Source organism: Callospermophilus lateralis, unplaced genomic scaffold, assembly GCF_048772815.1.
Source record: "Callospermophilus lateralis isolate mCalLat2 unplaced genomic scaffold, mCalLat2.hap1 Scaffold_123, whole genome shotgun sequence".
In the NCBI taxonomy this organism is placed as follows: Eukaryota; Metazoa; Chordata; class Mammalia; order Rodentia; family Sciuridae; genus Callospermophilus; species Callospermophilus lateralis.
The window spans coordinates 2,789,767-2,933,945 of NW_027512416.1; the positions used below are offsets into that span (position 1 = coordinate 2,789,767).

Below are 144,179 nucleotides of genomic sequence, written 5' to 3' on the forward strand. Positions count from 1 at the left end.
ATCACTATACTATGCTGATTTTAAATCCTTTGGATATTTACTGGGACAGGGGGTTATATGGTGGTTCCATTCCTAGTTTTTTTTTTTATAATTTTTTTAGTTGTAGATGGACACAATACCTTTTTAAAATTTTTTATGTGGTGCTGGGGATTGAACCAGGTACCTTCCACATGTAAGTCGAGCACTGTACCACTGAGCTACAACCTCAGCCTCCCCTAGTTTTTTGAGGAATCTCCATACTGCTTTTCAGAGTGGTTGTCATAATTTGCAGTCTCACCAACAATGTATGAGTGTACCTTTTCCCCCATGTCCTCATGAATGCTTATCATTATTTATACTCTTGATAATTACCATTCTGACTGGAGTGAAATGAAATATCAATGTTGTTTTGATTTGCATTTCTCTAATTGCTAGAGATGTTGAACATTTTTTTAAATATTTAACCATTTATATTTTCTTTTTTTTTTTTTTTTTGGTACGGAGGGTTGATCTCGGGGGCACTTGACCACTGAGTCACATCCCTACTCCTATTTATGTAGAGCTAGGGTCTCACTGAGTTGCTTAGCGCCTCGCTTTTGCTGAGGCTGGCCTTGAACTCATGATCCTCCTGCCTCAGCCTCAGGAGACACTGGGATTACAGGCATGCATCACTATGCCTGGCTGTATTGAGGAGGGTCTGTTAAGTTCTTTTTCCCGTTTATTGATTAGGTTTTTTTGGTGTTGAGTTTTTTGAGTTCTTTGTATATCTGAATATTAATGCCCTAACTGAGGAGCAGGTGAGAAAGGTCTTTTGCCCTTCTATAGTCTCTCTTCATGCCTTTGTTTCCTTTGCTGTAAATTAGCTTTTTGATGCCATCCCATTTATTTATTTTTAATTTTATTTCTTGTGCTTTAGACGTCATTTTAAGGAAGTTGGTTCCTGTGTTGATATGCTGGAGTGTTGGCTCTGCATTTTCTTCTAGCACTTGGAGAGTTTCTGGTCTTATTCTCAGGTCTTTGATCCACTTGGAATTGACTTTTGTGCAGATAGGGATCTTATTTCATTCCTCTGTTATGGATTACCAGTTTTCTCAGCATCATTTGTTCAAAAGTCTATCTTATTCCAATGTATTTTTTGTCACCTTTGTCTAGTATAAGATAAGTGTATCTATGTGGCTTGTCTCTGTGACTTCTATTATATTCCATTGGTCTTCATATCTAGGACCAACAGGATGCGCTTTGTTATTCTGGTTCTGTAGTACACTTTGAGGCACAGCATTGTGAAGCCTCCAGCTTCATTCTTCTTGCTAAGAATTGCTTAGGCCATTCTGGATCTCTTATTTTCCCACATGAATGTAGCGTTATTTTTTCTAGTTCTGTAAAGAATATCATTAGTGTTTTGATGGGGATTGTGTTGAATCTATATACCACTTTTGGTGGTATGGCCATCTTGACAATATTAATTGTGCCTCTCCAGCAATATGGGAGGTCTTTCTATCTTCCAAGGTCATCTTCAATTTTTCTTTAGTGTTCTATAGTTTTTATTGTTGAGATCCTTCAATTCCATTTTTAGATTGATTTCCATGTATTTTACTTTCTTTTTTGAGATTGTTATGAATGGGATAGTGTTCTAATTCTTTTTTCAGCAGATTCATTATTGGAGTATAGGAATACAATTGATTTATGAGTGTTGATCTTGTATCCTGCCACTTTGCTGAATTCATTTATCAGCTCTAGAAGTATTCTATTGGAGTTTTTAGGGTCTTCTAAATATAGGATCAGGTGTGTCAGCAGAGAGCTCATTTGAGTTCTTCCTTTCCTATTTGGAACCCTTTAATTTCCTTCTCCTGCACGATTGTTCTGGCTAGAGTTTCTGGACTACTGAATAGGAGTGGTGAAAGTGAAGACCTTTTCTTATTCATGTTTTTTAGAGGAAATGCTTTCAGTTTTTCTCCATTCAGTATAATGCTAGCCTTGGGTTTGTCATATAAAGCCTTTACAATGTTGAGGTAAGTTTCTTCTATCCCTATTTTTTCTAGCATTTTAAACATGAATAGGTGCTACACTTTATACACAAAAATATAGGTGTATATTTTTCATCATAATAGTTTTCGAGTATATCAGGATGAATTTCTAGAAATGAAATGGCTATGTGAAATGGTATGTTGCATTATCAAGAGCAACTGTCAACAGAGAGTGCTATGCACTAGTCAGTTTGGAGACCCGGGAGCAAACCAAGATGAATCTAGTTGGATATTGAATTTTGTGTTGCGTAGCCCACGTAAAAATTGCAGGGTCTCAAGAGATGGACATGAGGACAGGCTGCAGGAGGCAAAAAATGGTGGATTGAAGACAACTTAGTTTTCAAAAGAGACATGGGGAAATTGGAAGAGCCTTGCAGGTGATGGGCTGTCCTTGAGGGACAGCTTGGTGCTCCATCTCAGCACGGAGGCCTTCGCCCAGCACACACATGGCCGCTGTGAGGGAAGAGAGGACCTGATCAGGCTGGAGAGTGCAGTTGGAGATTTGGGGATAATATGGTCGAGCAGGAGGGTAATATCCGAACATGGAGGATGGAGAGGAAGAGAGGGAAGGAGACAGGTTTTAAAAGTCCCTGAGTCTTCCTCCTTTGGAACAACATTCTATAAAAACCAGACTTTTATATACACTAAATCTCAAACTGTATCATTAATTTCATGGTTCTGCTTTGCTAACCAAGTAGTCATGTGCTGCCTAACAGCAGAGCTCACATATGAGGGTAGTTCCCTATATCTACAAAAGAGCTGAAACTGGCCATTGCCTAGTCCTTTTACCCTTTTATGTTTGAATCAGCACAGTAACATCACTGTACAGGCATGCAGCCTAGGAGCAACAGGCTATGTAGACTAGTTTGCATAACTGTGCTGTATGTACCTTATAGTTGGAGGTAGTCACATCTTCCTTGGGATCCTTACTTTCAGATGTGCTTATTGACACAAACTCTTTTTTTAAGACACACAGTAGATAGAGGTTTTAATTTCTAGTTTAACCAGCTACTTAAAAAAATCAGCTTTGTTGAGGAATAATATACAAAATCAATATATTTAATTTTTAAATTTATTTTTACAAGGTAAAATCTGCTGTATTAGTCAGCTTTTGTGACTATATTAACATAAGCCACCTTTTCTTTATGGTGACCTATTTAGCATACAGGTTTGGAAGTTCAAAATCCAAGAGTAATGACAGCCCTGGTTTAGATTTTGCTGAGGGTGGCTGATGGTGGTACTTTATGTTAGGAGTGCATATAGGAGCAAACAATCAAGTCTTGATCAAGGAGCACAGAGAGACTGGGGTTCTCAGTCTCTTCCCAGGGCATACCCCACTGACCTGAGTGCCTTCCTATGCTACTTCTTAAAGGTGGCTAACACTTCCCAATAGTGCCACCTGTGGACCTATCCTTAAACTCCAGTGGACCTTTGTGGAACCACACCCTGCTATCATATAGCAAATGCATTCTGGGAAGTTAGCACACATAAATTAAAATGAAATAAAAATACCCTATTCTAGTCCCTCAAAGATCACCATGTATGTGGAAATTAGTTTGTATATATTTATATTTATACCCTTTCAGACATTTGCCATTTATAAATATACACTTAGTGTTTTTAATCTAAATGGGACATTGTAAGTTGTAAGTTGCTTTATTCCACTTATCAAGTGTCATCTTATATAATACTCCATATTTAAATTTCTTCATTCCAAAAGTAATTTTGCCCATTGCTTATTTCCATCAAGGACTACCTGTGCATTTGATTCAGTTTTTTAATCTAGCATAGTTGCTCCTCATATTTTTTAATCCCCCTTGACATTTTTGAGATTTTGAATAAAGCTTTTGCATCACTCTTAAATTGATCTGATAGTACATAGATAATTGGTATATTTTTTATTATATCACACTTAAAACAATTTTTTTTTACTCAGAAATTTCTTAGTTTCTCCACATAATTTGATCTTCATAAATAAATTTTATGCAAGTATGCTTTTTATTGATCACTCTGCATTTCTTTGCAAAAAGTATATATTTAAATTTTAAAAAGATTCCTGTGACCATGATGCTCTTGGGAGTTGTTTCTTCTGAATTGAATTGCCATTATAGAGGTTTATTCTGAATTTAGTTACCATTTTAAGTGTTATTACTGTGCACTTGATCAAGTCAACATAATTATATTACAGATTTTTGTAATGACTAACATTTACATGGTATTGTGTGCTGGGCATAGTTCTAATGTTTCAACAGCTAACTTCTGAAGGAAAGTTTGGAACTAGGAAACTGATCAGGTTTAAGTTTTATCCATTCTGTTCACAAGTTTTGTGTCCTTGGCATGCTTAATTGGTTTGAGCCTTAAAATATTCCTATTTTATATAGATAAATTATCTATGTAAAATTGGAATATTTTCATTAAGCCCTAACATTAAACATTAAGCTCTTGGGAAAATTAAGATATTATAAAGTATAAAAAGCAAGTTGAAGAAATAGAGGCCTATTCAAATGTAAAGAACTCTTATTAGAACTCTGTACTAGATTAATTTTAATATACTGATTATTGAATTCTGAAATCCCTAATTTCTATGCTAAATTCTCAAAAGAGATAGCTACTTATTTAAGTAAATGTGTTCAGTTTAATTAGGTAAAAGAATATTTAGGTAAGTCTAACAGAATGACTCTTCCTATTACCTGAATTCAACAATTTTCTTCCATGCAGATGGAACTTTATAGAGTCACAGAATTCTTAGTTGTGGACACAGTACTCTTCTTTGCTGCCTTATCGCTAAGTAGAATGAATATGGGAATATTTTATCCAATATAGTATTTATGCTGACACTTAGGTTCTATTAAATGTGTCTGATTAAATCCATAAAAGGCATAGTGAAGTCTCAGGATGGGTATTGACAGTGGCTGACTTGGGAATCCTCAGGTCATCTGTACCTGGAGATTTGATAGTTGGTCAACCTGTGCTGGTCATCTCCATCAGTTCTCTGTATTGTGCCACAACAGACCAACCTTTCAGGAACTCTTGGTGATAATGACATTCATATGCACAGCAGGTTGTCTGGAACTGTTAACTTCTTTCTTCAATCTCTGCTCACCAAATCATACTAAAATGGAATAAGGGTAGATTTGAGTCCAATGCTTTCGTATTTAGTTTTTTAAACTAATGACTCAAAATGCTTCAATAGTAGAAACATATAGTTTTTTGGTCACACTTCCTAACCAATTGAGCACATTTGTTAGAAATTTCAGGTTTTGTCTCTTCTCTAGATCTATGCTATACAACATGGCAGCCACTTGGTACATGTCACTATTGAACATCTGAAAAAGGGTAGTGTGACTAAGAAACTGAATTTTCAGTTTAATGTAGCCTATGTGTAAAAACAAAATCTGCATTCTGTTATTGGAAAGTTTTCAAGTGTTTGGAACAATGTATCGGGTGCTGGGGCAGAGGTAGCACAGTACTACAGACTGGGGACTGGCCCCTGTGGGCCTCTCTCCTTGTCTGGTAATGATGACTCTTTCCCTGTATCCTCACATCTTGGGTATCTTGTTGGTCTGTGTATCTGTTTCCTAATCTCCTGTTCTTTGAAAAATATCAGTAATACTGTATTAGGACCCACTTGAGTGACCCTATTTTACTTCATCTCTTTAAAGGCCGTATTTTTTCATTCTAGAGTATTGGGACCTAAGACTTCAACATACGTTCACTTGTGGGGGGGACACAATTCAGCTGTACTTGGCTTTTTTTTTTTCTTCTGATAGTGCTGGGGATTGCATGTGCTTGGAAGTACTCTGCCCCTGCACTTGGTTACACTTTGAATGTCAATCTTCCAAGGGCCACTGTTCTGTCTAATACTCTCTCATAATGCTCCTCAGCAGCAGCCAGCACCAGCTCCCAGTCAACTGCTTGATCATGAAGTTTAACCACTCATCCTCCAGGGTGATTCTGTTGCTGAGTAGTGATGGTCACTAGGTTGGGTGTGGGTGGCACAGTGCATGGTGAATGCTCACCTTATGGCAAGAAGCCAAGAGACAGCAGAAAGGACTGGGTTCCAGAATAGCCTGACTTCCTTCTGCTGGGCCTCACTTCATAAAAGTCCCTCTGCCTCCGAGTAGTGCCACAGGCTGGTGACCAATCTTGGCATGTGGGTCTTCAGGGAACATTTAAGATATGAACATTAGTTCGGTGAAAGAATTTAGTATATAGCAGGTTGTCCAATATAAGAGAAATATAATTTCATATGCAAGACAGTTTCCCAGTAGGCTCACTAAAAGGGTTAAAAATAATTTTATATTTCTTTTAACCTAATATAGTGAAAGTGTTATTTTGATTTATAAATTAACATACACAGCCACTAATGTTAAGGTTTGCATTGTTTTGGTACTAAACCTCAAACTTCAGCGTGTTGTTTACATATCTAGCATATCACAATTTAGATGGTAGATTTTTATTGGACATATTTGATTTATATTTTGTTTCATGATATAATTGGTCAAAATTTTTTAAAATTTATATTAGCAAGGAGGAACTGATTGCCTCATAACTTTGGAAGGAAGTTTGCAGACAAGGAAAAGAATATTCCTTGTTCAAGGACAGCTCTGTAAGAAGGTATTAAAGGTAGAACTAAAACGGGGTTTTCTGATGATATGTTTCCTCTAGTATCAACAGGGCTTTTTTGTTGTTTAAATTGAAGTCTCATATGCCTGCTGTGAAATATTGAAAACTTGCAGGTTTTGTTGTTGTTGACTTTTAAAGACACTTTCATCTCTTTGTGGCATGGTAAAGAAACCTCTAGCTAATACTGTGTAAGGACTGTGGTGTTCTTGTTGTCGAAGGATCTCTAAGATCTCTAAGATCATCTAGAAGTGGATTTTAAAGTTTCCGAGGTTAATCCTGTTTACTCTCCTTCCCAGTGGGAGATCCCTCCTAGTTGGTCTTCCTGTCTCTTGACTGTTCCTGGGAAACCTGATGTTTGGTGATGTTTTCCTAGGTGCATAACTCATCACTGTTGATATCCTTCCTTTTTATTCCTGAAATTTATTTATAATTTATGGAGACTTTTTGCATGCCTTAACTACCCTTCAGTTTGTCTGTGGTATAGTTCTAACTTTTGCCTGAGTTTTATTTTTGTATCTGCTCTAGTGTTCTTCATACTTTTTAATTAGTTTCATTATATCTGATGACAAAAGTTTTGGTTCATTCTCATGGTTAATGGCCAAATTGTTTCTCTTGCCTTAAGTAATATCTCATTAACTTTATAAGTCATCTTTTTCACATTCTCTGGAGAATCAATTTTCTGTGCTTCAGTGGTATTTGGTGTCTCTGGCACCCCTCCCGAATCTTTCCATATTAGCCTTTTGATATGCATGTTTTCAGAAATTAAAGCTTCTAAAGCTAGCCTAAAACCTTTCAATATACAGATATAAGAGAAACAAATGGCTGACTTTATTACAAACATTATACCCTCTTGTGTCAACAATTTCATGTCTCCTTGCTCTCTAAGTATCTCAGAGTGTGGGATAAAACTTGAAAGTCAATCTACTTAGAGGGCCAACTGGTCCAGAAAACAATCACTGGGCATATTTTGTAGGATCACCTGAGAGTTTTAATGTCCAAATGTTGAGACAAGCTCTGAATCTGGTTCAAATTCAACTTAAACTTTACCTCTGGCCAAAACAGTTCCATCCATAGTCCTCATTGATCACATCCCAGCAAGGAGGAGTTTGCAGATGCAGTGGTATATAAACTGAGATTTTGTTTGATTCTGCAGAGTGCAAACAGGGAAGGAATTCAATTTGAATGCTGACATTTGTAAGAGAAAGGCCTGTTACCAGGTGACCACCTTGAGGATAACTTTCTGCCAGAGAAGTGAGGCAATCTCATGTTATGTTCTAGTACTGAAGGCATCATTTCCTTTAAGGTACAAAGCTACTTGCAAATAGGGAGTTGTGCATTCCTAAATAATCTGGATGGCTCTGTGTGTCTTACTCCCAGGTGACTTATTTGGGATAAATGAAGAGGAGAATGGTTATCTTGGCAGTAAAAAGCATCAAAATAGTCTACTCTCTGCTTTAAACAATTTAGGTATCCACTCTTGGCAGAAAACATCTCTTTGTGATTGCAGTGCGGTTTGCTCAAGTCAGAGAGGAAGGAACCCAGCTAAAAGAATTCTGAGTGAAGAGGAGGTTAATTTTAAGGGGGAAAAATTATGAAAAAGAAAAGGAAAAAAAATAAGTGGGGAAAGCATTTCTCAATGCCAATAATGTCTTTCTTTCCATCTTTGGACTTCTCCTACTCTGAGAAATTTCTTGAAAATATGTGTTGGAAAGTTCCTCTTCATACAATGGGCCACCAACAATTCAAGAAAGCCAAGTTTAAAATACATTTTTTTTCAAATTCTAATTTTAATTGAATCTTGGTTTTAAACTTAGAATAGATGATATTTCTCCAAGGGGTAAAATGAGTAGAAGTTACGAAAAAGCTTCTTTGGATTAAACCTAAGGAAGATGTTTTGACCTGGCATTCTCCAATAGCAAAGTTTTAGCTCCTGTAATTCAGTGTCTTTCAGGAAAAATTGGGCAACTACTTATTAGAGTCTGGGTTGAAGGGGTGCCTTTGTGGAATTAGATATTTAAATAGTTTAACCTCAAGAGTTCTCATACCTACCCATTATTTTATAAAACAACAGTGAAAAAATGGTGACTCTTTATTCAGTAATAAAATGCATTTAGAACATTATTGTTCCATCCATATAAAAAAGCCAGTCTTTGAATGGTCTGGTTAGATAAGATTTCACTTGTCTACTATTGTCTTTGCTTAGTTTAAGCTTTGCAGATTTTAAAATCATTCCATTTCTGGACTGAGGATTAGAGGTTAGCCTCAGAGAGAGAATATATATTTCAGCAACCTAAGGAAATACAGGAGCATCAGTGCTCAGAGAATTAAGAAACGCATTCCTTGCTTCAGTTGTCATTCTGCAGTGGGCTGTGAGTGGCTTCACCTAAGTGAAAGGGCATGGCCTAACTCCTTTGCAGCAGCCTGGTGTTGATCACATTGCATCTGCTTTGTTAAGGTTACTTAAGTTCAGTTTGGGGCTGACATATGGCAGAGCTCCCATTTAAACTTCAAAATGAAGAGCTTCAAAAGCAAGCTTATCATGGCTAATAGAATGAACTACAGTGTCGTTGGTTGGGAAAAAGGTAACTCAGTATGTGGCTCACTAACAGCTTGTCACCTCTAGGTCTGGAGTTGAAACTCTTACCAATGGGTCATTCCATTGACTGTAATGAATATGATTTAAAACTATCGAGGAACTCAAATACATTGACTGGCATTCCAACTTAATGTCTTAAGTATGTTTTATTAAGCATATTACTTATGTAGATTAAAATATGGGAGTTGAGTTTAAACTTAGATATAAACCACCTAGCTTATCTAAAGACTGTGTGAAAATTTCATACCAATTTAATGAGGTCATTAAATTGAAATGCAAATTTATCTATAAGTTTTAATTTGGTATATTCTATCAGTTTGCGTCAGGTCAAGGCATACTACTAAAAAGACATCTTGAAAAATAGAATCAATCACTGCCTCTAGATGAAAGAAATGGATTATTTAATCAGATCATTATTTTAACAACAGTCCACAACATTTCAATATTTAAACATTAACAAAAGGCCACTTTACGTTATTATACATATAGGAGTTGAAATGCTGGGTCACATGGTAACTCTACATTTAATTGTCTGAGAACTCTCAAATCGTTATCCAAAGCAGCTACAGTATTTTCCATTGTGCCAACATTTTGTGAGAGCTCTGATTTCTTCATATCTCCAGCAACACTCTTATTGTCTGCTCTTTTTGATTCTAGCCATTCTTGAGAGTTTGAAGTGGTACCTCAGTGCAGCTTTGATTTGCAGTTCCCTGATGGCTAAGAGCATTGAACATCTTTTCATAGCATGTGCTTCTTGGCCATTTTTATATCTTCTTTGGAGAAATGTCTAGACTCCTTTGCCAATTTTAAATTGGTTTGTTTGGAGTTTGGTTGTTGTTACAAGTTGTAAGTACGATTAAATGAATGAGTAACTTGTCAAATACATGATTAGCAAATATTTTCTCCCACCCTATTGGAAGTCACTTTCCAAGTTTTAATTTTTTTTTTAATTTTAAGAAATATGTCTTTTTCTGTCTTCTGATATGAATGAAGAAAATTCAGAACTACAATTTCTGGATAAGTAATTAGCTTACTACTTATTATGACTTTAAAAAATATAATGACCAGTCCAATATTGTAGTCAAAAATTTGGGAATGAAAAATTCAGGGCTGGGGATGTGGCTCAAATGGTAGTGTGCTCACCTGGCACGTATGCGACCCGGGTTCGATCCTTAGCACCACATACAAACAAAAATGTTGTTTCCACCGAAAACTAAAAAAATAAATAAATATTTAAAAATTCTCTCTTAAAAAATATATATAATATATATTTATATAAAAAATATTTTATATATATATATATATATATATATATATATATATATATATATATATCTTTAAATAAGAAAAGAAAAATTCAAACATTTCTAAAGTGCTTTGTGCATTATCTACCCAGCATAGTTTCTGTTCTATTACCCTTCTTTATGGTGCAAATATCTGCACTAGGATGTATAAATTACATGATTATTTCCAGGTATTTACTTATCTATATTTGGTACTGGGGATTGAACTCAGGGGCACTCAAACACTGAGCCACATGCTCAGTCATATATTGTATTTTATTTAGAGACAGGGTTTCACTGAGTTGCTTAGGACCTTGATAAGTGGCTGAGGCTGCCTTTGAATTCATGATCCTCCTTCTCATCCCCCAGAGTCACTGGGATTATAGGCATATGCCACTGCGCCCAGCTTCTAGATATTCATTTTGGTTTCAAATTCTGTCTTTTCTGTTTGATATTATTTTTCTTTAATTATTTTTTAAATAAATGACAGCAGAATACATTACAATTCTTATACATATAGAACACAATTTTTCATATCTCTGGTTGTATATAAAGTATGTTCACACCAATTCATGTCCATCACATTCCACCATCATTGCTAACCCCCTGTCCCCTCTCTTCCCTTCCCACTCCTCTGCCCTATCTAGAGTTTGTCTATTCCTCCCATGCTCCCCCTCCCCACCCCATTATGAGTCAGTCACCTTATATTAGACAAAACATTCAGCATTTGGATTTTTGAGATTGGCTAACTTCACTTAACATTATCTTCTCCAACTCCATTCATTTACCTGCAAATGCCATGATTTTATTCTCTTTTATTTCTAAGTAATATTCCATTGTGTAATGAACAAATATATGAAAAAATGTTCAACATCTCTAGCAATTAGAGAAATGCAAATAAAAAGTACTCTAAGATATCATCTTACTCCAGTCAAAATGGCAGCTATTATGCATACAAACAACAATAAGTTTTGGCAAGGATGTTGGGGAAAAGGTACACTCATAAATTGCTTGTGGACTGCAAATTGGTGCAGCCAATATGGAAAGCAGTATGGAGATTCCTTGGAAAACAGGGAATGGAACCACCATTTTACCCAGCTATCCCACTCCTCAGTCTATTTCCAAAGCACTTAAAAACAGTATACTACAGGAACACAGCCACATCAATGTTTATAGTAGCACAATTTACAATAGCTAAACTGTCGAACCAACCTAGATGCCCCTCAGCAGATGAATAGATAAAAATAATGTGGCATATATAGACAATGATATTCTCTTTTTATTCTAATTTGTTATATATGTGAGCAGAATACATTGTGATTCATGTTACACATGTAGAGCACAATTTTTCATATCTCTGGTTGTACACAAAGTATATTCACACTATTTATTTATTTATTTAGATTCTGTTGTAAATGGGGTAGTTTTTCTCATTTCCCTTTCAGAGGATATACAAAAATGCCTTTGATTGATGGCTATTGATTTTGTATTGTACTTTACTGAATTTGTTTACTAGTTCAAGAAGTTTTCTGGTGGAACTTTTTGGATCTTCTAGGTAGAATCATAATTGGCAGATAGGAAAAGAAGAACTCAAATTAGACAAAATAAATTAAAGAGATAACAGATAGTGCTTTCTAATTGCTCTGGCCAGTGTTTCAAGAACTATGTTAAATAGAAGTGGTGAAAGAGGGCATCCCTGTCTTGTTCCAGTTTTTAGAGGAAATGCTTTCAATTTTTATCCATTTAGAATGATGTTGGCCTGGGGCTTAACATAGATAGCTTTTATAATGTTGAGATATGTTCCTGTTATCCCTAGTTTTTATAATGTTTTGAACAGGAAGGGGTGCTGTATTTTATCAAATGCTTTTTATGAGTCTATTGAAATGATAATATGGTTATTATCTTTAAGTCTATTGATGTGATGAATTACATTTATTGATTTCCATATGTTGAACCAACCTTGCATCCTGGGATGAACCCACTTGATTGTGGTGCACTATCTTTTAGATATGTTTTTGTATTTAATTTGCCAGAATTTTACTGAGAATTTTTACATCTATGTTCATTAGAGATATTGGTCTGAAATTTTCTTTCTTTGATATGTCTTTTCTTTCTTTGATTGGAAATAGGGCGATATTGGTCTCATAGAATGGGTTTGGAAATGCTCCCTCTTTTTCTATTTCTGGAAATAAATTGAAGAGTGTTGGTATTAGTTATTTCTTAAAGGTTTTGTAGAACTCGGTTGTGTATCCATCCAGTCCGGGGCTTTTCTAGGTTGGTAGACTTTTGATGGTGTCTTCTATTTCATTGTTCAAAATTTATCTGTTTAAACTGTGTTTATTATCCTGATTCAGTTAGGCAAATCATATGACAAATCAGAAATTTGTCAATGCCTTTGATATTTTCTATTTTATTGAAGTACAAGTTTTCAAAATAATTTCTAATTATCTTCTATATTTCTGTAGTATCTGTTGTGATATTTCCTTTTTTCATCACTTATGCTAGTAATTTGAGTTCTCTCTCTCCTCTTTCCTAACATGGCTAACATTTTGTCAATTTTATTTATTTTTTCAAAGACTAACTTTTTGTTTTGTCATTTTTTTTCAATTGTTTCTTGTGCTTAAATTTCATTGATTTCAACTCCAATTTTAATTATTTTCTGTCTGCTGCTTTTGGTGTTGACTTGTTCTTATTTTTCTAGGGCTTTTAGATATAATGTTAAGTCATTTATTTGTTGACTTTTTCTTCTATTAAGGAATGAATTCCATGCAATGAACTTTCCTCTTAGTACTGCCTTCTTGGTGTCCCAGAGATTTATATACATTGTATCTGTGTTTTCATTCACCTCTAAAAATGTTTTAATCTCCTCCTTGATGTCTTTTGTAACCCATTGTTCATTCACTAGCATATTATTTAGTAACCAGGTATTGGAGTGGATTTTTTATTTTATCATTGATTTCTAATTTCATTTCATTTTCAAGTGATATAAAATTGTAGGGATACTACCATGCATTCTACTTACTAAGGGTTGCTTTGTGGCATAATATATGGTCTATTTTGAGAGAAGGATCCATGTGCTGCTGAGAAGTATATTCATTCATTGAAGGATGAAATATTCTACATATGTCAGTTAAGTTATTGACTATACTGAGTTCTATAGTTTCTTCTTCAGCTTTTGTTTGGATAATCTTTGCAGTGGTGAAAGAGGACTTAACCAGTATACTACAGTGATGCAGCCACATCAATGTTCATAGCAGCTCAAACCACAATAGCCAGACTATGGAACCAACTAAGATGCCCTCCAACAGATGAAGAGATAAAGACAATGTTGTACATATACACAATGGAATATTACTCAGCCTAAAAGAATGAAATTATGGTATTTGCAAGTAAGTGGATGGAGCTGAAGAATATCATGCTAAGTGAAATAAGCCAATCCCCCAAAACAAAACCCTGAATGTTTTCTGATATGCAGATGCTAATTTACAACAAGGAGGCAGTGCTAGGGAAATAGAGGTACTTTGGATTAGGCAGAAGGGAGTGAAGGGAGGGTAGGGGGTATGGAGGTAGGAAGAAAAGTAGAATGAATCAGACATTACCCCCCTATGTACATATATGACTACACGACCAGTGTGATTCTACAACATGTACAACCAGAAAAATGAGAATCATACTCCATTTATGTATTATGTGTCAAAAATGCATTCTATTGTTCATGTATAACTAATTAGAATAAAAAACAAGAATTATTTGAAAGATGTTTATCCCTTTACTTTTACTTAAAAAAGTTTTGAGAACTATATATTCTAATAAAAATTGGACTAATTTTTGGCATTTTCTCAGATTCCTCATCTATGTAGAATAAGAGTGATGACTAATTATTTTCTACTTTAGAAAGTTGTGATCATTGTTTATAGGAGTGCTTTGGAAGTATATTATCCATAATTAGCATGTATTTTTAAGATGAGGCAGATTCTATCAGTATTTCCTGACTCAAAACTGTAGCAAATAAAATAAGATATGCAAATGTGGTTAGGAAAGCATGTATGCGGTTTGGAAAGCTGGTCATTTATGAGATGTTCTATGAATTTTCCTGTAAATTCATTGAGGTCTGGTTTCTGGTATTCTTGGTGTGGGGAGCACCCCAGTTCTATTGGACTCTTTAAAGTTTAAGATACACCTGGATATTCAGCAGTAGCTTGTCAATAGCAAGAACAGCTCAGCTTTCTAGGATAGCTTCTCATCTAGGTGAGCTAGATTTTTACTACATTTGGTGGGGCCTGGATATTGGTAGTTTTTTTTAAAAAAAAAAATCTAATAAGTCTATGGTGTAGTCAATATTGAGAACCACTTATTGAGGGGAGGGTGAATCTCAGCAGGTCAGTTTTCCAGGTCAGCCATTTTCTTCAGGGAAGTTTCCACATTAAAAGGCAACATGTGGTCAACATTTTCTGTATATTAAGCATTTCCGTTTTATCTATCATGTGCTGAGCTTTTAGTATGTGGATTTAATCCTCACTTATAAACTGGGATTTGTATTCAATAACTTGAACAAGGTAATTTAATAAATGATAGTGATGAGAATCAAAGAGTTCTATGTGAATTTGATTTCTGTATTATTGATCACTGTTTTATTCCTGCCATGTTTAATTTTAAAAGAAGAAAAAGAGAATTAGGTATTTTTTTCCCTGCTACTCTGTGCAGCAGAATGATGTTGGGTCCCAAACCAACTATTCTTTACCTGTAAATGCCTAATAGCCTATGGGAAATCAGGCAAGTTATTAAAGTCTATTTGTTAAGTTGAATATGCAAAGAGCTGGTTCTGCTTTATGGACTTATTTTTCTCACCTGCATATTGATCTCTCATCACCTGTTGTCAAGGGCTTTCTGTGTTACACTGGAGAAAGCAGCTCTGAAAGTGTTGGAGTGGCTCGTTAAAGCCATGTCTTAGAGATGTACCATTTCAAAGCTTGATGGAAACCGGGAAGTCCTCTCAGGTCAAGTTGCTTGCATTGCAGGGAAGGATAATGAAGCCCACAGAGGTTGAGGGTGTTGCCCAGGTTACAAAGCTCTGGAGTGCCGAGCTGTCCTGAACCTGTCCTCACCCAGGCCTCGGAACACTACGGCCACAGTTATCCTGGCTCAGCAGAAGATAGGTAGAGCCCTGAACCCAACAGTAAAGCCCAGGTCCTCCAACGTTGGTCCTGAAGGCTGAGGATCTGCTGTGTGGGATCAATTTGAAAAGTCCGTAGGGATTCCAAGCAGTAAATTTATTCTACTTGTTGGGAGAGGGGAGAAATTTTCTGAACAAGTGCCTTACAAGGACTTTTTTATTTCCTAGTGTGATATTTTATAAGGACTTGAAGTACAAAGTAACATCACTGAATTCTATCTTTTAGTGTAGAATATTGATACTTTCCCCTAGAGGATCCCCAATTTTGAAGGCCTTTTCCCCTTATTTTGGTAACTTAAAAATAACTTAATAAGAGTAGAGACATTTTACATTTATAGGGGACCAAGTGATGCTTTGCTATGTGGGTACCTTGTATAATGTCAAAGTCAGGGTGAGCACATTGTCTATCTTCTCAGTTATCATTTCTTCTGGTGAAAATATGCAGAATCCTCTCTGCCAGGTTTTCTGAAATAAGCAGCACATTATCATTATTTATGCTCAAAACACTGCAGTATAACACCAGAACAGGTTCTCATGAATCAGCTTTTCCCTGTCGCTGTGCCTCCTGCCCACTTTCCCAAGCCTGTGGTGACCATGATTCTACTCTCACCTTCTAGAAGATCGACTTAGATTCTGAACATGAGTGAGACCAATCAGTATGTCTATTTCTGTGCCTGGCCCGATTTACTTAACCACGACTTCCAGTTTCATTCAGGTTGTTGCAAATTACAGCGTTTTACCCTTTTCATGGCTGGGGAGTATTCCATTGTGAGTATGTACCGCAGTTTCTTTATCCATTCATGTTGATGAACAATTAAACTATTTCTTTTTTTAGGGGGTGGGGGAGCTGTTGTGTGTGAACAGTTCTTCAGTGAACATGGAGTGGCGATGTCTGTTCAAAAAATATTTTATTTCCTATTTTTCGAGGAACTGTTTTCCACAATGGCTGTACCCATTTACATGCCCACTAACAGCATGCGGGGGTTCCCTCCCCCAGCTCTTGTTATTTATTCTTTTTCTGATAATAGTCATTCTCACTGAAGTGAGGAGATCCATTTCCTTATGCTTTTGATTTGCATTTCCCTGATGATTAGTGATGCTGAGCGTGTTCATATACCTGACAGTCACTTGTGTGGCTTCTCTGGAGAAATGCCCATTTTGAATTTGGATTCTTGTGTTGCTATGGAGTTTCTTGAATTCCTTATACACTCTGGATGTCAATGCCTTGTCCAATGTCTAGTCGGCAAATATTTTCCCCCACTCTGTAAGCCGTCTCTCCACTCTGCTTTTCCCTTTGCTCTATAAAAGCTTTTTGATTTTAGGTAGTCCCATCTGTCAGGTCTTGCTTTTGTTTACTATGCTTTGTTGGGGAGGTGTCTTGTAAAAAAAAAAAAAATCCTTTCCCCTTCCAGTGTCCTAAACCATTTCCTCTATGTTTTCTTTTGTATTTTCACAGTATTAGGTTTTATACTTGAGTCTTTAATACATTTTGATTTGATTTTAGGAACTCGTGAGAGATAGAGATCTAGTTTCATTCTTGTGCTTGTGAATATTCCACTTTATCTACACCATTAAAGAGACTACACTTTTCCCAGCGTGAATTATTATTATTACTCCCCCCGCCCCACCCAACATTAGTTGGTTGTAGGTGTTTGGGTTCACTGTTAGGCTCTTCATGTTTCTCTTCAGGCCAATACCACACTGTTTTGATTACACAGCTTTGTAGTATGTTTTGAAGTCAGGTTTATAATGACTCTTGCTTCGTTCTTTTCCATCACAATTTGCTTTGGATGGGAGTTTAGTGGCTTCATGTGGATTTTTTTTAGAACTATTTTCCAGTCTGTCAAGAATGTCATCGGTGGGCCAGGGAGTGGCTCAGTGGTAGATGCTTGCCTCGCATGTGTGAGGCACTGTTTCCATATGGAAACAAATAAGGGCCCATCAATAATAAAAATTTAAAAGAATTGGTTCTTTGGTAGGGATTGCTATGAACCTGTAGATTAGGGATAAAATGGACAGCAACAATATTTCTTTTACTAATCCATGGACACAGATACCTTTCTATTTTTGTATACCCTTAACTTTTCCCATAAATGTTTTATAGCTTTTATTAGAGAGATTATTCACCTCTTTGGTCAAATTTATTCTTGCACATTTTATTTTATTTTATTTTTGTAGCTACTACAAATGGTATTGCTTTCCTGATTTTTTTCCAGATAATTCACTGTTGGCATATAAGTAAGGCTAATGGTTTATATGTTTAGTTTGTATTCTGCTACATTACTTAATTGGTTTATTAGATCTAATGGATTTTGAGGGAGTCCTTGAGATTTCCCTGTGTACAAGATCATGTTATCTACAGAGGTAGACAATTAGACTACCTCTTTTCCTGTTTGGATTTACTTCCTTTCTTTCTCCTGATGACTCTAATTAGCCTTTCCAGTACTAGGATGAATAAAACTGGAGAGAGTGGGCATTCTTGTCATATTCTAGATCTTGGAAAGTTCTCAGCTGTTTCCTGTTCAGTGTAATGTTGGCTTTTTTTATTTGGCCTTTGCTATGTTAATGTATGTTCCTCCCATGCCTAACCAGTTTTTATTATGAAGGTTGAATTTTATCAAATACCTTTTAATTAATAATTAGTTTTTGTGTTTTCATTCTTTTGATTTGGTGTGTCACATTCACCGGTTTGCTTAGTATATTCAACCATCCTTGTAACTTTGGGATAGAATCCTCTATTATGGTAAGTGGTCTTTTTAATGTGATGTTGGATTTAGTTTGTTAGTATTTTACTGTGGATTTTTGTGTCTAAATTCATCAAGGATATTGGACAGTAGTTTGTGTGTTTGTCTGTGTCTTTGGTTTAAATGTCAGGGTAATGCTGGTCTCAGACTAAGTTTGGAAGAATTTTCTCCCTTTCAATTTCTTGAAATAATTTGGAATTGGTACTAATTCTTTCTATGGTTTGGAGAGTTCAGCAGTAAAGCCTTCTGATCGGTATCTACTTCCTTCTCAGCACTACTTTCATTATGTTCCATAGATTTTGGTATGTTGACTCTCCATTTTTATTTTTTCCAAGTAATGTTTTAATTTCCTTAACTTCTTGCTTGATCCATTTGTTGTTGAAGTATATGTTGTTTGATTTCCATGTATTTGTGGTGTTTCCAATTTTTTTTTTATTAATTTCTAGTTAGTTGCATTGTGGTTGCAGTGATTTCAGTTTTTAAAATATTTTTTGCTTTCCATCATATGATCTATCCTGGAGACACTGCAGTTGAATGTGGAAAGGGTTGAAGAGTCCCATGGCCACTGAATGCTGGATCACACCTGAAGTCCACAGAACATTGAGATGGACCTGGTGTAAGCATAGAACCAAAGCCCACATTGCAATGGGCTGCAGTACTGCATGAGTAGCGTGGAGTACCCATGGCCCAAGTCCACTACAACAAATTGCAGGTGATGCTGACCAGAACAGAAGCCCAATCAATTGGGGACTCATGTTACTGGGTCTTGGCCTGGTATTGAGGCGAGTCTCCAGAAGCTGTTGAAATATGACCGGAGTTAGGTTTCACCAGCATGAGTTCTAAGGTAAAATCTTGTTCCTACTTTTCTCTCCCACACCCACTTGGTGGAGTCCTGTACCACACTGTACTGCAAGGGGCAGTGGAGCTAGCCCCTTGGCCACCTGGTCAACACAAGACTAGAGGCTCAGCTCGAGGGCCCTGACGTGAAGGTAAGGGATGCAGGCTCTGCCTGGTACCGAGTTTCACTGCAGCAGGACTGATTCTGGTTTCAGGTCTAAGGTTTGAGCTTAACCCATTCTTGCTTCCCAAGCACAGGGAATCTTTCCCCATGCTGCATTGCTTGGAGATGGTGCAGGGGTGATGTGGGAAGCACTTTCCTTTCCACCTTCTTCAATGCATCTTATTATGCCAAAACCTGATACCATAGTCTTTTACCCGTTTTCTTAGGCAAAGGAAATTGGGAACATGATCACCTGTTCAAATTGATGTTTTTGTGAAAAGAATCACTGGACGGTCTTACTTTCGGTTTCCCACTTACCTTATCCATTAATTTTTTGATTGCAAATTTGGGTTAGTTTCATTATTCCATGTGGTTATAACTATGCTGCCTACTTTTTAAGATTCATTACAATCTGGTTTAAACTACCTTTTTGGCTGTATCTCCTCTTCTTTCCCTATATAAAACATAGTCAAGACAAAAGGTTGTTTTATTTGGGGAGGGGTAATCAGGGATTGAACTCAGGGGCAATTAACCACTGAGCCACATCCCCAGCCCTGCTTTGTATTTTAGAGACAGGGTCTCACTGAGTTGCTAAGCATCCTGCAATTGCTGAGGCTGGCTTTGAACTTGAAATCCTCCTGTCTCAGCCTCCTGAGCTACTGCTATTGGGAGGTGGCAGAGCCTTTGGCAGGTGGTGACTGGTAGAAGAAACTGAGGTCACTGCAGATGGGCCCTTGAAGGGATATTAAGACTCTGTCTATCTTTCTCTCTTTGCTTCCTGGCCACCAGGAAGTGAGAAACTTTGTTTTGCCACACCTTCCTTGCTGTGATATTTACCTCACCAGTGGCCCAGACGACACAGGGCTGAATGACCATGAACTGATATCCCTGAAATCATGAACCAATAAACCTTTCCTCTTTATACATTGGTTTCCTCAGGTGTTTTGTGATAGCAATGAAAACTGACTAACACATTCGCTAACCCACAGTCCCTATTCATCAATATCTTTTTCATCTTTGAATGTCTATTATCAGAAGCTTATTCCTGTACAAAATTCTTGCTTTCTCTCTCTAGGCAGTAGTAATCACTGTAAAATCTAAATTTGTAGTAGATCTCCAGGAGCTTCACCTAGTAGACTAGTAGATTTGTCTGCTGTACCCCACATCCAGATGACTAGGGTATTTGGTGCCAAGGGAGATAACTGTGAAGAGGTCCTGAAAATCTGATGCTCTGATTTTTACCCTAAGAAAGGGTGATTTCCTATTATTACAGATGTGTCAAATCAGTATTTTACTCTTATGGATGAGGTTTTCATTGAGAAAAAATTTCCCAGAGCCAATTATGATTAAATTAATCACTTTTTTCCCTATAGCAGGGTTAAGCCATTTCAAATAATTTACAGTCTATTTTTATTTTAATGAAACAAATTGAAAACAACTTTCACCATAAATTTTACAACAAAGATTAAATGCATCCATTAGTCCAATAATAGACTCAATAGGAAAGCGAACATATTGGAAATGTTTGTCTATTTCCCGTTTTTAAAGTTTTCTGACTGATCATTTTGAGGAAATGTTTGGTATTTCCAACAATTTTTGGTCATTAGTAAATATTAAATGCATAAATTTAGTCAATTTTATTTTGTAGTTTTTTTTTTTTTTACTTCCTAGTGGCTTAATTATGAATTGCATGTAAGATTAATGACTATTCATTTTTGACACAAAAATAATCAGTAATTCAAGGTACAATTATGGGGTACTAGGAGGAGTAAACTTAAGGATTAAAGCATTCTACCTTGGAAAATAGGTAAGTAATTTAATGAAAATTATACAGTAATTTCCAACCAGGGGAAAAATTTCTCTTGAAGTAATGCTCCTTCCATTTCTGAGTGTCTTGACTTATATGGCGGACCAGTCAAACCAGCCTTGGGCTTCACCCATTTCCCTTTCTGTCTGCAGCCTGCTGGGTCACACTCCCTGTGTTGACTCCTTCTCTCTTAAAGCTCTCCCGCCTGTTTTATAAGATGTCTCTCAATTTGCAGCTCTCTGATGTTGTTTCATTAATTATGCATTTGGGGCAGGAAGGTCACAGCCGTGATTGTCCTTCTCAGCACGCCTTGTCAGGCATGCACGATGGCTACTACTTTACCACAGACAAAGTCAACTTTGATCACTGGCTAACTTGGTGTCTGCTGGGCTTGTCCATGGGGAAGTTACTCTCAGTCTCCTGCAGTACATATCTTGGAGGTGATAGTAAGTAAAAGCTTGAGAAATGGAAGTTTTTCAAACTAATTATAATATCCACTAGTGATCTTCCATGCAATTATTATTGCAGTATTGAATGGTAACTTCTATTTCCTTTATTTCTTCTACCTTTGGCAGTTAAAATTTTGCTGTGAAGAACAGCTATAGAATTCTTTCTTATATTACATATTGGTATCTATTTCAATTTGCTCAAACTTTTCCTGTCTTGGCCTTTGGGAGCTGTTTAGGTAGATCCTGTGCCGTTTAAACATGTCTCTTCATTTTGGGAGCAATTGCTTACTTTCTCGACCCTTAGGATGCTCCAGGCTCATCTTGTTTTCCCCCCTTCTTCATTTAGAGAAGATATTTTGAAACCAAAATGCAGGATCTAAGATGTGTTCATTCCTACTGGAGTTCATTGCTTCAAGGCCCTCTCAGCAGACAGAAGTAGGAAGTTTATGTATGTGTATATGCTATGGTTGGGTCTGGAGTATCCCAGAAGCTTGTGTGTTGAAAGCAGGATCCCCAAGCAGCAAGTCTCAGAGGTGAGACTTTTAGATTATGGAAGGGTCATGAGAGCTCCATCTTCCTCAGTGGATTAATCTACCCAATACCTGAATGGACCTCTCAGAGGTAGGACCTGGATGGAGGAAGTTGGTCATTGTGGTGTCCCCTAAGGGTTTCTCTTCTATACAGCCCCTTCCTCTTTGTCTCTCCACTTCCTGGCTGCTATGAGCTGAGAAACCTTCTCCTGCTATATCCTTCTCCCCTAATATTTCTATCATGGATCCAGCTGACCATGGACTGAACCCTCTGAAACCATGGGCCGAACTAAATCTTTCCTCCTTTAAATTGTTCTTCATAGGCATTTTGGTCACAGTGATGAAAATCTAACACAGACATACTAGGTCAGTACACAGAAAGAGAAGGGATGGATAGACGATAAAAATCTATCAAAGGACCTCTAATTCCAATCTAGTACCCCAGGACTCCTGCTAATCCTTTCCTCTATTTGGAACTTCTTTCTTCAACAGTGAAAAAAGCTAGCTTTCATTATATACAAACTATTTGTTCAAATAAAAAGTACACTTACAATAGGTAAGAAATCTTGCATGTATTTTCTCTATAAGAAATGTGTTTACTGATTTGAATACAGTATTCAGGTACAGTTGGATATTTTAAAGCTAAAGACAAAACAGTTAAAATACTCTTTAGAAATTCACTTGTTTCTTACCCAATCCCTTCACTGAGGTAAAGGAAAGATGAAAAGTGCTTCTAGGTGTGCAAATCTGATTTACAAATCTTGTTTGTGTCCTGTATCTGGATTGTACGGGGCCTTTCCTTTCCTTTCTGTACCTTTCAGGAATTCCTTCTAATCTCAATATTCAGAGAATATTCTTTGTCCAGTTTTAGAGGCTGGATAGTCAAGAAAATGGTAGCCAACCGGTTTCTTTGTTTTGCCTGGAGACGCATATTTTTCCTTGTTAAGCTTCCATGGCTCTGAATGCTCTTCTGGCTTATTGCAGAACTTCTGGTAAAAGCTCACCTACTGGGACCTGTATTTTGGAGAAGTGAACAATGACAGTCAGGAGGGTCAGAGTGTCCTTCCTTCTGCAGCTTCTTGGGTCTGGCTCTGGAATGCTGGAGATGCCAAGGGTTCTGCCTGCGCTGATGGCAGTTTGGGTAAGAGTATAACTGCCTCTCCAGGCCTAGCATTCTTCCAGTAAGAAGGTGGATCTGGGAGAATTAAAAGGATATTTGTCTTTTCCTTAGTAAAGTGTCAGATTAAGTTGTGAGAACAGTAAGAATCCTTGGAAAAGATAGTTCCAATGTCACCTCTAGTTTTCCTTAGATTTTTCCCGCTAGATTTTGCTGTTCATATGTTTGGACTGTCCTTAAGTACTCACATCTCAGCTATGCATCTTGACCCTCTCACCCACCTGACACCATTGTGACAACACTCCCGCCCATTTGTCTCTTCTCACTGCTTTGCCATTTAGTCATGACCCCACCTCTGCCCATCTGTTCTTCTCTTCAGTGTTTACTCAGGAAGTGCCTGACCCAAGCCCTGGTGTTCTCCCTGGTGCCGAGAGTGCCCCTCACTTGACTCCTGCAAAACCCTCAGAAGCCCATTTCTCTGTTCCTTGTTTGTGCTTTAATTGTCCTCTGTCTCCTTCACTCCTAGCTGAGTTTCCTTCCATATGATTTGTTTATCTAAAGAACTGGGAGAGAGCCAAGAACTGTAGTTCATCTAGTTCCATCTACACCTATGTTATATACCTATACCTTAGATGTAAAGTCACAATCAAAATCCAGATACATACACAATACACCCAACACCTGACCATGAGGAGGAAGGGACACAGTGCACCCACTTGCTATATCACTTCTAGCTGTTCAACTGTGAACACTCCACACCCTTTCCCCACCTATCGATCTTACTGTGAATCAACTCACTCCCTACCCTTTGGCCCATGAAAAGCGTCTTGGTTCCCAAGAGGAAGGCTGAGCATTCTGGTCTGAGTGAATCACTAACCACGGGCCTGTTAGCATAAACAGTAGTATTTCTCTGCTAAGCCTCGGTTTCCCTGCCTTGACAAATCCCTAGAAACTCCCTTGGGTGTACCTTTAAATTGATCCATTCTACTCTGTACAAAAGCAATTATTTACACTTCTTCAGTTACTCTGACCTAATCATCAGAGCTGCTTCCAGCAATTAAAAATGTGGTGAGAAACCATAGAGACAAAATTAATTTCAGTTTCCCTCTATCCTCTGTTCAGACCTGGGTCGCGGGCACAGAGTCCAACAGGAGAAAATTCACGAGGAGATCGAATTCAGCATTTGGGAAGGGATTTTTAGTGCTATCACTCTTCAAGCTTTATTAGGCATCTGATCAATTTCTAATTAAAGAAAACATGAATCCTTATATGACAAGGGGAGAAGGTGATTCCCAAGTAAGGTGGCAAATGTCTTACCTCTAATCCCGTCTCTGCCAAAACAGATCATAATACTCACTGGCAATTTTAATCTAGTCTTTTTAAAGAAATAGGACTTGTTCTCTCTAGGTATGAGAAATCCCTCAAGTCTCGAGTTTTTAATTCCATTGCTTGAGATCATTTTGGGAAAAGAAATATGCTTCAGATCATTTGATGACTAATGTTAATTTCATTTCAGACTCTAAACAATTTTATATTATTCATTGGAGATGAATTTATTACATTCAGATTTTTGTTCTTGTATAGCAAAGTAATTGATCTCATATTTCTCAGATACAACAGTAAGGAATACATCATTTTGATATGGTCTAATTCTATAGAAAAACTGATTTCTTTGTGAAATACTAATCATAAATTTGTTTAATCAAATAATTTTGGAGACAGGAAGAAAGGAATGGGGACAAATGATTATGACAAATAATATCTAAGTTTATGTCAATGACAAATTAAGAGAAACGCCAGTTTTGATCAGATGACACGTGTGTCTATTTTACATAATTAAGTCAGTTTTCCAGAGCAGCTATTATTACATAGAGAAAAATAACATAAAATGAACCCAGAGTCTATCATATAAGTTACATTTAATCCATTCACAGAACTACCAAGCTGGAGGGGATGTTAAAAAATAATTTACCCAGCTCCTCGTTTTATATAAGGGGAAACTGAGGGAAAGCCCAGGAACATCATAGTGTCCTACCACTTTTCTACTGTTCTAATTAGAATTTGCCTGATGCAAATGATATCATATGTGCTGACAAAACTTTCTTTATGCTCCTTCCTGATTTTAAGAGATATGTATCTCACATGAAGAAAGTGGATGCTGGGAGAGAAGTATCTGCTAGCTAAGCAATACCAGATTCACAAAATCTTTGGAAAAGTGACAGTAAGAGGATCACCTAGTGCCACTGTTCATAGGCTCCTCCCTCCTAGAAGAGGGTGTGAGAACTACAACATGGCCAGCTGATTTCCACTCCAGTGAGGCATCTCACTGTGGGCTGCAATTTCTTTCATAAAATTATGAATGGGGTTTAACAAATAAAGGGGAGACTGGAATGGGGACTGTCAGTGGGTGGCAGTTTTATGCAGAAGAAGCCTGGTCTCCAAGTTCTGCCCAAGCTCGAGTTCCAAGATTGTCACCTTTTAGGAGACACTGGACTAGCCAGTGGAGCTTCCTGGGGCCAGTTTTCTGGATCTGATAAATGGGAACTTGGATTAAGTTAGTAGTGGGCAAGCTTAAAAGCCTTCAAGGACCATGGTGTTAAAACAAGGATATGAAATGTCAAGGTACAAATTATGAAGAGTTCTATGGACTGTGGAAGGTGCTCCCACACCCAAGCACATGAAAATAAAAGTGTACTGAAAACACTTTGCTAAGTATTGGCAAGTATGAGGAGTGGCCTAAAACTTACGTATTGCTGGTGAGTCTTTAGTCATTTTTGGAAAACTGGCATTAATAAGCATGTTTATAAGTGATTTTAAATGATGGCTTATGACCTAGTAATTTAACTTCTGCATGAACATGCATGGAAATGAGTGCTCATGATCCATAAGACATGTAAAAAGTTATTCAGAACTTGATTCATAGACAAGGAATTTTATATACCATATGATTCTACCTACACGAAATTTCAAAACAATCAAAATTAATCTAGTTTCAGAATTAAGGCTATTCTGGGTTATTTTCTTTAAGAGAGATAAAGGAGAAATCTGTATATTGACTGGGATATGTTTATATTGATATATAAACATCTAGATAGTCACTATGTGGGCACTTTGCTGTATATAAGTCAAATGATTTTTAAAAAATGAACAACAGCAAAAAAGAAAACATTTTTGCTGGGCAAAATAAAACCATCTCTGACAAAAAATATTCCCCCTGGATACTGTCACTTTGCTCTTTCTGAATTCAGTCTCTAAATTCTTCAGCTATAACATTCCATTATTGTTTGAATAAGAAAAAAATTCTAAGGTGAAAATTTGGGCATGGAAAATTAAAGTTAATACCAACTTTTATGGCCCAATATTATGATTGTCAATGGGCCCATTAACAAGAAAATGATACTAACAATAAAAATTCTAAATTTCTGTGTCAAGTCCCCACTTTCCTTACCTGAAAGCTATGGTTACCTTGTGCATCATAATACTGACTGTAAATTAGTAACTCATTTTATTTCCTCCATCTACAGGGGCTGATGCTTGAAGGGGGTGTGTTTGAAAGGATTTTAAAATTGGAATTCAGTTGTACAGACTCTTACTACACTGAGCAGAAATAAGATACCCCCTGCTATTATAATCAGAATGGTACCCTGAATTTACTTGGGAGCAGGTAAAATCAGCAGCTGCCTTATTGGTGTATGTGGTGGGGTGGCAGGATTTGTCACTTAGTGGAACATTATCTTCTCATAGATTTCAGCAGCAACAGAAGTCCACACAATCATGCTGTAAAAGATTAGACCACTATACCATTGTCTGATTATGCTTTTGTATAAGTATTTCCTCTAAATTAAGAAAATGTCTTTGAAGAAATGAAGGAACAGACACTTATTGAGCTCATGTCTCTCCAGATTTGGACTATTCTGCATTTAAATCTTAAACACCATTTCCATTGTATACATGGGTGGGACTCTTAGGATTCACCTTGGGTGTGTCTAACCCTAATGTCTGGCTTGCTTCCACTGGCTCTTGTATAGGAAAGGACACTGAAAGTTACTCTGTGTTTAAAGTCCGCTACAACCTTAAGTAAATACTAAGGTCTTGGCATCAATATGAAACCCAGTTATTCAAGAGATGTGTCTTGCTTTCATCTGCTAGGAATCAATGTTATTTTATTTTTGTTCTATTCTTTTGTTTGGTAGAAATTTGACCTCAGTCAACGATAGCAATCCAAACCTCAGTCAATTCAAGATATCCTTCACACTGCGTTTCCAACACTCCTGAGGTTGCCCCATTCCCCTGAAGGGGCTAATGAGTGTGGAGCTTGATGATTATTACTCAGACTGGCTTCTGTCCCATTTAATTGGGCCACAGAGGTCATAGCTGTTGTCATCCAGGCTTCAGACATTCTCAGGTGTGACTCAATGTCGCATACCTCCTTGACTGGCATGCTCTTCTCCCAATCTCTAGTTTAAGGGCAACCATGGAGGCCGTCTCCCGCCATTTTGGTACTTCTCCAGTGATCCCCGACAGTACCAAGGGTGTGTGTGTGTGTGTGTGTGTGTGTATGTGTGTGTGTGTATGTGTGTGTGTGTGTGTGTGTATGTGTGTGTATGTGTGTGTATGTGTATGTGTATGTGTGTGTGTGTATGTGTGTGTATGTGTGTATGTGTGTGTGTATGTGTGTGTGTGTACTTCAGAATCTTACTCCTTTCTAGCTCTCTCTTCCTGAATTATTTAAACTTGTCCATCCAGGATTTTTGCTGCTTTTACCTGCTGACCCTTACTACAGAAAGTTTAGTCTGAGAAATGTAGGGTAGGTAAAAGTTATAGTCATTAACAGAGTACGGCCAGGGCTACAGGAATGTGGGAAGCACGTGCTATCCCCAGGTGAGCCTTCTGCACCTGCATCACAGGTAGTTGGTTCTGGAAACCAGAGCAGGCTTGATTCCCACTGAGTCCTCAAATCTCCCTACCCAGAGAGCCCTGATCCTCACCCAAAATAGACAAAGACATTCTGAGCCTTGGGTGGGACCCTGAAGCTCCTAATTGACCCGCTGCCCTGATCAGGGTGCAAGATGACACTGGGCTGGGCTGGAAAAAGGGGTTGGGTGGGAAGGAGATGGTCACCCCAAAGGGAGGTAGACATTGTGTAACTCAGCCATGGGGCAACCACGGGGTGGGGACCCTCAGTGCCCCCAGCTTTCATACATGGTTCTATCATGGACTTGGCTACCAGCTGATTACAAGAGGTTTGTCCTCATGGGCTCATCTCTAAAGGCTCTGTCCTGACCCCTGACCCTGGCCGTCGCCTCTCTCCCATCTTGCCATGGCTCTCTGTGTTTGCATGTGCAAGTCTCTTTGTGATGCTATCCTGAAGTTCTCTCCCATTTTTTTTACTGCTCTTTTTCTCTAGAATTATTTAGGAAATGTTTACTTGAAAGTTAGTTATACAAACCACTTAAAGCATTTTCTCCAAAGTGCATCCTACAAATAGTATAAACAATCCTCAATTATAAAATGATACATGAATGTATCCAAATTACAGTGGTTAAGCTGTAATTTTCATTGACAAAGATGTGGTTGGCAGGATGTGCAGATTATTCCAAATTTCATCAAATCATATGGGAGTGTAATTCCATCCTCTGAATGGAATATTTAGCCCAATGACTAACTGAAAATTGTTCTCTTTCTATTCTAAAGCCCTCAAAACCTGCAAAGTCTAGGGAGGTTGGTGACCTCCAGTCGTTCTGCTGAGAAGCCATTAGCTCTATTACCATGGAAACTGAGGAAATAGAAGATTTGGAAAAACCCTGGAGGAAATCAGTGAGTAATTCATGGAAGAATGACAAGGAATCAGTCAAAGTGAGACCTGAGCTGCTTCCAGAAAAAGAGGAAATGCCCTATACTGAGCAGGAGAGCCAGGATACAGAACCCTGCCACCATATTCCCCTGCAGAGAAACTCTATCTTCAACTGCACCATGAGACGAAGAAGCCAAACCAAGGCCAGAGGCACCCCTGAGCAGAACTCCAGCCACCTGGAAGGTCAGTGTCAGGGTCAGAGGTCGCAGCTGCGCCTTCACATCCCTGGAGAGTGATTAGCATGGAAGATTCTCATGAAATGAAAAGAGAATAAAAGGCACTGTGAATCACCAGGGGCAGGTCTAATAAGGTGGACCATTTTGAAGCCATTATCTACACAATGTGAATTCCCCCATATAAAGGTGTGTGCTGGTCATGAGAGTCTTGACCCCAATGATACAGTGAGGCTGACTTTTACTTAAATGACTCAACAACCCTCCTAGCTGCACGTACCTTCCAGGAGGGGATTCTGAGCCCACTGAGGAATTCCTCAGTGGGGTCACATTCTATCCTGGCTTCTCCCTGTCACTGTGAGGATCAGAGTTTCTGCTGTCCTGAAAACAAATGAGATTCAACCTTTGGGCTATCTTAGCACCAGGACACCTTAGTCTCTTAAACCAGTTCCTGGCTCATTTTGTCTGCCCCAAACCTATTTGTTGAGCAGAATAAAGCCCAGAAGCATTTACCCATGTGTGTGTGAGAGCTGCAGACCCCTTCCCTTGTGACCTGCCACCAGGGCTGAGTGGGCAGGGCGGGATTGCACATGCAGATGGTCTCCTGGCCCCTGAGGCATGGTGGATGCTGCCAGATGGTGCATTGGAGGTAGTAACCCTGCTCAGGTGCAGGGACTCCATAACCTCATCCATAAAAGCTATTCTTCAGTGAACATCAGGTATCTTTTGCCTTGAGTTAAACTACTCCCAGACAGAGACATAAGCAAACAACGTCTGTGATTTCTCTCGATTCTGGGATTGGTCAGCCCTCTGCTGTCAGCCAGTGGCTCATTTGGGCCTGGAAGGCTGGAAGGATCCTCAGCTCTCTGTGTTTAGCAAATGGCTCAAGGAGGGCCTCAGCTCCACCCTGGTGTCTCTTCCTCCAGCCCTTCCTCCAGCTCAAGGGCTCGGGCTTCTTCACCCGGCAGAGGATCCTCAGAGGCCAAGGAAGCTGCAGGGCTCCTCGCGCTTTCATCAGAGCATCGTGGTCACTTACAGTATGTTCCGTTTGTTAAAGCAGCTCCCAGGGCCAGCCCAGGTAAAGAGGGTTGGGGTAGATGGCCCTAACGCTCAATGACAGTAGAACTTGTGTTTGCTGGAACCTCCCAGAAACATTCACAAAATCCTGTGTCCAGGACTAAGTGAAGTGAGAGCTACACAACTACGGAAGTACTCTAGTCATGGAGGCTGGCGATGGGGACTGAACACACCCTCTCCACACCCTCTCAACTTTGTTTGCTTGAAAATTTATATAAATGAAAGTTTACAACATACTTCACACACAGAGAAAGTTGGAGTCTCTTCCTTCAGGACCCCATGATATAATGATGTCACTTTCCTGCAAGCCACATGCCAAGGTGGAAAAGGTGAAGAATGAGACTTTTCTGGTGGGGTCTGGAAAGGTTTCCCCAAGAGGAGGGTGTTTTGGAGAGTCTTGAGGGATGAGTAAGGACCTGGCCAGACGGCAGTGGAAGATAAGTGGGTCAAGCACTTGTAGGTTCCCAGGGCTGTGTAGACAGACATTCCAAGGGCAAGCTTACCAAGCCCACTTTACAGATTAAAACAGCAACAGCCCCAAATCACAGCTAGTGAGTGGTTCGGCTCACAATGCAGTTCAGATGCAGACCTGTGCAGACAGAGGAGCAGGCTAGAAGGACACTGTGCAGCAGAAATCCAATGCAAGCCACATGGCTTGCTTGAATTTTTCCAGTGGCCTCATTCAAAGATTATGAAGAAGCAGGCAAAATTAATTTTAACAATGCATTTAATTTAACCTAATATATTCCAAATATTATCATCATATTGTAAAGTTAACTAATGAGATACTTTACAGCCATTTTTTTACATTGTCTTTGAAATCTCTTGGATATTTTATATCCCAGTCCTCTCAATTTATATGCCAACTTTTCATTGGAAATACTTGATCTGGACTTAGATTTCATAAATTGTACAGTCGGAAGAGTAGATCTATAAATGGTTCCAAATATCCTTAGAAGTTTCCTAATCGCTGAATCAAGTATCAGTTTTTACATTTTGATTTGAACTAAGTTGAAGAAAATGGAGCGTGCGCTGCTTCAGCCACACCAGCCGTGTTTCAAGCATGCAATGATCACTGGTGGCTAGAGGCTATCCTCTGGGGCATAGTGGGCATGCAGCCCAGCCAGCAGACAGAAATGCATGTGCAGCTGGTGAGCCGGGGGGGGGGGGCAGGGTGATTTCTACAGTGGGAGAAAACGTGGGTGTGGGGCTGTGTCTGAGATGATTGTGGAGACAGGATCACTGGGGAAGAGCCTTAGATTTGAGGACTCTTCAAGACCATCCAGGAATGCTGACCATGACAGGGGATACCTCACCTCCTGTCACCTCCACAGGTACCACTGATGCCCAGCCCAGAGGTATAAGATGCATGGCTTTATGGTCAAAATGAATCCCTCATTTCTCTGCCATAGAGTTAACCCCACAAGATGGCCCAGCATTGCCTGACTCCAAATCCAAGGAGAAAACATCCTTTTCCTTCTCTCTGATGAGAAAGGACACAGGACGAGGAACTTTTAGGAGAAGACAAAATGAGCCGAGGCTGCTCTGGTCCACTATGTAACCAGAAGGCTCGTGCTCTGGGTCCACAGTGTGGAACTCAGGTCTGGGAGATGCAGGACACTCCCCTGCTAAATGGATGCCCTTCAGAAACATGCTCCAGCATTGCCTAATGGGTCCAGCTGGACTTACTATTAATGTTGAAAGGAACCAGACATCATAAAATCAGTTGAGAAAAGATGACAAGTTGTAGAGGATTTTAGTTCAGTGGAAATGAAAGTCCCAGGGGTTCTGGATGTTTTTGTCCTCTAAGACATTTCCAAGTTTCCTTCAGGGGGTAAGAGGAGAAACCACCCTCCTCGCTGCCCTTACCTCCCCTTCCAGGGTGACAGTCACTGCTGCCCTAGTCTTAGAATTGCCTGAAAAGGGGGAGATAAATATTTTCTAACTTGCTCCATTTCTTAAATACCACAGATTCACAGGAAAATGGGAAATGTATAAATGAGCCTCTGACCTTGAATCTTCCCCAGAGCAGAAAGCCTCTCTGGAGAATACCAATGCAGATGGGGCCAGGAGTCCAGAAAACAAGGTAAGAGCTGGCAGGACCTGCTCATGCAAAGATGTGTCAAGCATCAGTGTGCGGAGCCTGGCGGGGGTGGGAGGGGGTCGTGTTTTAACAGCACAATTGCTTATGTTAAACACACACACACACACACACACACACACACACACACCCCTCCACTATTTCCTTATTTAAAAATAAAAAGGACCAGGAGCAATGCTGCCCACCTATAATCCCAGCTCCTCGGGAAGCTGAGGAAGGAGGTTCAAAAGTTCAAGGCCAGCCTGTGCAACTTAGCAAGACCCTCTCCCAAAATACAAAATAAAAAGGGTTGGGAGTATAGCTCACTGGTAGAGCACCCCTGGGTCCAACCCTGAGTACAAGCAAAAAAAAATTTTTGCTTTGCATGTCTGAGGAGCAGACATGGTTCAATCCCCAGTATGGGAAAACACACACACACACACACACACACACACACACACGACTTTTTTTCTCTTCCATCACAAAATTGAGAAATTTTAGATATTATGCATATTGAGAAATGGAAGAAAAAAAATGGCCAGAAAGATAAAGGAAGGGAAGGGGCCAGGGTCCTGTACCTCCTTCCAGGGCACACCCCCATATGACCAGGAGACCACTAGACCCCTTTCCCTGAATGTTCCACCGTCTCCCAAAGGTGCCACTGGCTGGGGACCACGCCTTTAATACATGGGCCTTTGGAGGACACCTCCCCAAACCATGGCAGTCTTTCTGCTTGATTTGTGCTTATAAATGGAGGTTTCATGTTCTAAATTTAACAGACCAAAAAATACCATCAGCACCACCAGCAAAACCCCACCTGGCACAACACCAGTGAGTGTGAAGGGTGCCAGAGCCCTTATCTCAAGAAGAACCCCAACGTTTTACCTCTCTGTCTTGTTGTAATTGTCTCTATAGTTAGTGTCTTCATAAATCCCATTTTAACTACTCATCAAAGTCATTTTATGTCACACTAAATGTGTAGATCTTGAGTCTAGAGCTTGCATGGATACACCTTGTTGAAAATAAAACATAAATATATTCCCCTTGACCATCAACCAGACAAAGTACAGCACATGCCCATTGCCCCAGGAGGCCCTTCAGGCTCTCATATGTGATCATCTTCTGCCTTCCAACACTATGATGTTAGTTTCATTGGTTCTTAAACTTCACGCAAATGGGATCACACAGTGTATACCCGTGGTGCCCAATTAATTTTGCTCAACATAATATTTTTTAGATCCATGTGGATGAGATTTTCTCATTTATTGCTAAGAAGAAAAACCACAATTTATTTATCCACCCATCCTTTTTTTTTGTTTTTGTTTTGTTTTGGGTGCTGGGGACTGAACTCAGGGGTGCTTGATCACTGAGCCACATCCCCAACCCTTTTTATGTTTTGAGACAGGGTCTCACTAAGTTACCTAGGGCCTCAGTAAGTTGCTAAGGCTGGCTTTGAACTCATAATCCTCCTGCTTCAGCCTCCCAAATTGCTGTAACATCCCTAGAAGAGTCTTTTTGTGGACATACACCTTCATTTTTCTGGAATACATATCCAGGAGTCCAATTGCTGGGTCTTAGGGTAGGTGTACACTTAACTTTATGAGAAATAGCAAAATAATTACCAAATGTGCTATGTGCTTGTACTCTGTTACCCACTCACCAGCAAGGAATCAAAGATGGTTACTCTGTATCCTCTGCCACACTTGGAACTGCCAGTCTTTGTAATTGTACCTTTCTAGTACATTGTGGTTTCTCCCTGTTGTTCCAGTTTCCCTGGTGACCACCATGTTGAGCACCTCTTCATTGGCCTTCCATGGGTCTTCTTTTGTGTAGTGCCTGTTTATTTGCTGATTATTCATTCCTTATCTTTAATTTATAGTTTTTTATTTATCAAATAAAAGTCCTTGGTCAAATAGTCCAAATATATTTCCTACCAGTCTATAGCTTCTTTTGTAATGAGCAGAAAACTTTGATTTTGAGAAAGACTAACTTTGCAATCCTTTTTATTGTTTATCATTTTATATGTTATCTAGGAAATATTTGACCACATCAAAGACATAAAGCTATTCTGTGTTTTTGCACAGTAATTTATGTGTTCAGCTCTCACATTCATGTCCCTGTAGTCCATGGGGAGGTCCTGTGGCTCCAGAACCACCTAGTAAAACGGTCTCTGTCCCCCTCAATGAATCACACTGATGCCTTTTTAACAAGTTCCCTGTAGATATGTGGGTCTATTTCTGGACTTGAATTCTGTTTCACTGATCTAATTATCTATCCTTATGCAAATACCAGAGTGTCTTAAATTCTGAAGCTTTTTTGCAAAGTCTTGAAGTCTGGTAGTATAAGTCCTCCTACTTTGTTCTTTTTAAAGATAGTTTTGACTATTTTAAGTCTTTCATATTTCCATATACATTTTAGAATTGCAGTGTCAATTCTACCCCCCCACAATATCTGCTAAAATTTCAGTTGAAATTGCATTGTTCTCATAGATAAATTTGGGGATCCTTTACACTTAAATTCTGGCATTTAAAATCATTTAATCTACAAACACATCTTAGCTTTCCATTTATTTGCTTATTTTAAAAATTAATCCAGCAATGATTCATAGCTTAGAAGCTTTATGTATATTCTAATTAAATTTGTTCCCAGGTAGTTTATGCTTTTTGATCCTATTTTAAAAGCCAGTGTTTGTGATTTCACTTGTAAATTGCTTTTGAGCAAAATACATCTGTAGTATGTAAAAATACAATCAATTTTTCCACATTCACCTGGTAACCTGTGGTCATGATGAACTTGGTAATTACTTCTCCTGGTACATCCCTTTGGATTTTCTGTGCACACAGTCATGCCATCTGGGAATACAATTTCACTCTTTCTTTCCAGTCTTCATACCTTCTGTTTGTTTTTCCTGCCATATTGCTCAAATAAGGACTTCCTTTACAATGCTGAATAGAAGTGGTGACAGCAGATATCCTGGTGTTACTCCCTGGTCAAGGTCACTTTGGTTGGGAACATCTGAAGCCTACTCATCTTTTTCAAGTGAAAGAGGTAATTGTAAGAGTGCTGTAGTCTCAGAGAGTCCAAGTACAAGAGAAAGCCCCTCTTCATAGGAATGGGAAAGGCGTTGAAACCAGGTCCACGTTACCCTGTTCTCCAGGGTCACAGGCCCATGGCTCCTTGCTTCTCTGTGTCCAGTTCTGTTCTCCTACATATTTCTCAGACCATCTTATTTTTCCTGTCATCCTGCGCATGACCTAAATGGCAGCCTTTGCCAGTAGGACCCTTCAACACATCTCCCCAAAGTCTGGGAGCTTCTTTTCATTTGTCTTAGAGAAAAAGAATTTCTAAGCAACAGAATTGGTTGGCCATCCTTGAGTCAGATGTATATCTCTAGAACAATTAGCTGAAAGGACCAGGGCAGGATTAAAGGGCCAGTCCCCCTTCATCAGAGGGAGCTGTGGGAGAATCAAAGAGACAGGGCATTATGTAGAGTCTGGTCTCACACGTGACAATGCCAAGGGTACCTGGGCGAGGGGAGAAGTAGCAGCAGAGATAATGAATGGGGAGTGGGGCTATAGAGAAGGATTGGGGTCTTCGAGACCAAGGTGGGTGTAGAAACCTGTCCCCTAGAGGGTTAGGAGCTTGGGTGGTGCTGATATAAGGCGGGTAGTCAGTGCCTCTTTTCAGAGGTTCTGAAATTCTCCACAGCTCACCCAGGGGCATTCTGCAAGTCCTCTTCCACACACCATCAAGCAGTGAGAGTCACGGTGCCACAGGACAGGGTGGCAGGAGAGAGGCACAGTGGCGGTAGAAAGATGCTCGATACAGAGGATTATGGGGGAAGAGAAGTGCTGGGGGAGATGGGGACTGACATTTGTTGAGCCCTGTTATACGCATTCTCATTATTCACAGTTCACAGAAAAGAAAATTCAGTGCCTGGCCAGAGGTTGTACGGCTAATGAGACAGCTAGACCATAAACACAGAGACTCCTGCCTCCACTCCCCGGGGTCTCCCATGCCCAGGCTGCCAATGGGGACATGGCCAGGTGATCTTGGTTGTGAGAAGGAGGCTGTCCCTGTTAACCTGGCTGCAGAGGGCAAAGGCCAGAGGCATAGGTTTCCCTCACCCCCAGCCCAGCGCTGGCCTGATTCCTCAGAGACCCTCAGCCAAGTCAAGATGTCATAAGTTGGATCTTTATTTACGTAAGTGCAATGTCATGAATCAGGGTTCTAACCCCCAAAATCATCGCATGCCATGAAGACACCAAATTTATTTGAATATATATAATGCTCACTATTTATGTATTTATATATATTACATACATAGTAAAATAGCATGTGCTTTCATAACCTGATATTTAGTATATACAACTAAGTTGGATCAGAAAACTTCATGTGGGCAAATTTCCTGCATCAGCTGAGTGAGCATCAGCTTTCCTTTCCCCGGCAGCACCCAGGGGAGCTGCGGAGCTGTCCATCACTCCAAGGATCCTCAGCACTGAAGTCAGTGTCGCACCAGGGCTGTACTCTGTGGGGCCGCAGGGGCAGCCCTAGGTTGCCACAGCTCTGCTCTAAATGGTTGAGCCATACTCCCTGGTTATCAAATACTGTGACTACTGTCCCTGAATCCATCTCAAAAAATGCCATAAGCTCCTTTAATGTCGCTAAGACTCATGCATGGTACTGTGAGTCTTTGCTGATGTTGGGAAGGGACCAGTGTCCATGCTGGCCATGGCATGTGTTTCAGGAAAACATGGAAGTGGCCTATGCAGTTACCCTGGGGCAGCTGGCCATAGGTTTGTCAGCATTTGTTTGGGTTGTTAATTCTGAGAGTCCTGCTGTGAGAATCTGTAAATATCGCAGACCAATACTGAAGTAGTCAGGGGCTGCTGTTTCAGGGGTTAGTTCATTTACAAGGTTTCAGGGCAAGAGAGGAGCTGAGGAACTGCAGCCTGATGCTGGCCAGTCTGTAGCTCTAGCTGTCAGTTTACAGGAGAGAGAGCAATGGATCAAGACCCCACACAACGTGATCCAAATAGGGGGGTTGCGCCCCAATTTCTCATCAAACTGCAAAGAAAAAATAAACAAGAGTGGGAGGAAGCCGTTAGAAGACACTAAAGAAAGATGGAGTCATTACAGGGTGGAAATCTTACTTGAACCGTTTTTACAAATAAATGACCTGTGACCTGCGGGGGGAGATTAAAAGAAAATTGGGGAAGTTTGAACTCAGATTAGAAATTTGGTGATGTTAGGAAATTGTTCATTTCCTTGGGCATCCTGGTGGTGTCATAGTGGGGTTTTAGCTACGTGTAACTCTTCCTGTCTCTTAGAGATACATCTTGAATGTTTTGGATGAAATGATATGATGTCTGGCATTTGCTCCAAAATAATCCAAGCCAGGGAAGGAGTGGGTGGAAGTGGAAGTGAAGGCCAGGAGTTGAGAAGTGTTGGTGCTAGGTGGTGAGTCTTTGGGGGAAATCATTATACTTTTCTGTCTACTTGAGTATATGTTTTTAAAATTTTACACAATAAAAAGTTTAATTGTTATCGAGTTTATTTTTAAAAGATTAATTATTTTACTTTATTTTTGAGGTGCTGGGAATTGAGGCTGAGCCTTGCACAAGTGCTCTACCACTGAGCTCCACTCCTGCCCACTAAAGCTTTTATATATATATATATATATATATATATATATATATATATATATATATATATATATATATATATATATATATATATCAGGGGCTTAAGTAAATTGGCAAAATCATCAGCTCTTACTGTTGACCGTGGCAGCCCCAGGGGCATTGATTCCTGGCTCCTCAAGGGCAGGCCCACACCAGGTTTTGCTCCCTCCTGGGCACCTGGCACGTGTCTGAGACACACTAGAGGAGCTCCACCCATGCAAATGATTGACACATGCACACATGCAGACTCCTGAGCAGATTGTGACCTTTAATCTCTTGAAGACACAGCTATGCAGACTGGTCCAGAAATGATCCAGGACTGTGGGGAACAAGGCTCTTACAAAGCCAGGTCAAAGTGTCACCAAGACAGGTGACTGCTCCTGCAGGAATGTAGCTCCCCTGACTCAGGGCTCACCTGCCTTGCTGCCTGTTAGAGAAAAACTTTCCTTTTACCTCCTCTGTGCAGTTAGGAGACCAAATGCCTCCCAGCAAAGGCACTAAGGGAGCCACAGGAAGTGACTTTCTCCTGGCATGCCTCCACCCAGGTGCTACCTGAGGTCCCCACACAGGTCCCACCACCACCAAGCTCGTGGACTGTAAGCAAAGGCGCTGGCTGGTTGGAAGAATCTCAGGCCCCTTGGACACAGTGACTGAAGGGAGGCTGGGATCTTCCATCTCTGAATTTGTTCCTATTTTTACCCTGTCTCAGAACAAATATAACTGTGACTTATGTTTCACAGTTTATGCAGCTAATTTCATATACTTTTGACAGCTGTATCTTATTTTCAGCAGTTCTGAGCTTTTTTCCCTTCTGGAAACTGAAGGGGTGCCTTCCCCACCTCCCCACAAGGCCTCATGGATGTGGGATGCAGGGGAAGGGCCCTCTCAGGAGTGACCCTTGAGTGACACCTGCCCTCACCCAGGCACTGCCCTGCTGGCCACAGGCCCAAGCCCACAGGGGACCAGAGAGAGGCTCAGGAAGCTTGCGAGGCATGGGACGGAAGGGGTCTAGGGGATAGCCTCGTGGACGTGCTCATTCCTTGTCATTTACAATAATAATAGTGACGGCGCAGGGGGCGGTGCCAGGCTAGGCCTGCAGATTTGTCCACTGGCGGTAACATCTTTCGTGCTCTGGGCCACAGGCCTCTTCCCTCTCGCCACTTCGCCCGTCCAGGATCCCTTTGCCCTCTCCTGCTTCCTCGCGCCCACTTTACCTGTCAGTCTTTAATCTTCAGCCTCCTCACTCCACCCTGAAGGCCCTCCTTCATTTTCCCCATTGTAATCGCCTTTCTATGTCCCCTTTGGGTTTTAGCTTATAGTTACCATTATCGAAGTTCAGATCCTTTCCTTCAATGCCAAATTCTTCCCCCCTCTTACTTTGCTGCTATCTTATTATTTAAATTCCTAAGTTTTTTTTTTTTTTTTTTTTTTTTTGGAGAGGGTTACTTATTTGATTTCTTATTTCTTTTTAACTACAAACCTTTATATGCTCTTTTATTTTGCTTACTTGACTGATGATAACTAACTTTTCAGTAACCTAATTTTGGTTCACTTAAACCAATTTAACTATTTTTCTTAAACTAATATTTTATGCATAATGTTAATTATACTAAGTTCCTTCTATTAGTCACAGCCTGTATCATGTTGGTCTTATCTTTTTCTAATTTTTTTGAAGTCTTAATCTGAAATTTTCCTCTAATGGGCTGGCTCTGGGGAGGGCGTGGAGGGTGGAGGTTGTGCACTGTGGGCCTTCTTCTTTCAGCTTTGAAACCCCACCTGCCCTGCCCTGCCCTTAAGAGCCTCCGCCAGGTCTTGGGGGGCAGGTCCTGGTACAGGCAAGAGAACAGTGTGGTTCAGTGGACTGGGCTGAGGTCCTATTCATACAGTGTGTTGGTCTACTTGCTGTTGCTATAACAAAATGCCTAGAGTGGGTAATTTAAAAAGAAAACAAATTTATCTCTCAAAGTTCTAGAGGCTTGGAAACCTGGACGTGTGGCACCACATCTGGTGAAGGCCTTCTTGCTGCATGGTGACATAAAACAGGACATCACGTGAGACGTGGTGATGTAGACCAAGGCTGCCAGCTCAGGCCTCTCTTCCTCTTCTTGTGAAGTCACTAGACCCCACCCTCATGATCTCATGACCTCCTCTAATCCTCATTAACCTCCCTCAGATGTCCTAGCCCAAGGCCGCTGATGAATGAATGAACAAATGAATGGCCTGCTGCAACCTCCCAGTCCAGGTTACAGAAGAAAGCCCTCACCTTGAGGTTGAGGTTGGGATGCCAGGGCCCAGCTCCTGAGGGTTCCATTGACACTACTCTGTGCAGTAGGTGTTCCCACAGTGGCCAGTGCACAGCCTGAGTTGCCTGGTACAGCCCTGACCACAGATGAACGTGCTTCTGGGACGGTCTGTGCTTTATCCATCCCTCAAAGGAAGGAGGATAGCCTTGCAGTCGGCTGCTGGAAAGAAGAGCGTTTTGGGGGGCAGATGCTTCACTCCTCTGACTTGAGGCATCTATCTGTTTGTGTGTTCACTCAAATGACAGATATTTACTGAGCACCTCCACTGTTCTGACTGCTGGCTCCTATTGGAAGATTCCTTATTTGGTGACTGAGGGTGACAGCCGCCACTTCCCAGGTAACCTCCCAGGAAGCCCCCAGGCCACAAAGCCAAGTTCCAGGAGCCACAGTTGGGCCTTAGCGGTGCAGCTCTGATGCACACCTGCTTGGAGTATTTCCAGGCCCCAACCGCCTCATCATGCCCCACGGAGGGATCTGCATGTGTCCTGGAGCCTGGGATGATTTCAGGAGGAGATCCTGGCCCCGGACAGATGCCCTGGGCAAGCAATGGGGACACTGAGGACTGTAGTTCCACTTCCTAAGCTTTATGAAGATGCAGATGTCAATGTCAGCAAAAATGTATTTCATACCTTTTTTTTAAAAGAATGCATGTCAATCATCCCCTGGGTTGATCTAGCAAGTTGGTTGTGTAGGAATAGCTGTTTCAAAGCTATCTGGACAACATCAAGAGGCACTACACTGCCAGGTGCAGTGGCGCATGCTTATAATCCCAGAGGCTCCAGAGGTTGAGGCAGGAGGATTGGGAGTTCAAAGACAGCCTCAGCAAAAGCGAGGCACTAAGCAACTCAGTGAGACCCATCTCTAAATAAAATTCAAAATAGGGCTGGGGATGTGGCTCAGTGGTTGAGTGCCCCTGAGTTCAATCCCCAGTACCAAAAAAAGAAAAGAAAAAGAAAGAAAGAGGCAGCACACCAATCACTTTTTAAGTGTATATTGATCAAAACAATTGATCACATTCCCAAGATTTTCCAGCAGCAATAAGATGGCAGAGTCAGGAAATAGGGACCCCCAAATTTTGTGTGGTGAATATCAGCATTTCCAAGTAGAGAATGACGTGAGGCAAATCGAAGCAAGATTAGTAAGCGTAGCTGTCACCAAAAGAGGAAACAGTATCTCTATCCAAGGGGATGTGTTACTCCTGGAGATCAGCTATGGGAATCCTGGGGCTTATGTTCTCAGGGGATGGGAAGAGCAGAGTTCAAGAAAATAAAGTGAATGTGGTTGGTCCAAGGTGTTCTTAGGCTGAGCGCGGTGGCGCAAATCTGTAATCCCAGCAGTTGGGGAGGCTGAGACAGGAGGATTTTGAGTTCAAAGCCTTAGTGATGCCCTAAGCAACTCAGTGAGATCCTATTTCTAAATAAAATATAAAAAAGGCTGGGGATTGTGGCTTGGTGGGGGAGCACTCCTGGGTTCAATTAAAAAACAATGGAAATTACATTCTACCAGATTGCCACAAGGAGCCAGTGAAGAGCGTATGGTCAGTAGGCTGAGGAGTTCTAACACAGACAGGGGCTCAGTAAGTAGTGTCCACTGGAGCTGGACAGCCTGCTCTCCTTCACTCCCTCACTAGAACATGGTTCTGAGGTCCCATCCTGGGAGTTCATGCATACATTTCCCAATCTCAGTGGCCGCAGTCTGTCTTTATTTCTGAAGATCCACCTTAACCACCAGGCAGAGTGCTGGCTCTGCCTGAGGCTCCAACCCCAGCACTCTGCCTCCAACAGAGCCCTGCTAAGGCCACTTGAAGGCCCCCAGCCCATCTGTCCTTTGGAGAATCTGGCTTCAGACTGCACCACGCCACGCTGTCTGAGGCTGGGTGCTGGGACTTCGCATCTGTGTCTGCCCTCTACTCTTGAGCTCTGGAAGAACGTCTCCACTGAGCTGCACCTTAACATCACACCATGGCCTGGGTGAAGCTGTGCCACAAAACACGGCCACTCCAGATGCCCTGCCATGGTGACTACAGCAGCATCGCTGAGCACGTCATTCTTCATGCAGAACAACCCGTGGGAAATGACTTGTTTCACCCTTAAACAAGGAACTGGGGAATGGAGAGGGGGTGTGTGCTGGAGGGAAGATGTGGCCCTCAGCACCCTGGTGGTTCCAAGAGCAGCCAGCACGTGCTACCCTGAGAGGGCACGTGAGCCTCCTCACTTCCTCCTCTCTCTGACATGCTTAATTGGCGCTGTTGGCCCTGAACCTGACATGCCAATCATGCAGCTCTAAAACCTCTGAATTAAGATCCTGACTTGTGGAGTAGAAGAATAGCAGCTCTATTTGACCAAGTTTAATTACGATGCCAGGATCCAGGTCTTCTCGGGCTGCAAAGTCATGTGTGTGCCAAGAAGGTGGTGCTGCCTTTAACTGCAGGCAGCTACAAATTGTGTGTGAGAAGAATAAATGAGATGGGGCTCCAGGCTGGCTGTCAAACAGAAGAGTCTATTATGTCTAAAAAGGACCACAGGACGCACCTAGGTTGAAGCCTGTCTTCTGCAAGCAGCGCAACACCCCTTGGAGAGGTTTAAAGGGACAGTGGCTTTGTCAGAAAAGTCTCAATATCTGTCCACTTTGGGATCCACTTGGTGAGTGCCAACATAAAATGGGACAGTGGTAATGGTTGTCTTTGTCACTTTCCTGGCTCACCTCCAAGTTGGCCTCTGATGGCCCCTCAGCCCAGGATTCACACCTTCCTTCAGGTGTAGCATCAACTTGTGTCCGATCACCCACTCTGGCAGCTTCTGTATCTTTCCATGTCATGGGGACACTCGGGAGCCCAGGGAAAGACCTGCATGGGGAAGAATCAAGGTTTCCAAGCAGATGCATAAGCTTGGAAGAGGGGCCAGCAGCTTCACCACAGTCTCAGGGAGGAGTGAGAACCACAGGTTCCCTGACCCCTAGGAGCTAGGGGACAGAATCAATGTCACTGTAAGCCGCAAAGTCTTGGGGATGCTTATTACACAGCCAACAGCCATAGATAACCAATTCATTGGGAAGAGTCTAGAAACTAGGGATAGAAGGTAATTCCACCTTCACACATCCCATGCTAGGCAGAATGCTGGCGCCAAGTCCCCCTGACTTCTACAATTCCCCTGTCCCCATAACAGGGAGGTGACCTGCCCTCTACTCCCTGCACTGTTCATGGTCTGAGGCAGCTATGGGCTATTGCCACAGTAGCAAATCCCAGCTTCCTGACTGAAACAGTGAGGTGCGGCTGGGCCTTCTCCTCCCCCACCCTGCTTCCCAGCTCCCTCCCTAGTTCTCCTTCCAGCTCTTCCTTCAAGAATCACTGCACTGACTCTCAAGGGCACCTGACCAGGGTTAAAATCCAGGCTCCCAGAAACAAGAAAAGGGGTGTCTTACCAAAATTTCCCTTAAAGATTTCCAGATTCTTAAAGAAATACTTCTATTCCCAAAGTTAGTGATGATCGTTTTTAAACAAAGAAAATAGAAGTTTACAACTTTAAATATGTCATCTTTCCATTCATTTTTCAAAAACTATTTACTAGGCCTCTATGATGTGAAAGACTATAAGAATTTTTTTAAGAGAATATAAAGATAAGATGATGTGCCCCCAAAGAGAACTGTCTTCTGAGAACATGCCTGTGTCAGATGACCAGCACCTGCTGTCTGCAGCTCTGCCTTTCTGTATGGCAGTCCCGGGGTGCACAGGGCCAGCCATACGGCTGGGGCTGGCCTCTCATGTTAGCAAGAAGTAGTCTGAACTGACAGACCAGGTGAGTCTGGTTTTGATGGTGACAGTTATAGATCAAATTGTCTCTGGCTGGGGTAAGAGACAGACAGTGGTGACAGGACCTCCCACAAGTGATACGCATTCCCAGCGGCTGTTCAGAACCCAGGAGCCTCCCCTACACCACCCCACTCAGGTGACCCAATGCATGTGTCCCATCTCCAGTGAGGATTTGCCCCTTGGTTGGCTTTTCTGGAAAACTGGAATTCTGCTGTCATGCCAGCAAGGGTTGGGCGAGAAGACCCGAGAGGCTCCCTCTGCCTCCACCTCATCTTGGGGCAGATGGAGAGTTACCAGCACCTTGCTCCAGACTCAGGGGAGATTGGGATGGGATTTTCGAGAGCCGGTGGCTACTGAAGAGCTGACCATCGGCCTTCATGGATTCTTAGACTCATACATCCCTCAGAAATCGTTTCCTTCCCTAGGAAGTGGGCCATGTTCAATGTGTATCTGCACACGTAAAAAACATTCACACAAACAGCACAGCTCACTGTATTTACAAGTCAGTTGGGAAAACAATCATCCTACAATTGAAACCAGTAAGAAATGTGAATAGATTATTCACAAGTGTATAGAAAAAATCAACTTCACTTGTAAAGAAAAATGCAAAGTAAAAGAAGATATCATTTTTCAGCTATCAAATTGGCACTTTAAAAAGAAATTCTAATACTGAGTACCGGAAAGGGTGCAGGGGAAGACCCTGATAGGTACAGAGGCTTGACCTTCTGTAACCTCATGATGTGGGTGAAGAGGAATCAGAGAGTCGCTGTTCTTCATCAAAAATCTACTCTGAGAAATAGAAACCAGACAATGAGGTTTGTCACTGAGCTCTCCTCCATTTTCCCAAGGCTGAGAAATGCTTACTGAGCACCTACTGTGATCCTGGTTCTTTGTTCTGGTCCTGGGGATTGAGTAGTGAATAAAAGGGAGGAAAGCCATGCCTCTGTGGGGCTCCACACCAGCAGGTCCCAGCACCCAAAGCCCCAGCTTGGCAATGGGACTGGCAAACTTCTTCCTTCCCTCAGCCTCCGTGCCATCCATCCTCAGTATTTTACAGCCCTCTGCACTTAGACTTGATTTTTAATACTTCTTTTAAGTCAAATGTGCTACTTCTCTATTTTATTCGCCTCCTCTGTAACTCGTGTGGGCAAATGTGTATATGCGCGTGTTTGTGTTTTGCTGAGGTGGGGGATGGAACCCATGGCCTTGCACATGATGGTCAAGTGCTCTACCACTGAGCTATGTACCCAGCCTTTCACCAATGTTTCAGAAAAAAAAATTAAGCATAGAGAGTAATTGAAAGACAGTGCAATGAACTTTCATATACCCTCAATTTAGATTCAAAAAATTTATTAATCCCTTGCATATTTGGATTCTCTTTTCTCTTTCTCCTTCCTCCATTTTACCTAAATTGTATGAAAGTAAATCACAGACAAGGTAATTCAGTCCCAAATACTTAGCATGCAGCTGAGAATAAGAATGTCCTGGCCGGGCATGGTGGTGCACATCTATAATCCAGCAGCTTGGGAGGCTGAGGAAAGGGGATTGTGAGTTCAAAGCCAGCCTGTAACTGAGAGAGGCCTTAAGCAATTTATTGAGACCCTGTCTCTAAATATAATAAAGTCCTGGGGATGTAGCTTAGTGGCTAAGTGCCCCTGGGTTCAATAGCTGGTACCAAAAAAAAAAAAAAGGGACAAACAGTGGTGATAGGATCATTAAAAAAAAAGAATGTCCCTCAACACAATCACAGTGCCACCTCCCACCTAAGAAAAGCAACAGTCATCCATGATAGAGCCACAAAAGATCTGATACCTACATTCAAAAGCTCCCAATGTTCCTCAAAACGTCTTTAGAGCTGGGCTTTGTAATCAAGGTCCAATCAGGCCTCAGTCACTGCATTTGATGGTTTGATGTCCTTAGATTCCTGACTTTGAAAAGGAGCCCCCCATTTTTTTCCATGCCTGACTTTTGGGAAATCTAGGTTTATGGCCTTGTGCAATGGCCCCGTGATGGATTGGTCTCAGTACTTTCTCGTGCACTGTTCAACTTGTTCCTTTACTCACTGTGCAGCCTTTAAACTGAGAGTTTTTATTGCTTGATTAGATTCAAGTCGAACATTTTTAACAAAAATACATCCAAGTGTCATACATTCCAAACTGCACTCCGGACAGGACACTGATGTCAGCTTCGCCCACAATTCCCTTTTTTTAAAATTTGATAATTTGGTTAATTTGGAAGTGGCTAGATTGCTCTGCAGTAAAGGTACAGTTTTTCCTCTTGCAGCAAATGAGTTATCTGTACCATGTAAATATCCTCTTCCCTGTTGAACTTTTGTGTAATGACTTTTAACATCAGATAGTGATCCTTCCTGCATCAACAATTATATTGGGAACTGTACACGGTGATGTTGGGCATTCTTTCTAATTTCTTTAGTTAATTTTCTTTTGAGGGGAAAAAAAACTCCTTTGTTACCTGTTTTTTTTTTTTTTGTTGTTGTTGTTATTATTTGAATCCATCAGTATGGACTCATGGTTGCTGGGTTTTTATAATTCAATGCATTTTAATTCATCACTGTTATATTCCTTCTAACACATGGCCACAAATGTGGCCAGGGGAGTCCCTACAAGCTGACAATGACGTCTCTTTGATGTAGTTCTTCCTGACTTTAATTGAGCACTTCCTTTCCGACCGAGCAAGGTACTTCATTTACTTTCTTCCACTTTCTGAATCCTAAATATAGAATCAGACATTTTCCCAAGGACCCCTCATTCTTTTTGGTGGAGAATGGTATTTAGAAACCAAGATCTGAGTTCTGGGTGTGCTCATTACCACTGGTAGGTCAATTCTTCTGGGACAATGTAGTACACAGACCTAGGAAATAGTGTGTGTGTGTGTGTGTGTGTGTGTGTGTGTGTGTGTGTGTCCATGTACAGTGCACAGTATTCCTTCCTTCTTAATTCTACCTGTTCCATATTTACATCTTGCCTTTCTAATACTAAGGACTCTGATTCTCAACATCAATGTATCATAGAATATTGCTCTATTTTACAACTACAGAAGAATTTCAAAATTACCTGATCCATAACCAATAGCAAATGTATTGTATTAGTCTCTTAGGGCTTCTGTAACAAAGATCTCATGGTTCTGGAGACCAGGAGTTCAAAAAAGGCATTGGCAGGCCACGTTCTCTGGGAAGGCCATGGGGAGAGTCTGCTCCCTACCTCTCTCCTGGCTTCCAATGGCCCCTGTGACGCACTCCTTGGCTTTGCCAGATGCATCATTCTAATCCATGACAAGGTCTTCATGGAACTCTTTCCCAGTTCCCCTCTTCTTATAAGAATACCATCAGCTGGAATCAGTATGACCTCATCTTAACTTGATCATATTGGCAAAGACCCTACTTCCAAATCAATTACACTCAGAGGTACCAGGGTGAGGACTGGAACATATCTTTTCAGGGGACAAATTCATCTCACCATATCTACAAAGAGAAGTTGAAGATTTCCCTTCTTCTTCTTCCTCCTCCTCCTCCTCCTTCTCCTCCTTCTTTTTCAGTTCTAGAATAGATTTCAAAAAGGTTATAGAGTACTATGTTTAAAAATCACTCAACTTGGAGCTGGGATTGTGGCTCAGTGGTCGAGCGCGCGTCTAACACATGCGAGGCCCTGGATTTGATCCTCAGCACCATGTAAAAATAAATAAATAAAATAAAGGTATTGTTTAAAAAAATTACTCAACTTGATTGTATTTGTTTATTTGGGTGCTGGGGATGGACCAGGCCTCCTGCACACCGTGCACACATTGCACACTTCAGCCTGGTGACTCTATGACACTTATCCCACCAATATTCTTCCCATGGAGACCAAGGCTGTTTCCAAAACACAGCTCTCAAAAACAATGCCGCAGCACCTGACCTCCTGCTCTCAAAAACGATGCTGCAGCACCTGACCTTGTGCATGTATTATTTAGCGCCCAGGCCTGCCTCTGCAGGGTAAACTCCTAGATGTGGAGTTGCTGGGCAGGGGCAGCCGAGGCATGATTCCAGGAATTATTGTCCAGTTCTGTCCCACAAGGGGCTGGATGGTTGTCCTCTCGGCGTCAGTGCATGCCAGTGCCTGTTTCCTGACTCTTAGCTCAGTGATCATGATGGATTTCAGTCCAGGAAGCTCAGAGCTCCCATCTTTATAAGGATGGCAGGGTGGATGGAGCTGCCGAGCGTGCCGTGCTGGGACTCGGGCGTGGTGTCAGGAAGGGGCAGGGTGCTGCTCAGGTGCTCTCCAGGGAGAGGAGTTCTCTGTTCAGCTTTCATGTCTCTGATTCATGCTGTGGAGGAAGTTCTCCCCTCTCCTGCTAAGAATCCTTCACTTCTTAACAGAAAGCACTCAGCTCCTGACAGGTTGGACTCGCCTTCTTTTTTAAGGCATAAATGACAATTTCACAGTAGAAGCCTGTATTTTTGGCAAGCCAAAGACTTTCCTTGAAGACCCTACAAGGGAGGAAGGAAGGAAAGACCTATTAAAGACTGTCTTTGTAGCCCAAGCAAAAGCAGAGAGCCTGGCCTAGAGATCCCACTGGCTGTGATAAATAAAAGCCACTATAAGAGCTGAGCAGCATTTTAGAAATAGCAATAACTTAACATGCAATCTTCACTGCATGGAAAAAATGAGACATGGCCTTAAAATTAGGAAAGCCAGCAGCCACTGGTCAGTCCAGGGGAGGGACAAACAGTGGGTAGGTGAAAAACAAAAATGAAATTCACTGTTTGACTGGTAAACTGACTTTGTCCCCGGAAAATAATGGTCCTTTAACTACAGATACAATCACCTTTTAAGGGAGCAGAAAGGAGAGAAGATTATATTAATGAGTGAAAGGAAAAGGGTTTGTGAGACGTTTCTGTGGCTGTGATTTACTGAGAGGCCCTGGGAGAGTCCCAGATCGGCCTCACTGAGCAGATACATTCAGAACCTACAGGGTGAGCCTGGGCCCTGTCCAGCATAGGGAGGGACAGAAGCCAGGGGCCACGCCCAGTCTCCACGCACAGCCCATTAGGCCGGAAAACTCACTTTCTAATAAAGTGATCAGAGACTTGAGGGGGTGCAGCCAGCTGCGTGGTGGGATGTGGAGGAGGCTTCTGCACTCTGCAGGGAGAGAGCCCTGGTGGTGCCGGGGCCGGGCGCTGCCTCTGGCTGGAAGGGTGGCTTCTTAGGAGCGCTCTGGTGAGAACATGGCTTCAGTAGAAATGTGAGCCACATTCTGGTTAGGACTGTACACATGGATTTATGAAGGAGAAGGAATTTCTGGAAAAGGGACTATTTTCATAACCAGGCAGATTGGAATATCTGATAAGTGCCTTCATGTTAATGTTGCCAGGAAGCAATTTACTGTAAAATTTGAATTCATGATTCTTTGGAAACTGAAGAGCTTTCTCAGAGACAGATTTACGTAACAAAAATTGAGATGCCTCCCCTCAACTCATCCCCAGGTACCTGGAGAGAATGCAAACAGCCCCGCCCCCTTTCCAAGTTTATCAGAATGCCCCACGGTGACGCAAACACTTTGAATTCATGCTCTAAATTTATGCACATTAAGCGATTGATGTTGTTTTTAAAGTAACTTTCCTCCCTTGTTACATAAGTGACACATTTATTGTAGAAAAATTTCAAACACATATGAGTAAAAAGAGGAAAATTCCCTCAGAATCCAGCCAACCAGCTACAAGTAATGCAAAATATTTTTGGTGATTGGTCTACCAGTCCTTTAAAAGACTGTGTACATGCTTAAAATTCCATACCTAAAAGTCTACTTATAAACCAAATAAGACCATACTACCCTCCAGTTTAGAAATCCGCTTTATTTAAATCTGAACATTTTTTTAATATTATTCCATATTATTAAATATTCTTGAAAAATGTTGATTTTTAAATTGTTTTGGTACTAGAAATTGAACCCAGATGCACTTCCCCACTGAGCTACATCCCCAGTCCTTTTTTTTTTTTTTTTTTTTTCTTTTGAGAGAGAGTTTCGCCAAGTTGCTGAGACTGGCCTTGAACTTGTGACCCTTCTGCCTCAGCCTCCTAAGTGACTGGAATTACAGGCATGTGCCACTGCACCCAGCTCTTTTAAAATCTTCTTAATGGTACAGTATCCCATGATTTAAATCATCAATCTTCTGTCATTGGACATAGGGTCACCTTAAATATTGCCCAGTTATAAGTAACAGTGCTAATATTAATAACACCATTGTAATAGACATCCTTACAGAGCTTTTTTTATTTTTTTACATACTTAATAGTTTGTTAGGATATAGTCCTAGAGGTAGACTCTCTTTGCCAAAGAGCGTGAACATTCACAGATTTAATGTATGTGTTGTCAGATCACCCCTGAGAAAGATGATATCAAGTCACACTTCCACTCTCAGAAGCCAGTGACAATTTCTGTGCATTGGTGACCACCAGCTGTTCATTTTCAAACCTCTTTGATTGCTGTGTTGCTGGTATGTTTTGGAATTCCATGCTTTCTCTCTGTAAAATTCAAATATTTCATGCTTATTTGAACACTGCTGTCATGGTTCCTTAATAGACTCTTGGAAATGCAAATATCAGTAGTGGCCCAAAGCTGTGAAGTTCAAGGGAGAAATGCATTTTTTTCGACATTCCAGGGGCAGGCGAGGGCTGGCACTGAGCTCCAACATCTCAGAATGTGACCATTATCATCAAATACATACTAGTTTTTCTAGGAGACCCCAAATTCTTCAACAGATAGAACCGGTAACTCATCAAAGAGCTCTCCTTCTTCAGGATGTTAGGGCAAGGTGGTTGTTTCAATAGGAAATGGAAGGTTATCACAGGACTTCTTATGATGGAAAAGATTTCTCTAAAATCCAGTTATTTGGAAATTTCCAGGAATAAAGTCTGAACAATTTCTAATTACAAATATTCTTGACTACCTGCTACTCCTTCAAAACTACTTGTGAACAGACAGCCTTTTCTTTCTGGTTTTACACTCTAAGCAGCTTTGCTACATTTGGCAAATTGCCAAGGAAATGCATTCTCCTTACCACAATGAATGTATTGCAGTACTAAATGTAGGCTACGTAGGAAAAAAATAATAATAATGTCTTTTCTATGTGTAGCACGTGATAGTTTGCAAAGTGCTCTTCTAAAACAAGACTAAATTAGATCTAACAATGGTTTATAAATTAGATGGAGGGGGCGCCTAGTCTTTTGTTTACATTTTGAGTTCTGATTAACAATCTCTAACCCCTGTGGCCACAGCCTAAAGCATAAACTCTGTGCACCTAGGCAACTCTTAATCTTACTTACTCTAAATTCCACCCCCCACATCTTTGGGAACTGTCAGCCCTTCAGTACTCCCTTCCTCAGATGCTCCTGTTGGTCAAAATCCATGACACTGGCCACTGCCTGACCCCAGGCCCCGTGTGCTCCAGCCTCCTTGGTTAGGAATACTCCAGAAATCCATATTTAAGCCCTCCCTCCCTTTCCAGATTCAGATCAGCACACGAATCACAGCCTCTTATCTGTGAGGGTTTGGGGGAGGCTGTTTTGGGAAATACATTTCTATTTGTTCCATAAATGTGCAAATTGTGTGCATCTGATAGTTTAAGATCATGTCCACCATTTGTCCCAGCCTTTTAAGGACACTGCTAAGGACACATGAACCATGAAAATGCTTTTGGAAATTCTAATTTTCACTATTCAAGCCCCATCCTCCAAGCTGCTCTTAGGTTGGAAGTGGAGTAAAAATCCTTGGTCACCTATTTTTTATTCAGAAAATGTACTCACCCTAGCAATGTCAGATTTTTGGCAGTTAAGCCCTAAGATTATGGGCCTGCTTCTCGGAGTCACTGAACCCATCCAGTGCCCGCATTGCTCCTCAAACCAGACAGGGCTTTGTCTGCATCTCATCACCCTCTGGCCTTTTCCCCATTTAACCAAGAGTGCAACTGTCCACAAGGCAACCATGTCAAAAAAGGACAAAAACAGAACAAACCACTCCTTGCCTCACCAAACCCTAAATCCAGGTCTAATGGGTTTGGAGACTCACCACCACAAGTGCAGCTGCCTCCCTCCAGCCTGCAGCACCAGGCAGGTGCCACTCCCTGCCAGTTCCCAAAGAGGTCGGCTGAAGAGACACCATCATCAATCAAAGAGGCCAAGAGCAGGGTGGGCTGGTGCACAGCAAGGCCCAGCCATGGCCTCCGGTGTCTGAAGAGGCACCATCTCTTTCCCAGACCTGCTGGGGATTGGAGATGAATGACATTTTCATAGCTGCTCCCAAAAATCTCAGAGTGGAGACAACAGAGCCATGGGAGCTCACAGGAGGGACCCGCTCTCATCTGGGCAGGGCCAGCCTGGACTGGACATTAACTCCATTGAGCATAAGTTACCAACAAGGAACTAGGGAGTCACTGAAGCTAGCAGATGCTGGGATCAGTGATGCTGGAGGAAAATTTACCTGGCAGCCATGTTTAGGACAGACAGAGTTTGGAGGGGAAACAGGGGAAAGAAGGCCAGGGTAGGAAAGTGATGCTGCACTCTAGGTCAGGCTAGAGGCTTGTGAAGGGAGACACTGCCCCAAAACACCTCACTACTGACACAGCTGCAGAGTTTGGGGGTCTGCATGTCACCCTCAGTTGTCATAATTTGCTGGGACTTACAGAACCCCCTGACAGCTGCTATGCTCCAGAAACGACAGGCTACAGGGAAGCTTCCAAATTAGATTCAGCCTAGAGAAGAGGCAGGGAACAGTCTAGAGAGTACAACACACAGCATCTGGAGGTCTTTGGAAGCCGGGGGCCATGCTGCCTTCCCAGCAGCAGTGGGTGACAGTATGCATAGAGCACTGTCAACCTTGGTTGCAATCTTGCGGTGAAATCTTTTCACCCATCAAGTGTGAGTTCCCGGTTTCTTGGAGCTGCAGTGAGAGGGTCCTCCCCTCCAAATACAGCTTGTCATTTGCTTCACTATCCCTCTAGCTTTTGGGGTCCAAGCAACTCTGGAGGCTGTGGCCCTCGATAGAGTACTGTATTCACACAGATGAGTTTTGTTCATTTCCAAACAAATTAGAAGTCTTTTGAGAGTGACAGAAACTACTGCTTACATATTTAAAAGACACAGTTAATTAAAAGCTATCAAATGACTGTTTCTATAAGTTTACAATATATATTTGAGGAATGTATTCTAATTCCAAAAAAAAAAAAATCCAAGATATTATCCTATGAGATTAAGAATACAAGTGATCTTAACGTTTGGTAGTCTGCTAGCAAACCATGTGACCCTGAAAACAGGGTGATAGAAATCCGCAGTTCCTTGGGCTGGGGACACAGCTAAGTGGGAAGCATTTTTCTAGCATAGGCAACACCCTGGGGTTTTTTCCCAGCACTTTTTTATGTATAATTTTCTATATATAATTCATAAATGTGTATATGTATATATAAATATATACACATATATATTTATATATATGTGCCCATATGTGTGTATGTGTATATATGTATATGTATATATTTATGTATATATATATACACACACACACATATATGCAGTTCCTATTCCACACAACGCAGTCTTCATTCACTATCATATGTTCCCAAATCAGCTACTATCCAACTGTCAGATCTTGGACTTGTCATTGAACCCTCAATCCTGCTTCTATAAAATCAAAGTGTTGGACTAGATCATCCCTAAGCTTCCTTCCTCTTCTAGAAATTCTCCCTCAGCATCAAGAAAAAATTTATAAACAAAGATTCCTGAAAGATGAGGTTGCTACATAAATAAAAAAATCCACTTTGCTGCCAATATTTATAACCCAAAACAAGAAGTAGATCCCTCAGATTGAATACCTAAGATAGCTAGGTATGTCTTTTTAAATGCAGACCATTAATCCATTCACAAATACTTAGAGAGCACCTACTATGTGCTAGCCAGGTACAAATATTTGAATATTTCTCAGTACTTTATTTTGTGAATGATTCAGAGGAAAATGTCAGTTAAGTGGAGATTTTAATAATAGACTGCCTAATAAGCACTAAATATGATAGAAAATAGAACATGGGAATTAAGCTTAAGGTTATATGCCTGAGAACTCAGTGACTTTCTAAACCAATTTTATAATTAAGGGGATATTTTTAGCTTATTTTTCAATTGGAAGATTTTATCATGCTCACCTTAATAGATATAATTTCAGTTTGATATTTTCAGATTTTTTTTAAGTTGAATCCTTTATATTTTGTGCAGCAAAGGCGGAAGGGACAGCTTCCATTTAGTGTCACTAGGAACTTAAGGGCTGACACAGCCATGCAAACCAGCAGACCCTACTAAGGGCCCATAAAGTGCTCTTCACAGTGCCAGGCAGTGAGGGCTGTGATGAAGGAGAGGGAGGGCCCTGTGGGGGCAGCTTTTCAGATGGAGGTCGTCACTGGCAGGGTGGGGAGGTGCAGAGTCCTAGGGGAGGACACAGCACTTAGAAAATCCACAGAGCCTGGGATAGTATGGAGAATCCATGCAGGGCCCATCCGCAAACTGACAGGTGTGTGCAGTGGCTGACGGGCTTTGCCCGCAGGTGATAGGGCTCCAACAGAAGTGCTTAAGTAAAGGGAGAGGACAAAGTTGGACCCATAGTTTAGAAAAAGGAAGGAAAGAAAGAAGGACCCAGGAGAGAAGAGACTCCAACAGTCCAGACTCAAAAGAGAGGTAGGCTGCTCGAGGAACTCTAGGGACAAAGGGAGCATGGTTAGCCATTGGCACATGGAGTGACAGGAGATACAGAGCTGAGACACCTCTCAGGTTCTCCCTGGCCTCCTGGCTGCTGGGGCAGAGTCCCCAGTCTGGGAAGGGCAGCCTCCACCTCTCTTTTGAAGGGCTTGCCCCACCCCAACAAAGAACTTCAGTGTGGACCACACACAGAACCTTGGCATGGCAAGGGTGGGACCAACCACAGCATGGGCAGCACCTCCTCACGCAGTGGGGGCAACAGTGCCACCCAAGTGGCCCCTGAAGGTGGAACCATCTCTCCATTGGATCTGGAATGCAGGCTGTCAAGCAGAGAGCAGGTGCCTAGTTTGTTGTTTACAAGGCACCCAATCTATGGTATTTTGTTATGGCAGTCTGAACAGAGGGTATCCAGGTGGACATGCTAGTTAGTAGACAAAAATGTGAGGGAGAGGGAGATCAGCTGGGGGTACCTGCCTCCCTGAAAAACATTGCAGAAGGCAGGTGCTTGACTTGGAAAGAGACCGGATGGGTGTCTCTCAAATATCCTGAGCCCTTGAGAGCAAAAGGCATCGAAACTTTCGGTTCTGGCTCCTCCCAAAACAGAGAGCTGAGTGGCAGCTTTGGGAGCTGGGTTTCAGCCAGCTGCAGCATACCTTCCCACAGGAGGATCAGGGCAAGATGAAAGAGGCCAGGACGATGGGTGATCAGCTGGCGGATGGAAAGGGCAGTTCCCTTCCTGGCAGAAGGCCTTTCATCCTAAGTTTCTTGCTTACCTGCGCCTTCCCAACCCTCCCTGCAGAACATCTGCCTTATTCCAGGCTGGAATATATGAAAGCCAACCAACTGACAGGATCTGAACCCCTCCCACCAGCACTGTCTGCCCCCCAAAAAGGATTGTGTTAATTTTAACCAATGTGGAGGGGAAGGTGCAAAGGAAGACTCTCCTTACTTTTCTCTGTACCCCATCCCTACCCTCTCCTGACAATTAGCATTGGAATTGTCCTGGCTGCAAATCAAGGCCACTTTACCTGGATGTACAACAAGGGGAGCAGGATGGTCCCAGGAAAAGATACTGGCCAATGTGCCAGTGTCGTGCAGGACGGAATCCCTCTAGATTTCCCAGGTCACCTCTGAGGAGGCAGCAGGGGCGGCTTGCCTGGTCTCATGCCAACCTTCAGGACCTTGCCGAGGGGAACATTAGCTTCCTCCTCCTTTCAGTCACCTAGTTTTGCTCGCTTTCTGAATCCATGAACGGACTGAACTAGCTAACGGAGGAGCGGGTTCCAAGAGTCAAAGTGACTAGACAAGGAAACTGGGCAGAGTCTTGGCGCACTTCGTTTCTCCCAAACCCAACCCTGTCCCGCCAGGGTCTCTGGGTCGCTAAGAGCAGATGGTCCTGCAGCGATACCCGCAGGGGAGAGGTCTCAGCGCTACTCCCTTCCCACTCTAAATATCAGGAGCCATCGTGCGGGGGTCCTGTAAGACCCGAGTGTGTGCCTCCAATAGGGAACAGAGGGAGGCACTTCCAGCGAGGACACATTCCCCGAGGCCGGGCTCCGGGCGGCAGCGGCAGGGTCGACCAGCTGCTAGCCTGCCCGAAACTGCACAGGGTGCCCCGCGTGGCCAAGGCGGCGGTTCCAGAGTACTCGGGGCAGAGCGTCACCTCGACCGCACCTTCCAGGAATGCCCGGCCGAGCTGCGACCACCGCAAGCAAGGGGCGGGCCGGCGGAGGCGCCGCTCGCGGACCCCCAGTCTACCCTCGGTCTCTCCAGGCTGGAAGAGGTCGCCGGCTGGAGGGAGGCGCGGAGGGGCGCGAGGTCAGCAGTTGGTGCCGCTGGGCCCGAGTCGCGCCCTGCCTGAGCGCCCCCGCCCCTCAGCAACCCGGCCTCGCCCCCGCCGCGCGCGCCCCTCCCGCCTTCCCCCGTTGCCGTGGCAACCCCGGGAGCCTCCTGGCGCGCGCGCGCCCGCTGGAGCGCTCCACAGCGGCGGTGGCGGCTGCGGCAGCTCTGGCTCCAGCCGTGCGCGCTGCGACCTCAGTCCAGAGCCCACGCGTCGCCCCCAGCCCAGCCCGGGCCCCCAGCGCCGCCCCCCACCGGCCCCTGCTCCCGCCCCGCCGCCGGCCCCCATGGAGCTGCTGGTTGCAGCCTTCAGCGCCGCCTGCGCTGTGAACCACGACAGCTCCACCTCGGAGAGCGACGCGCTTGATTTGGCGGGACACCTGCCCGGCAGGTGAGGACCGGTGGCCATCCCTGTTCCCGCGCGCTGGCCCCGTATGCTTCCTTCCCTGCTTGCTCCCCCAGCTAGGGACACCGACTGGCAAGGCCTATACCCAAACCCCGGCCCACGGGCTCCCGCTGCCCCCCACTCCTACCCGGGCCCTCATCGGGCGGGCATCTGGCTGGAGTAGGGCAGCTTCCCTGTCCCGGCCGCTGGCTCCCCAGTTGCTCCCCAAGATCACCTCCAGTGCCTTCGCCCCGGACGCCCTGGGCGTGCGCGTGCCACATGGATTCCCTCTCTGCCCTTAGTGGCCCTGGTACTGAAGGATCGGGGATGAAAGGGACTGGGGGCTGCATGACCCCGAGGGGCTCAAGGTGGCCTCCTGGCCGCGGGACCCGTTGGGGCAACCATTCGGCGCCACCGAGCGCGCAGGCAGGGCGCGCCAAGTTTCCGACGCCTGCCCGTGAGCTCGAAATACATGAAGGTTTGGGCGGTCTAGTGTGGGAATGAATCACCCCATCGAGCCCTGGTGCAGGACTAAAAGGGCCTTTGGGTCCGCCCTGCTGGGATGGGCAGTGGCTGATGTGGTACCTCGGCCTGGACGGCCTGAGGCAGGGTGCCACTGGCCTGCAGCCGATTGTGAAGACGCCTCTGGCAAGCCGACCAAGTTGTGTTGTTGCTTAAAAATAACCAGTCTTGCGGCCCTCCCTCTCTGGTAGCGAGTCATCCTCCACCCTGGGAAATGGGACCACACCCGAGGAGTGCCCAGCCTTGGCGGACAGCCCCACCACCCTCACCGAGGCCCTGCAGATGATCCATCCCATTCCTGCCGACTCCTGGAGGAAACCTCATCGAACAAATAGGTGGGTGTCCTTGGTTGAGAGAGAGTTTTGTTTAAGAAAGTGGGTGCCAGGTGGACTCTGAGATCTCCTGGCCCATGGGATGTGGTTCTGAATGGTCCATAGGCAGAACTGCTACATCTTATTAGTGTTGTACCATTGAGCTAATTTAGCAAATGGATTTCTATCCTGCTGACTCTGCTTGGCCCAACTCTCCTGAGCAAGGGCTCTCTTCAGTCACTTCTGCTAGAAAGAAAAGAGGTGAACCAGTACTGCTGGACCCTGCATAGTGAGCCTTCCTTGTGCTCCAGACAGGGACGGGCCTAGGAAGAACAGGGCGTGGGCCCAGATTTGGAACAGAGAGGGAGGTGTGTGGAGGGCCCGCCTGGGCAGAGCCAGGCTGATGGCCAGGGACTTTGCAAGCCAGGAAAGGGAAATAGAGAAAGAAGGAGCCCCAGAAGCCCTTGAATAAGGAAGGGAAACCTCTCCTGGAATATGGCTCTGGGGAGACACCCAAGGAGCAGCATGTATGTCCAGCTCCTATAGGCCACCAAGAATTCACAAAGGGGGCGGAGAGTGTCCAAAGAACTCCATGCCTTGCACTAAGAAATTGCTTGTAACTTCAGGCTAGTTCTCATACCATCACCAGGGGCACCAGTGAATGGACCTGTAGTTTCCGTTCATCTGAAAGTGGTACTGGCTGCTTAGAAAATATTCTTCAATGTTATTAGAGCAGACTACTTGTTAAAATAAAAATTCTAAATTTGTAAATTTTCTTGTCTAAATAATATATCATTATTGTCCTTTAGCCCCAATCACTGGAATAGACACAATGTGTCCTCAGAGTGGAAAGGAGCTTCTGTCCCTATAGGAGACCTGGCATTTGGGAGGCTTTTCAGGCAGCCCCCCTCCTGGCTGGCAGGGAGCTTTCTAACCCAACCCTGAGAGGAGCGAGCCCCTGTGAAGCTGGGGGGCTGGAGTGTGCACTGCTTGCTAATAGGCTGCTCTGACTCCCAGAAGTTTGTCTCCTGTGGCACCCTGTACGTCAGGTTGGGGTGGGGCACGATGGGGGCCTTTCATTTTGTTGGCTGAGGAAGTGGGGAGGGGCTAGTCTGAAACTGATGCCTGATTTCAAACACAGGGGCTCTTAACCATAAGGCATATCCCCAGCTCTTTTTTTGTATTTTATTTAGAGACAGGGTCTCACTGGGTTGCTTAGGGCCTCACTAAATTGTGAGGCTGGCCTCAAACTTGTGATCCTCATGACTCGGCTTCCTGAACCACTGGGATTATAGGTGTGCACCACTGCGTCTGTCAGAAATCCTGATTTTTCAACAAAGATTTTCCCAATGCTATGCCACATTGTCCTTTGTATGAGGAGAGCCACCTCTGCCTCAGCATATGATGGAAACTTTGGCTTCTACCCTCTTGAAGGGGCTCTTCTAGGATCAGGGCCATGACCAGGAAGGAATTAGGGTGGGGAGGGGCCAAAGCCCCCATCTGCTCCCAGGAGGCCGAGCACTTCCCCTGGAGCTGCAGAAGCTCCAAGCTGGAGTCCGGGCCCCTGAGACTTCTGTCTGCCATCATGGGCCTAAGTTTCCTCATCTGACAGTCAGCAGAGATGCTGAGGTTCTGAGCCTTTCCCCCACAGCCCCTTCTCTATATCTGCTGGTGTCATGGGGAGCATCTTTCCCTGTTTCCCATAGGTCTCCATGGATGGGTCGAGGGACAGCACAGAGCTGTCTCATGCCATCTCAGTCTTCATTGGAGACTGCATGGCTGTGCCATGCAGGTCCTTTCCCCAGCCCAGCTGCCCTCAGCTATGTGAGTGAGAGGATTCTTCACCAGGTGTCAGGAAAGGACCGCAGGGTCCTGAGGGTAGAGTGAAATCCAGGGGACAGAAAGTGGAATGAGTTTGTTTGCATTTTGTAGACTGTGTTTTAGATTTTGCAGTGGCCACCACTCAGGTTACACAGAATGTGTAACTAGAGTACACAGCTGTTGTCACAGTGGCTGTTGCCTCAGAGATCACACAGCCTGAGCCCCTGGAGTGGTGTGTGTGTGTGTGTGTGTGTGTGTCTATGTATGTGTGTAAGAGAGAGAGAGAGATTGTCTATGCTTGGCACATAGAATTGCTCACTAAATCATAATTGATTCCCTGCCCTTCGAATTGTATTTGAAGAATGAAATAAAAAGGAATCCTCTTCAGGAGGAGGGATTTGAAATGACTCAGGAGGCTTTGGCCAAAGGAGCTGGGGACTCACCCTCCTTTTCTAGCCAACCTGTTTAGATCTTTTAATAAGAGTTGGAACTGAGCCTTCCTATTCCACATGCATGTGATACCAAGTGCAAGCTTTTGTAAATTAAAAAGATTTACAAAAGGGAAAATTAACTTCCATATAAAGTTGTGCTTACTGAACATTCAAATATAAAATAGGAATACATGCTATATTCACAACATTTTGAGCTGAGGCACAGCTGAGTGGTAGAGCATTAGTCTAGCACATGTGAGGCCCTGGTTTGATCCCCAGCACTGCAAAAAAAAAAAAAATTAAATGCAATACTGTGAGTACAGCGAGTTCTCAGATAACATGTAGTTCCTCATATAAATCTACTGTATTTGGTGGTCTGATTTAGATTATACAGTAATCTGAATTTAATGCAAACAAAAACAAAAGATTATGAAAAGTAGTTATAATAGCATGTCAAATAATTCCGTAATCGTAGTAACTCCAGAAAAAAATTGGAGTTCCAATTTATGTTCTAAATATATAACTCAGTAAAAAAGTCTGCATTTTTTAATTCTAAAATTATTTTGGCTGCAATTAACAGAATATCTAGCAAAAACTGATCTTAAATGATGAAGGCATCCCATGTCAGTCAATGAGTCCAGGGGTGAGAAGGTCCTGAATAGGTTCATCACCCAAACAGGCATCACAGTGCTTCTCCTCCTCAATCTGCTGTAATGGCTCCAGGTATCACACCCTCCAGCAGTGGTCTGTAGCAGCAGGAAGGGTGTTGTCTTTTAGTGTTTCTTGGGGAGAGACATCTTTTTGAGAAGCCCTTAGAATATGTCTCCTTTCTCTTTCTCTCCTTGGCCAGTGTCTTAATCTGTATATAACAAAATACCTTTTTGAGAGTATAACAAAATAACTGAAACAAGGAATTCATACAGAAAAGAGATTTATTAAACTCACAGTTCAGAGGTCTGAGAGCATGGCACCAGTCTCTGATGGGCTCTGATAAAGGTTCCCTGGTACTATTACAACATGGTGGGTGGCAGCATAATGGGAATGAGCAGGAGAGATTACATGCAAAAGATTCCAGTGCCAGGCTCATTGTTTTTAGCACCCTTTCTTTCTTTTTTTCTTTAGTTCTAGATGGACACAGTACCTTTATCTTATTTATCTTATTGAACCCAGTGCCTCACGTGTGCTAGGCAAGCGTTCTTACCACTCCACCACAGCCCAGCCCCAAGGACAACCCATTTTTTATGTGTATGGTGCTGGGAATTGAAGCCAGGGCCCTGTGCATGCAAGGCAAGCTCTCTACCAACTGAGCTGTATCCCCAGCCCAACAACCCATTCTTAAACTGAGGTTCTTGTGGAGTCCTTAAAAGGAAGTGGCCCATGGCCTAGAGTACCTCTCAACTCCACCACACTGGGACCAAGCCTCCACCTCGGGGACAAGCCATATCCACACTCTAACACTGGGTGACTCATTATGGTTCTGGAGGCTGAGAGGCCCAGCACCAGAGCTGATTCCCGATGGTGAGGGTTCAGATGGCCCTCTTGTGGAGTCTCATGTTGCAGGAGGGACAATGCGGCTCCCCTCAACCTCTTTCATAAGGACAGTGTTCTGTTCATGGAAATCACTTCCCCAGATGCCCCACCTCTTAGACAGTCACCCTGGGCACTAGGTTCCAGCATATGAACTTGCAGGTGTCACATGCCAATGCCCAAACCCACCGCTGGCAAGGGGAAGGGAGCTGACAGGGAAGGTGTCCCTCAGTCAACATCACCCACGTCCTGGAGCACAGATGGGCGGCACCCAAACCAAACCCCTGCCCTGCTACCTGGGAAGCCAGGGTGTAAGGGACGGAGGGGAGCTCCTGAGAGTGTCTGCCACAATGTGGCAGTGCTGAAGTCTCATGCACCTGTGAAAAGTTGGAGGTAGTTCTGCCCCGGATTAGCTGCCTGCAGCATGCGTAAGATGTGCTTTCTGAAATGTCAGAAGTATGCTAGGTCAGACACTCCGAGGAAGCTTGGAAACTGCATTTAAAAAGATGTTCAACAAATGTTTGAGGGCCTCGTGGGTGCGAGTTAAACATTGGAAGGTGAACCCAGGTGGAAGCCTCCATAAGCATCCTGTCTGTCAGAAGCCCAGGAAAATAACGAGCTTGATGGCAACAGTCACGTGTCACAATTGAGCCCATTTATGTGGTGACACTCAACTGTCCTTATAGGTCCCCAACCTGAGTTGTATTTAGCATAGATCGACTTTCATTCCTTTGTCACATGAACTCTATATTGTGTTCTGCTGGATGGTGACATTGCAAAGCACAGGGGTTCATTTAAAGGCTTTATGATTTAGAGTCATGGAACATTGGAAGCCAATGGTGTGACCCGCGGATAGACTGATGAGGTTCCCACCTGTGGATGTGACTGACCCAGCTCACGTATCCAGGGTGGGTCTCCGAGGTAGTCTGTTCCTCTCTCACCCCTTCCCACTGTTTAGACATGCTTAACACGTCTCAGCTGTACTAAAGGAGAGGGTGCTTTCCAAGTGGACAAACCTAGGGATCCCAGCCACTGTCCCAGGCTCCAGACCAGTAAGTCCAGCTGCCCAGCTGGGTTTCTTCACTGGGGACCCCAGGACATTTTCATCTCTGCACTACCCCACCCACAGTCAGAGCCTCCACTCATGTTCCTTGTGCTCTTGAATGGTGCCACGAGACCCTCTTGCCAAGCTGGTGACCTGGATTTTACCCAGCACCAGCCATTGCTCTATGTTGGACTGTCCCCTGAGTCTGGCCCTGGGCTCTGTTACTACCACCACTTCATCTGCTGTCCTTGGAACTGCAGCCCTCTCCTACCAGTCTGGTTCTGCTGAATGCAACCCAGGCATGCTTGCCTGAGAGCTCCTGGGGCCTCCCTGGCCAATGGGCAGAGTCCTGTTTCTGTGCATGGCTGACAAGACCCTTGGGGCTGACCTGTCCCCGCATCCTTGTGGAAGGCAGGGTCGTGTGGAGGGACAGTCCCTCTGTCCACAGCCAGTTGCCCTGAAGGGAGTTTTTCTCATGGAGCAGCTACATCCATTCCAACTTCTCGTACCCCCAGTCTTCCTTGAGACAGGTGCATTTGCTTTAGAACCGGCTGGGGAAGCCATGGGAGACTGTGCACAAGAGATGGGTCCCTTTGGACTCCTCAGGTTGCTGAGACAGGGATTTTTCCTCCATATGCAAATTGACAGGTATTCCCACGGCATGGATGAGTGTGCTTGAGGGTTACTATTGGGGCATTAGGGCTGTGGGAAGGTCCCTGCTGGATGTTGAGACCTAACCAGGACATTTCCGTCAACAGCGCTCTCCCGGTTACTGACACATCAAGGTCTGCCTTCTCATTTTGCTGAAGAAATCCCGCATTTGTGTGACTGGATTTTGAATCAGAGACTTTTCTTAGTGGTGGAGAAAACTTGCACATTCTGGTCTTTCCCACGAGGAAGAGGAGGCAGTTTGCTCTGTGGTCCAGGAGCCTATTACTAGGAAGCGAGAGAGTCTGTCTTTCTCTGTGTGCTCCTCAGTAGAGCATCCCCTCACAGTAAGAGTGTGACGTTATAGTGATTTGAAATGATTGCCATCAAAAATCTTGTTCTTTTAAAAAATACAACGCTTTTTTATTCCAGGGCTCCTATATCAGAAATACCGAGATAAATCAACCATTCAAGAAATCGAGACCAGGAGGCAACAGGACACAGAGATACAGGGCGATGAGGATGGGTCCCCAACCAGTGAGGACACCCCAGAGGAAGAGGAGGAAGAGGAAGAGCTGGAGAGCCCACCCCAGAGGAGGACTGTGCCCCAGATCTGCCTGCACAGTAATCCCCACTCGAGGTTCAACCTCTGGCAGGACCTTCCAGAAATCCAGAGCAGCGGGGTGCTGGAGATCCTGCAGCCCGAGGAGGTCAAACTGCAGGAGGTAAGCTGGGGGGCTTCACTTGGTTCCAGCTGATGGGGGGGCCTTCCTCTGGGGGCTGAGGTTCTGCTGTGGTTTATCAGGAGGATGACTGGCAGGGCACGCCCATGAGACCACGTGGGAAAGAAGACATTATCTCGTGGGCAACTGAAGGCACCTGTAGCCTCTAGGTCAGCCCCTCCCCAGAGCTGAGGCCCCAACAGGCACGTGCCCTCGGGTGGGAAGATGGCATTTACGCACCCTTTTTGACTGCCATGGGGCATTTCTGCTAAAGCACCAGGTGATGCTAAGCCTGTGGTGACTGTGAGATCACCCCAGCCACCTAAGCTGGGTCACAGAAATCTGCTGTACTTCCTTTCCCTTGTCATCTTATCCCCCAACATTATTTGGGGGCCATTTGAACTTTGGAGGAGCGGGGGTGCTGAAAGAAATCCCCCGGCGTGTCCACCCCCAACCCCAACTGGGCAGTGAGTCTCTTGCCTGGGTTTGTGGGCAGGATCCTTCGGCTGACCTTGGGCAGTCGTGAGGTTGCCTGGTCTGCAGCTGCAGGGAGAAACAGTGGGACAGAGACAGAAACAAGTTTAGGGGAACCTCAGGGCTTGTTTTAATGGAACAAAGATTATTCGAGAATCAAAGAAAGTTGTGTGATTTAGAGAGACAAGCATATGGTCAACTCGAGGAGAGAGGACTTGTGGATGTGTGTGTGTTGATTGTATCGTGTGTGTGTTTGTGTGGTGCTGGCGAGGGAAGCCGGGCCTGGGCGTGCTGGGAATGTGCTTTCCACTGAGCTACATCCCAGCCCTCTTGTTGTTATTTAAAAAGCAAAACAGCCCAGCTACTTGGGAGGCTGAGGCAGGAGGATCTCTTCAGCCCAGGAGTTCCAGGCCAGTCCACGCAGCAGAGTGAGACCCCTCTCTTTTAAAAAAAAATAAATAAATACAAATTAAAAGCAAACATGGTAGACTGCAGCATCCATTGTGAATGATCAAGACTGAGAACAGCTCCCAATCTGCATCCTCTAACTCAGACTTCGGCTTCCAAGCAGGTTTGCAGTAGGGAAGGTTTGATAAAATTGGATTTTTGAAGGACCACCAGGGATTCATCTGCTAACCTCCTGTCCTGTAGAATCAGGAAAAATGAGTTTAAATGCTGGCATCCCTCCTGGCTCTTGAGTGGGGATTTGTAAGTGGCTACATCAAGAGTTTGTTTTAGGAGACTTCTGATATAAAACTTAGAGATCAATCATAATATGTAGAACTTAAAAGAAAGCATGAGCCTTTCACAACATAAATGTAGCTAGAAGCAGAAAAAGGGCCTTTTGTATCACATAGAAAAGCACAGCAAACTGCAAAGAAGCACAGGAAACAAACAGCATTGAAAAAGGAGGCAGAGTTAATAACAAACCTGTCAGTTAATAAATGCAAATTGCTGAAGCTCCTCCACTAAAGACGGAAGTCTCCCTTGTACCACAAAAGTAAATGACTTCATTATTATGGGATGGTAGAATCACCCGGCCAGCAGTTAGTAAAGTGAGCAGGAGTTACCTCATGCTGTTAAAGGTGTCCTTTACGTGGATAAAGGTACCACTTTATTTTTAAGTATTTTAACGTTGCATATATGACTCATTGCTACCCTTGCATTACTTAAAAAAAAGTCAAACAACACTAAAGTGTCTACCTAGGCCTTTTCTTTGACCTTAGGTTCCCGTTGGAGAACTAACTTCATCTAATTTACCTCTTCTGATAAAGTACAGCCTTAAGGCACGGTCTGCTTTTGGAGTTTAGACATGTAGGACGACTCCATCAGAAGCCTTCTGGGTTGTTGTGACGCTGTCCCCAGTGCTGCGCTCAAGGTTTTGGCTTCACCCTAGGGGCGGTTTGGTTTGGTTGGGGGGTGTTAGCAACTTGCCTTTCATGAACTCAGAGTTTTCAGCTTAGTTTTTATAAAATGCTTCCCTGGCACTGGCCACCACTGATTCTCAGCATTAAGTGGTAGATGGTATCACAGGTACAACTGGCTTGAAGAAGTTGAGGGAGGGACACAGGTGGCTTGAAGTGCAACGAGCGAGGTGTGTGTGGAGTCTGCCCAGAGCTCTTTCTGCCCAGAGCTCTCTGTGGGCCCCACAGGGCACCAGGGGACCTCAGTGAGGTGGGGAGCACAGGTGGCTGGGGAGAACTCCTGCGTGTGGCCTCCTAGAACCCACATGAGCGGTGGCTGTAGGGAGGGACCTCACCCGAAGCTGCTGGACAGAAGTGAAGTGCATTTTGAATGGTAGTGGACCCACCACACCATCATTCAAAAGGCAGTACAGGCTGAGTGTCCCTAAGAAGAAGATTTGAAATGTGAAATGCTCCAAAATCAGACTTTTGAGGCACTGACATTCCACAAGTGAAAAATTGATACCATGAAGCTTTGCTTCATATGTTAAATTATTTAAGATATTTTAAATGAAATTACCTCTGGGCTATGTGTATAAGCCTTTTTGAAACATAAATGAACTCTGTGTTTAGACCTGGGTCCCATCCCCAAAATATCTCATTATGTATCTGCAAACATTCAACCACCCCCCAGGTCTGACATACTTCTGGTCCCAGCATTTTGGATAAGGACGACTCAGATCCATCTGGCCACCCGCAGTGTGAGGGCCATTCCCACTGCCCTCCTGGCTCTGTCGAACATCCTGGTTTTCTGTAATCTGTCAGATAAACTCCCGCTTGTTCCCCTGCCTGTCCCCAGGACTTGCTTGAACAGCCTTTCATGCAATTATCATTTCCCTTCCTTTGTCAGCTGGCTGTTTTATTTTTCATCCTTTTTTAAAATTGGTTTGTTTATATTGGTGTTCTGATTGGTTTATTAGCAGCTTTTTGTACATTCTGGATGTTAATTCTTTTTTAATGTACTCAGATGCTTTTTCACGATGGAGTGTGGGGAGCAACAGAATGTAGTGATTATCATTCTCAGTCCCACTCTACTTCTTAGCTGTGTGACCTGGGAAATATAGGTAACTTCTCTGTTCCTCAGTTGCCTTATCTGTAAAATGAAGATGTTGTGGTTCATTTTCTGTTGCTAACCTGAGACCAGGTGATAGGTAAAGAAGAGTTCATGGTTCTGGAGGCCGGGAAGTTCAAGGTGGCTGTTCTGGTGAGGGCCCTGCTCTTCAACTCATGGCTGGAAGTTGAAGGACCAGCAGGCCAAGGGGAGAGATCAGGGGGCACTGAACTCCCCCAAGAGATAATCCCCCTTGAGAGGAGAGCATGAATCCACTAAGGAGGGCGACCCACAAGACCCCTGAACTACTGCAGCGGTGACGGGGTCTCCATGTGCGTTTTTGTGGGGACTGACGACATTCCGTCGGGGTTCCTGGTGCTGCCTCCCGGGCCTGTGCACTGGGGGAGCTGACCTGCTCGCTTTGCTGAGGGTGTCTTTCTTCGTGAAAATCTATCGCTGTTTTCACCTGAGGTTCCCAGGATCAGGGAGGCTGGTCCTCAGAGCACACTGCACAGTGGAGGTCTCGCGGGATTGGGGGCCGTGTGAACTGGAATGTGGGGTCCAGCACATGGAGCCCAGGGACCGCCCTGCTCTTGTAGCCTGCTTGCGAGCACAAGTGGCCCCACATCCTCATGCTGTAGCGGTGGGGCACGCCAGGCCCTGGGGGCCTGAGACAGTGGCTGACTGACAACGTTGTCCCTGGGCTCTGTCTCTTCAAGCTGTGCCACCCGCCCTAGTGGAGGCTGACCACTGGACACATCACCAAAAGTTGGTCATCGATTAATTAACCGAGATGTATAGCTCCTTAAATGATGACTGAAGTGGTCCAGGCCACGTGTCTCACTACGACACTGTGGAACAAGAGATAAACGCTGTTACAACTTCACATCAGCAACGTGGCCACCGCTTCTAACCAAGGAGATGGAGGATGCTGCTTAACATATCAGACTGTTTCAAAGAGGAGGGGGGCACTGAGTTCAAGATGCTGTGGAATGGAGGGGGTCGGGTGAGGCTGCATTTGGATAAAAATACTCACCCTGCTGGGCTTCCATTACTAAATAAGGGAGAAATCCAGATCAGATTAACTTCTCCCTGGCCAGGCCAGCCGGAGGCTCGCAGAAGACGCCCTCCAAACACGCTTCTGAGGAGAGCAGCTGGCCCAGCTGGAAGGAGGCTCTGTGAGTCTGAGAGAGCAATTTTCTAGGAAAATACGAGCCTCCAAAAAATGACTCAAAACCAAAAATATCACCCAGGCACAGTGACAGCCATCTGTAGTCCCAGCTGCTCCGGAGGCTGAGGCAGGAGGATCGCTTGAGCCCAAGAGTTCAAGATCAACATAGTGAGACCCCATCTCTTAAGAATCAATCAAAGTTTTAAAATAAAAATGCTAAAAACACAAAAATACACCAGTGACCAAAAACTCACTGGCAGAAGAGATGCCGTGGCCAGTGCAGGGGGGCCACCATCACGGCAGGGCTGCTTCAGAACACTCCACAGTGAGAGGATCGTCCCACAGCTATCTTGCCACGGTCACCAGCCTCGAGTGGAACGTGGTTCCCGCGACTGAGGAGCTGAGGGCTGGACCCGCTCTCTCTCTCCCACGTCACTGCAGCCGCGTGGCGCTGGGCAGAGGTCAGTGGGCTTCTTCTTCAAGGGCTAGATAATGGCTGGTGCAGTCTCAGTCGGTACCGCTCGCCCTGCTGCCCTGGTGTGACAGAGCTACGCACACAGGCAGGAGGAGGCCTGCGTGTGTTCAGGATAACCAGATTTACAACCCACAGGCTGCCGTCTGCCCCACCTGGGCTATGGCATTCAAAAGAAGAAAATGCCCAAATTATTCAAAGGTAGGGTAACATTGACAATCAAAGCTGCCCTTATTGACATGCACATGCAAAAACAGCTAAACCCACAATTGTAGTTGAAGACATGCTGAGAGGCTCCTCTCTCAGTAACCAGTGGAACCAAGAGATGTCAAATCAGCAGGGATGGGGCTGGGGCTGGGGCTCATGGTGGAGCTCTTGCCTAGCATGTGAGAGGCCCTGGCTTCGATCCTCAGCACCACATATAAATAAAATAAAAATAAAGGTCCATCAACAACTACATATATATATATAGTTGGGATGTGGAAGAACTGACCACCATCAGCCAGCTGGAACTGGTTAGCTTTTATAGACAACTCCACCCAACCACAGCAGAATACAATTTTTTTTCAAGTACACATAGAATAGTTACCAAGACAGACCACAGCACACCTGAACAAATGCATAAGAAGTGAAATCATACAAACGGTGTTATCTGACCCTAGAGAATTAAAACAGAAATCGGTAATGTGAAATAACTAGAAAATGGCTGGGGGCATAGCTCTGTGGCACATACTTACCCTGCATGCACTGGCCCTGAGACCCATCCCCAGCACTAAAGGGGGAAAAAGATAACAGGAAGATATTCAAACACTTGGAAAATAGATAACACACTCATAAATAATCCCTGGGCCCAAAGGAAGATAAACACACAAAAATTTGCTATTTTGTTTTGTTTTGGGGCTCAAATGATTTGTCCCAGTCTGCTTTGTCTTTTTTATTTTCTGTTTCATTAATTAATTAATTAATATTAATTAGGTATATATGAGGGCAGAATGCATTTTAATTCATTGTACAAAATTGCAGCACAACTTTTCACTTCTCTGGTTGTATACAATGTAGCGTCGCACATATGTGCAGTCATACATGTACCTAGGGTGATGATGTCCATCTTATTCCACCATCTTTTCTGCCCCCATGCTCCCTCCCCACCCCTCACCACTTTGTCCCATTGAAGTTCCTTCATTTTTCCCATGCCCCCGACATTATGGATCAGCATCCACTTATCAGAGAGAACATTCAGCCTTTGGTTTTGGGGGATTGGCTTACTTCATTTAGCATGATATTCTCCAACTCCATCCATTTACCTGGAAATGCCATAATTTTATTCTCTTTTAATACTGTGTAATATTCCATTGTGTATATGTACCACAGTTTCTTTACCCATTCATCTATTGAAGGGAGTCGAGGTTGGTTCCACAGTTTAGCTATTGTGAATTGAGCTCCTTAAACATTGATGTGGCTGCTTTACTATAATATGCTGATTTTAAGTCCTTTGGGTATAGACAGAGGAGAGGGATAGCTGGGTCAAAAGGTGGTTCTATTCCATGTTTTCTAAGGAATTTCCAGAGTGGTTGCACCAATTTGCAGTTCCACCAACAATGTATGAGTGAACTTTTTCCCCACATCCTCACCAACATTTATTGTTGTCTGTAATCTTGTTAGCTGCCATTCTGACTGGCATGAAATAAAATCTTAGAGTAGTTTTGATTTGCATTTTTCTAATTACTAGAGATGTTGAATATTTTTTCATATATTTGTTGATCAAATGTATATCTTCTTCTGAGAAGTGTCTGTTCAGCTCCTTAGCCCATTTATTGATTGGGTTGTTTGTTTTTTTGGTGTTAAGTAAAATTTTCTGTTTTAACAAATGTTGGCAAAACCCAGATTTCATTCAACTAGAAAACTCTTTTCAATAAGAATACGAAAGCACCCCAAAGAAAAATGGGTAAAACAATTCACATAGAAGGAGAACAAGTGGGTAGTGAGTAAATGAAAAAGAAATCAAACTCACTAATATCAAAGAAATCCCAGTATTGAGGTACTGTCTTCTGCATTTCAAAAAGACAGAGACTTTTAACCCAAATCTAATCTAATCTTTTAACCCAAATCGTGAAAAGCCTAGTGCTGGGGGGATTTTATTTTTTTAATTTTTTATTCTAATTTGTTATATAAATGAGCATTCTGTTACATCAGTGATAAGCAAAGCATAGCAATCATTGTACCAAAATTCCAATAAGAATATTTTTGTACCTTTTCTAGTATTTCTGTCTAGAAATTTGTCTTGCAAAATAATAAGATGTGTGCACAAGTATTTATTTATTAGGATGCGCATCCCAGCAAAAAATTTCAAAGAATAAGGAGAAGAAGTCTAAATACCCAACAGTAGAGGAATTATTTAGTAAGACAGTATATAGCTATCCTAAGACACAGCATTAAAAAACATGTTTTCAAAGAATAAAATAGCAAATATTCATGATATATAACAGTTTTAAAAAAGCAGAATAGAACATTCATCTATAGTAGAGTGTGCAAAGAAAATAAAAACTTTATACATTTTTGGCTGTTTCCTGTGGATCAGATGAAGAAATTTGAAGACACTGAGGCGGATGGAGAAGCACTGTAGTTGCGTTCAGTGGTGGGAACAGGGACACACAGGCTTCAATGTGACTTGCTCCGAGTTTCGGGGATTGGCTTTTCATATTTAAAGAGGTCAAAGTAAGCTTTCTGTCTTGTAATGAACACAAAGCTGAGCTGTCAGACTGTACGCTCCCAAACTTTGGGGTCCCATGCCAAAGCCCGGGGGCGACCCCTGCTGCCCCAGCTCCGTCTGCTGCCGGACCCCTCTCCACCTTCACAGATCTGGGTTCCCACCGGCCTCTGAGCGATGGTTTTTGAGTCACTGAGAACACGACACTTGGAGAAAGTAATTGGAATATATTCAGATTAAAAGAACAGGAAGGATGCAAGTTAAGAAGGGCAGGGCTTCCTGGTGGGCAGCAGGGGGCTCTTCCAGGACCTGCAGGAAGGGGTGGGACACAGAAATGTCCTGAAAGAATAAAGAGAAAGAAAGGGAATGTGACTGTGGAGGGGGAGGGCAGGGCCACGCAGATGGCACTTGATTCTCCCACCTGACACCTGGCACTGTGGGACTGACACAGCCTGCAGCTGCCATGCCTTCAGCCTGGTGGGCGGTGTCCCCAACATATGCAGTACCTGTCTGCCACTTGGTCTCCATGGCTGGATGTGCAGGGCTGGAGACGTGAGCAGGCAGTGATGTTCTGAGAATCTCCAGGGGACAGGGACACACACAGGTACACTCACGGGCGACGGCAAGTCCCCAGTATGCCCAGAGAGCGGAAGGGAGGGGCCCAGTGGTCTCCAACACAGTCTGAGTCCGCTCGTCCTCTCTTGGGTCTTGTTTGGCAACTGCTTTCACTGCTCAGGACTGATATGTATTGCCTTCTTTGCGCCTGCAAAAGGCAAAAGGAAATTGCTTGGGGTTTTGCTTTTTGTGTTTTCTTCTTCTGTAGTTATGTACGGACAGCGTGCCTTTATTTTATCTGTTTATTTTTATGTGGTGCTAAGGATCGAACCCAGTGCCTCATACAGGCTAGGCAAGCATTCTGCCACTAAGCCACAACCCCAGCCCAGGCTTAGGGTTTTTTATATGATGGGTCTATCAAAAACTTAAATTGTGATTGTTACTTTATTAACCAGCCTTCACCAAATCTCTATCTATAGGGTTAACCCTAACAATTCAGCAAGAGAGTCCTAAATTGGGAGGGGGCCAGCTCTTAAGGTGGCAGTAGCCATCACCCAAAACATCAGGTATTTCTTTGATCTGATGTTCTATTTGATGCAGAAAATAAACACCAATAACTGTTTTAACCAGATAGTGAAATTAGCACATATAATTTTTGAAATGAATCATTTGGATAAATAGTTTATGCATCTGATATAAAATTTAAAAAGAGCAGAAGTATTTGCAGAGGAAGAGTCTCCCCGACCCCATACCTATCCTGAGCTGCCCGGGTCCCTCCTCAGCCGCCTGTTTGCAGTAGAAGGTGTATGCTTGCGCTGTTGTATCAGTAACAAGCTGCTCTGGGCATCGCTGTGAGCCTGGCTTCCTTGACACTCAGCAAAATACTTATCATGTCTCTCTAAGCAAAATGTCTCTTTTTACCATGAATTGAACCCAGGGACACTTACCCTTGAGCCACATCTCTAGCCCTTTTAATGTTTTTCTTTTGACACAGGGTCTCACAAGTTGCCTATCTAAGTTGCAGGGGGGCCTCTGTGCGTGAGAGGGTGGCTTTGAATGTGGGAGCCTCCTGGGCTACTGGAATTACAGGCATGTGCCCCTGCACCTGGTAGCAATCCATTTTTTTTGCAGCTTTTTGGGGCTCTGTTTTTTATCCGGTCCATATTTAACCAGCCCCTGTTAATGCACATTTGCAGTTGAAAAGGTCGTGTCTCAGGGATGTTCCCTGCAGAATTATTTAAAATCATGCAAAGACAGAATGCCCTCAGTGGGTCCGGTGGGGACCGCTGAGTGGAACAGCTGGTATACAGGCCACATGTGTTTGAACTGGGAAGACACCGCCCAGTTGTCCCCATGCTCTGTCTGTGGGTGGGTGTGCTCTCTCCCCACCACGAATGTAGCACATTATTTAGTGATTTTACCTTGACTCTCATGCTGGATGAAAAATGGAGTCTGGTTCATTTGTATCCCTCTGTGAGGAAGCCTGAACATGGTGTACATTTATACCTGCTTTAATATATAAATTTTTTCAAATTGCTTTGTTACCGGGTTGTCTTCAGGAAATTTAATAATCAGCATTGTGATGGGGGCTTGCTGGGCTGGGCAGGGACTGCTGGTGTCAGGGGGTGCTGTTGGCCCTGGTACCTGCACCCCAGGGCTGCCTTTAGGATGGGGCTGTGCCTCGTCACACAGAGTGGCACTAGAAGTAGTTGTCACTTGAGCCCCCACACATGGGCTCCCACCTACGCTCCAGAGCCCTGTCCACTATGCTGTATTTGTCAGAGAAAAATCCAAATTTACTGAGAAGAACATGACCCCCTGCTTACTGAGTGGGGATGACTCTGCAGGTGGACAGATGTGGCTTCTCGGAGCTCAGGGCCACAGCCCTCCCTGTTCCTGACTCTGGCTCCTGGTGTCCATCCCCACATAATGGTCAAAAGGGATGGACCTGAAAATGTAAACCAGACCTGAGGGTCTCCCACTCATCCCTGTCGGTGATGGCCCACGACATGCACAGAGGGCCCCCCCCATGTCCTGCCCCCTCCCTCACCACCATCCTATCTCCTGCCCCCAAGAATCCATCTTTGGCACTCCTGGGAATGGGCTGTCTTGCCATCCTCTGGGGAACAATCCCAGTGTCCTCCTAGGACAGCCCTCTGCCCGTCTGGCCAGAGTACCTTCCCACCACTTGTGGAGGCAACGACAGTGGTTGGACGGGAAATACCCAAGTCAGGCTCTGCGACAGGCCAGGCTCTGTGGCAGGCCAGGCTCCAGGCCAAGCATTTCACTGTCACTTCCTAGTAGCCACACGATGAGTCAGGGGGCCATTTGTACATGAGGAAACTGAGGCTCAGTGGGAGGCCGAGCAACTGTCACTGTGGAAGAGGTTCTGGCCAAGTCCCCACTCCAGGGCCTCAGGCCAGTCTGCAGCTCAGCTGCCCACAGAGGGACATGCCCACCAGTTACATCACAGTCCTCGAAACCCTGGAGAAATGCCCCGCCTTGACGGGATCTTATGGGTCACAGGGAATCCAGGGCAGAGCTGGCAATCGCAGTGGCAGGTGGACAGGCCTTCGGAGTGGCTGTTGCAGATACCAAGTGCAATAGCCAGAGCTAAGAGCGCCATTCGGGGACCACGCTGTGATTTACAAATTTGGTCGGTCTAATGAGTATTCCCTGAGGATGGGAATCCTAGGCTGGCCAAGGGCTCAAAGCAGCTGCCCTGGTGGGGACGCAGCCAGCCAATGCCAGCCTGGCCAGAGCATGGGACATCAGGCTTCAGCAGAAGTTGGGACGCACACTCACACTCATTCACAGTCGCTCTCACACACACCTGGCCCTGCCTGCTCCTTGATGTGCCTCAGCTGGCTCCACTGCAGGCTTCTCTCACACCTGCTCTCTCTGCTCCCCTGGGCTCTGAGCCCATGGTGACAGCAGGGACTGTGCCCGGTCACCTGGGAGCTCAGGCCTAGACCTGGACACAGCAGATGTCCCGTGAGCTCTGTGGCACCAACAGATGCAGAAGTAAAGGAGTGAGCAGGCTGGCCAGGTCCCTCGTTAGCCCTGTTCCACCCACAAAGGCTTCAGCCTCTGATAGTAAAGTTACACGGATAAGGAAAAGGCGACCATATTGATGTCACTAATACCAGGACATATGCCACAAGACAGACACCCTGCCAGAGGAGAATTCGCAGATGACCAGTTGCCTGTAAATGGATAAAGTTGGGGTGAGTTCTGAGTGAATGGGCTCCGCCAGCCTCCATGAGCAGTGGTTCAGGCCAAAGTCAGCCTCTGAAAGGCCAGGCCTGGTTGTTCCCGACCACCTTGTCTTCCTGGTGTCAGGATGACAATGCCACCAGCCAGGGAACCAGGGTGGACCCGGGCTAGGGAGGACCTTGCATGCATAATCGTGGTGCTCTGGTAGGCATCCTTCCTGGTGATGTGGTCGACAGACCCCCTCTCCCTGTGCTGCTGTGATTTGGGCTCAGTGCCTGCTGCCCCATACCTGTGGCGCCCTGTACCTGTGACACCGGTCTGGATCACCTTTGTTAGTTATGTGTGCCTGGAGCTTGGGAGCCGTGAAGGCTTGACATTGTCTCAAGAAAATTAAATTTAGCAGCAGGAAAGTGAGTTCCTGACAGCATCTCTAGCCAAGAAAGCTTCCAGGAACCTTCTCATGAGGGGCCTCCCTTGTCCAGGCTGTGTGTAGGTAGATGGAGCAGCCAATGGCTAGCTGGGCATCGGTGCTGGGGCTGTAGGTTGACCACCAGGAGTCCAGGGCCGTGCGTTTTGTGTGGGTTCTTATTTTCAGGTGGACAAGGCAGTTGTGGTGCAAGGACGTTATGGAGAGGCCACTGCTTGTGTCAGCGTCTTGGTTCTCGCTGTCCTTATCTCAATCAGGGGCAACCTGGTGGCCCAGGGCCTGTGATTGGCGACTCAGCCCTGGAGGATGTCACTGTCAACCTGGTTGCTAGGCAGGTCTGCCCTGCAGGACATCCCCGACTTACAAATCTGTTCCTCATCTTAAAGTGCCTGGCTGGGTGGGCTGTCGGCAGGGTTGCTAGTGACTGCAGTCGCCCAGCCCACCCCCGCCTGCAGTAGTCCTCAAAACCCTGGAGAAATGCCCCGCCTTGATGGCATCTTACAGGTCACAGGGAATCCAGGGCAGAACTGGCTTCGCAGTGGCGGGTGGACAGGCCCTCGGAGTGGAACGTGGCTGTTGCAGATACCAAGTGCAATAGCCAGAGCTAAGAGTGCCATTCGGGGACCACGCTGTGATTTATAAATTTGGGGTCAGTCTAATGATTATTCCCCAAGGATGGGAATCATAGGCTGGCTGAGGGCTCAAAGCGGCCACCCTACTGGGACGCAGCTGGCCAATGCCAGCCTGGCCAGAGCATGGGACATCAGGCTTCATGGCAGGGGCTGTGCAGAGCCAGAATGGGGAAACCCACAGTCGTCTCAGCCCTCCCACCACAGAGGTGGGTGACTTCAGGCACGTGGCCTCAGCTCTGCTCCTGCTTCCTTCTGGTGACACAGGAGCTTCTATGCCTTCTTCCTGGGGGACCTTGGGGATTGAAGGGACAGCTGTACAAGACCCCTGTCCCCAGAGCCTGTGTGTTCTCCCTCCCTCCTTCCTGACCCCTGGAGCTGGAGCTTGCTGAACCTGGGGAGGCCAGAGCCCTGCCTTCACCATGGCTGTGTCTGTCCATCCTCCTCTGCCGGGCCATGTTGGTTCCCAGGACTGTCCACAGCCTGGGGGCACAGAAACCTGAGGTACTCACCCACAGGTGTGGACGCCAGAGGCCTGAAGTGGTCTCTGCAGGGCTGTACTCCCTCCTTCTGCGGGAGAGTCCTTGCCTCTTCCAGTTCTGGCAGCTCCAAGTGTCCCTTGCTTTGGCCACACCTCCCCAGCCTTTTCTCCACCCTGTGTGTATTCATCACGGCTCCCTGTCACTCCACTATGGGCATGCCCACCAGAAATCCAGGACGACCTCACCTTGACATCCTTAACTCACATCTGCAAAGACCCTTTCTCAAACAAGGTCACACTCACAGGCTCTGGGAATAGAATGTGGGTGTAGCCTCCTGTTGTGGGCACAATTCAACCCATTACATTGTCCCTCTGGGGACCTGAGCAACCCGAGGCCGATAAAAAGTGGAGGAAGATGGGGAGAGGAAGGTGGAAGGTGCCAGCTGACTTTACAGATTGAGATCATTGTAAGCACGGAAGGCAGGCAGGCCAGGCTGCTGCATGTGCTTCACGGAGCCACACTTGAGAGGGCAGAGCTTCGGTTAGTTTTGTGGTGTTCACAGCTTCAGTGAATAAAGAACAAAAAAGTGCATGCATGCACACACGCACACACGTGGACACGTGCACACAGACACACATGTGCACACTCACACATGAACACACATGTGCATGCACACATGCACACACACACACACACACACACATACACACACACACAGATGGAAAAGAGGTGCCTCAGAAGAGCTTATTAGATTAAGGATTTCTTTTTCAAAATGAAGATTGTTTATTACATTATAAAATCCAACCTTAGGAGCGATGATACAGGCTCATTTTCTAATTTTCAGACAATTCAAAAAGTAAAAAAGGAAACAGTCCCCACCAAATTCCTCCCTGCTGGTGCCGGAGGTGTCATGGTGACCCGTTTCCTTCGAAATGTTTTTCTGGGCATGTGGAGTCGGGGACCTCTGCTCGCCAACTTTCCCTCCTGACTCTGCCAGGAACCCGGGCAGGAACCCGTGGCCTGGAGGACCCTCACCCTGGGGCTGACCTCATGTGTTCCTCCTTCTCCATGTCCTGGACCTCAACTTGTCCCCGATGTCCATGGCAAAGGAAGAGTTGTTGAGAGCGTGCTCTAAAAGGGCAGGACACGGTGCCCTCTTTCACGGGGCTGCTTGTCCCCTTGGTAGGGGTGGCAGCATCAGGGAGCAGCCATCCACACACCTTTGTGTCTCCCTCCAGCCGGCTGGGCTTCCCGGTGCCTCTGAGCAGGAGGACGCAGTTGGGCTTCCCTGGAATCAAGGCAGTGACTACAGGGTCTCCTGTGTTGTGTCCCCGCCTCCCCTGACACAGGCCATGTTCGAGCTGGTCACCTCCGAGGCCTCCTACTACAAGAGCCTGAACCTGCTGGTGTCCCACTTCATGGAGAATGAGCGGATGAAAAAGATCCTGCACCCGTCAGAGGCACACATCCTCTTCTCCAACGTCCAGGACATCCTGGCTGTGAGCAAGCGGTGAGAGCCGCCTCCCGTCCAGGCGGCCGAAGCTGGCCATGGTGCTTGTCTCAGGGCTGCTCTGCTCTTGATTGTTGGGAATTTTCCATAATTAATATGACCAATCATGACATAAATCCAAGAGCCACCTCCCCACACAGCGCGGTAGCCAGCGGCAAGTCCCAGATCCGTCCCCATCAACCATACCCTGTGGGTCTCCATGGAGCCATGGCCGGGAGGACCCCCACCCTGAACTGGAGCCATGTTGAGTGGTCTCTCTTATGCACGGAACCCGCAGTTGTCCACTGCAGTCCATCTCTCAGGCGGGTGCTCGGCCAGTCCATGACTTGTGGGTGTGTCCCCCTGAGCAGTTCACCCTCCTGCAGTTACAGAGCCCTGGCTCGGGCCCCTGGGCTAAGACCTCTGAGCGTAGCCTGCCTCAGGCTCCCGATCCTCTTGGATGGTGTGAGCCGTAGTTGGGGGAAGTGGTTTTGAGCTTATGGCTGGGCCTGGTTGAAGTCAAGGGTGAGTCAATGGAGGAAGAAGAGACATCCATTGATTCTCTCAAAGAAGGAATGAACTCGGGCATATTATTGGGGTCAGAGGCCCACTCACCACCTCACTGTGGCCTGGGCATCTTGGCTGCTAAAGGTCACATGGGGAGGAGCTGACCAGTGTCTGCACTCAGCTGTGAGCCCCGGGCATGCCATGTCACATGTGGCCTTCTGCACTGACACCCATCTGTGTGTTAGTCCCTCCACCTCCCTGTGGCAGGCCCATCTGGATGGCTCTGGACACAATGGTCACCGAGGCCTGAGCAGCTGGAGAGACCCTCGGCCTTGGCTTCTGCACCTCTTATCTATGTGCTGATTCCTGTTTCACTGTGGGAAATCCTGAGGTGCAGAAGTAAAGACACCCACACAGTGAGCCCTGGGCCGAGGCCCCTGCTTCAGCAGTGACGGGCAGCACAGGGGCAGTCCAGGTTCCTCCACCCTGCCCACCCCCATGGGACTATCCTGATGCAAGTCCTCATGGTCATTTTACTCCCTCTGTAAACACAGCAGTCTGTCCTGAGACAGAGATGAGGCGTCTGTCTACCGCGATGCTGTCATCCATCCAAACCAGATGTGCCCACGTGTCCCGCCAGCGTGCAGGTTTCTGGCCAGTCTCCTGGACCTGCGTGCTGCTTTGTCCCAGCCAGGGTGTGTCCTGAGCCTGCCTGCCCTGCATCCTCAGCCCAGCCGCTGCCCCTTGCAGGTTTCTCCTGGAGCTGGAGCACAGGATGGAGGAGAACATCGTCATCTCTGATGTGTGTGACATCGTGTACCACTACGCCGCCAGCCACTTCTCCATCTACATCACCTATGTGAGCAACCAGACCTACCAGGAGAGGACCTACAAGCAGCTGCTGTGAGTGTCCCTCCCCATCCCTGCCCTCCCTGGTCCCAGGGGCCCTGAGGTTCGCCAGACTGGTGACCGCATCCAGGCCTGCCACCTTCCAGGCCAGTGACAGTGCCCAGACCTGGCATGTTCCCAGAGCCTTACCCCACTGGACCCAAAGTGAGTGAGTTGTCGTCCCCCAGACCCGTCCCAGACCGCTGAGCAGGCCCTGTGCACTCAGGGAAGAAGAGGAGGCCGAGAGAGCCGAGAGATTGAAACGGGGATGAACTAGCAGAAGGGAGGGGCAGGGCAGGAGCTGACTTTGTGGCTACCCAGCCATGCCCTTGGCTCGATTACCAATCCACCATGTCAGCAACTCCCTCTGAGGTTTCAGTTGACAAGATAATTTTTCAGTCACCTTGCCTCTGTTGAGTTTTTGCACTGGTCAGTCTTAAGGTACTGGGGCCATCCAGGAGGGCACTCAGTTCCACTCAGAAACTTCGAAGGCCTTTACGAAGGTGACCTTCCACATCAGAGAAGAGCATAACTTCTGAGCAATCTTCATTTGGGAAGGAGGAACAGGATCGCAGGCCAGGATACACAGCAGGCTGAGGTGGCCTCTTGTTTGTCCTGGGAACGAAGGCAAGGTCAGGGGTTTTATGAGGACAGAGAGGTCCTCGCATGTTGGGGGAGCTAGCAAGCTTGATTGGAAGCAGCTGCCATGCCACCCTGGTCTTGTGGTCATAGTTCCGAGGACACTTGCTGAGAACACTTGAGATAGAGTGGCTGTACTGGCCTTTCTGGGCATCTCCCGAGACAAGAGCTGGTGACCGGTCCGTATGCCTGCTATTCCTGTGGGTCTGAAGCCTGCCCTTGGCTGGCCTTTCTGTGGGACCCCAGGGTTACTCGTGGATGAATTTGCACATCCAGGTGCTCCAGGGATAGGTGCCCACGCACCACCGTGCCCAGGAGCCCTGAGGCCCCTCCCTGTGCCACATGAGCAGCATCAGGCAGAGCACCACCACTCAGCACGTGCAGCCAGGGCTGACACTCATCTCCCACAGCCTCCCAGGTCCTGTCAGCGCTGTGCCCAGCCCACCTGTCAGAAATAGCTCAGGCCCTTCTGGCAGGTGATTGGCACCTGCTGCCTGTTCCCGTCACTACGTGGGTTACCTCACCATGGTGTCCTCCTGAGTGAAATCATCTAATTGTGTGTCTGATTCACAGACTTGGCCACACAAAGAATCCTCGCCCTCCCACACGCCACCTATTTTGCAGACCTCACAGGCTGGGCCTGCGAAATCACTATTGTTATTTGACTTGTGCATGAACAGTTGATTTCCCATTAGAAAAGAGACAGAGAGAGAGAGAAAGAAAGAACTCGACACATTTTCCCTGACCGTGGGTCTCTGGGTCCCTAGGAGCTGTCAGTGGGGAGGAAGCGCCTCCATGTGCACCTCCAGGAGAGACCCACTGCTGTGTTTGTGTTCCCAGCCAGGAGAAGGCAGCGTTCCAGGAGCTGATTGCACAGCTGGAGCTCGACCCCAAGTGCAGAGGCCTGCCCTTCTCCTCCTTCCTCATCCTGCCCTTCCAGAGGATCATGCGCCTCAAGCTGCTGGTGCAGGTGCTGCCGCCGGCCCATGCCCCCTGGGCTCCACAGGGTCCCCGGCACCACACAGTTCCCTTCTGTCTCCCCAGAGCTCTGTTGGCTTTCTAGGGAGACCATTTTTTCCACAAGAACTAATTAAGCTCCTACTATGTGCCAAGCATCTCCCTAAGCTGTGACGGCCCAGTCAGAGAAAACAACCAGGAAATGGTTTTGACCAGGAGGACAATTAATGAGGTCACGTGACTCCCTCGCCACTGCCAGTGGGGCAGGGGGCAAAGAAAGATAAGTGACATTCAAACAGAGTCTTGGCTTGGGAAGAGCCAGCCAGGTGGCCATCCGGAGGAAGGGGCATTCTATGTAGAAGGGACTGGATGCACAAAGGCCCTGGGGCATCAGGGTTCACAGGAACAAGGTGGGAGTGACTTTGTCAGAGGCAGACTCAGGGCCTGGGGCTCCATTCTGTGTGGTCTTCACCTGACCTGAGGGTGCTTTTCCGGGCTCACTGTGGCAGCTGCAGAGGAAGGACCGGAGGGACAGTGACTCAGTGAGCTGAAATCAGTGTCAAAGGAAGGAGGACAGACCAGGAGAGACTCCCAGGCTTTTAGCATGAGCAGCCTGGTGCCCTCAGGGAAGTCAGGAGTGGAGGAGTTAGGGCTGGGCTGGAGCCAGTGGGGTTGGCCGTGACCTTGAACAGCTGAGGAGCCACTTCCAGTTAGAGGGAGAGGTCAGTATTTAGTAGAAGAGGCCACCCAGGATGGAGAGAAGGGGCAGACAGGCCCTGGGACAGAGCCCCACCTGCCTGAGAGGGAGCAACCAGGAGAGAGGGAGGAACCAAGAGAGGCGTAGCCACAGACCCTGCAGGGGACAGGCCAGAGGGGTGGGGGCATCCCAGCTGCCCCACCAGGACAGCAGCTGGCTGGTGTGTCCAGTCAGGTCCTGAGCCTCAGGAAGCCACTGGCCACGGGCAGTGAAGGGCCGTGTGAGTCTCACTGGGGCCCCAAATGATGTCCTGGAGCCACAGCTGTGGAAGTCAGGGTCAGGCGGTGGGGGGGGACACCAAGGGGCAGCTGACTCAGAAGCAGAGGGGAGGAGGCTGGGAGGAGGTCTCAGAAGCACAGGAAGTAGCATCAAAGAGGTAGCGGCTGAGGGAACCCACGAGGCTATGGAATAAAGGAGGAACGAATGGAATGTTTTTAACTGAGAAAAACTGAAACAGTTTCTAGGGATGCAGAATAAACAGCTTTGACATGTTGTAGAGATGAACATACATGGATATATAAAGACCTTGATTTATGTGGGATGAAAACCAGTGTCAGATTGAAACCCACCTGCGTGGTGGTGTAGGAGAGCAGGGGTAACTGGGGGGCCCTAGGGAAGGACTCGGAGGAAGTGTGTTTGGGGATGAGGTCCACCTGGAATTGCAGGTCACAGTACTAGGGTACCCAGGGACATGCTGAGATAAGCACACAGCAGGCCATGGGGCTGACACTGTCCTCCATTTGAGGCCACCAATGTGACCTGGTTGAAAGGAACTTTTGCTCTAATGAGACAGCTGAGCAGCACTGGCCAGTAGGGACAGTTAATGACAGGGTTTGTGACTGGCCTCACATGGTGAGGAAGGAGTGGAAGGAACCTGGGGAACCTCGCAGGTCTCTGGCTTGGCTGCTGGGAGAGGAGGGCAGGCAGGGGTGGAGGAGAGAGCTGGGACCAACGCCGGGGAAGCTGGAGACACTGGGTACAGCCATGGTCCATGACAGCCAGGAGAACTGGGAGATGGAGCCCAGACACCCAGACCTCACGGGACAAAAGCAGACCTCACCAGGCACCCACACCATGGGTACCTGAGCACAAAGTTTTGTTAATTGAAGAAAATGGAACAATTGGAGAAAAGACAATTGTTTATTGATGGGGCCAAAGTTCAGGAAGCCTCAGGACCAGGCTCCCAGCAGTAGCTGAGGGAGGGAGGGGAACCGCAGGCCCCCCCAAGGCCCTTGGCCCCTGTCCAGGACAGGGGATGGACTGGGCTGTGCTCATCCTACTCTGGCAAGCCTTAGGATGGGGTGCCTCAACCCTTGGTGTGTCAGATCGAGGGCTGTGTGTGTGTCACGGTCACAGCTCCTGGGCTGGCTTGGCAGGAAGGGTAACGCAGCCTGTCCCCACTGGCAGAACATTCTGAAGAGGGTGGAAGAGAGCTCAGAGTGTGAAGGGACTGCCCTGGAGGTCCACAGGGAGCTGGAAATGGTGAGTCCCTCCTGCATGCACGTGGGCCAGCCGGCCACTTGCCCCACATGGGCCACCCTCCCGCCAGCCCCCTCATCTCTTTAGACCAGGCCTTCGTTTAATTTTTACTTTTACCATCAAGAAAAGTCACCAGAGCTAAAAATGTGCCCAATGGTGCTTGAGAAGACCTTCCTGCCCTTGAGACCCCCTCAGCACCCTCCTCTACTAATTCATGGTGGATGTTGGGGCAGCCACAGGGCACTCGGGGACACTCTTCCCCATCATGGAACTCTGCCACCATCACAGGCCCAGGCCTCCATCAGCTGTCTGGTGTTGCTCATGGCAAGTGTCTGGGGCCCATACAGACCCTAAGCTTGTCTTTGCCTCTCTCCTCAAGTCACAAATGATCTCCCTCCCTCCTATGGCTGTGTGGAGGCTGTTCCTGTTCTTCCTGTCCACTGGCAATCTCTTTGTCCCAGCCCTGTCCCTCCACTCCCCTTCCCCATCCCTCAAGACTCACCCCCGCACGTGTCTCCTGGGAGGATTCACTGGCCCTGCCCAAGAGCGCTGGGCTTTCCCTGTGGCTGAGTGGAGGGCCCTCTCCTGATCCTGAGAGAGGCAGAGGACTCCTAGAAGTGTCCGGCATGCAGGACTCAGGAGGGGTGAGCAGCTCTGTCTGCATCCTCGAATGCTCCCGGGCTCTGCCCTATGTGCCAAGCGGCTGCATCACTGCAGCTGAGAGCCAGTTGGGGCTGCTGTGTGGGATGTCTCCGCTGGGCTCTTGACTGCCATGATGGTGAACAGTGGGGTGCAGGAAGTCCTTTCCACTCTGTTACCGAGGGGCAGAACTTCGTGAAAGGAGTCCACCTTCCATGGACGAGTGGCATGGTTCTGTGCGAGTCGGGAGGCCAGCGTTTCTTAGCTCAAGGCAGTCGTTTCCCTGTTTGGGCTGCTGCCATGTCCTTCACCCAGGCAGGGGTCACAGAAATTCGCTGGCAGTTGTCCCCTTTATCATTGGCAAGGACAGTTCTCCTCCTGATCCTCACAGGGCAAAGCTGTAGCCACCACGGGGCCGGCCAGGGGGTTCAGCAACCTGCCAGCTGGGCAGCACCTGTCAGAGCACCTGCCCGCCCAAGGCAGAGCCTCCTGTGCCCCCGTGCCAGCCCCACTGGAGCAGCCACGCTGGGCTGCAGGAGGCAAGTCCTGTCAAAGGCCACATGCCCCAGAGGGTCTCACTTTGGTCATCGGGGGGCCAGGGGATGCTTCCAAATAGATTTGTTTCTACTTTCATTTCCCTTTTGCTTTTAATGAAGGGTATACTCTGTTTCTTACCGCTCATTTTTTTAAAATAAAGGTTTGTTTTTTCTAATTTATAAAAGTAATTGATGCTCAACACAAGAAAATTCAGAAGATTCTCATAAGCAAAAAGAAGAGAGCGAAGGTGCTGGCCATCTTGTACCCAACTTCCAGCAGGCTGCCAGGGCTCCATACAGACCCTGTGCATGCAGGTGCACACAAACTTTCTTTGCCAAAGGGGGTTAGTTCCTACACTCCCATCCAATTTGGTACATGCAGAGTTCACGGCCTTGGTTGTGGTTCCATGGGACTGTCACATGGGTGTTCTGTCATCATCCCAGTCAGTCCCACGTGATGGACGGGTCTCATGCTCAGGGACCCCCCACAGGCACAGACATCACCTGCCGCTGCCCTGGCCTGTGAGCCAGCACTGAGCTTAGTTCCATCAGAACGAGGCCCTGAGGTCCTGGTGGTGTCACAGCCCCAGCCTCTTACTGGGGAGCCAAGGAGTCACATGTGCACCCTCCATGGGCAAGAGGCCAACCCGGTGCCTCGCAGTACATCTTCCAGCCCGGCTGACACTGTGCCTCGTTGGGAAGTATCCTCTGGGAACAAGGCACTGAAGGCCACCAGACTCTCAGGTTTTCACCTAGAGAAAGGAGTGTGGCTGGGACGTTGGGTGGGCTGGCCTGAGACAGCGTCTCCTGTCCCAGGTGGTGAAGGCGTGCAACGAGGGCGTCAGGAAAATGAGCCGCACAGAGCAGATGATCAGCATCCAGAAGAAGATGGAGTTCAAGATCAAGGTGAGCCTGGGGTGGGAGTCAGCCTGCACCGCACCTGTGCATCCCACCTGTGTGCCCAGACTTGCCCCCACCTGGGCCACCTCCCCGGTCCTGCTGAATCCAGTGCTCATGCCCAAGCCCGTCCTCCAAACTTGCCTTCTGAGAGTGAGTGCCTGGCCCCAGCGCTGCCTGCTGGCCCGAGGCCCACTCTTAACTACTCACCGTGAGACCTTGAGCTGGTCAGTTTATGGTGACAGGGACTACTCTAGGATTCTCATGTCTGAGAATTTTCAGGTTATCAACCTTCTCCCCAAACTTTACATAAAACATTGGCTGTTACTAAAGCCCTGAGGGCTCCTGGGGCCTGCGTTTCTGGTGACAGGCCACAGCACACAGCGCCCACCAAGGGCCCCAGAGATGGACCTGCTGTTTTCTGGGCTGATGGCCGGTGCCCCACTCCCACCTGTTCTGCACAGCCAGGGCCAGCACCAGCCCCTGCAGGCCAGGCTTCTGCTCTTTGGTAACTCTCTTTGCTCTTCCTGTGAACATGGCCATCCCGACTCTGCACCAAACAGGCTGAGCCTAGTGAGATGCTGATCACACACATGGCACACACACTTGTTCACACACAGTATACACATGGCAGCACACACATGCTCACACACAGTATACACATGGCAGCACACACATGCTCACACATGCAGTATACAGATGGCAGTGCACATGCATGTGCGATACACACACAGTAGTACACACACATTTAAGAAACACACAGCACACACATCAACACAGGCACAAACACATGCCCTAAAGCCTACGTGTGGGTACGTACACGGCACAGAACACATGTGCACACACAGAGCCACACACGGGTTGAAGCACACACACACACAGGTGAAGCACACTTGCACAAGGGGCGCGCATTCACATACACTCACACCGCTGCTGTTTCCCTGTGCCTGGCCAAGCCCAGCCACCCTCCACCGTCACACCAGTGTCACTCGGTCAGTTTGCTGGGGGCTGGGGTGGGAAAGAGGGTCCAGGCCCTGACCCTGCCACCCCTCCTAGTCAGTGCCCATCATCTCACACTCCCGATGGCTGCTGAAGCAGGGCCAGCTGCAGCAGATGTCAGGCCCCAAGACCTCCCGCACCCTGTGGACCAAGAAGCTCTTCCGAGAGATTTACGTCTTCCTCTTCAATGACCTGCTGGTGATCTGCCGCCAGATCCCCGGGTGAGCCGATGGGATGGCATGAGCCCAGGTCTGACCATGGCCCCAGGAGCTGGGCAGGTGGAGGACAGAGCTTGGGCTTGGGATCAGGTTTGGAGGTCCCCTGCTGTTGTCCAGAAGCCTCGGTTTCCCCTGCCGTGAGGTGGGTTCTGCTCCCGTTAGTGTCTGGCACCCTGAAGCGCTCAGCCACTGCCCGCCCCACACCCTGGCCAGAAGGCTCCTGGGGGACAGGCGTGCAAGGGCTGGCAGGGGGCTGAGGAGGCTGGGCTGGGCTGGGCTGTGCTGCCTGTTCTGCCGGACTGACACGCCCACCTGCTCCCTTGGTCTCCAGAGATAAGTACCAGGTATTCGACTCGGCCTCCCGCGGCCTGCTGCGAGTGGAGGAGCTGGAGGACCAGGGCTAGACGCTGGCCAATGTGTTCATCCTGCGACTGCTGGAGAACGAGGAAGACCACGAGGCCACCTACATGCTGAAGGCATCTTCTCAGTGAGTGCCCTGTGCAGGCCCCACCCTGTGACACCCTTGCGGCCCCTCCCAGCCACCCTGCTAGGAGGCCTGGCCTCCTCTGCCACAGGCCTGCTCCCAGGTGGAATGAGACTCCAAACCTGTGGGAGGCCAGCCCTCGGGAAGGGTCTGCCCCAGGGCCACAGCTTCGGGTGTGGGCCAATGCGGGGCAGCTCAGTGTGCAGGTGCGCTCCCTCGGAGCTTCACACTCAGGCCAGCCTGAGAACTGGGTGGATGACCAGGGGACCGCCCTCCTCCTCCCTCCGCCCCTCACCCGCGTGTCTTCCTGTTCACCTCTTTCCTCTGAGCTACATGGACAGCTGCCTCAAAGCCCAGAGCTCTCACAGAACCCACGAGACCAATGTGGGAGGGACGCTCCATGAGCCGTGGGCCCAGGGCTTCTTCCTGACCACCCGGCCAGCCTGCTCCCTCTGCAGCTGCCTCACCACTCCCACCAGGGTCCCCAGGGCTGGGGGTCACATTAACCCTCCCCACCCTGCTGCCGCTAACAAACCACGGCTTCCCTGAGACGCCTCAGTGCACTCTAGGGAGTGACTACTCCTTTCTGCCTGGCTTTTTAAATGCACCCCGCGAGGAGGGCCTCCTGGGAGCTCCTCCTGACGCAGGGCATTGGCCTGCTGGGAAGGCTGGGACCACACGCTGGGTGGGTCTGCTCTGCTCTGCTCTGCGGTTGGGGCACCATCCTCTTCCCTGTACCAGGAGTGAGATGAAGCGGTGGATGACCTCGCTGGCCCCCAACAGGAGGACCAAGTTTGTTTCCTTCACATCCCGGCTTCTGGGTGAGTGCCGGCCTGGCAAGTGGCCACTGCGGGGGCTTTGTACTCGCTCCCTGGGCCGCAGCTTCAGGCCTCGCACGGGGCAGGGGCTTAGCACCACCAAGGATGCCGACCCCAGCTTCGCCAGTGCTGGACGGTCAACATAAAGATAGCAATCACTGGGTCATAGGTGACAGGAACCATGGGGACACCAGGAGGAACCTGGGCCCAAACTCCAAGGCTCTTTGGGGGTTGCCGGTTATTTGGAAAGCATCTAAGACCCAAAGGTGCACGAGCCCAGCGCCTCACAGACTAGCCATGGCTCCTGGCTGTGACCTCTTGTCCTGAGCCCCCAAATCACCTTCAGGGCCACACCCTGGGGTGCCTTCTGAAGCTTCAGCTGAGCACCGCCTCACATTCGGAGGGTCCCTTCCTCCAGTGTTCTCTCCCAGAACTCCTGGCTAGTCGGGGGGTGTTGCCTTTGGAAGCAAGCACCCCTCCCCCTCAGGTGAGCCCTGTCCATGGCTGGGGAGTTCACAGTCCTGTATCAATTGGGGCTCAGCCACCCACCGGCTGCAGGGCTGTCCCTGTCAGCCACTGCTTGCCGGGGTACAGGTGTGGGGCCACAATGGGGACATGCCATACCCCCTCTCCTCCCATCAGACTGCCCGCAGGTCCAGTGCATGCACCCGTATGTGGCCCAGCAGCCTGATGACTGACATCCTGAACATCCTGGAGAAGACGGAAGATGGTGAGGCCCCGGGGACCCCAGCCCTGCTCCTCTCCCAGCCCAAGGGGTTGTTTTCGGTGTCTACTTTCCTCCCCAAAGTGAGGTCCCACTTCACCCCTCCCAGCAAGCCCAGCCGGAGCAGGCATTCTGCGGCCCCCTGCCCTCGAACATCTGGCTTCAATCCTCCCATCACAGTGGAAGGGAGGTGAGCAGAACGCCAAGCCCCAAGTCAGGCCTCCAGGGAAGCCTGTGACCACTAGCCTCAGGGCTCCCTGGGTGCCAGGACCCCCCCACACACACACACACAGATGACATCAGCACCAAAAGAAGTTCCTTCCCAGGCCCTGCAGAATTTAATTTTATTAAATTAATTTAATTATTTACAGTACTGAGCGTTGAACCCAGAGGCTGTCCAACACTGAGCCACATCGCCAGCCCTTTTAAACCTTTTGAGACAGGGTCTCTCTAAGCTGAGAATCTCCCTAAGTTGCAGAGGCTGGCTTTGAAATTGCATTCCTCCTGGCTTAGGCTCTCAGTTGCTGGGATCACAGGCGTGGCCACTGTGCCTGGCTCCCCTTTCCCTGTTTCTCTGCCCAGGCCAGGCAACCAGCCCATCCCAGGAGGCCTCCTCCACTCAGGCCCCCTCTGGGCCCCATTCCAGATTCCTTCTTCAACTGAATACACACCTGCCCAAAGGTGACGTGCAGAGAGCATGCCCCAGGCCCCCCAGAGCTGGTGGGAATATGCCCCCAGGCCCAGGTTGGGGGTGGGAGAAGGGGGCCGAGCAAGCAGTGGGGGAGAGGGCCAGAGCACTGTGACTTAAGTGTTACCAGCTCAGAGGCCACTCTCAGCTGGCTATAGTGGCCTTTGGGAGGCTGAGGCTCTGAGAGGAACTGACCAATAAGAAGGTGACCTCCGGGTCCAGTCTTGGGGCATGGACTCCAGGGGGCCCCTTGGATGCCTCTCACTTTGGGGGCTCCTGGCCTCCTATGGGAGTGCTGAGGGGTCCAGAATGGGCTCCCACGTCAGTGTGGAGCTTGTGTCAGAGCCTGCAGCCTGGTCCTCTGCATTCGCCACCTGCCTTCCCAGCTCACCGGGATGAACCTGGCCTGAGCACTCGAGCTGGGTGTGCCAAGCTGCTGCCCTCTGGGAAAGGCCAGCTGGACTCAGTCCCTCAGCTTTGCTCCCCACACAGACAGGAGCCTTAGCTGGGGAAGCTCCACCCAGGCCCCAGCTCCTGCCCGTGCCCCTGTGGAGTGCCTGACCCTGCTGCCCCTCCTCCTCAGGGTGGATCTTTGGGGAGCGCCTGCATGACCAGGAGAGAGGATGGTTCCCCAGCTCCATGACTGAGGAGATTCTGAACCCCAAGATCCGCTCTCAGAACCTCAAGGAATGTATCCGTGTCCACAAGATGGATGACCCCCAGTGCAGCCAGAACAAGGACCGCAGGAAGCTGGGCAGCCGGAATCGGCAATGACCCCTGTCCCAGCACTAACCTGCACAAGGAGGGGTGGGGGAGCAGGCCTGGCTGGGACTCTGGCAGACAAGGAGGCCCTGGGAAAGGACAGACTGGCACCTCCCCAGGGGTGCAACAGGAGGTGCACATGCTGGTCCCTGCCCATGCGGTGAGTGTGCCAGTGTCCCCGCCCTCGTTCACTCAAAGACTAGCAGCAGCTTCCTCCCCTGGGTCTTCGTGAAGGAGTCACATTGTGAGCAGTACATACACCACCTCCCTCTCTTACCTCTTAGTGGGGTTGGGGGACAGGCATGCCCAGGGATCACTAGAGTCCCTGAGCCCGGCGTCCCTGGCAGGCCAGGTGGAGGGTAACAACTGTCAGGGTCCCCTGCACTGCACATGCCCTTCCCTACCTTGAAAGCCATTAGAATCTACCAGGCACACCCAGGGGCTACCTTTGCCTGATGGAGCTTGATGAGCGGCCCTTGGTCTCTGACTCACGGGACTGAGACCAGCGGCCTCTGTCCTCCTTCCCCTGCCTCTGCCGCCTCCAGCTGCACGGCCAGGCCCTGCTCCGTGGCAGGCCTGCCCAAGCTTGGCTGGGGGCCCATGTCGCCTCTGGCTCCTTGATGGGCTGGATGTAACTTGTGTCTTCTGGCCTCTTAAGGAGCCTAGGTGTTTTATGGAATGAATTGGTCACTGCATCGTGTATGGTTATGGTTCTGAGAAAAGCAAATATCATTTTTTTGGCTGCATTAAAAGAAGCATCATGTATAAAATATAAGAGGCGAAGGTCTATCCTTTATTATCCGGGTGCACACAGGAAGGAGGCATTTGGTTCTGGCCCGGGAGATGGGAGCACCTTTCAAGGCCAGCAGGGGGAGGCATCTTCCAAAGGATCAAGTCTTCAAGTCCCTGAAGAGGCTTCCGGGGCAGGGGAGAGCAGCCAGGGTCAGGTCTCCAAATGGATGGGGATTTGAGCCTCCACTTGTGGAAGGAGGGAAGCACCTGTCAGAGGGAGTGGGGGACATCTTTACTGCATGGAATTGAGAAGAGCTTTGCAAGATCACAAGGGCAGTGAGGTGGTCCCCAGTTGGGGGGAACTCCCCACCTGACCCAAACACTAGTTTTAGACACTTCTTCAAGCCTTCAGTAGCAGCCAGTTACCAGGGGCTGCAACCTTGTCCCTGGCCTGGCTGGCCAGCAGAGCTACCTCATCCCCACCCCTGATTCTGTCCCCTGAGTGTCCATGGTGTATGCTGGGACCAGGTACACTCTGCCAGGATGAAGAACACTAGAACAGGCCTTGGAGTTAGAGCTAGTGGGACTTCCTAGCATCTTCCCACAGGCCACAGTGGGGGTCTTTGGCCTTTCTGAGACCTCAGACCCTTTGAGCATCCCTGGGAGCATGTGTCACCTGCAGCAATGTGGGCCAGCTGTGGGGCAGAGGGCCCTGGGTGCAGTAAAGAGATCTAGCTTTTGGGGCCTCTTGATGCACCCCCACTGGGAGCACCTGCACCAGGGTCCCCCAGGAGTGGGCGAGGGAGGGGGCCTCTTTCTGAGCCCTGGGGAAACAAACTCTTGTTCCTCCAGATGTATTATTCTAACATTTGACTTTTTACAAATTTATTTAATTTAACAGAATCCAGACATGGAGAAAGTCATCACTGCCCTGATGTTTGGGGGCAGGGTAGAGAGTTATTTTGCCAAATCATTTTGGGTCTTGGTCCATGAAACACATCAATAAAGAGATTGTTTTATAATTACAGACAGGTTATAATGGGAAGACTGGAGTCCCTCTTACTAAAGCTCCCCAGCCTGGGTGTGGCAGAGCACTTACCTAGGTTATGCCAGACCCTGGGTTCAATTGGTGGCTTTGCAATTATGCAGAAACAAGAGGTTAAAAAACTTCCTGAGGCAAATCTAAGGTGGCTGCCCCTGTCTACTGTGTGTTCTGGTAGAACTAGGTGTGCACACATGCACTCCGGCTTAGGTGGGGGAAGAACGTGGCTAGCATATGCATCCTTACCTGCCATGTGACAAAATCCTTCACATTCCAAATGGGATGGAATGGGACAGTGTGAGAGTTCATCAGAACATCTATTCAGAATGGTACATCATTTTAAGACTGGTGAATTGCTATTTCTGAAATTTCCCATTTAATATTTTTGGGCTATAATTGATCACTTGTAACTAAAACCATGGAAACTGAAACAGATGGAGGACACATGCATTACTAACCAAACACAGAGCCTTCTTCTGGAACCCTGGCTGGGCTTGGAAGTTGACATTGTTTCCCCAAGATGTACTAAAGGTGGACTGTTCAGGGGCTTCTCCTCAGGTAATGGAGGAGGGAGAAAAGTCTGCCCCAATGGGTTTAAAAGACATAGTGAGGATTAAAAATGTATTCAAATAGTTTTTAGTATGAATTTTCTTCCAACCTCCAAATGGATATTTAATAGATATTGAACTGATTAATGACAATTCATTCAAGATGGATTAACTACACACAGAGTGAGATGCCTCCCTGCTACATGGAACTCTCTGGAGTTCCTGTACTCAGGCCTCATAGTACCTTTGCTTCATTTTCCTCATGACTCCCATGACTCACGATTTTCCATGACTCCCATCATTTCCAGGAAAACATTCCACTTTAACCTTATTTGTTCAAAACTTCAATCTGAAAATGATTCTTTTTATGTAAATTCATAAAGAAAACTTTAGGTCACCACTGATGTAATAGGTTGGATATACTAATTTTATTTTTTTTATAAACTCTAAAATAAATACATAGTTCTTAGGATGTAAATTTGTTTATGTAACATCTGGGATCACTTTGCGAAATTTACTTAATATGAAAAATCAATCTATTCCACTGAATTTCACCAGAAAATTTGTGTGCATGCACACATGCATGCACACACACACACACACACACACACACACACACACACAATTTTATTTCTTTTGTGGTATTTATTTTTCAAATAGGCGATTTGTTTTGCAAGTTTCTGCGAAACTCTGTTTCATGGGAGTACAACGTTGTAATGACTTTGGGGTCTTTTCCAGACACATTTTGCCCATTTTCTCCAACAGAGCTGGATCTGTAGCTTGTTTCAAGAGACCACAGTGTACAATCAATGAAGGAAGCTTGCATTGCAATTCCTTAGTGCTCCCAGTGCAAGGGTGATCTATCTGATGAAGGAGAATTGCACACCCCCAGCAGTCCTGCAGGGGAAGTGTGAGTTGTGTTGTTCACCTGTTGGCACATCTGAATGGCATTTTGTGCTAGTTAACAGTTTCACATGCCTTGCTCACTCACAAGCCTCACTTTTTTGCAGGCAAGTGTGGTCACTGTGTCTTCCCCTATTCATCAAGCTGCCTGCATGGCCTCCCTGATGCTGCTCACAGGCACTGGACAAGACACAATCCCTGCCAGGTGGAGTGCCCTGGGATTCTGTGAGGATGTGGAGAACTGGGCCCAAAAGCATTAACTGAGTGCCAGTTAGGAGGAGAGGAGACGTCTGGGTTTGTGTGCTCACTCAGTTCAATGATCTGGCACATCATTCAGTACATCACTGTGACCTAGGTGTGCCCCATGTCACCTCCCAAATATGTGTCAAAGTCTGAATTTGTTATTTATATTCTCCAAATTGTTTGTGGGTTAATTGGAATGACTTTTGATATTGCCTTATGATTTTGATACAGATTTTTCAGTGTTTTAGTGTGGAAGAAGCAGGCTACGTCACCCACCCTGAGTCTGAAGGCTGTTTCACAAGGTACAGATGACATCCTGGATAAGAGATAATCCAGTGCTTCAGCTCTCCTAGTCAGCTAGTACAGTAACAAGCATAGAGAGATTCTCCAAAAATTAAGTTTATTCTGGAAAAACATTGCAATGAGAACATGCATGTGATAATAAACCATGTGTATAATAGAAGCATGGTGATGCATGCCTGTATTCCCAGGGCCAGGAGGATTGCAAGTTCAAGGCCAACCTCAGCCACTTAGTGAGACCCTAGTAACTAAGACTCAGTTTCCTAATTAAAATTAAAAAGGAATGGGGATGTGACTCAGTGGTAAAAGCCCTCTGGGTTCCATCTCCAGGAAGATTGCATGAAGAATATCAATATTGCATGAATAAACCAATATTCATCAAGAATCCTAAAAGTGTCATTACCTGAGGTTAGGTGGGCAGTTGTTGAACAGTTCTTACAGAAGTGTTTTGTGAGCAAGGTTGTGATGGCTTTGTGCAAGGGGATGGTTCTGGCAGTCTCTTGTAACAGTTCTTGTTAACAGGCAAATGCAGGTGACATTGCCTCCATTACCACCTCCCTGATTAATTTACATTTTGTTCAAACTTAACCCAAGAGGCTCCATTTTAATTCTGACAACTTTAACATAAAGTAAATGAGGAGAGTTAGGGAACCTCTCCCTGTGACTCCATTTTATCACCTGCAAAATGTGGAGGAGAGAAGCTACTTTATTTCAAGGTAATTTTCCCATATTAAGTAAGGTAACATGCAAAGTGTAGAACAGCATTTCTCAGCAGTGGCCCATAAAATGCCAGTCAAAAGCCTACTGAGCTATGATTTTTACACAATATTCAATTTTTAGCCTAAAGTTTTTGGGGTCTCAGGATGTTGTACTTTATCTTGCAAAACAACTTGGATTTCCCTTTTGGAGTTCCAAATTATACAATATTGTAATTTGCCATTCTCATATCACAGTCTTATTTGACATAAATTAACTAACAAAAGCATGATCCCTTGGCTGTTCTTATGTACAATGCATGTTTTAATGCCATTGTGTGAGATTTGCCTCCCTCAAACTTTGTTGCAGTGTGAGCACATTATCAGTCTGATGTGAAAAATGGAGAAGAACTCTCACCTTTACCTTGGCCAACCCTTGTAGGAAGAACACAAATTTTAATAAATGCTATTTGTGGGGAAGCTGTCTTGGTGTATCTTTAATAAGGGTCTGCGTCCTACTGGGATGGACCATCAGGTAAGAGGCCCTGGCTCTGGGCAAGTGGTCCTCTTGTGACAAAGGGTAGGGTCAGGCCACTTCATTGCCCTCTTTTGGGGCTCATTAGTATGACACTGAAATGCCCCATTCCGTTTTCCCACTAATGTTCCCTATGAGGACATATTCTTAGGCATGCTCTTCTCTCTGGACCAGAGGACTCCAAATGTATGCTTCAAATGACCACTTTCCACCCAGCCCACAACTCTGCATGTCGACCAAAGAATCTCTAAAAGGTATAGTCAACAAACCAGACTCACTGTTCACTGTTGCCATGGTTTGAACCCTCAGCATCCCCCAAAGAACCAGGTGTTAAAATCTTAATCTGCAGGGTGTCACTGTTGGGAATTGGTGTAAACTAAGGAGTGAGACCTCATGGGAAATTTTGGCTCAGAGGGTGTGCCTTCAAAGGGGATTATAAGATGTCAGTTTCTTTCTTTTTTTCTTTTGACTCAGCATTCAGATGAATAATCTGCTCTGCTATGCACTCCCCACCATGATGTGCCACTTTGCCACAGGCCCTAAGTAGCCAGGCCAACTGACCATGAACTCAAATCCCCAAAACTGTGAGACAAAATAAACCTTTCTTATTTTTCATAGGTTGATTAACTCAGGTATTTGTTATAGTGGCAGAACAACTATCCCTTGCCTGTCAATCTATGCACAGTATCCCTTTTCTGGGTTGCTTCCTCTCCAAATAGGAGTCACCCTTGACACTTCTTTATTTTGCAAACAATTCCAGAATCCAACCACCATGAATAGTGGAAACCACATTCAAATCTCAGCCATCAAATCTGTCCTGTCTCCTGTTTTCTCTCGTGATCCCCTTTTGCTATGTCTATATGCAGCAGCAGAGTATGTTTTGATCATAGATTCTATACTACAATCATACCAATGGTTACTCATCTTGAGAATTAAAATCCACAGTCCTTACAGTGACATAGACTGCTCTGGTCTGGATAAGGTTTGTGTGTTGGAAGCTTGACACCTAGTGTTATGATGTTGGGAGTTGGTGAAACCTTTAAGAAGTGGGGCCTAATGCAAGGTAATTAGCTCATGGGGTTTCATCCTTGGTCTTCCAGAGTGAGTTAGTGCCTGTGAGAGCAAGCTGTAATGAGGAGCAAGCCAGGCTGCTGAATACTTCTGGCTTCCTATCTCACCATATGATCTTTCCCTCTCCATGTGCTCCCATCATTGGTGTGGTGGAACCAGAAAGCCTTTACCAGAGCTGAGCAGAAGCAATACCACACCCTTCAATCTCTAGAACTAAAAACTAATAAACCTTTTTTTTAAATAAAGTGTTCAACCTCCAGTATTTTGTTAAAATAACCAAAAAAAAAATGGACTAACAGAATTCCTGAACCTCACGTAGAGAATTAGTTACTCTGCTGGACAATTACCCTATGGAAAGAGAGTTCCTGATAGGCCAAGCCATATTGGATGTTCCAGCTGCAGATTCTATTACCCAGTCCAGATGAGAGCAGCCCAGATTTCTGAGTCATGGCAAATACTCCGTTGTTCTTACTCATGAATTTAGAGCTTTTGGTTGCACAGGAATGGAAGATTGAGACAATACTACTTATAAGAACTGAGGATACTATAAAATGCATAAAAGGAAAAAAATACAATTACTAATCAAAATGCATGTACTAAGACAGGATCAGATGAATTGTTGAGGAAGTTACGTAGGGAAATTGAGAAGAGAAAAACTAATAAATCCAAAAGGAAATTCAACTCATAGAAAGGCTTGTGGTTGCATCCCAAATGTCTGCATGTGGTGCTCAGCTTCGTGCACTAAAATCGAATGAGATGTGATCAACTATGAGAGCCAGGGTCCAGAAGGTAAACAATGACTGTAATTGGACTACTACAGTATTTCTACACTGAGTATGTGTGCTGATGTGGACTGTTGGAAGCCAGGTGAGACTGTTTCTGGAAGATTTCATCTTGTGGTGATTTGGTGAAAAATGTCCTTTTATCTTTTTTCTTTTTTTTTGTGAAATATAAGACACAATCAGAAAAAATATTTATCACAAAGTAAATACCTGTGTAATCAGGACCTAATTTGAGAGGATAATATTACTACTTCCAGGACCTGTCCCTAAAAGTAGCCATTATCCCAATTACGAAAATAACTTCCTTGTTTTCCCTTAGCAACTAAATAGTAGAGTTTCCTTTTGCTGGATTTTGCTCATTTTATATTAATGGAATCACAAAGTGAGTGTTCTGGTGTTAGTGCTCACTGCTTAGCTGGTGATCATTCCTACCTAGCACTATTCCTTATGAGTAGATCTGTTATTCATGTACGTTTGGATCATTTTTCAGTTTGGGGCTGTCACAAGCACTATTGCAATGAATACTATTGTTCATTGTCCCTTGATACACACCTCTGTGCATTCTGTTAAAGATGTAGCCAGGGGTCAATTTGCGGGATCCTGCCTTATTCACAATTTTGGTATTATTAAATTGTGCCAATCTGTCTTCCCAAGGTTTTTTTTTTTTTTTTTTTTTTTTTTTCTGTAGTGTGTGATAGTTCTACCAATTCACACCTCACTGAAGTTGAGGGTCTATCTTTTCCATTTTGACCTTTCTGAGATATGCAGACCTAATTCATTGTGATTTTAATTTAATTTTTCTTTATTATCTATTTTTTGGTCCTTTGAAGTCTCCTGCTCAGTTTTCTATTTGGTTGTCATTTTCTTAATTAATTTGTAGAAATCCATTGGATGTTAAACGTGCAACAATACAGTCATGTGCCACTTAATGATAGGGATGTTCAGGGGAATATGTCCTTAGTTGACTCTGTCATTTTGCAAACATCATCAAATATATTTAAAGCAACCTAGACCATATGTAGCCTATTATACACTTTGTCTATATGGTGTTTGTTTGTGTTTGTGTGTGGGGGGTGGTGGGTGGTATAGCATATTGCTTTCAGAACCATGAGAAACAAAACAACATAACACAAGATTACATCATGCACAAGAGAAAATAATACTATCAATAGATTTGATAAACTAGGCTTGGTGGTGTACATCTGTAATCCCAGCAGCTTGGGAGGCTGAGGCAGGAGGATCACAAGTTCAAAGCCAGCCTCAGCAACTTAGCAGGGTACTAAGCAACTAAGCAAGATTCTATATCAAATTTTTTAAAAGGCTGGGGATATGGTTCAGTGATTAAGTACCTTGGGTTCAATTTTTTGCACCAAAAAAAGATACATGGTAAATGCAAGGTGCATGAGGTGGCTGTCAATCAGTTTGTAGCACAGCATACACTTAGACACTAATTTATTTTAAGTTAAACTCCAAAATAATGATAAAAGCATAACATCATAAATACATAAGCCAACAACAGTCATTTATTATCAATAATTACTGTACATAATTATAGGTGCCCTACTTTTAAATGACTATCATTGTGGCAGGTTTTGTTTATGTCAGTACTGCCACAGTGTAATGCATGAGCAGTGTATTCTGCTACCATGTTGGGATTCTATGACTTTCTAGAAGAAATTTTCCAGTATAGTTCTATAGTAATACCACTGCATATGTGGTCCATCATTGACCAACATGTCACTAGGGGACACACAACTAGATTTCCTTCTGCTATATGGCTTACCTTTGTCATTTTTCTGGTTTCTTTTCATTACTTGAGGGTGTTAGAATTATTATAGAACAATTTATCAAGACTTCTCCTTTATGGATTTTACTCAATGTTTAGTCTTTCTGTAACTCATGTTATATTTTTTATTTTTTTTTTAATTTGCTGTAGCTAGTTGTACATGACAGTAGAATGCATTTTGGTACATCATACATAAATAGAGTATGATTTCTCATTGTTCTGTTTGTACATGATGTAGAGTTACACAAGACATGTAATCATATATGTACATAGGGTCATAATATCTTAATCATTCTACTATCCTTCCTAACCCCATACTTCCTCCTTTCTGTCTAATCCAAAGTAAAACTACTCTTACCTAGCTCCTCCACCCAATCACTTATCATGAATTAGCATCCACATATCCAAGAAAACATTTAGCCTTTGGTTCTTTGGGACTGACATCTTGAACTCAGCATAATATTCTACAGCTCCATCCATTTATCTGCAAATGCCATAATTTCATTCTTCATTAAGGGTGAGAAATATTCCATTGTATGTATGTATTACATTTATTTTATCCATTCATCTGTTGAAAGGCATCTAGGTTGGTTCCATAGTTTAGATATTGTGAATTAAGCTGCCATAAATATTAATGTGACTGCATCACTGTTGTATGCTAATTTTAAGTTCTTTGGGTATAAAATGAAAAGTAGAATAACTGGGTCAAAAGGTGGTTCCATTCCAAGTTTTTTTAGCAATCTTAATACTGTTTTCCAGAGTGGTTGCACCAATTGGCAGTCTCACCAGCAGCATATGAGTGTATCGTTTTTCCTGACATCTTTGCCAAGATTTATTATTGATTTTATTCTTCATGATTGCCATTGTGTCTGGAGAGAGCGGAAACCTCAGTTTAGTTTTGATTTGCATTTCTGTAATTGCTAGAGATGTTGAACATTTTTTATATTTGTTGATTGATTGTATTTCTTTTTCTGTGAATTGTCTGTTCAGTTCCTTTGCCCATTTATTGAGGGTAATTTGTATTTATGGTGTTGAATTTTTTAGGTTCTTTGTATATTCTGGAGATTAATGCTCTATCTGAGGTGCATGTGTTAGAGATTTTCTTCCATTCTTTAGGCTCTCTCTTCATGTTATGAATGATTTTATTTCCTGTGAAGAAGCATTTATGTTTGATTCCATTCCATTTATTGATTCCTGATTTTACTTCTAGTTCTTTAAGGGTGTTGGTAAGAAAGTCAGTTACTAAGCCATACATGGAGATTTAAACACATATATCAAATTATGTAGAGACATTAATGAACAAGGGCAAGTCTTGGCAGCTGCAGTACAACAGTCTTTAGATGCCAGGCTGAAAACATGCTACAACTGTGAACAAACAGGACATTTTAAAAGAAATTTCCCCATAGGAGGAGGGTTTAACAAAGCTAGGTATTAAAGAGTAGAATACTGGGTATTTGCCCACTATGCCATAGAAGGAGATATTGGGCTAATGAATTCCATTCTCAAGCCATAATAGAGGATACTCCGCTATCAAAAAACGGACAAGGACCAGGTGTTTACCCAGGATATCATGGAGAAAAGCATCAGACTCCAGGGAGATTCAGGTGGGATCTCTATTTGGGGTCTCGCAGGTTAAAATCAAATTTGGCTGAACAAGCCTCCTATATGGAAGCTTTAAGGAAGAGGATACTTATGAACTTATGCCATTCAGTAGTAGAATTCTATTCCTTGTTATTGCATAACTGATGTCCCTAAACATTTCCTTATCAGTTATCATTTAAGGACAACTCAGGACCCTGAAAGACAATTGACATTTCTTGCCTTCTGATCCCCTCAATTTTCAAATTCAGGAAAATGGCCTTGATTTTCTTCTCATACTTGAAATATTTCTATATTTATATCACCAAATAAAACTCTACATTAAAGGCCTGTGTGATTAGATTAGGCTTATGCAGGTTACCTGCCTTCAATGTTACTAACATCTACTTGTTTCCCTTAACCTGCAATTATATCCACCATCTCCCTGGGTTTCCAATGGTTTCTTCCTAGTACCACATAAATTAAAGTTCAAAATCTCATTGAATTTTATCCAATCAAGAGTTCAAAACTCATTACTTAATCATCAAAATCAGATTTGGCTAAAGCTCCTGAGTATAATCCATTAATACAACTGCTAGGTCACAGTGTCTCTCCACCTGTGAACCTACAAAACTAGAGGTGAAGTGCATGCCTCCAATATTCTCAACAAGGTGGTGAAGATTATAAAAGCTACAGATATTCCAGTCTAAATATGAGGGAGATGGAAGGTAAAAGGCAGTCACCTGTCCAAACCAGTTTCAAAAACCAGTTGAGCAAAGTGAAGAAGGTTTCAGGGCCTAAGAATCTCTATATGGGTAGCTCTAAGCTTTCATCTTCAATTTATGGTTTCTTGATTCAGATCTTAGAGTCACACTTCAGTTTTCTCAAAAGAATAATAGTTTTGATGATGAGCAATTTTATCTTCTAGTTTTCTGATTAGCATGAAATCAGATAGAATAGAATTCTGTATATACACTATGTATTCTCCTAGGAACATATATCTATGATAAAGGTTAATTTATAAATTAGGCACAATAGAAGATGAATATCACCAGTTAATAACAAACTAGAACAAGTGTAACTGAATTCTACACTAAAAGTTATGTGAATGTGGCCTCTCTGCCTCTCTCAGTGTCTTGTTCTCTCTAAAACATCTTACTCTTTAACTTAAAAAAGTCAATTCACCACTCTCATTTAGCCTATCTGAAGGTTCAGCATTGCTACCCTTGCATTCAGGGCCATTATAAAATAAATAAGCTTTACTGGAACTACCCTTGCATTCAGGGCCATTATAAAATAAAATAAAGTTACTTGAACATAAAGATTAGATCACATGTCATATTATCTAATAATAGACATAGTTACTGAGTGACTAATGAATGAGTAGCATATACAGCATGTACCCTCTGAACAAAGGGATGATTATCACCCTGTATGACAGAGTGAGACATTTCATCATACCATTCAGAATGGTGCAGGATTTAAAATTTATGAATTGCTTATTTCAAAATCTTTCATTTGCTATTTTGGGATTGCAGTTTATTTTAAGTAACTGAAACTATAAACAGCAAAACCACATATAAAGAAGAATTAGTGTAGATATTCCATTTATTACAAGATGTGGCAGTATTTCTGCTGATAAATTATTTTCAAGAGGCTTGTGGATATAAAGTGCATTTTTTTCTGGATTTCACTCCATTAGACAACAATTTGCACACAAAATCTTTTACTCATAATCCCTTCTCTCTTCAGCAAAAGGATTGAAGGACAATGTCCTCAAGCTTCTCAGAGGTCCTCTTGCTTGATCTGTGAGTAATACTTTAATCTCTTGGAGAGTTGTTTACATAGACTTTTAAGCTTTTCATGGTTTTAACAAAGAGCTAAACAGCCACATCCTCTATGCCACACTTCTACCATCCAATTCTAATTGTCACATTTTCTTTGATCATCTGGAAAGGCTGAGACCTTTGATATTTCTTCTCTCTTCTATAACATTATACCACAAATTGTAAGAAAAAATCAAGCTGTGCCTTCAACACTTTCTTGGAAATTCCCTTAGCTACGTATATACAGGTGTGTGGCTTATGAATTCTGCTTTACACATAACTGTGGAACAAAATTTCACTAAATTTTCTGCAATACGTTCTTCTTTGGTCTCACCAGTGGTATCCTCAATGTCCAGAATCCTAACAACAAGTCCAAAATGTTTGAGTTTTCTCTAAGGTGATTCAGGTTGCCTCTTTCTTCTGTGACTTTATTGAATGTTATTTAACATCCATGTTTCAATCAACCATCCAAATTATTAAAGTCCTTTAGCCCACATAATGCATTAGTCCACACCCTATTAGTGAGCCTAGGGAAATGAATTCAGACTGAACCAATTTTAAGTTGCTTTCACCTTAATGCTATGCCCTTAAGACCCATTTCTATATTCCCAGGTTCCTGTTAGTGTCAACAGGGAGCTGCACACATTGTATACCATGTCTTGTACCTCGTCCTTTAGGGCCTGCTGGGACTTGAGACCAGTTATAGGTCTATGTTTCCTGAGGAGAATCAATAGTGCCTACAGGACCACAATCTCAGCAGGGATTGTCTTCAGACAAAAGGGATAATCTCAGATGAAGGGAATAAGCCATGTCTACTGTTATATTAAGGACTTTCACTTACTGATGGCCCAGGACAATTCACAGGGTTCTATATATAGTTACACTCACTGCTGATAGCTTGCTTCAAACAGATACAAAGCAAAGTCAACAAAGGAAAAAGTTATAGGGGCAGAGCCTAGAGGAAGCCACATATAAGTTTCCAAGAATCCTTTCCCCATGGAGTCACCCATGGTACACATACCTCCTTCAGCACAGAGTTGTAACAACATAAGCCAAACATCATCTACTGGGGAGCAGAGGCTTGTGACCAGGGTCTTTATTAGTGTCTCTGTCAAACACTCTGTCTAGCACACACCAAAACTCAGAAGGAAAACCCATCTCAGCAGAAACCAACTTGTTTGCATGAACAGGTTAGGAAGTGGCATGAGACATCTTTGTTCTTTAAGGAATGAGGGAAACATCCTCAAATCCAAGTTCTCAGAAGCCCACCAAAGGTCAACATCATCAGCATTCCTTTCTAAAGACAATGGTCTTCAGGCCTTGCTAACCTTTCCTACAAAATTGTCAATGAAAATGGCAGTAGAATTTAAGGATTTGAGGTCCCTAGCTTCTTTGCATCTGTTCCTATGTCCTCATTTAAATCTTCCAAATCCCATCCCTTCCCAGTATTCTCACTATTAAAATGACAGGTGATGAGGTTAGAAATTTAATTTGCATTGTGAGTCAGCCATCGAAGAATAAAACATGGGGTTTGGGTGGCTGTTGTAACAATTGTTCCTAACAACTTTGGCATTTGTTAAGAAGAAAACAAAGTTGCCATAGTTACACCTTCAAAATAAGTTCCCCTCATCTCACAAGAATTTTGAATATCCATTTGAATTTTCACATAGATGGAGAAAACTGCCTCTAGTGTCCTGAGCTATTACCCAATTCTTCACATGTAAATACAAAAAATATTTTACATGGGTTTAAAATGCATCAACATTTCTCAGAATACATCTGTTGTGTAAGAGGGGCAAGTGGTTTTCTGTTTTGCTTAGACCTTCACCAAAATTGGTTCATTATTTCAGAAAATCACATTCCTGATGACAAAACTAATTATGATACTTGAGTCACAAACTAACACCCATTTCATCAGCCTGGACTAAAAATGATTTTGTGTGTGTGTGTTATTTCAAAATGTCAAATATAGAAACAAAAATTTCCATTTGAACATTTATTTTCTTCTATTGATTCAAGTTCAAACTTAATTAAAGAAGGTACAAATAATCAGGTGTACACCTTCTGCCCAGCTCACTTAGGTGTGAACCCTTACGAGTGTGCTCTTTGGTATCTTGAAGGTTGGAAGCTCTTGATAGACATATCCACTGCAGAAGAATCCAAGTCTGAATGTCAAAGGGAAACCTTCAATGTGGAGGTCACATGATATTGCAAAAGGGGGACACCAGCAGGATTCCACACTATACTTTGGAGGAATGAATTTGAAACCAAAAATAAAATAAAAATTTACCATTTTCCGCAAACAAAAATCTCTTGCAATGGATTGAAGATGACAAGTCTCACTCTCTACAGTTGAATTTCCACTTCAAGCAGTGAGAAGATACAAACAGGCCAGGACCCATTCTAGTATGGAGGCAGGGGATCCTCTGAGTAAAATCCCTTCCATCCAGCCCTTCTCCAAAATGACTCCACCCCCAACAGTCATGCACTTTTCAAGGGAAATACAGTATGTGTGTGTGTATTTCCTCATCTAAGAATTTAAAATGTTTTAAACTACAGCAGAAATTTAATAGTTTGCCATTTATTATGTAATAAATTACTTAAAAATTATATAGGTGTTGAGAATTCTCCTACTTACCTCATTCCCCATAAGACCTGTTATTATGCAAAAATCTCATAATAGTAATTTTTAGAAATAGTATTCTGCATTGTAAGAGAATTCATCACATAGTGTTGTGTTCTAAATTGTTGTTCAATTATGAATTATTTTTCTTCTACTTCTCCATATTATAGTCATGTATATAAATAATGTGTGTGTGTGTGTGTGTGTGTGTGTGTGTGTGAGATATCTATCTATGCCATTGATGATCTATGTATTTATCATCTATGAATTTCATCACAGGATAGTGAAGGGGGCATAAAATGATGTGTTTTAAAAGGAGGAAACTAGAAACAGGCATGAGAAACCCAGGTGCAATGACACTGAGCCCAACCACACAGGGCAGCAAATACCTTGTGTTGGATATGACACCCCTATATTAGTATTTAGTGCTCCCTACAAATTTCCCACATTTAGCAGCTTTGGAAAATCATCCTTTGTCACCATTTACATTTCCCATGGGCCAATAACTGGGTCAGGGAGCCGAAGGTGGCTCGTTTCCGGTCCTTGGTCCTGGGCACCTCTTCCAGTGACTTAAAGCAGAGTCAGGGGCTACATGGATGCCATTCTCTTGGGGTCCATGCTGGCTGTTTTGTTTGGGGTATAATTCCTGCATTAGGCTTCTCCTGTGACCTGAGCTTCCTTACAACAAAGTGGCTTGGTTCTAAGAACATGCACCCCAGAAAGCCAGGCAGAAGCCATATTGCCCTATTTGGTCTCCCTTGAAAGTCTCACAGCACAATTTTCCTTTCATTCTATGGATCAGGGAAGTTCACCAGGGTGTGATAATGGGACTTTCTCTCTTCTTATTTTGGGAGGTCAGCTCAGCAGTGTAGGAAGAGCTTGTAGGATGAAATGCAAATTTGTATGACCAATCGTCTGCAAAATACAATCTGCCCCAGCAGATAAGTAATCAATGTTTATCTTGAAAGAAAGAGCTTTGGAAATTCCTTGAAGAGTGTAGCTCATGCTTTGTCTCACAAGTAAATTTTATGCAGAAGTGAACTTTTATCTGGCAATTTAGTTCTGGTTTGTTTCAGAAGTAAAAACACTTGACTTCATATCTTTTGGAGAAAGTGTAAAGAAAAGCCAGTTGGATTCATCAGAAGTTCTTGCTCTGGGATCCAAGACATGGAGGAAAAAAGATACACACACACACACACACACAGATAGAGAGAGAGACAGAGACAGAGACAGAGACAGAGACAGAAACAAATAAACAAGAACTGTATTCAAGTTCTCAATTGCTTGCTTGTAGAGTGGCTTACCATACTGACAGATTGGCCAGGATCAACCAAGCCATCCCATAACTTCCCATGGATAAAATAGGTATAATAACCATGATCACTTCAGGCTGTGCCACTAGGTGGCCACACAACTTCCCCTTGAGAATTGGCTTTGTACCAGGAATTTAATAGAAAACCTAAGTTTTCTAATTATGAAGTTTGCTGTACACACAGTCGACCTTCAATAAATGGTTGCCAATGGATGAATCAAGACTCTATCATACATTTCCTTTCTATTTGCCTTCCCTGATGGGTGGCACACAGAGGTGGAAAGGTTCCAGCTGGTCTGGGTCTCTGCCCACCAGCAGGTCTTACCATGTGAGGGTCAAAATAACCCTGCAGTTTCTATTCATCATGGTCGCCATCCATGACAGAGTAAGACAGAAAATCCAAATGACTGTATTTTCAGATGCTTTGAGCTGAACAAACACTTGTCCTCAAAACATCTAGGTTCCTGTTTATAATGGGGAGTTTGCATCATGTGTCACCTAGAAGGAATATGCCTTCTGAAAGCTGCTTCAGAAAATGAGCTGGGTAATTGAATGTTTAGGAGCCCAGCCTGAGACCTGACATTTTGCCTACAGAGCACTTGAGAAAGTCAACATGTTTAATTTTTTTTCTACTCTGACCCTCTGCCCTATTATTTGAATGTGTCTTATAAAAATAGTGTTAAAATAGACAGAAAGGCCCCACAGAGACCAGGAGAGAAATGATACAGATCATTTGTAAACAGTCTCATGGGCAGAGTGTTTTCAGAAGAGGCAGCATTTTCCTACCTCCCACCATCAGGCCTCTCCATTTATATTTTGATGGTTCCCAGGCCACACTTTTCTGTTTCCTAGGGGAAGGATTTCACTATGTAGCTCTAATTGTGTGTGACATCAAAGAAATGTAAGGAGAGACAACCACCATTCTTCCATCATTGGGTGTAAATTACCTGCCCACCACAGAAGTTATTTGGGAGTCTTACTTCAAGTTTTCCCTTTTTCCAGAGGGCCCCTTCTCATTGCATGGAGCTGTTCAAATACCATATAACCTAAAAATGAATAATGAACTGATACTTTGAAAATTAACATCCATTTGGAAGGTGAGGAATAAACTTCTACATAACTCAAGGAGCGATGAGGTATCACAATAGACATCAAAATATACTTTCATCTTAATAAAAAACACTAACACAAGATGTCACTAAAAAGGAGCTTGGAGGGAGATTAAAAATATTAAGTATATTAGAGAACACAAATAACTATACATCAATGGCATAAGCATCCATCTAAAAAAATAGAATAATAACATCAAAACAATTACTTAAAAAAGATCAAGTGGGAGGAAGGAAATAAAAAGAGTAGACCAGAAATAATATAGTAGAAAACATTCAGTACAAAGGATCAATAAAGCTAGAAGTTTATTCTTTGAAAGAACCAATTTTTCAAGCTCTTGATAAGATATATCAATGTGAAAACAGAAAAGTCATAGATTACAGTGGTCAGGAGAGGACAGATGAAGCAGTTGAGCACTAAGATATTGCCAATGGTCACATCATGGTAAATGACACAGTGGTACAGAATTATCAATTGGAATTTTAAGTAAAAATTAGACAAATTTCTGGGGAAATCTAACTTAGCAAAGCAGCCTCAAGAAGAAGTAATAAATATGAATAATCCCATGGCTATTAAAGATATGAACAACACACTTTAAAACCCTCTCTTAGCTGGGCGTGGTGGTGCATGCCTGTCCTAGTGGCTTGAGAGGCTGAGGCAGGAGTATTGTGAGTTCAAAACCAGACTCATCAACTTAGCAAGGCCCTAAACAACTTAGTGAGACCCTGTTTCTAAATAAAATAAAATAAAATGGCTCATGTTGTAGCTCAGTGGTTAAAAACTCTTGGGTCCAATCCTCAGGACCAAAAGAAAAGAAAAGAAAAGCCTCTGTTAAAGAAAACTCTAAGTGGTTGTTATCATTGACAAACAAATGCCAATCTTACACAGAGTCCCAGAGGACAGAAGGCAGACAATTCCACATCCCTGCTACTTGTTTCATATAGTCTGACTGACCTGATACCCATACCAAACAAGGAAAATTATCATAAAAAATTAAAAGTACAGGCCAACTTCTTTAATGAATATGTATACAAAAATTCTTTAAAAAATATAAACTCAGGCTGGGGATGCAGTTCCATAGTAAGCATCATTACCTATCATGTATGAGACACTGGGTTCTATTACCGGCAGTGAAAAAATGTAAATACATAAAAATTTTTTAAAAACCTAGTTATGTTTGAGAGAGTTGAGAGAATTACTAGAGCCAAGGACAGAACCATCCTCATTCTGGAGATTTATTTGGAAGGTAGGTTTTGGCTGGTTATTATTGAGAGTTCACAGGAAACTAAATGACACCTTAGCTCAGATTCATTCAGTGGCTCCCTGTTTCCTTGCAATCACCTATGAAGGGGCACCCCAGCTCCCTCAGAGGGTGGTGGTATTCTTAGATGGTCTAAAGTTTGCCTGGGAGAGCCTGCTAGCCTCTTGAGTTGTTCTACCCTTACAACACTTCATTTCTATTCACAATTATCAGTATCACAGAAATAAATAAATACATATTTATATTATTTATTATATATTATTATTTATATATGTTATTTAGATATGTATATGGCTATCTGCTTGATGGAACCACAGAGCAAAGAAGCCCATAAACAATTATAGGGCAAGGGCAAGATCTGGGAGCAAAAAAATAAAAAAGGAGAGGGACATGATTCCAGCTTTTGAGATCAGTCATTGCAAAGATGTTCAAGAAACTGTTGAGAGGCATCAAAGAAGTATCCAGAGAGCTCCTGGCAGACTTTCCATGTTAAAAGGGAATGAAAATTGGAGCACAGGGCCCACCACACCTGCTTGGATTGGTGGTTTCAAAAGGATACCTTATCACCTAGTTTTGTTATAGACTGTACATTGAATATTAAGTGTCCTCCAAAGGTCCCTATATTCAAGTATTTTTCCAAGATGGTGCCATTGGAAACAGTCTTTCAGAGATGGAGCTATAAGGAGGTCCTCAGGTCACCGGAGGTGTGCCCTACAAAGGAATGGATTATGGTTACCCAGCTTCTTCCTGTCTGTCTCTGCTTTCTGGTCATGAAGCAAGCAAATTTCATGACCATTCACTCCTGCTATGATGTGCTACCTCATCAGAGACCCAAAGAAATGGACTTCATGATACTAGATTGGAACCTCCAGAACCATAAGCCAAATAAGCCTTATTTATTTACTTTTTATTGGTTCTGGGGATTGAACTCAATGCATGCAAGGCAAGTGCTCTACCAAATGAGGTATATAACCAATCCAGCCCCTTTTATATTTATGTTATTGTCTCAGGTGTCTTGTTATAATAATGGAAAAGTAACACAGATGGTATCCGTGAATATTGCATTTTTATTCTTGTTCCTGGTATTCTATCTAGATTTATTGAGGGACTCAGGAATGTTTTGTTGTTGTTATATCACCATGGTCTTCTTGCCTCAGGTCTAACATCTTTGATATCAACATGCTAGTCCTCAGTATGTATATAACATAGTTCTTTTCCAGCTGTTATATGCAAAAATATTCAAATGGTTTCTTTTGTTTTTCTATTATAAAAAATGCACAGGAATATCTTTGGATATTTCCATAGATTAGATGTTGAATGCATCACAATGGCCCATGTGTTGAAGGCCTTTTCTGAAGCTTGGCACTAAAGGGAGGTCAAGGAACATTGAACAGGTGAGGTCTAATGGGAGGTCCTTAGGCAATTGAAGGCATTTCCCTGAAGGGGATCGTGAAACTCTGGCCCCTTATTCTTTATCTTTTTCCCTTAAGCTGGTGTGAACAATCTTACTCAACCATGCACTCCCACAATGATCATGGATTCACCACAGGCCCAAAATAAAGGGGTCAACAGATCACAGACTAAAACTTCCAATATTAAGGATTAAAACAAAACTTTTCTCTTTATAAATTGATTAATTCAGGTAATTTCTTATATTAACAGAAAGCTGACTGGCATAGACTTATGTCTATGAATTATTTTCTTTTTCTGTAAAATTTACTGATAATGGTGGTATTTTTACATCATAGATTTAACAAATTTTGTGAGACTTCTTCCGCTAACAGTTGTTAAGTTTCCAATCCCATTCATTAAGTCATAGAATACCATTTGGCTAATGCATTTCCAATCCTAGGTCCTACCACTATTTTTATAAAGTGTTAAAATTTAAGAGTATATATTGTATTTAATTTTAATTACCACAATGTTAGGAAGATTGAGAGCTTCAGACTTTCCCATTTATTTTTCTTTTGTCTACATAACAGTCTGATAATCTTTTCTTTTTTTAATATTGATATTTTTAGTTGTAGTTGAACACGATACCTTTATTTTACTTATTTATTCTTACATGGTGCTGAGGATCGAACTTTGGGTCTCACACATGTTAGACAAGCATTCTACCACTGAGCCACAACCCCAGTCTATAGTCATATATTTCTTTCATATTTCTTTCTCTACAATAATTCTGGTCAGTTCTTTTATTCAAAGCAACAAAAAAACCTGACTAAAACAGTTAAATGATATTTCTTTTCTAATTCACTAATATTTTATAGACTCTTTTGTATCTACATTCACAAATAAAATCAATCCACTCTTTTTCTTCTTATTTTGCTCTTTTTAAAGTCAGAATTTCACTAATAAATACATTTTCTTGATTTAAAAAAATAAAGTCAGAATTTGGTATTAAAATTAAAATGAGTGAAATATAAAATATATAAAAATTTTTCTTCATTTTTTACCATCTGCCATAGTTTGAGTAACAAGGAAATTACATTTTAGGAAGGTTGTTCATGTCCTCTAACATGATTTGCTTCACATTGTATGCTGTAACACAAAGATGTTTTCTTACCTGAATAAATAAATAAAAATTGAAGAAGCTTCCTCTGATAATAATAATAATAATAATAATAATAATACCATAAGCCCATAAAATTTTAAGATTTGCAGAAAGTATAAATTTAGGGAAAACATTCCAATTATTATAAAAGTCAAATAATGTTTGATGTCAAAATTATATTTTTATATCAATATTATTCTTCATAAACAGGTGTTTCTAAGTGGCTTTGTTAAAACAAATAAAGATGCATTTTTGAGGCAATGGGTAATGTACTCTCCAAGAATCCTCATAGCTTATCACAATAACAACATCTATATTAAAACTAAAATTGTACCACTTGAATGACGAAGGATAACACAACTCACTAAGGAAATGGCCATTAGACACAAACAATTACTTATCCCTTTCATACTTTGCAAGGACAGTGAAGTTAAAAAATATTTCTGTGAGAATGGTTCAGTGTATTTCAAAGGAAGTTGAATTCTTTGTATGACCATTATTATTGTCAAGACTTTCAATTTAAAAATGACCTATATCTGGGGTGACCACAGAGTATAGCCATTTATGGTGTGGTTTGCAAAGGGTTCAACTATGAAAAAAATTTATTATTCTTGGCTCAGTTATTAAAAAGGGATTATTCAATAAGTACCATGTGCCAGAAAAAAATCAGGCTTTTCCAGAGAGCTCTTGGGGTAACAATGCCCAACCTTATTGAAATATAATAATATAGCGAAGCTGTCTTTGACAGAAAAAAAAATTCTACAATTGTGTAAATAAGACCCGAAGGTTCACATAGAATTGTATCATCTAGATCTGTTACTGTATAGAATAAGCTGATTCTCAAGATGAAGTGGTTTGTATAAAGTCACATTTATTTCTCCATGTATTCTGCAAGTGATGTAGTTTGAATCATCAGTGTCCCCCAACATCTCCTGTGTTAAAGGCTTGGTCCTCAGCTGCTGGCACTACTGGAAGGTGGAGTCATTTTTAAGAGGAGGGGCCTAGTGGAAGGAAGTGAGGTCATTGGAGGCATGTTCTTGAAGGGCATACTGGGACCCAGCCCCTACATCAATGTCCTTTCCTCATTGCTTCATGGAAGAATATAAAGATGAAAACATTATCCTGGAATTAGTGCTATTGTGACAGACTGAGTTTTCATTGGGCAAAATAAACAAGTGTCAAAAGGAAAAGGGAACTCTATTCAGAGCATGGGGGCAAGGTTATCAATTCCCAGCTGTTCACCCCTGGGGAGGTCCCTTCCATATGTCCTGCACTTCTTACTCTGTGAAGTGGGATGAAAAGAGAGTCCTCCTCCACCTCCAAGACTGTAGGGAGCAAACAGAATAATAGTCTCGTACAATGTTGTGCACCATTCAGATATAAATTATGCATCTGGTTAAGCCAAATAAAATTGTCAAGGCTTATCCATTTTTGACCTAAAAAATTATGAATTATAGCTCAAAATGGCAACTGTACAAAATGGTTGACTCTTGGCCATTTCAGATGCTTCTAGTTCATTTTACTGAATAGCATCTGACTTTTTTTATTAAAGAGTAAATTATGGTAAATTTTACATTAATTTAGTTTTATAAATGTCCAGATAACATACTGTTACCTTAAATGTTCTAATCTACACACCTAAAAGAACTCAGCAGAAGCTAAAGGCATCTGACATCATTAACAAGTGTTTTATCATATAGAAATGAGAGAGCAGATGCTAAACACCATAGCTAATTCTGGATTTTCTATTATTCTGTGTGACGTTGCACAAGTTACTTAATATTCCTGTGTCTCGGTTCTCTTGCCTGTAAAATAAAATTGATACTACTACGTCCCTTTCTTACTTAATTTTCTGCTGCTAAAACAGAATCAGAGACTGTATGTATGTCTGTTTTCCACGACTACCACAAAATACATTAGGGTGGGTCACCGACAAAGAAAAGAGTTTATGTAGCTTATCTAACTGAAATATCCAAATGTTTTAATACCAGTCTTAGTGAGGGTCACCCTACCTATGTCACATTGCAGTAAATGGTATCATTGTGGGACAATTCTTAAGTTGTCTTAATATTTTTCTTATTCTGTAAATTATTTAAAAAATGAGATTACCAATTTCTTTTATTTATTATGATGTGCAGTGAATATTTTTGTATTTCTAAAGTCATATCCTTTTTTTCCAACAGAGTATTGAGGAGTAATTGCAACAGAATTACATGGGATATCTGTAAAAATACAGATTCCTGGATCCCACAATTTGTTTATTTTTCAGCATTATACATCTAGTAGCTCTTATTTTGGGCTTTGTTTTTACTGATATAAATTAATCGTACTCGTGGTACTAGATGATGTTTTGAAATACATGTACATTATGCATGGTTAAATCAAACTCATTAACATATTGATTACCCCTCATAATTATTTTGTGGTAGTACTCTTAAAATCTATTATCAATTTTTAAGTGTACAATTCATTGTTATTGAATTCCATCCTCGTGTTGTACAAAAAATCTCTTGAATTTATTCCTCCTGTCTAATGGTAATATGGAATCCTGTCACCAAAATGGACCCCACTCTCAGCCCCTGGCAACCATCATTCTGCTCTCTGATTAGTGAATCCAACTCTTTCAGATTGCACATATAAGTGGGGTCATGAGGCATTTGTGTTTCTATGCCTGTCTTATTTCGTTTAACATAAATGTCCTCCAAACTCATCCATGCAATAAACATGGGAGTGCGGACTCTCTTCCACAGACTGATTTCATTTTCTTTGAGTATATACCTAGAAGTGCAATTTCTGGAATACGGTAGCTTCATTTTTAACTATTTGAGAATTTTCCATACTATTTTCTATAATTTTTGAGTTAATAGAAACTGAATCCAAAATAACTATGTTATCAAGTAATTTTTAAAGAGAAGAATATAAAATAGGATGAGGAAAAAAAACACCATGAATATGTCTTGAAAGATTTGGAAAAGAATGCAAAAGCATTTCCAAAAATAATAAAAATGTAAGAAGAATTTCTAGAAATGATTAAAATGTAAATGTCATCATGGACAGATTAAAACCTCAGATTGTATAAATATTACAGTTGAAGAGATAATTGGGGTCAAACTAGAACTCAGGGATGAAGGAATCGTCCAGAACAATCCACATCAACAAATGAACAGTTAAGAGTTGTGAACTTGAAGAGGAAACCATAGAGAGTAAAAAACACCAATGTTTTAACAGATGGTTGCTAAGAACATGAGAATCTCCTAGAATTGCGGAAAGACACCAATGTTCAGACCTAGGAAGTTCATTGAAGTCTTAGTTTAAATCTTTAAAATCTGCAATATAACAAGAAACATCATAGTGACACTGCAGGATGTCATGTGACAAGAAAATGTTTTAAAAAGAACCCCAAAACAGGTCTGTAAAAAGAAGAAGAAGGGAAAAAAAAACCCATCCCTGCAGGGACTTTTTGATTGAACAATGGAGAGTAAACTGGACATGTCATAGTGCAGGGTGTTGAGATGCCATTTCCTGCCTACAGGATTGACAAAAAATGCCATCTGACAGTAGCAAAGAGCACAGAGAATGAGTATTAGTAAAAACTCTCATTTCTTCTGGTGGAAATGACAATTGCTCAACAACCAGTTAGGAAAAAGGTTGGTGATGCCTAGTAAAGGGAAATGAGCCCTTCCCTATGACTCATCTTTTCTGTTTTGGGGAAATGTATGCAAATAGGCACCAGGACTACATACACAGGAATGATCATAGTGGTATTGCTTAAAATAACACTAAATATAAAAATAACCAAAATTTCCATCAATAATATGCAGAAAAATAAACTGTAGTGTCAGAATACGATGGAAATTGACCATCATGAAAATGAATGATCAATGGCATCAACATGCAAGAATCTCAATAACATAACATGAGCAACATAAGTATCAAAAGAATATACACAGTATGGGCTGGGGATGTGGCTCAAGTGGTAGTGCACTCACCTGGCATGCGTGCGGCCCAGGTTTGATCCTCAGCACCACATACAAAAACAAAGATGTTGTGTCCGCCAAAAACTAAAAAGTAAACATTAAAAAATCTCTCTCTCTCTCTCTCTCTCTCTCTCTCTCTCTCTCTCTCTATTTCTCTCTCTCTCTCACTCTCTCTTAAAAGAATAATATACAAAGTATGATTGCATAAACAGAAACTCCAAATACAGGCAAAGTTAACCATGAACACATCAATAACTTTGTGCAAGTGTGTAGTAAAAGAATTAAAAATGGATACATACAAAACTTAGATTATTATTTAATTTTTAGGAAAAAGAGATAATTTGGGAAAGGGAAGAAAATAAGAAAAGGGCTTTAAGTATATTTTATACATAACATTTATGGAAAAAAAAGAAATTCAAGCCAAATGTAAGAACAGGTTACCATATATTAAATATGGGTGACAACCTTACCAAATTTTTATACTCTTATCTATAATTTTCTCCATATGTGAAATATTCTTTAATTTTAGGAGTAAAGCAGACTATTAGCCACAATACATTAAGAATTCCCAACAATACTAATAAGAAGAAAATGAACCAACAAGTCTCCAAATGAACAGAAGACTTGAACTGGATGCTACACTAGAGAAAATATACAAGTGACAATCTGAAATCTCAAAATCAGTTGTTATTACATAAATGGAAATTAGAATTACAATGAGATACCCATACCCAAGAATGTCAAATCCGTAGAGACCATTCAGGTACTGGCAAAGGTGTGGAGCACCTGGAACTTCCGTACCTTATTTGTGGAAATGTACAATGGTCCAATCCTTTTGGATGTGTTTTTATAGCTTATTAAAATTTAAACATGTATCTCATACAAACACATAAACCATGTAGCCTAGTCATTCCACAATGAGGAATTCACTTAAGACAAAAGAAGACACACATCCGTATAAAAACTTTCATACAAATGGCCTTAGTAGCTTTATTTGTTATTACTCCAAATTGAAAACAACCCAGGCATCTATCAACAGATAAATGGACAAACTCTAAAATATCCATATAATATAAGGTTAACAACAATCAAAGGAGTGAATTATATTCTATAATTATAATTGAGTTTTAAATTTTTGTTTATAATTGACTCATCATAATTACATGTTTGGGGGTACACTGTAATGTCTCAACATACATATACAATGTAATGATCAAACTTGGAAAATTAGCAAATCCATCACTTTGAACGTTTATCACTATTTTGTGGTGGGAAAATTCAAGATCCTCTTTTCTAGCCATCTTGAAAGATATAATACATTTTTACTAGCTACAGTCATCCTATTGTGCAATAGAATATTAGAATTTATTCCTCCTAGCTCACTATACCTGCTGTACCTGTTGACCAGGTCTCCTCATCCCTCCTTACCTCTAATCCCTCCTTATGCTCCCCAGCCTCTGGTAACCACTATTCTATTCTCTCTTTCTTCCAGATAGTTTTTTTGCAGTCTTTCTGTGCCTAGCTTATTTCACTTAACATAATGCTCTCCAGTTATATTCATGTGGCCAGATAAAGCAAATTTTTGAGCTGGACATGGTGGTGCACACTTGTAATTCCAGCAGCTCAGGAGGCTGATGCAGGAGGATTGCAAGTTCAAAGCCACCCTCAGCAACTTAGCAAGGCCCTAAAACTTAGCAAGACTCTGTCTCAAAAGAAAACCAGACAAAGTAAAAATAGGGCCTGGGATATGGCTTAGTGGTTAAGAGCCCCTGAGTTCAATCCCCCATGCAAGAAAAGAAAAGGGGGGTTGATTTTATTAAAAGAGAAAGAGAGAGAGAGAGAGAGAGAGAGAGAGAAAAGAGAGAGAGAGAATTTCTTTTTAATATTTATTTTTTAGTTTTCGGTGGACACAACATTTTTGTTTTATTTTTATGTGGTGCTGAGGATTGAACCCAGCACCCCACACATGCCAGGTGGGCATGCTACTGCTTGAGCCACATCCCCAGCCTGGGAGTTGATTTTTAATCATAGTGTATCCATACCACATTTTTTTATCCACTGATCTGATGATGGATACTTAGATTGATTCTCTACTATGGCCATTGTGAATAGTGCTGCAATAAACATGGGCATGTACACATGTATGTCTTTGATCTGCTGATTTTATTTCTTTTAAATACATATCCAGAAATAAAATTGCTGGATCATATGGTAGTCCTATTTGGATTTTTTTTTAAAAAATTATTTTTTAGTTATAGTTGGTAACAATACCTTTATTTATTTATTTATTTATTTATTTATTTATTTATATGTGGTGCTGAGGATCAAATTCAGGGCTTCACACGTAATAGGTGAGTGTTGTACCACTGAGCAACAACCCAGTTCCTATTTGGAGTTTTTTTGTACAACTTCCATTCTGTTCTCCATAGATCTGTACTAATTTCCGTTCCCAACAATAAGATCTTTAAAAAATAATTGAGTAAAAACAGACCAAACAATCAAACAAAAAGGTCAGACTAAAAAGAGCATACACTGAATCATTCAATTTGTTTTATGAAATGTGAATAAATATATAGCAAGAAAAATTAAATCAACAATTGCCAGGAGATGCAGAGAAGCATGAGAATTTGGGGATGACATAGAAGTTCATAATTTTGATGGTGGCGATGGTTTTAGAAGTGCCTCTATTTCAAAATTTATTAAATCATACCTTTTGAAAATATGCATTATTATGTAGCAATTAAATATCAATAAAGCTGCCAAAACTAAAGTAAATGGAAAAAAAGTCACAAAGTAGATGACATCACAAGCCTTAAACTGGAAAAAAATTGGGCTAAATGTTTCAAAATGCCAGGGATGCACCTGGGGTCTAGAAGACGTCAAAAAAAAAAAAAAAAAGGCTCTAGATTATTGTTAGAACAAGTGCAAGGTCCGCTTCCCCACTTCCTGACAGACACTGACCCTTTCCCTCCCTGCCTATCCCTTCCTGTGGCCCCTACACACCTCTCCCCATCACTGCATAGTGACAGCTGAGCTCAGCCGGGGGTAGTGACTGCCATATATGTTCATCACACGGGGTAAGACATCTCAGTTCCTACCTTGGCATTCCTGCAAAAAACCAGCATGCCCCTCTCTCATCACAGCCCCCAAGTGGCACAGACACCCCCTTTTTGTTAAGAACAGTTGTAAAAAGCTCAGCTCTTTGATTGCTCTGTTGTGAACGCAGATCTCCTACATATTCAAGGAAATCCTCTAATAGGATGGAGGGAGGAAGGGAAGAAAGCAAAAAAAGAAGAAAGGTTTTAAAAATTCAGTGACATAAAATATTGAGTGGTCACACAGTAGGGTGGATTAAGTGTTTGGAGCAAGGAATGACAATTAGCTCCTGAGGGGTCCCAAAGATGTGCAAGCTGGTTGCTAAGCAAGTCCAAAGGTAGTGTGGTGGCACCTAGAGGTGGCAGAGACCCTTCTGAGCAAACAGGGACAGTGGCAGGAATTCTGGAAGTCTGTTGATTGGTTTGTGCTCACTTTGTCACACTCCTTGGGGACTCCCCATCCCACCCATTTCTTGGGTAGGAGTTGCCTGGAATTTCCCACCAGGACAAATGGAATCTTCCAATGAAGCCCCATGGCCCCTCCTATCCCTCATATTCTATGACAATGTGACTTTAATATTTCAGCCATCAAGAGGTGGACTCTATGCTCCCTTACCTTGAACCTAGCTAATGGCTCAGGTGGGACTTCTGAGGCTAGTCACAAGGGTCTGTGGCATAAGCCTGGCTCTGCTGGTGGTAGCAGATTTCCTTGAGGCCATGATGTTGGAAAGAAACCCAAGCAAGTCCACATATAGCAGTGTAAAATGGACAAGAGAATGGGGATCTGAGGGAACTTTGGGGGTGATATGTGTGTGTGCACAGTAATTTGCATCCTCTCCTAGGGAAGGCCTCTGGAAAGGGACCTTTTTACCATTCACACACAGAAGCTCTGTGGACCAGCAGTGGGCCCCAGGGTCAGCAAATGTAGCCATTGGTCCTGCAAGGATAGCTGCCTGCAAGGTAGAATCCCCCACCACGATGAGGCACAGACCACATGAGAAGGCCCCTCAGTGGGACCCAAGCCAGCCCTACAACACACACTACACATGCAACAGCATTTGTCCCACAGAGGAAGCCACAGCTATTGACACCTGGCAGCACTTCCCAACAGGCGATGGGGCATTTTGCTCCCGCAAGGCCAGTCCTCTGATTTGATTTCACTAACATCCTTCTCCAGGGCTCCTCTCCACTTTCCTTTCCCAGCAGAGCCCTTCTATGGCCAATGGCAGCATAAGAATCCTTGTCACCCCTTGCACTCATGTCCCTCACAAGGACACTGGGGGGCAGTCATCCAACACTGCACATAGAGCTCTGGCTCCCACTGCACCAGAGAGGGCTCTCTTATTTGATGGGTCCAGAGCACCAGCTTTGGATGCAAAGTGTGACTCAGACAAGACCAGTAGACTGTGCATGCGGCTCTGCACAGGGTCTTGGCTCTGCACAGCCACTACCACTCAGCACAGCCAGCTGCACACTTGCCCAGATAGAAGAAGAGAATGGGGTGGCAGACTCACCCATCAGAGCCATTGCTCAGGCTTGGAGAGCTGCAAGACAGAACAGAGTCAGAGGCAGGTTGTTTTAAGTAGACTTTAATGTAAATTTATTTTCTTGTAATTTTTCCTCTCTCAGCAAAGGAAGTGTCTGGTTTCCATGTCAGGGGAGAATGGGTCATTACATAACAAGAAAGAGGGGCCTACCCCCTCTGGGCTTCTTTGTCCTTTGTCATTCCCATCTTCAGCAGGCTCCCTAGGGCATTTTAATTACCTGGAAACAATACCCCAGGCAGGATTGTCAATACCTTGAGACCCAAACGTTAATAAACAGAGACAATTTGCTTACAAAATGACAAGTTAGAAGAAAGAGAGGACAGCTAGTAAATGAGCTAAAATTCAAAGGCAGCAGAGTGAAGTGGATGCAGGGTGACTCAGACATACCAGCCTCACAGCCAGGACTCTCAGAGATGAAGGGGCAGGGACTATCAGCAGGAAAGGCCAGTGAGCCAGCCATTAGAGCCCACTTGGCCAAGAGAGGGCACTGCCTCAAAATGTGGGAGGCTGCAATCCAACTCCCACTTTAGGCCACCTGTGGTTCCAGAACACGGGACCTCAACAGGGTGACTCTGTGGCATTCATTTTGAAGCACCCAGCATGGGTTCCCCCTTCAGAAGGCAAATCCTGTTTCATGCACAGAAAACTGCCCAGGTTTGACATAGGTTTCTTCATCGTGTAATGAAAATATTTTCAGACCCTTGCCCAAGTGAATGCACAGAAAGGATTGTGTGTGCAGCTGTGTGATGCATGAGTGTGCTAATATGTGTGGTATATGTGCATGTGTGATAAGTGTGATAGTGTGGGGGTTTGTACAAGTAGTTGTGATATGTATGCATGTGTGTGGGGGGGGATTAAGTCAGTGTGTGGGATTATGTGTATGCATGTGAGATTGTGTGTATGTGGGGGGAATTGTGTACATGTGGTGTGTGTGTATGTGTGTGTGTGTGTGTGTGTGTGTGTGTGTGCATGTGCACATGGTATGGTAGTGGTCATGTGACTGCTATGAGAGAGTTTGAGTATGTGCCTGGGTTATGGTGGATAAGTGGGTATGTAAGTGTGTGCACACTCACACATCCAGGTACATACACTTAGGAGAACACTCACACCTATATACCCAGGGGTCCTCGAGGGCTACAAAAAGTCCTCTCTAACTGAGAAAAGTGGCATTTCACCTGTTTGTATGAGTCATTTAGGGGAAATGACGAAGACACAAGAGGAAAGGGTGTGTGTGTGTGTGTGTGTGTGTGTGTGTGTGTGTGTCTGTGTGTGTCTGTGTGTGTGTATACATGCATGCATGTGTGCAAGTCTGCACATGGAGACAGACAATCTTGTGCAAGGCTCAGAAAGCATAGCTCTGAGATTCAGCCAGGTTCCAGTCTTGTGTGTCATTGAAGAGGAGGTGCTGGACATCATTTTACCTTCATAATCAAACATCACACTTTTAAGGGATCAATTTTGGAGATCCCTGATTTGCCTCTCAGGCTGAGCCCACACTGAGTCACCCTAATCAGACTTTCCACTGTTTTCTCACGTGGAGACATGTTTGAAGTTCCCCTCTCCCGAAGCCAAATTCAAAGCTTTCCCTGAACTCCCCTGTCTACACCCCCACCAGTGGCCCCTAGCCAGACTCCCTGGTATAAAGGGGTATGCAGCCAGCAATACCCTTGCAGATGTAGGCACACACTTTGCCTTTGGTGGCACTTCTCAGAACCAAGAATCTGCTCATAATCTCCTGACTGTTCCACATGTTCTCCTGCCCACAAGGTCCAAGATCCAACTCAAGATTTCAACTCCATCACAGCCCAAGGTGCCTCAGTCCCAAGAAGTACTCCTCTCCATATAACACAGGCATAGGCAAGAGAAAAGAGTAAAGCTTCTTCCATTTTCTTTTTCCATTTTCTTTTGTCTGTTTTTCTTTTCTTTACTTCTTCTTCTTTTTTTTAATACAGAGATTGAACTCAGTGCATTCAATCACTGAGCTACACCCCCCAGTCATATTTTCTATTTTATTTAAAGACAGGATCTCACAGAATTGCTTAGTGCCTCACCCTTGCTGAGGCTGGCTTTGAACTTGCAATCCTCCTGCCTCTGCCTCCCAAGCCACTGGGATTATAGATAAGTATCTGGTTTCCTTTTTGCTTTTTTCTTTTTTTTTAACCAAGGGATTTAATCAAATGTTTGATTTTTTAAAAATTTTGAGGTAGCTGTAGATTTACAGAAAGCTTGTATAAATGGGGTTGAGATTTCCTACACAACACTTTTAGCTACATTTCTGTAGTTCCCTGGGGGGCTCAGTTACACTGGGTCAACAAGGTGTTTTCTGGAAAAATTCCAGAAATAAGAAATTCATAAGTATTAAATAACATTTATGATAGTATGTCATTACAAATATTATATTTCATCATTATTTATCATAAAGCCCATCATGCCCTTGACTCTGGAAGAGAACTGGGCAGGTATCTTTGAGCTTATCCCCCAGTTTGTGTTCATCTAATATTTTTCCTTACAGAATTAGACTTTGGGGCATACAAGATCTATTTAATTTTTTTTCTTTTGCTCCAGGCATGTACCTGCTGCTGATTCTGCTTTTATTGACCATCATGGATTATTTTATGTTAATTTTTATTTTTAATAATATTGTATTCAAACACTATAGATGGTAATAACTGAGAATTCGAGCCCCCATTACCCTGGCTCCTAGTATTTTCTTGCTCTCACCCAAATCCTGGTACAGGACAAAGAGTCAGTATATATTCTAGGGACACCACCTGTTGAGCTACAGAGATTGGAGGAGTTAACAGTCTGATTTATCACATTGGGGGACTTTGCAGTTTCCCTTAGGCTTATCTCCTACTTCCCTCTTATTATTCTCTCCTACTTCTCCCTTTCTTCAAAGGCAAAACCTCTGGAAGTGAGTACAAATGAGGCCTGTTCTGGTACAAAGCAAACTAGCCTTGAGGTTGCAACTCAGGCTATGGGACCCCCAGGATGAAAGCTGAGTAATCCCTCAGGAGGCCACAGACACACTGTTTGGTGGGGTGAAAGGAAGAGGGCTCAGACCAGAGCCTTGAAGGTGGCTGGGACATGCTGTTCTTCTGTGTTTCTGCAAAAATGTTCTGTTTTAAGTTATTCTTCCCCAGGGTTCCACCGTGATGGCAACAATAAAAGAGGAATTAAAATCTGGAAGCCAAGTGTGCCTGCCTGTTAATGGGGCCCTAAGTGGGAAAAGGGTGGTGTGAGGTGATAGGCATCCATAGCCCTCCTGGAGACTGCCTTCCAAGTGGGGAAATGGAGAAAGGGATCACACAGCTGCATGCATGCTTGGGGAAAGTGAGGGGTGATTTGCAGAGACTTCCAAAAGATGCAAGAAGCTGGTGACCTGAAGAACATAGGATGCAACTCTCCAGCCTGCTTCACCCCAGAACCCAGACAGCCTCTGCTCAGAGCCCCTCCTTCTCTAGCTCCTCCCTTAGCAGTCCCCTGCCCCTTCTCTTCCACCTCTCTTCTGGATGATTCCCTTCTTTCCTTCCAGGAGTGGCCCCTGGTCATTGCTAAAGCAAATCACATGAGCTCCATCAATGAAGCCTTTTCCAGTTATTCCAGAGGCCCACACAGGGTCTGGTACCTGAGCAGGTACCTCATACCTGGTTCCTCAAACTCAGGGCCTCTTTGAGAAGCAAGGAAGAGGGGAAAGACAGTGAGTGTCCACTAGCAATAGCCAACCGGCCTCAGAATAAGGTTACCTTTTGTACAGGGTGGGAAACAGCTTTCTATATGTCATATATGGTATCTCAGCATGCCTGGTACCAGCACTGGGTTCCCATGCTGTACCCTGAACTATAATGTGTCCCCATCTGTACCACCTGGGAAAGGTTGGCCAACTTGAGGATACCCCAGTTGCACACTGCAAATACCAGCCAAGGCTGCCAGGCTAAGATTCAGGCCAAGCCCCTGGCTGGGCAAGAAGAAGCATGCAGCAACACTCCACATAGGGGGGGACCCTGCCTAATAAAGGTCCACCCTTCTCTGGACAAGTTCCTTGCACTGTGGATACCATTATGAGAAGCCACACTTCTTACACAGGGAAAGGTCAAGAATGTGAACTCACTGGCCCTCTGCAGAGCCTCCTTGGCCTAATTATGAGTTGTGCCAGAATGGGGCCTCTCCTGGGCTGGCCAATTGTCCCCTGCAAGGCTTCTTGCCTTGAGGACAGTGAAGGAATGACTTGAAGTGTTCGGGACTAAGGTCCACCAAAAAGGTGTTGGATGATCCCTGGAAATTCAAGTGTGGCTGGGCCTTTTATTTTTATCTACTAAGTCCAGCAACCATGACTGTAGCTGGGTCTTCATATGTATGTACCGAATAGCTTATTGACACATTGTTATGTTCACACATTTTACTTTGAAAAATGTCACCCATCAAAGTTGAAATAGCACCATGAACCCCTGAGTTCCCTTCAAAGAATCCCAGAGTTGTTAGTGTTCTGCACATTCTCTCTTTCTTTCCCCCAATCTGCTCCCCCTTTGCTCTCTATATCTGTGTCTTTCTTTTTCTCTCTATCTCTATTGTGTCTCTCCCCATCTCTTTTCTCTCCTGTTTCTCTCTTCTTCATCTGTTTGCTTCTTTTTAATGTATTCCCCCTTATCTCTGTCTCTAAGTCTCTCTCTTTCCATGTATCCCTGTCTCTCTTTCTTTCTCCCTCCCCATTCTTTCTTCCCTTCCTCCCTCAAATTCAACAATATCCCTGCATTCACAGGAATAGGAGGTAGGATTTGGACACTTCTCTCTTGGAATCCAGTGTTCTCTAATTTTCTACATACCTTTCTGCGTTATTCAGGTCAGTGAGCTATTTTTAGTGTTGTATAAGTAATAGAACATTCTTTATTTGCTTCAACCTTTCTGGAATGAAAAGACAGTTGTCCAAGAGCACATGCCACCTCAGGTAGACTGTATCAAGGAGGAGATATCCACACCAGTGTCCATGCCTCAGGAAATCCTAAAGCTTCCTGCTTACAGAGGTGTCCTGGACCAAGGGTCACTCCCCAGAGAGCTGCTTGAAGTGGAGAGTCTCAGGATCAGCCCAGACCTATGGGACCAGAAGCAGTACTGTATCAAGACCCCAAGGGGATTTATGAGAAATCTGCATCTGAAAGTCTGCATGTGCAGAACTGAAGCAGTGGGTAAGTACATTCACCCTGCCAGGGAGGGTACTAGTGGGGTTGGGGTGCTGAAGTTGTGAGAACCTACCCCACATACAGCACACCAGAAAACATCTGGAATCCTCAGCCCTGATGCTTAGCCAGCTCTAGTGATGGACATGGGCCATCACCATAGCAATGGGCAGTTACCCTGGCCAGTACACACTGTGTGACCAGATAACTGGACAAGCCTGACCAGCTGACAGTACATGAAGAACTGGGGACACGACACGGTGATAAGTAAAAATGAGCCCAGACCTGCCACCCTAAAGATCCAGCTGCCATGTGGGCATATACACTGTAGACTATGATGGCATCATCTCTGTGGAGGGTGGACTGGCAGGCAGATTAGGAGGATTTACATATTTTGCTTATTTCCATTTTCAACCAATCTGCAAGGAGTTTCTGCTTGTGAATTTATTAAATTTAAGTGGAGATTTACAGAACAGCTGAAATTTTGTTTCCCTTAGAAAATAAAAGAAGAGCTAATAGATCAAGATGACAAAATAAGCATGTATTTTCTTATTCCTGAAGACAAGGCTCATCTTCTGAGGGAGTGTCATGCTTTAGAAATGGCACCTGGGCTGATGGGCTCTAGAAAGCCATTGCTACAAAGACTCAGCCATCAGTTCCAAGGCTTCCAAGGGCTGGCTAGGGACAGGGATAGTACCAAACAAGCCATGAGGAACTCTTGACATTTTATATGGGTTTGTTTCTCTGCAAACAGCTTCCTCCTCTGACTCACAGCTTCTCTGCTCCCTGACCTGACTGAAGTCCCATTCACCATCCAACACCCTGTGGGAGCCCCTCCATTCAAACACCCACCAGCACCAACAGTCCCTGCCCTTACTTTTATTGCAAATTCCTGTGGAGAGGATCTGAGGGTTCCTGCTTGAATCAGCATCCATCCCTGATACAACTAGAGACTGGCCAGGAGCAAGTCTTAGGTAAGAGGAGGAATGTACAGATGGGCAAAAGTAAGGAGCACCTCTGCTTCTGGTTTGGACTTATGCAAAGCACATTCTCCTTCTCACAAATGCCTTTGAAACCAGCTTTCTGGCCATCAGGATTTTGCATTATAAAATTAATCACAAATAGATTATGCAATTATTAGGAGCCTTCAAATGAGTTTCTAGCACTTTAGCACAGTGTCTAAAACATTCTAGAAGTAAATGTTCAGTGTTTTTTTAAATCAAAAACTGTGAGAAATTGGAGAAATCCCAGGATTGCTGCTTCAGATTGTCTCCATTCTCGAGGAACTCTTTTTGGTTCATCTCTATTAAGTACTCATCCAGATATTATCACAGGTTACAGACTATTATAAAATATCTGACTACCCACAGTGTGAATGATAATAAAATTGGAGTTTAAGTCAATCAGTGTCCTCTAGCTTGGAATAAAATTATAATGGCTATACTTATAAAGTATGACTCTATTAAACTCTTCTGAAAACTTTATATGTTTTTTTCATCTTCTTATTACAATTACCCCAAGAGGTTTTTTTATTCTCTAGGATAGAAGCGACCACGGAGACACATGTTAAATAACATGACTGCTATTGTCTGGGTCCCCAAAGACCCATGTGTTAAAAACTTGGTCCCCAGAATGGCACTACTGGGAGATGGTGGAACCTTTAAGGGGCAGAGCCTAGTGTGAGGCTTTGGGTCCTGGGGGTGGGTCCTGCCCTTGAAGGGTACTGTGGAACCCTGGTCTCTTTCTCTTCCTCTCTTGCACTTAGCTATGAGAAAAATGGGCCTCTTGTACCATATTCTTCCTCCACAATGTGGTGCCACAGGCTCAAACCAATAGGACCAGTCTTTCGTGGGATAAAACCTCCAAAACAGTGAGCCAAAATAAAACTTTTTTCTTTTAAATTGACTTCTCTCAGGTATTTTTCACAGTAATGGAAAACTGACAGCACAGTGCCCAGGGTCACCCAGCAAGTAGGTGGTAGACCTTGAAGCCCACACTGAATGGCCCAGAGTTTGGCTTCAAACCACCATACCACAGGCTCCCTCTTTAGACTGCGGTTTTCACTTTCTAAACCATGAAGATTGCATACAGGTAAGAGAGGTTTAAGAAGAAAGAAAACAAATTGGTTTCCTCTATTTTATTTTATTATATTTTTAACTCTTAATTTGCTGAATTTTATTTTTTTCTCTCTAGCTTTATTTTTATTTATTTTTAAAAATACAAATATTTTCTTTTTTTACCATAAAATTTATTTTTATTTTTTTAGTCATACATAGCAGCAGAATGTATTTTGACATATAATACATACATGGAATGTACATACATAAATCATATTTTCTATTCTATTCTGCTGCCCTTCCTATCCCCACTACTTCTCCCCTCCTCTCCCATCCTTTCTATCTATCCAATCTAATGTGACAGACTTTTTTTTCTTTTTCTCATCACAACATCATATATGTATTCTGTATAACAATGAGATTCTCCTTCCACCTTCCATGCAACTCCCCTTCTCCCTCTTTTTCCCTCCCACCTAGCTTCCCTATTTAGTGGTAGTCTTCTTCTCATGCTCTTCCTCCCTATTCTATTTTGAGTCACCCCCTTATATCAGAGAAGACATTCGGCATTTGTTTTCTAGTGATTAGCTAACTTCACTTAGCATAATCTGCTCTAGTGCCATCCATTTGCCTGCAAATGCCATGCTCTTGTTATTTTTTAGTGCTGAGTAATATTCCATTGTGTATAAATACCACATTTTTTAATCCATTCATCTATTGAAGGGCATCTAGGTTGGTTCACATTCTAGCTATTGTGAGTTGTGCTGCTATAAACATTGATGTGGCTGTGTCCCTGTAGTATGCTCTTTTTAGGTCTTTTGGGTATAGTCCAAGAAGGGGTCAAATGGTGATTCCATTCCCAGATTTCCAAGGAATCTCTATACTGCTTTGCAAATTGGCTGTGCAGTCCCACCAGCAATGTATGAGTGTACCTTTTTCCCCGCATCCTTGCCAGCACTTGTTGTTGTTTGAATTCATAATGGCTACCATTCTTATTGGAGTGAGATGGTATCTTTGAGTAGTTTTAATTTGCTTTTCTCTGATTGCTAGAGATGGTGAGCATTTTTTCATGTATTTGTTGATTGATTGTATATCCTCTTCTGAGAAGTTTGTGTTCCAGTCCTTGGGCCATTTGTTGATTGAGTTATTTGCTTTTTTGTTGTTTAACTTTTTGAGTTCTATGTATAATCTAGAGATTAGAGTTCTAGCTGATGTTTGAGGGGTAAAAATTTGTTCCCAGGATGTAGGCTCCCTACTCACCTCACATATAATTTATCTTGCTGAGAAAAAAACTGTTTAGTTTGAATGTACCATTTGTTGATTCTTGGTTTTAACTCTTGTGCTATAGGTGTCTTATTAAGAAATTTGGGGTCTGCCCCCACATGATGAAGATTAGGATCAACTTTATCTTCTATTAGATGTAGAGTCTCTGGTCTGATTCCTAGCTCCTTGATCCATTTTGATTTGACTTTTGTGCATGGAGAGAGAATTGAAGAAGCCAGGCTGGCAGTTTTTTTTTTGGGGGGGGGTGGGCATGGTACTGAATGTTTCATTTCTGTTTTATGAAACTTGAGTTTTAGTTAAATATGCATACATTCATAATGCATTTCTTTAGTGTGAGCTGCAAAGAATGAAAGATGCTGTTTTGATTAATCCAATAACTGGAATTAAACTAAACTACCATAAAAAATTATAGAAAAATATGAAGAGTTTTTGAAAACTGCAGAAGAATGACCTCTAATTAGAACCATCAAATGGCACATGTTTAATGTTGTGAATGTCTGTGTATTTTGTTTTTGTTTATATAAGTTTCAAGGTAAATAGGACATGTATCCAAGTTATAGAACCTCTGTCATGGAGTAATACTCGTGGTGACTTTAGTTTCTAATTTTCTCTGTTTCATGTTATGATTTTTGACAGTTGATTTTGTAGGGTTTGAGAATATTTACCTCAACTACTACAGATTAATAAATAAGAGGGACACTTGGTACCTAGTGTAAAATCTGATTAAGAGATTTTTTGTATAATGTAGATAATGCAATCTATGTTTATCAAATTTTTGTTTGTGCACCAATAAGAGTATCATAGAGGTAAGAACAATAAACAATGAGTAAAAATATTGAAAAAATTAAGTACATAGTAATTGAGTTTCCATTCTCTTTCAACAAATTATGTTGACAATTCTTATCAAATAGCAATGAAAGATCTTTGGTATTTTTGTTCCTGATTTTTTTTTATATTTTAAGTTTGCAATTTCATGATTTTCCCTGTAATTTTTATCTTTTCTTTTATATTTCACATATTCCCAAAGCTTATACGTTCTCATTCTGTTTTACAGTAAAATATGCCCCATTTTTTTTTCACTTGAGGTGAATGACAATTAAAATTTTTTTTTGTAACAGTAATGAAATTCCTGGCATCAAGGCAGAGGTGTGCAGTGGAGTGATTCCCCTTGAACTTGTTCCTCACTATCACCATTTGGTACCTATCATTTTATAGATATGGTTATCTAAAATTGAGAGATAAGAGGAGCATGTGCTAACCGAATGGGTAGACTTGGGCTATAGTGTTCCTTTTACTTGGTTTTGCTCTGCTTAATTTAGCTGCTCTTTAGCTTGTAACTCTCAAAGTCAGTGAAAAGTCAAATTCAGAGAAGATCTAAATGAGATAAACAAGTTTGACCAGCCCCAGTGATGTGAATAAGTTTGACATCTATTTAGAATGTGTGAGTAGGACCAGGATATGCAACACTAACTTTTCTGCCTTAGTCCTGATCCTTTTCAGTAACAGAAGGTCAAAAATCGGGCAACATGTGTTGAAATATAGCATAAACATAGCATAAAATTAAAAAGAAATAATTTCAAAGTTTGTATTTTAATTTGACAAAATTCTTCTGATATTTAATCTGCAGTCTTCTTGGGCTTTGTGTTTTTGGATTAATGTTAATTATAATTTGACTGACATATACTTCATGAAAGATGAAATATTGGCATGGTTGTTTCAATTACTGCACTGCAATTCATCTCTTTTATTAAAAGTAAGGTTATCATTATAGAATAGAGTTCCAAAAATATAATGCATTTAAAACTTAACAGACCTAAGCATAGACGTGACAATATTTAAACTCTTTAACTTAAATCACTTTGCCACATAATAATTTATTGAGATTTTAAGTTAAAACAAGGTTTTAAGTTAAAACATAGATGTGCAAAGGTAACCAAGATGACTTATTTTCAAGCTTATACTGGAATTACACTATGCAAGTACAGTTGCAAACTTTTTCTTTGAAAAAGATTCATATCTACTTCTTTTTAAAACAGAACAAAATGAATAATATTTTTTAGGAAAAATTCTTTATTTCCAAACATTATTTAAAATCTATATGATTTGTTACTATACAAATCGTAACTCCTTCATTAGAGTATAATCTTGAAGAATAGAAACTTAATCAACATATTTATCTTCATAGCTCTGGGGCCTTCCATGATATTTAAATAAGTGAGTGCAAGAACAATTTAGTACTTTCTGTTCTTCTGTAATTTTATATGTAAAAATTCACATATATCAATAGCTTATAATCTCAAATAAATACCAAATAAATTTAAGGAATACATCTTTCTCTCAGAGATAACCAATTTTAAACTTAAGATAGCAACCACGTATGAGATGATCTCTAATAAGGACACTGGAAATCATCAGCTACTGACACAGGTTTCTACAAGAGTCAGGCAGCAAAGCATACTGGAAACACAATCTCTAATGGTGTCACTATCACTATCATAGTCCAAACAATATTGTACTTTATATCCTGGGAAGCTGCTGTGGTCTGGTGAGGTAATTGATATACTACTTAGCTTTCTTCAGGGACTGCATTTCATAAAATAGGCATAGATACAATAGATGGCATATTTAACAGATTAAAGTTACATTTGTTGTTTTTGACTTTTAAATATTATATCTCTTATCTATAATATGAATTTAATGCTGGTTTTCATCCATGAGGGCAGTGATAGTATGTACTGCACTAAAAGTGATGGTTTATTAGCAGTCATATTTTTCAGAAGGGCATTGTGGAATGTGTGACAAAAATAACTACATCAAAAATGAATTAAAACCTACCTTGTAATTCTGATTTTAGACAACAGACGGACACAGTTAAATCATACTGTGTCTTGAACATAGTCTAGCCATGCAGGCAGTATTAAAATTAAAATACTTTGCCATGTAATGAAGCATTCCAAAAATATATATAGTCATTAGCTTATTATAAGATAAAAGGAGAATCTTATATTAAAATCTTACAGAGTGCCAATCCTATTGTAATTATGGTAGTAATTTAGAATATGCCCTCTCACAAGAATCTAGGAAAGTCTACAAATAATAAACAACAACAACAACAAAAAATAAAGCAATCTGGGCTCACTGCCCAGATTATCTCAAATATGTATAATGGAGCAAAGAAAGAAAATAAATACTTATAAGAACATCTAACTCCATGGAGGGGGAGAAGTGGAATCATAATTGGTCAAAATCATGATAGAAAATAATTGTAGACTGCTCATGAATCTCATTTATAAAGAACTATGTGTATCTATAATTATTTTCTTCTTCTTCTTTAGAATTCTACTGAAGTCCCTTTCAAATAAACACAAAGAAAACAAAAAAAGGGAACTACCTGTATGTCTACCATTTTACATGTAGGAGAAACACAACTCATGAAAACTGGAATTTGCCTAAAATGTGCAAATCTGCCTTAACCAAGTTAATTGGAAAATCAGTATATTCCAACTAATACCTCTACCTCTCAAAAGAGACATTATACAAAACAAATTACATTTTTATTGGTAAATAGCAACCTAGAGTTTTTGTTTTGCATGCCTAAAATTACCAAAAATTGCTCCTTAATGTCCTATAGATATGATATTCCAGTTTATTGAACCACAAAACACTGTTAATTTTTTTTCCAATTTTAATTATAAAAAAAAGTTTAATGAGAAAAATTTTTAGCTTTACCAACAAAAAGTGTAATAAGCTATTAATCAAACAATGCAATCTACTCTATGTATGCAATATTCAACTATTTTGAGTTTTATTTTAGTACTTTTAATTTTATGTCATTAGTCCAGTCATTGTTTATTTATTCATTCATTCTATAAAAACATATTGAGTCCCTACAACACATACCATGCTAGATTTGTAATCCAAGAGATAGTTTCTAACCTCAAGACATTTAAAAACTAGTGTACATAAAATTGTAGAAACTAAGGAGTGCTCTGAAATGGTAGTACAAAACCTCCAATATAAAACAGATTCCTAAAGAATATATAATAATAAGCAGTGAATAATTTGATAAATCTATTTATACTAGAGTTTTAAATGTAACCTTTCTCACTTATAACCCATTAAGGTAATATGCTAATATTTAATACATTAGACTTTTGTAATACCTAACTTCAACCTTCAGATAATATAGGCTACCACTGCTTTAAACCACACTTTGGAATGGTCGTGAAGCTCAATGATAGAGTGCTTGCCTAACAGTTGTGAGACCTTGGGTTCCATCCCCAGGTCACTATCACTATCTTAGTCCAAACAATATTGTACAGAACTACACATTTCACTCATAGGGAAGGAACAAGTTGCTCTTTAGATTAGGGGCTTCTTTCTCACATTTCAATGTGAGTGGGAATGAAGGAAAGTATCCACTTTTTCATAAATCTTCTCTTAAAATACACCAATCTTTGAATTATTTAGTTTTACCACTTAGGTTCTTAAAGAAAAGTGGAAAAGTGTGGCATTTCTAGTCCTGCTATAGACCTGTAATTTTGCCTATGATTCATAGACAGATAATTCTTCAGATACTTCATTATTGCTGAACTTGATTCTAAATAGACCTGCAATGTAAAATTTCCCAGTCAGATAAATATGGGTAGTGTGATTGATTCTGTAGTAGAACTGGGAAAAATGCATTTGAAGTAAAGATGTTTCTACGATCTTCTGGGAAGTAATATAATCACACCAAACCTTTTGTTGACATTTTTTATTTGATTCATTGTATGTGGTAGCAATAAAGAATTGACAAAAATAGCTATCTTCAATTCAATAAAAATATACTTGCTGCCAAAGCATCTGGAAAAGCTCTTTTGCCTATGCAGTTTTGGAAACAGCTTATTCCATTTGATTTTGTCACAACCATACAGATCTCTGGGGTGCAAAATAAATAGACGATGGAATGTGAATTGTGATTATCCTCCACCATGTCTTATTTTGTTCACTGCCAACTTTGAAATAATCTCTCTTTGAAACTAACAGCACACTTTATTTCTTTCTTTTTCAGGTAAGCACATTAATCATTCCAGTATAATGAGACTCCATAAAGGTAATGAAAGCCAAAAAAAAAAGTGAAATATTGGTATCTCACAATAATTCTTAACATAGAACTATATAGGAAGTTTTGAAAATTATAGTTAAAATCAAAATTCTTTTTGAAACTTAAGGTGAAAATATTTTCAGAAAATATCAACTTTCAATACTATTGTTATATTAATACTATAAACTTGTTATATAATACTATAAACTTGCAATATTTGAATCTCTGTAGAGCATTTCTCACTTTTTAAATCTATTCTATCAGAATTGAGTTTTAAATATTTTGTTGTCAATATGCAAAATAATATTTTTCATTATACATTGTACTTAAAATAAAAAAAATTATAACACAGAAATTATTTCCAAATATTAGAAGGTATTTTTATATACATTATTTTCAAAGGATATACACTTTATAAACACCATACATACAATAAAAAATGGGTACTAGTAATTGATATTATTTATCTTTCTAAAGAGTAGTTATCAACATATTTTTCTTCAAAAAGAATTAATAATTTTCCTAGTACAAATATGACTGCTTTGTCAAATTCATAATATTGCTTTCCTTATAATAAATCAAATCACAGTGAAAAATGCTATTTTTGTATTCACAACTGAGGAAAAAAGAAAAATATTTAATTATAGATATGTGAAAACAGAAGTTCTAATACTTTATAGAAATATACATAATAATTAAATCAGTATATTCTAGGAAATATTTGTGCTATTTCTAAAATTAATAATTACTTTAAATTTACCTTGTTTCTTTGGCTCTTGAGTGAGAGGCCAGGAGAATCCAAGTTTGTCAGTGCACATTCTATGATATCTTGTGCAATATAGACAGGCATTATTAGGAATTTGTAACCAAAATTAGTTCCTTTTGGAACAAAGGCAAGAAATTGATGGTTAAAGGACCTATATTGCTTTGGCATTTAGTAATTGAGAGTCCTTGCAGCACTGGGAAGGGAGATAGAAACTCATTATCTCAAAAAAACACAAAGTACTTTTAATTAGAAGAAGAGCCTTCATCATTCATTTATAATGGTTTGAAAGTAAATAATGTTCTAATTGATATAGCAAGGGTGTTCTCTTTCCTCCAAAAGAACACTTGAACCTTATCTGTAGTAAGTAGAGAGGCTAAAATTTACTTTCATTTCATAATAATTGTGCTGAAAGATAGAATTTATTTTTCTATGTGTCATAATTTTATACTGATTTTAAATTATAAAATCAATGCAAACATGATATAATTTAGTCTCTATGGTAGATGATTGAGAAGGCAAAGAACACCTATTTAGCTATTGTTTTACTACTTTTTGTTTATTGATCTTTCCTTTAATATGAGATATTGGGGATGTTAAGGAAGTGGTTTTGTTTGAACTAGTATTTAATAGATTAAATGCAACCCTCTTTCTTTTAGCATACATAAATGTTTGTGATTTGAGCAAGTATGAGAAACAGTTTAAGTGTTTTACCCTTGTGTTTATCTGGAAAGAATTAACAATGAATATTTACGTCAATTTTATAAATGTAGTTGCAATTATACATTTAACACTAAAAATTGTTTTGCTTCATATCAAAACGTGTTAAGTAAAAAGTTCAAAATCTTTGTCCACATGCCCCATGTTTATAATGAAAATGAAATATAATTTAGAAAAACCATCAACCCAAAACTACTCTATGACCTGAAAATTAAATAATTTGTACTTGTTTTCCATTTTTAAAAACCTGAACTTCAAGTGAAGAATTAAGTAAATCTAAAACAGAAGAACTTTGGTTTTGAAACTTGTTGACAAATAATATTTTAAGAACTCATGAACATAGTTATCTGTTTAACTGCAAATTTAGAAATATAATTTAATCTTCTTCTGATGCCTATGATCATGCCATGTATCAGGGTTTATTGTAGGAAATGATCTAATGAAATACCATAAAAGCAGAAGATATATGTATATGTGCTTTTATCAAAAGAAACTAACGGGTAAACAAAAGCAAAAAAAGAAAATTCCCAAAACATCAAAATATCTTTTTTAGTCATATATATCAGCTTATTATCAACCTTTTTTAAAAAAATAAGGATCAGAAAAAATCTTTTGGGCATTACCCGTTTTTTGGATTTTAAATAATTGAAGCTTTACTTAATGTAAACTTTCTGGAGTATGTGATATCCATTCTTCATCCATTTGACTCTGTACTTTGAATGTGAACACCCAACAATAACATTATGATTCTAAGATTGATAGTTATTTGATTTAGCAACATCTGTTGTTGTTTGATGTACTCCAGCAGATGCTCTTCCTTGAAATTCAACATGTAATTTGATTTATTCTCATGACATATAACCTTAGCAGACAAATACTATTGCTATTTAGGTACAGGAATTAGAATTAACAGTTGTATGTGTCTTTGTTCAAACAAATGTCTGTTGGCTGGGTCAAACATCATTAACTTTTATAAGGATGACAATGGGCAAAGTCTTTGAATCACTTACTCCATAAACTGACATAGAACTCTTTCATGTTTCAGGGCAACTAGAGTCATATTTTTCAATTAGCAATTCTTTCTTTTAATGCTCTTGGAGAATTAATGAAAACACAACAACATGCATTATCAGAATGATGTTCTTTCTGACGTTTGTCATCGTATTTCAAACCTGTCACATTATACAAAGATTTGTAATGAGAAAAGTACCCAGAGAGCGATACTGGTGTTTACTTGATTCTCCATTCACGTTTTGTAATATGCTGCAAAACAATAAAAGCCAAAATAATTGTGACTGATCCCACTGTTTCATGGTTATATGGGAACACACAGGGATTTAGGAAAAATGTGAAAGGAATTACACTAAGGATTAGATAATTCTGATCATATATTTTCTAGACAGAAAAAATATAAATGAAAACCAGCAAAAATGTGTTTGACCTAGAAAGGATATACAAATTATATAATATTGTGGTAGAGATTACATGTATTGCAATTCTAAAAATACTTTGATGCCCTATAATGTAATATGCATCTGATTCTCCTTTTCAGAAAAAGTCTCTTGTTCTGTGTTAAGAATCCAATGATATCTTGTGACCTTTTCTATGCAAATATGAACAATTTGAGGCTATCACAATCTCTCATGCATTGCTCCTTAAAGGGACATTCTTAATTGCTTTTATAGTTTCAATTTTATTTTAACCTCCATTACCTATATTATCTTCTTTGAAGCTTGAAATTAACTTTGCTTTCTTCACCATTTTAGCCCTTTATTTTGGTAAGCAATGATTTTACTTTACCACCAAAATTATGGGGTATTTCATCCAGCATAGATATGACTAATTCATAATAATAGAGTACATCTTTAGTAAATTATTCTACTAAACACATTCGCTGGAAAAAAAACACCATATTTTATTTTTCCATAGAGATCATTCAAAGACATACCATTTTTTGCATATGGAAGCAAAAATAATGACATTATAATAATGGAATACACTTAGTAATGAAGTCGTTATATACTAGCCCACCTAGTTTCTTATTACCTTCATCCCTTTGTGATCACCCAGTAGACATTTATTAAGTGAATGACCTGGAAATCAAAGGTATAAGCTTAGTCTGCTCAAAATGGTACTGTAAACATAAAGGTGAGCAGTTGGTCTATAATTTGAGGGGGTTGAGGGGAAAGAAGGTGCTCAGTTAATAAAGTCAAAGTTACCCTTTGTTTTTATTTTTCCTACTAATTGTTGTTTTGGGACAACCTAAAGATGACAGGCTTTTTTAAATGTTAAATGTATTGTTGTTTAAAGCTTATATCTCAGCTGCTTATGGCAGTACATGTTTGTAATCCCAGCCACTCAGGATGCTCAAGCAGGTAGATGGCAAGTTCAAGGCCAGCCTCTGCAAACTAGAGTCATATTTTTTGACCATGTCTCAAAATAAAATAAAAAGGGCTGACCCTGAATACCAAAATAAATAAACAAACAAATAAATAAATATTTTTAAAGGTTCCTTTCTCCACTAAGTTATGAGGCAATCACAAAACTCATTTCCGTATTTCAAAAGTAAAATAAGGCAATTTAGCTTTTGTGTGTATTTCTGTAATTAGAAAATGGTGGCAGTTTTAATTTTTAAAGAATCCCAAATTGTCATCCTCATTATGGAAAGGAAATAAAATGTAATTATAATTACAGATGGTTCAGTATTTTAAGTTTCAAATGGGCAGCGAATGTTCACTCAGACAATTTTAATAATACTTAGGATCAAGCTTCCATACTATATTCTACAAATGTTTAAAGTTTTTGTGTGAATAAGCAATTCTTGATCAAATTTGGACAATGATGTGGAAGTTTGCTGAATTTAGATCCCTTGTTTCATTTTCCTTTGTGATCTCCCTTTAGTTTTTGATGAGCTTGTCATGCTTTTAGGCAATTATGAATGCTTCTTTCATTGCTATGGGTATATTAACTTGTTAGATTGTCTTATAGAGAAAAGCTCTATATTTATGCCAAATTTCAAAAAATTAACACCTAAAGGAATGTCACTAATTATTTACTAAAAATTATCTTTAAGCTACTTCATAATTCAGCCAAGGCACTGTAGGTAGGTTTGTAGGTAGATAGAGAACTAGAAAGTTATGACTTCTTTTAAAGATAATTATTAAATTCTTAATACACATATATACCACAATTTTTCATATCCACTTAAAAATAAATAAAAAAGAAAAATAATTATTACTCAATATCACAGTCTGTTAGATTACCAGAGACATTAAAAATACAACCATTACTATCACATATTGCTTTTCCTAAAAAATAGTTGAATTTTTTTCCTCTTCCAGAATATATGCCTAATTTTTTAGACATACAAAGGAGATAATATGAAACTGTTCTCAAAAAAACTAATGATCCTTTTGAAGGTAGTTTATTTATTAGGGATATAAGAAACACATATGGAGATAATAGAGTCTAAATGAACAAATAGAATTTATTTTAAAAACTGTACTTTCAAAATTGATCTTTGAACTACCTGTCTTAATGTTTTGATGTTATCAATTAAATAAACATAAGGATAAATTATAAAGTTAAATTTATAGTATTTACTTAACACCACTTACATTTTGAATTAAACCTAAACACATTGTCCCTTCTTCATTTCTCTAACTCAAACTGTGGAATGCCTCTATTCTACTGTTACTTTGAAGTAGTTTTCATCATTACTCATGTATAATTCCCTAATCTGTATTAGTATACAGACAACTGCAGCACACTAGCTATTCTAAATCCAATAGAATAAGTTATGAATTCTCCCACAGGTTCACAAACATGAATATATAACTACTTAATCTCTGAGATCAAGAAGCAGAAAATTATGATGGTACAATATTTAGAGGTTTTTTCCAAATATTTACATTTAAATTTCAATTTTACTTCTTTTTGTGAGTGAAATGCTTTGAGAAAAGCAAGAAGCTTACTGTAATATTCTTGTTGTTTCTACTACTTATAGCTATCTTTATTCCTTCACATTTTGGAGTTGTTTCAAGATAAAATTGATTTTTAATTTCTTTTGATTTAAATTATTTTACCTGAAAATCACTTAAATATTTGTTAAAATATAATGCATAATCTTATCTGTAACCTACATCTATTCAACATATTGCAGATCAAATATTTCCTAGTTCATTTATTTAAAATATTGTCCTAAACCATTAAAATAGACTGGTTTCTAGTTGAATAAAGAATATGTTATAAGTACATTTATAATATAACATTACACAATAAAACAGATTAGACATAGAAAAAAACTTCTTATCTCCTTAGCCAATTCCAATTGATGGTAGTGGCTCTATTAAGAAGAGATTTCATATGTATGTCTAAACTTAATTATAAATTGTTGGTGTGGGAGTTGTATCACAAGCACCCTGTATTTGCCTTTTATGATCAAGTGTTGCAATGAAAAATATACAATGACCACTTTAGAAAATGAAGAATACAAAACAAATATGCATATATACAATGTCTTTCCCATGAATTTAAAATTTGATTTTTTTCTTTTTAATTTTACTGACTATCTATAAAAATGATATTATCATTTATTTACTCAATTGTATCTTTATGGGACTCTTTTTAATTTGTTTAGTATATAATCTGTTCTTCTATCAACTAGATTTGTGACAGTTTTCCATTTGTGATTTATATTGAAATTATACTTACCTTACAATTTTATTATAAGAGTGTAGCTTTATTATTATTTTTATTATAAAATCCTACATTTTATTAGTGTAATCAAGCACTTTGTGCTATTCTTTAGCCTAGATTATTTTAACATTAATAAGCATGACATAAAACTTCCACATAATATAGGAAGTTAAAGAGCTTTGGAGATCTTGAACTATAATCTTATGACAAAATTTCAACATCAGCACCAACACAACATTGAGTAAGACAGTTAGATTCAATCACTACCATAATCCCTATTTGAAGAAAATGCTACACATTTTGGTATAGTTTCTGCCACTATTTTATTTTATTTTTTAATCTTCTTTTTATATTAGTTACACATGACAGTACAATGATCTTGACATATCATACATTTGAACCAAATGAGGTATAATTTCTTATTTTTCTGAGTGTAAAGGTTGCACAATCACATTGATTAAATAGTCACTTATATACATACAGCAATACTAGTGTCTATTTTATTCTGCTGCCCTTCCTATCCTTCCTTCCCCACCTCCCCTCCCATCACTTCTCTTTAACCAATCTAATGTGACACACTTCTTCCCCCGCCCCTCACATCATCATACATGTATTCTGTATAATGATGAGGGTCTCCTTCCATCTTCCTTATGTCGCTATTTTAGATGAAGAAAAACTAGAAAAGAAATTCAGAATAGGTTTTCTTTTTTATGCCCATTGAATTTGGAAGGCAATTTCATAATTAAAGAAGTTTTTATTTCATTGAATAAAAATTTCAAACTATATTGTAAAATAAAATTGTACTTTTATTAACAAATATTATTAATCAGCCAACAATACCATTGTCCTTGGACAACTACATAAAATATCCATATATTTGTTTGTTTTATATTTTTGTGTATGATATTCTTAGTGTATGGTTAAAGGACATACTTAGAGATGTAAACTTAAACTCTTTCATTTGGAACTAATAGTGAACAACGTGCTCTTCAAATTTTTCTGTAGATACAGTTCACAAAGACTTTAATAAGTCCCCCCTTTTACTTTTTAAAAGGACCTTTCTGCTGTTATCTATTGTTTATTAAAAATTATTTCATAAGGGCTATGATGTTGCTTAGTGGTAGAGAACTTGCCTAGTATTTGTAATGACTTCTGGTCCGCACCACTGAAAAAAAAAAAAGTAAAAAACCCTGAAATTCTTAACCTTGATTATATTTACCAAATAAGTAATACAAATGCACGAATTTAAATAGAATATTTTTATTTTTGCTGATAAAAATACTTTAATTTCTGCATTAATATAATTATATTAATCATTTTAATACATGTGTGAAATGTTAATTGTGAATTTTTATAGCCATAAAGGAAACTAATATTTTTATCCACCTACCCTATGCCATCCATTATGATATAGAAATCTTATTTGAATTGTTTCAATGAATTTCTTGATTATCTTATTAGATCAAATAATTCCAATTTTCTACTGAGTCATAATACTGAAGAACTGACTATTTGGGTTTTTGCTTGATTCATTTTTACATGAAAACTTATCCTTCTCTAGCTCAGACCATACAGAAAAAAAAGTAATACAAATTAATTCACTTCTGTTAATATTTTCTTTTAATTGAACATATTTTTTTTAAAAAACCAGAGTGATGTTAGGTATATTTGAATGAAAATTTTTAATACATACCAGACTATGTACCTTATATTAGTCTCTGAGTAATAATTTATTTTACTTCCAAATTATTTTGTATTGAGATGTAGACAGCACTATTGTTCATTGTGGAAAATGTTTAGGATGGTTTATTAATATATTAAGCTGTGTCAGTTAAGTACATGTGGGCATTTCCAGTTTCTAGAAGAAATGTGTGCTACTCTATGAAAAAAAAATTTACAACATAATATCTTCAGAAAGGGTAAAGTATCACCACCAAGGTACATGATACACAGATTTCTGAAGTAAACTAATAAAACAATTTAGTGATCTTCTTTTCCTAATTAATCTGTTTATCTTCCACAAATTGTAAATGAAAGCTTTACTTTTCCTCAAAATATTTAGAAGATTGAAATACAGTGACTACTTCTAGATAGGTTTCTGTATGATTGTTTGCCTTTTATATTTAGCTTTTAATGTACCACAGTTATAGATTTTTATTGTTTCCCTGTGATTTTAGGCAAACCCATTATTATATAATTGAACTGAAATAACTATAACAAATGGTCTCTTTTTGACAAGTTAGATTTTACTTCTTTGAACAACCACCATATCCATGTATTAAAGCCTCATAATCTTACTATGTTCATATTTTAACACTCTTTGTTATTAGCTACTTATTTTAATATGCTTATTGATGTCATTTGCATTTAAGTGCAATAATTTAGGTCACTCTTTTGTGTTTGCCTCTTAGTCTATTGAAACAAAACATTGCTTAGGATTTGTTTGTTTTAATTCTGGCAACCATGTGACTCTTCCAGAAAGAAATTCCTTTCTGTAAATAAATATTTTTAAAATAAAATTAATTAAAGATTAACAAAAGTAAGAAAAATGGATTTTTAAAGCTCCTTAATTATTATTTAAAGCACAATGAGCATTTTTCTTGTGAAGAAAATTTAAAACCCTGTAGCTAATTTACATATTCAGTGAGATCATAGAATTCATCCATATTTGACCGGTAAGGGAATTGTGGCCCAGGGTTGAGACTCATGGAAGGTCACTCTGAAAATGAGTCAGAGAGTAGGAAATGACATAGAACTTCCTGTCTTTTCCATATTCCTGTGTGGTGACACTCTTGACCTGAAAATGAATGTGGGGCTGAGCTATTCTTCCTGATGGGCATCCAAGCCTTCCCTCAGAAATGTGAGTCCAGAAGTGAAGAAAGCCCCTCTTCATGCTGCTCCATGATTTTCAGGCTGCTCTGATAAGTGTTTATATGAGATTCAGAAATAACCCTCCTTAGTTCAGGACACTATTTCTTTTTTTTTTTCTTTTTTTTTGTAGCTTTTTTTTATTCTATTAATCTCTTCTCCCTTCACTTCTCATTCAGCCAGGTTTTGCTTTGTGTTATGTGACAGGTCATATATATTTATGTTTATTATGTTCTCTTTGCCTGTTTCTCTCCACTTTAGTTCTGTCTCTCACCTTGCTTAATTAAATAGTGAAATATATAACAATAATTTGATAATATCTGAAAACATTTTAAAATTATTCATTTTCTGAGAGTGAGTAGTATATTTGAAGCCATTTGATTGAGTAACATTTATAGGAGTTCTTCATAAAGTCCATGTCACAAAGCAGGTGCAAGATAAATGATTATAGCCATTCCTTTATACTATAGAGGCAATTCCATGGGATAATTTTCAAAAACTTAATGTTGAAGCCAAAATGTGGTCTAGCAAATAGTAACATCTAAAATCTCTATATGGCAATTTACTGTAATTGTTATGATTCTGAATAAGTCTGGGTAAAGTAGTTCGAGAGAAACAAGTTTATAAACCATATATATTACCTGTCACTAGATGCCATATTGTTACTTCTCTATTGTTTTAACAAAAAAAATCATAAATGTGTGAATTTGCTGCTAAGGGAGGAACAATGAGCAAGGATGGTTATTGTGTCCTGAAGTCTAAAATAGGAAGGGGCAAGGGGCAAGAAATTCAAATCCAAGGAATTTGGTTTAGTGACTGACAGAGCCTCAGAGGTGATACTATCTGGAAAGAAAACATAGGATTATTTGGAGAAAGAGAAAAAGGAGGGAAAGGGGACATGGAGAACGCCACACATCCTGGGAACTTAGTAGAAGAAACAGAAGAATCAGTATAAGGTGCTACAACCCAGATGCTACCATGAATTGGGACTGTATGAATTGTAGTCTACTTGTATCAGGAAGGCAACAAAAACTAAGAGAACAACAATAAATAAGCACATGTTGTAACCAGATTTTCACATTTACTTCATTAAATCTTCACTTCCATACATATATTCCTTACAAGATGTAAACTATTTGAGTACTTGAGGGCAGCATGAGGGTAAAGACTAATTCTCAGACATCATGATTTCTTTCTTACACTTGAAGCAAAGAGTCTTAAAAATAGAATGCCTTCATCTTGTAATGAATGACAAGAGATATTTTGATTTCAAATCCAATTATAGGGAGACAGAACATTGTAGAGTAAATTTGACTTAGATGTGTCTGGATATGATTCCAAAATCCATCATCTGTTCCTGAGCTAGAATATATTACATGAGTTGTGTCTCTTTTCTTACTGGTAAAATGGTGTTAATAAACAAACCTAGCTCAGGGTAATTTAAAGTTTAAAATATAAAGCTATAGCAAAGGGATTAATGCATAAAGCAGTTAATAAAATGGAAATGGGAAATGTTTATTTGTACACATATACATACATTTCCATGCAAGGAGAAAGGACACTTTTCCCAATGTATATGTGCAAATCTTGCTT

General features: G+C 42.4%; 1 non-coding gene and 1 pseudogene across 1 annotated transcript; both read left to right on the top strand.

Annotated features, from left to right (window-relative positions):
• The first annotated feature begins 29,097 nt into the window (after positions 1-29,097).
• On the top strand, positions 29,098-90,673 carry LOC143640132 (ephexin-1-like; annotated as a pseudogene).
• A 4,501-nt stretch (positions 90,674-95,174) lies between these two features.
• LOC143387406 (small nucleolar RNA U13) lies at positions 95,175-95,276 on the top strand. The gene has a single exon (XR_013089847.1). It is a non-coding gene; the product is annotated as a small nucleolar RNA U13 (small nucleolar RNA).
• The last annotated feature ends 48,903 nt before the right edge of the window (positions 95,277-144,179 follow it).